Source organism: Grampus griseus (genome assembly GCF_964374135.1).
Source record: "Grampus griseus genome assembly, chromosome: 15".
NCBI lineage: Eukaryota > Metazoa > Chordata > Mammalia > Artiodactyla > Delphinidae > Grampus > Grampus griseus.
The window spans coordinates 63252452-63395312 of record NC_139009.1 but is presented as its reverse complement, the minus strand read 5'-3'; the positions used below and the strand labels follow the sequence as shown (position 1 = coordinate 63395312).

The window sequence follows — 142861 nt, the reverse complement described above, 5'->3', positions numbered from 1 at the left end:
AGTTTTGAATAATTAAACAAATTCTATGATGAGAAAATGTTCAGTATACAATAAGTGAAACATGCATGACAATTCCAATTTATTATAAATACGCACACATGCGCGCGCGCGCACACACACACACACACACACACACACAGTATGAGAAAATACTCCGAAATAATAATAGTGGTTACCTGATGATGACTGAATTACAATAAACTTTTCACTTTCTTCTTTATACATTTCTATATTTTCTCAATTTTCCACAATGCACATTGCAATTTTTATAATTTAAAATAAGAAATACTCCTGCCATTATATTCTAATATTTTCATTACTAAAAGTTCTTTTCTTTCAAAATATGTCTATTATCCTTAAGGACATTTGTATAGCTCCTAACTGGGAATTTTGGTTCTAATTCTTAAATAACATTGCCACTATCTTCTATACTGCTATTTTCAAAACAAGGGCCAGTAGGACACAATGGATCAACATTAAAAGTTCCAACTAGGGCGTCCCTGGTGGCGCAGTGGTTGAGAGTCCGCCTGCCAATGCAGGCGACACGGGTTCGTGCCCCGGTCCGGGAAGATCCCACATGCCGCGGAGCAGCTAGGCCCGTGAGCCATGGCCGCTGAACCTGCGCATCCGGAGCCTGTGCTCCACAACGGGAGAGGCCACAACAGTGAAAGGCCCGCGTACCGCAAAAAAAAAAAAATTCCAACTAAATATTGGCATTATGTCAGACCAAGAAAAAATTTAAATTATAGCCCTATAAAGAACTTCAGAGGAAAACTTATAATATTGATATTGACTATGACTTGGATCTGAGACAGAAAAGGCCATGGGGGTTCTATGTCTTGAGCTAGCCATTCTAAACTGTTAGAAAGTGATTTCTGACACCTCCATCAATTATCAGCTGAAAGGCAACACTAAATTTCATTACCTGGGGGAAAAAAAGACTTAACCTGTTCGAAAATGTTCTTTGTTATACAATTATCTTATCTATGAAATTTGTATTCTTAAACTACATGCTGTGTTCCACTTGCTGAGAGAACACAGAGAAATTACACACAGATGGTTAAATGTACTTAAAGATACTGCTTGAAACAAAGTATTTTAATTATTTCAGATTGTTGCAATTGAGAAGTCATTTTGTTGATAAACAATTATGTAGAATCAAGAGACATTCATAACTGCTAAACCTGTGAAATCTTTCTGAATGATCTTAATGACTGGTTCAGCGTTTTGCCAAAGATGCTTGATATAAAGCTAAGAAAAATAAACTATTGACTAAACTTTTATTCAAATATGTATGCGTATAAACAAGGTCTCACTGACTTCAACTGTAGATGAATGATAAAAATGACAACTCAAATATCGTATTTACTAGATATATACTTTATGTTCATTTTCAAAAACTTTTGTTATTTCATTACGTTTCAGAAAAGGTAAATCATTAACTGAATAAGAGTGACTTTTTAATATATAAATTTATTTATTTTATTTATATTTATTTTTGGCTGCATTGGGTCTTCGTTCCTGTGTGCGAGATTCCTCTAGTTGCGGCAAGCGAGGGCTACTCTTCGTTGTGGTGTGCGGGCTTCTCATTGTGGTGGCTTCTCTTGTTGAGGAGCACAGGCTCTAAGTGCACAGGCTTCAGCAGTTGTGGCTTGTGGGCTCTAGGGCTCAGTAGTTGTGGTGCACAGGCTTAGTTGCTCCGCAGCATCTGGGATCTTCCCGGACCAGGGCTCAAACCCACGTCCCCTGCATTGGCAGGCAGATTCTTGACCACTGTGCCACCAGGGAAGCCCAAGAGTGATTTAATTTGTGCAGCTTTTAAGACTTTTCCTACAAATAAAGTCATGCATAAGAAAAGAGTTTAGCGTCCAGTGGTTGAGGCTTTGTCTTCCAATGCAGGGGGTGCGGTTCGATCCCTGGTCGGGGAGCTAGGATCCCACATGCCTCGTGGCCAAAAGGCCAAAGCATAAAACTGAAATTAATACTGTAACAAATTCAATAAAGACTTTAAAAATGGTCCATAACAACAACAACAAAGTTTAAGTTTAGATCTTATATCCCAATTTTTGTTTTTCATAAAATATTGTGCAATATTTAAATTAAAATTTATATTGTCCAATATTTTATAATAAGGTTCGTAGCAACTTTAATGAAGGAAGAAAAAAACAGTGTGATAAATGATGCTAAGTCAACTGAATAGTTAGTTGGGAAAAATCAATTTTGATTCCCTTCTCATGCCGTTTCTCAAAATAAGTTTCAAATAAATGAGAGTTAAAATGTTTCGGAAAAAAAATTTTAAGAAGGAAAATTTTATCTGCTCTCTAACTGAAGAAGGATTTAGCTTTAAAAATATAATCACAAAGGAAAAGGTGTAGATTGGAATACTAATATCCTACCTGATAATTGGCCCAAGAACATAAGCAGAGGATTGACCAAAGCAGAAATAAAAATAAGTACTAAAACATGAAAAATGTTCAACTTCACTAATATTCAAAAAAATACAAATTAAAACAAGGTGCTGGGACTTCCCTGGTGATCCAGTGGTTAAGAATCTGCCTTCCAATGTAGGGGAAGCGGGTTCGATCCCTGGTCGGGGAACTAAGATCCCACATGCCACGGGGCAACTAAGCCCGCGCGCTGCAACTACTGAGTCCATGCACTCTAGAGCCTGTGCCTCACAAGTAGAGTGAAGCCTGCAGCCACAACGAAGAGCTTGCATGTCACAAGTAAGACCTGACACAGCCAAATAAATAAATATTTTTTAAAGGTGCTATTTTTAGCCTTGAATCAGCACACACACACACACACAAAAATGTTTAATGACAACAAAACAGTGTGGTGAAATTTATGTGAAAAAACACTCATCTACTGCTGATTTAGGGTGTAAATTGGTATACCCTTTCTAAAAACTCAATTAGCAACAGATAATGAGCTGTAAAATATTCACATCCTTTAATATAGTCATCCATTTCCAGGAGTCTAAGAAGACAACCTAAAATGAGGATAAAAATTTATGTGCAAAAATGTTCATTACAGGGCTTCCCTGGTGGCGCAGTGGTTGAGAGTCCGCCTGCCGATGCAGGGGACACGGGTTCGTGCCCCAGTCCGGGAAGATCCCACATGCCGCGGAGCACCTGGGCCCATGAGCCATGGCCACTGGGCCTGCGCGTCTGGAGCCTGTGCTCCGCAATGGGAGAGGCCACAGCAGTGAGAGGCCCGTGTACCACAAAAAAAAAAAAAAAAAAAAAAAAAATGTTCATTACAGTATTAGAGACCATAGTAAAAACTCTGAAGTGAACTAAATAAACCTGAAAATAAATTTACATAAATAATTTGGAATTCTTTAATTAAATTATGGTATGCTCACAGGTTGAGTAGCATAATGTCATTAAAATTTTTCTTCACAAAGAATTTTTTAATTATATAGAAATGCCTATGATATAAAGTCACATGACAAATATTCAAAATTATATCCCTGTAGCATGACATTTAGAAGTTTCATAAAACACACACTCATAAAATGTCTGTTCACCTGCTTGTTTTATACTCTCATGAGAAAAATCGTTGGGTTCTCACTGAATTTGGAGAGTGCATGTGGAGTAGTCTAACCTAAAATACAGGCTATGTGGCACACAAACAGTTCACTTTGTGGCTACCAAAGAATTAGTCAATCATTCTCCAGGAAAGATTTAGGCATAGTCTGTGATAGAACCATTGAACACTGGAGCAACTCTATATGTATATATAGTTTGTTTGAAGGAAGTAACAGAAGGAATTTCTTTAATAGTCATTACTGATTTTTCTGAGCAACAAAGGAGTGGCCAGCCAAATATATGTGCATGAGTATATATGCATGTGGACACACACATTAAAAAGGCTAAAAGGAAATATCCTAAAATACTAGCAGTGGTTTTCAGAGTAGGAATACTCTAAAACTGTGCTAATATGGTAGTCACTAGGTATGAATGGCTATTTATATTTAAATTAAAATTACATGAAATTTAATATTCTCCCCTTCAGTCACACCAGTCACATTTCAAGGGCTCAACAGCCACATGTAACCAGTGGCTACCATATTAGACATTGAAGATACAGAACAATTCCATCATCACACAAAGTTCTTTTGGACTATGCTGTTCTAAAAGATTTCTTATGTTCTTCTTTATACTTTTTTCAAATTTATTATAATATGCATTGTAGTAGATTCCTCTTAAAAACAGGAAAAAATGACTAACAGAGATGAGGTTAACAGAGGAAATGTTCACAGTCTACTGTGAACAGTGACATATTCTCTAGAGAAAAGCAAGAGAAATGATACTCTGTGGGTAAAAGCAGGAGAACACAAGCACTCTGGGAAGAATAGGAAAGGCCAGAAAGAGATGTGGGAATAATAGACATTCTGATGAAAGTAAAGAAAGGACACAGAAATTCCAACAGCAGGGCGGGGAAGGAGGCAATTACAGCAAGAAGTCACAGGTGCTCATCTCTCCCCACTCACCAGCCATTACAGCTGCTGACCGCTGAGCTGGCTCAAAAGGACATTTCCCCCGGCCACTCTCAGGTCTTTCAACCTGCTGGAAACTGGACACATCCTACAGACCAGAAGGGGGCAATTGGTTTAGAGGTCATGGGGAAGTCCATGGTGAGAATTACAAAGATGGTCAGATGAAGAAAAAACCCAATTCCCATTCATCTCCCATTCCCCCACTACCATCCCCATATTCCCAGTCTGCTATTCCTGATTCCACCACTCATTCCTGCATTTCCTACCTCTGCCATCCCTCTTTTCATCAGTTTATTCCTCTTCCCTCAATTCCCCTAGTTCCCAACACCCACATGCTCTGATGAAGGAACACCTAGGATGGCACTAGAAGACACCAAGAGGCTGAAAGGCAGACCTTTCCTCTGAAATGCTGCTGAACCGCCAGCTTTGCAACTGGTTGGAGAACGTGCTACAGGATAAGGAGGACCAGGGAAGAAAGCAGGCCTCCTGAGGGCTGGAGCACTTAGGAAGGGTAAAGAAAAGTACAGGCTGATATAGGACCATCCGAAGCCCAGGGGTCTAGAGAGAAGGGCCATCCCTCACCTAATCCCACTCCACGAATAAAAGACTGAACCAGAGTCAAGGATACACAGAAGGAGGGAAGGGAATCTACAAAGTCAGTGAAGAACTGAAGCTGAGGTCAGAATCTGAGAATTTGGTAAGTGTCTTCCTCATCCAGGGACTCCAGAGGGACTAACCTGGGGTGCGGGGGTGGGCAAGAGGTGTAAGAGTTCCACAAAGCCAGCCAGACATGACCTTAGCTGAGCATCCAGCACTAAGAGAGGCTTCAAGATAACATCTAAAAATGAAAATCACAGATGATTTCAACCTGGACTGACAGGGAAGTTAACTATGGCCAGTTAGGAATCAGTTATGACACGAAGTACCAGGCATGATATCTCTAGTTCACAAACTAGGATGGACATATGGTGTTGCTGGAGCCTTATTGCTGTGATGGTAATTGGAGAACCAACATAGATCTACGTCCCCTGAGCATAAGTGTACCACTGGCCCATTCTGACTGCTCACTTATTTCCTGTAGTTGGCAAACAGGGTTTCATTTTACTGAGAGAGCCTTGAAGAAGACCTGTTAAAATGAGATGTGATCTGATGTCCCCTCAAAGGGAATACTGGGTCAAGAATCTTCCAGAATGGAGGACCCCACAGAAACATAATCATCTGCCCTGTGTGGTGGTGGGCACATTGTAGCCAGAGGAGAAAGATGACAGTTCAGTGAGAGATTACCAAGATATTTGGGCACTCTGAACATGGGGTTATTACCTGCTGCTGTGGCCTGTCTTATCGCCTCCTTTTCTCCACACTGCTTCGCCTTGCCCCCAATTTACTCTCTATACCCACCCCAGATTAATATTCCTAGACTATTAGTCACTGACTTAATAAATGTTTGAGCCACAGGACAAAAATGGCTCACCATTGCCTCTTTATCCCAAACTACTACTTCTTCTAACCAAACATGGATCACCTGTTATTCCTAGAAAACAAATTATGCCTGAAACTATTCCATCACATTTCACCAAGGACTTATAAAGGATGAGCCTTTTCTCAGTTCTCATTCTCTTTGATCTTTTCGCACCATTGGATACTTTTGATTCACTCTCCTCCTTGAAATAATCTACTTCTTGACTCTTGAAATTCTACCCTCCTGGAGCCCCTCCTCCTATCTGTTGCTTCTCTATCTCCTTTGGTTGTTTCTCTTCTCCTTTCCAGCCTCTAACCATGTATCCTTAGTCTTTTTCACATATACTTTAAAGATCTCATTAATTTTCACATTTCTGCCCAGACTTTCTATGCAAATCATTCCCCAAACTCTCTAAAGCCTGATGTCTTCCAAACTCTAGTCCATGTTTGCACTTGACTGCTGGACTTCCTTTCCTCACAGAGATGATCTATTAAAACTGAACATGGGGCTTCCCTGGTGGCGCAGTGGTTGGGAGTCCGCCTGCCAATGCAGGGGACGCGGGTTCGTGCCCCGGTCCGGGAAGATCCCACATGCCGCGGAGCGGCTGAGCCCGTGAGCCATGGCTGCTGAGCCTGCGCATCCGGAGCCTGTACTCTGCAACAGGAGAGGCCACAAAAGTGAGATGCCCGCATACCGGTAAAAAAAAACTGAACATGTTGAAACTCGTCCTCTTCCAGTTTCCCCAAATGGCATCATCACGTTATCTAGGTTTATAGCCTCTGAGCAAGGGAGCCGATTAACTACATAGGTTATGATTACTGTACGGTCAAAGTGACATTTAATTAGGGTCTGAAAGGATACGACCACACCACCACATTATCTGAATGTTGAGATTCTTCATTATATCATTGTGTCAGCACAGTCCTATCAGCATGAGTTGTAGTGAAGGCAAGTCCCTCAAGTTGAAAGCCAGAGCTATGTAGGCAAGCTCTCACTGAGCTGTGGGGTTAGAACCCATCCTTTGACTTTGGCCAAGAAGAGTGCAAGGCATATAAAGGACCTTTCCTGAGAGATTGGGGGTGAGGGGTAGGGGGAGGTGATCCTTGTTAACATGAAACAAATCAAATGTCACAAGAAACTGGAGCCAGCTAAGGTCTTCTTCTAGGGTGCAGGCTGGACTAGAGGGACAAGGGAGCAGAGCACAGCCAGACGAACCTGGGTTTGAATCTTGGCTGTGCCTCGGCCAGCTATATATCTCAGACTTTTACCTAACTTTTCAGAACTTCTGTTTCATTCATGTAAATTGGAAATAAATACTCTCATGATGTGTCATCACTATCATAATAAATAAATATCATGATATGGTGATAAGAATTAAACTCCATTGTGAAAGTATCAAGCAACAAGCCTGCAACAGAGTAGACACTCAATTGAATGGGAAGTCTTCTCATTGTTGTTGTTGCTGTTGCTATAAGTCTAACATTTTTTCTGTTAACTGCCGGAGCTCCCTCAGAAAAACAAATTAAAATATTTTCCCCCAATGTCTGATGAGCTGTCACTGAAGGGCAACACTCCACATTGTTGGAACTGGTAGGTCCTATGCTTAAACTTCCTTTTGTGAGAACCTTCATTTCTCTGAGCAATCAACTCTGAGCAAGTTGTTATATCTGGATCAGCTAGTCCAAGTTCTCAGATTGTTACACACAGTCTCAAAGTCATCCATCTGGGACATGAGAAGTTCAGCACTAAGGATAAGGCAAGGACTTGCTCAAGCAGATGGGGATTGCCAGGTGGCAGGATAAGACAAAGGCAGAAAAGAACATTCAGGAAGTCTAGAGAGCAGTTTCAGGATGCTTAAAGAGTTAACACAGTTGTTAGCTGTACCTTATATTCTCCTACAAACAAGACTTGATCAAAGGATGGTCCTTCATTTCATGAGCCTGTGGGATAGAAGGGTTCAGAAAAAGAGCTAAAAGTCATAGGAGTGCAGTACACAGGCCCCTGGCTTCGTTCTTATTTGCTGATATTCCTCAAAAATGGATAGGGGTCCAAGTCACACCATTCCTGACAGGTATGTCCAGAACATTTTCTGTCTAGATACTTATCTAACAACCATTAGGGTCCCACCTCAGAGAGCCAAAGAAGAATAGAAGGCCCTGGGGAACTAACTTGGAGTAATCACATCGTCTGTAAACCATGGCTCTGGTATTCACACCCATGGGCTCCCTGATCCTATGTATACTAGGAAAGGACAAATATGTCAACGGCAGTTCCACTGCTACTTCTGTGAGCTTTGTGAGAACTGTAGGGAAACTAGGCCCTCAGCGTTACCTGAAGGAATATAGAGATTTTCAACACCACCCTGAACTGGGAAACCTCCCCAGGATGAGGGAGCTATTCACACCTCAAAAGGGAGTCCATCACCAGCATTATGAAAATAACTCAACATAAACGCAACTAACTCCAAGGAGAGCCCAGAGGGACGGACTAAGGCAATCAAGCATATACAATTATAGCATTCTTAAGTCAGAAATATAAGGATGATGTTTAACAAAGAGGTTTGGAGCTACACACTGACTAGATCCATGTGGCAAGGACTACTGCAGGCTGCAGAAGGATCAAGTCAAGATCTACCATTAAGGATCAGGGTCAGGAAAGGGAGTTGTTGCACTCCCTCCTACCCCTAGCAGAAAGGGATAAAAAGTGTCCAGTGATATGAAGGACATGGGACTCTTCCCAGGGCCTGGTCACAAATGTGTGCAGCGAGAGGAACAGTAATTGACTACTGGATAACTGATGAGAAAAGGAGAGGAGTCAAAACATTAACACGCTTCCTAAGATGTCACCAATCCCAGGGACTTTTGAGGTCATGACCAACCTAGATGTGATCAGGAGTATCCATGTCCCAAGCCTGCCTGGGTGTGAGGTTGGAGATGTCCAGGGCTTTAGCAGCAATGAACAGGACCAAGAAGAAAACATGGTTGACAGAGTGCCCACCTTGAAGGCAAGATCCAGAGTATGGGGCCAACAGGTACTACATTAATGCGCAGTGACCTCAGAAGCTGTGAGAGCAAAGGGTCACAGCCCACACAGAATGAGGTTGACAGCGGAAGTGGAGAAGGTGGTAAAAGACAATCACATGCCATGGGAGGAAGAAACAGGTATGGACAGTGCTGATTAAGAAATGGACCCAGGCTCCCTGGACAAAGCATACACAGGACAAGGAAAACATGAGCTACTGGCCTCTGAAGTTCCTCCCCACAGGCCAGCTGGCATCCTCACTTCCTTCACCATCCCACTACGTCCCTCTTTTCACTTTGTATTCCTTACCTTCTACCGACAACCTCCCTCCCCCTCCCTTTCATACCCTCCCTCAGTGGACAAAGCCTCTACCCTATGAGGACATCCCTCACCCCCAATGCTTATCATGCACAAGGGTTGCCTTAAGCATGACCCCTGTCACAGTCACTCACAGAAGACCCCTCCCATCCTTCCACCCCTGTCACTCACAATAACCCCGCACTTCGGATCAAAAGCGAAGGTGCCACAAATGAGGAGGTGAGAGGCATTGGCAATGGCGAGAATCTGGACAAAATTGTGACATTCTTCCTAAGGGTCAGAGATGGTTAGAGAATCAGAAGCAGCAGGTACAAGGAAAAGTAGTGTTAAGACAGTTATATGCAGGTCTGGGTATGTTGTTAGAGTCCCTGCCTGGGCCCATTGGGATGGGAGCATTGCAGGGGACTGACACAGAGTCAGGGCTGGGCCAAGGCCTCAACTGACATTCAGGCCAGGGCCTGGATTTATACCTACCTCCTTCTTGCCTTTCTTCCTACAGTTCTGTCTGTGGGCCTCAGGCACCATCCAGTCAATCTAAGAAAGGAAGAGTGACCATTTCTCTCAGATTCTCACCCAAATTCCTCCCAAGTCAGGCTAGGTGACACAGTTCTACAACCTCCATCAATTTGGAAACTTCAGAGACAACCCCCCGACCACAGAGCACTGTTTTTCATACTGGAGGTCGCTACCCATTAATGAGTAATGAAATCAATTGTGAAATCTCAACCAACATTATTTTTAATGAAATAGAATATATCAGAATGTATCACATATAGGAGAGTAGATATTGTTTCAAGAAAGTTTTCTTTCAGTACATAGTTGGTGTACTATGTCAAAATGTACCATATATTTCTTACTAAGGGGTGGTCAAAAAAGTCTGAAAGTTATTGCCCTAGAGTAATGTGATTTTAATGATTCCACTGCCACCTGAACCCTGGTCACTGTGGCCTCCTCCCCATAATCATGACCCTCCCTCATAGCCTCCCCAGTCACCATGACCCACCCCCATCACCCTCAGCTGAGACAATAAGGTTGACGACCTACCCTTATTCCTTTTCACCAACATTCCCCGTCCTACCACAACACCCCCCTTCATATGCCATAAAACGAAGGATCTAATCACATGCTCTAGAATCTGAGGTCCTCCCCACTCTCATCTCTCACCCTGCGAGGTCTCTCCCCTGAAAAGGGCAGGGATAAAGCGAAGATGGTGTCCCGGGCGCCGACATAAAGCATATGGGAAGCAGGATCCACAAGGAGAACGGAGTAATTGTATGTCTGAGGGATGGTGAACCGGGTGAGATAGGAGTCAGCCTCTGGCAGGAAGAGAGGGTGAAAGTGAAGAGTGATATCAGCCATCATTTCATAAGGGTTGGGTCCACAAGGGCAAAGCCAAAGGGGCCAATTTTTGTTTTCTTCCAAGTACCATTTATTTAGCAGCCTTAAGGGCAAAAACAAAGCCTGGACAGGCCATCCATTTAATTTCCCCAGGGAAAGATAACTGATGAGGCCAGAGTATTTAGCACACAATAAAGTATGCTTTTTCTATAAAAATAGAACACTTCATTAAAATAGCATAAATATTAAGTCTATTTAATATTTATTTCTATTCATAGCAACATGATACATAATTTGAAAATACCTGTAAAAGGTACAAGTACTTTTCTCTGTAAATTTCCTTTTTTCTTAAATCACTACTTAATAGTAACTCCTTTTTACTTAGAAGGGAAATGTCTCACTCTTTTCACCATCACATTAGGAGATCATCTCCTCTCTCTCCCACCACCCTTGATCTCACCCTAATTCTACCCAAAGAGGTAAGAGAGTAGAGGGGGCAAGAAGAGTATGTGCTTTGGAAATGGATCAGCCCAAGTTTAAATGTGGTTCTTTCACTTACCTGATGTATGATCTTGAATTAGTTACTTGCCCTCTCTGAGCATCATTTTCCTCATCTGTAAACACCACCATCCAGGGTTGTTGAAAATTAAATGAGATAACATATGTGGAAGCATCTGACACATACAGCTCTGCTCTACCTGCTTCATCTGCTCAGCTACCTTCAAGACTAGTAGAATGGCCATGCATTCTTAGATGTGCTGATGTATGGACCCCACTCACCCAATCCTCCCACACCCATACTCATGTTTGTGCTGTATCCTGACTACTATCCCATGCTTAGTATAAGCCCCGGATCACCCAACCACCCTTCATATCCCCGCCTCTGCCTCGCCTTGTCATATAGACCTCTCTGGATTCCTGGATATGAACCCAGACTGGCGACCTCAACTCCATGTTGTGGCTATTGCTCCAACACAAATTGAAACCCAGGCTCTGACCACAACTTTGTCTTCTGGATTCACAGCATCCCTATATGTCACTGGTCTGAAATGACAGAAGTAATGTAGAAAACTCGAAATTACTATTACCCAGTTGTGAGTTTTTCCCAACAGGATGTACTCTTGGCTTCACTGGTTCTGTCTGCCCAAGGTGCTAACACTCACTGCCCACTGAGAAAAACACAAGTTTCATAGCTACACTCATGCCCGCCTCAACAAAGAGCCGTTAAAGTGTGAATCACTCCAATGACCACTTTTAACCTTGTGGCATCCCCTGGCTTCTTTCACATCTTTTGAAAGGACATCTCCCTCCTCCTTTTTTCCTTCTGAAGACTTTGAAAATCATTTTAAAAGAATTTTAAATCAACTCATTGAATCGTTTCCCAGCTACTCAATATAGGGAATGGGTAGAGGGAGTAGGGAACGTTGAGGAAGTTAGGAGGGTTATGGTGGATCGGAAAATGGGAGTTGGTGTCAAAGATGAGAGGACTGGTAAGTGAGTTAGGGAAATTAGGGTTGTGAACGGGGCAAAAGGCTCGGAGGAGGTTAGAACTGATGATAATCAAATGAATTTGAGAAGTGGGCAGATGGAAATGCTGAGCTGGTAATCAGAAGGATGGGTGTTTGGAGTAGTATGAAAGACCGATGGGTTTGAGGGCACGATGGGCGTCACGCTGGCGTGACGGACACAGGTGCATGTGAGGGAAGAGCGGAATAAGGGAGAGGAAACTTCGAAATAGAGGGTTTCCGGCAACCCCCATTCCCCTCCCTGGGCCTCAGGGTCTGCGTCTGCACGGTGAGGGGCGGTTGCCTTAATAAGGGGCCGCGGGAGCCTCCCGGGCTGGTCGTAGTAGCCGAGTCGCCCGGCTCGCTGGAGCAGCACCAAGTGGGGGTCCCGCCCGCAACCCGGCGGGGCTTGGGCGTCGCGGGACGCAGTGGGCTGAGCTGTGGGGGCCCGGGTGCGGCTTCCCGGGTGGGAAGGGCAAGTGGGTCCGGGTACCTGCAAGCGGGGTCTGGGCGCGGCGCGAAGGAATAAGGGCGAGGGCGCACGCGCCTTACCGGAGATGGGAAGCGAGATCCTGGGCACCGAAGGGAGGACGCGGCCACACACCGGGCCGCTTAGCACCTCCAGCAGCAGCAGCAGCAGCAGCAGGGGTAAGGGCGAGGCCGGGGACGGCCCCGGGCGCGGGCGGGGCCGCGCAACAGAGGCCGGCATTTTTGCCACCGCCTGGCCGCCAGGGTGTGGCGCGCCCCGCAGCCTCCTCGGAGCCTCGGCGCCACCAGCTTCGGTCCCACTCTGCTCTCCTCGGTGCGGCTGGGCCTGCGGCGGCGGGTTAGAGCACAACCTGGCTCCACCCCTTCAAGAAGGGACCAATGATGGGGCTGATTTTCTCCTCAGCCGTAGGGGTTGCGTGGAGGTCGGACTAAGGAGAGAAAAAGCCCAGGCCAGAGAGAGAGGGAGCTAGACCCAGGGGTAGGTGGGGCGTTCTACCTCGAAAATGGGCTGGACGTGTCACTCCAGGACCCTGAGTGACAGGTTTGCAAAGGTCGCTCCAAAAACTCCAATTTGCATGTCTTGGCTATTGTAAACAGTGCTATGAACATTGGGGTGCATTATCTTTTCAAATTAGAGGGTTTTTCTGCATATATACCCAAGAGTGTGATTGCAGGATCATATGGCAGGTGTATTTTTAGTTTTTTAAGGAACCTCCATACTATTCTCTATAGTGGCTGCACCAACTTACATTCTAACCAACAGTGCAAGAGGGTTCCCTTTTCTCCAAACTCTCTCCAGCATTTATTGTTTGTAGATTTTTTGATGATGGCCATTCTGACTGGTGTGAGGTGATACCTCATTGTAGTTATTTGCATTTCTCTAATAATTAGTGGTGTTGAGCATCTTGTCACGTGCCTGTTGGCCATCTGTATGTCTTCTTTGGAGAAATGTCTGTTTAGGTCTTCTGCCCATTTTTTATTGGGTGTTTGTTTTCTTGATATTGAACTGTTTGTATATTTGGGAAATTAAGCCCTTGTTGCTTGCATTGTTAGCAAACATTTTCTCCCATTCCGTAGGTTGTCTCTTCATTTTGTTTATGGTTTCCTTCACTGTGCAAAAGTTTATAAGTATGATTAGACTTTAGTGGGGTCTTCAAGGAATCAAGTCATACTCCCCCATGTATGGAACAGTCCTTGGCACATTTTCCAATGAATGCTACTTCAGATGGATAAAACAACTTATAGAGAGACATAGAGAAATTTATTGTAGCTAGGAGCAATGGATGGTGCGGAGTTAGTAAGCATATTGTTGGAGGTGGTGTCAGTTATAATAGACCTTGTAACCAAAAGGAAACACAGTTTTTAAGTCAAGGGATGGCATGACCAAATATATTTTTTAAAGATATTTCCAACATAAGTGTCTAATCTGGAGATTAGAGACAAGAATATAAATTTGGACTATGTATGAAAGAAGACCTGTTGAGAAGCTATCCTTTATATTGAAACATAGGAAGTCTGTTGGACATTAGATTACAATACCTGGGACACCTGGGTTAAATATTTCTAGTTTTACAATGAGGAGCAGTTGAGGGGAGAAAAGTGGTTATGAGACTAGAACATAAGCAAGTAACTCTTTTCCTATTGGTTCTAACCTATCCTGAACCACTCATTGGTAAGCTGACCTTCTCTTCCCCAACCTGCACCTCAAACAAATAACTTGAGAGGAGTAAAAAAACAATAATCAAGACGGAAACAGGAGAAAGTGTTTGCCCATTTCTGGTTTGGTACTAGCATTATCTTTTCCTCTCCTGTGGGCTAATTCAGAGAAGAATTCTCATTCAACCAGATAGAGTTGAAGACCCAGACCAGATAACTGATGAGGACCATGAGGCTCCTATCCCTACTGGATTTTGTCAGAGGTACTATAGGAATCAACAGCAAGTAAATGAAAATGAGTATGAGTAGAGAAGGGGCAGATCCTCTTGGAATGTAGAAGTTTGAAAAAAGACTTAAAAGAGCTTTCTGAGGGCAGACTCTAACTTCCATGAAGGCAAGGACCATTGTTTGTGTGTCCACTATATCCCAGTCCTAGCACAGTGCCTGACACATAGTTTGCCCTCAACAGATATTTATTGAATAAAAGAGTGACTGACTTATACTAGGGGAGTGGCAAAGATGGTAGAGTAGGAAGACTCTGAGCTCACCTTCTCCCCTGGGCACATCAAGATTACAACTATTTACAGAGCAACTATTGATGAGAAAAACCAGAAGACTAGTGGAAAAGATCTTCTACAACTAAAGATATAAAGAAGGAACCACAACAAGACATGTAGAAGGGGCGGAGATGCAGTATAGTCAAGACCCATATTCCTGAGTGGGTGACCCACAAACAGGAGGATAATTACAATAGCAAAGGTTCTCAGATCCTGCCCAAGTAGCAAGTGGTCCAAGCCCCGCATCAGGCTCACCAGCCAGGGGTCCTGCGCTGGGAAGATGAGCCCCCAAAACATTTGGCCTTGAAGGCTAGCAGGGCTTACTTTCAGGAGAACCAGAGGGCTGTGGGAAATAGAGACTCTATTCTTAAATGATGCACACAAAATCTCACGTGCTCTGGGACCCAGGGCAGAAGCAGTAATTTGAAAGTATGTTGGGACTTTCCTGGTGGCACAGGGGTTAAGAATCCGCCTACCAATGCAGGGGACACAGGTTCGAGCCCTGGTCTAGGAAGATCCCACGTGCCATGGAACAGCTAAGCCCATGTACTGCAACTACTGGGCCTGCGCTCTAGAGCCTGCGTGCCACAACTACTGAAGTGCGCAGGCCTAGAACCCGTGCTCTGCAACAAAGAGTAGCCCCTGCTCGCTACAACTAAAGAAAGCCCACGCACAGCAATGAAGACCCAATGCAGCCAAATATTAATTAATTATTTTAAAAAAGAAAGTATCCTGAGTCAGACCCACCTGCTGATCTTGGAGAGCCTCCCTGAGATGCTGGAGGCAACTGGAGACATAGACACTGGCAGCAGCCATTTTGAGGAGCTCATTCTACCATGTGGACACTGGTGCTACCAAGTGCCATTTTGGAATCTGCCCTCCAATTTATTAGCACCAAGATCCTGCCCCAGCCACCAGCCTTTTTGCACCAGTACTAGGATGTGTCAGGCCAAGCAATTAGCCAGGTGGAGACACAGCCCCACCCACCAGCCTGCCTGCTGCCTTAAGACCCTTTGAGCCTGCAGCCACCCCTGGACACAGTTCTGTCCACTAGAGGGCCCAGGACCAGGCCCTGAACACGAGTGTGCCGGCACTAGCCCCAGAACCCCCCAAGGCCCTGCAGCCAGAGACCCTGAGACATGGCTCTGTCTGTCAGTAGGCTGGCACTAGCCCGGTGGCCAGCCTCACCCACCAGTGGGTAGGCACCAACCCCAGGACCCCTTGGCCTTGGCCCTGCCCACCAGTGGGCTGATACCAATTCCAGGACCCAAAGCCCTGAACCCAGAGACCCCAGGACCTGGCTCCACCCACCACAGTGCAGGAACTCAGCCTCTCAGCCTGCCATATCAGGACCCAGCCCATGCACCAGTAGGCAGGCACCAGCCCCAGGACTCTGGACTCGAGCCCTGCCCATCAGCAGGCCAACACAAGCACTGGGACATCATGGGCTCTTTTGTCAGCCACTCCAGGATCCAGCCCTGCCCATGAGCAGCCCAACACCAGCTCTGGGACCCCCCCACCAACAGGGCCCTGCAATCAGAGACCCAGGAACCTGGTTCCACCAACCAGTGACCCAGCACTAGACCTGGGACCCCCTGAGGCCCAGCCCCACCCACCAGCAGGCTGACACTAGATCCAGGAACCCCCCCTTCCAGCCCTGCAACCACCCACTCCAGAACCTGGCCTCACCCACCAGTGGCCACCTATGCACAATTCAAGCCTGGCAACCAACTAGAGTGGGGGCCAGCCACAACTATCAGGATGCCCACAATAGTCTGCCCAACAGAAGGACCCATGCAGCACAAATAGGGGGCACACCAGAGCATAACTCTGGTGACCAGAGGGCAGTTGCTGCTGGGATGCATAGGAGGTCTCTACAAAAAGCCACTTCTCCAACGTTGGGAAATATAACCAACCTACCACATACAAAGAAATAAAAACAGCAAACTAGGCAAAATGAGGTGACACAGGAATATGTTCCAAACAAAGGAACAAGATAAAACCCCAGAAGAAGAACTAAGTGAAGTGAAGACAGACAATCTACCCAATAAATAGTTCAAGGTAATGATCATAAAGATGTTCAAAGAACCCAGGAAAGGATTGGATGAACAGAATGAGAAGTTAAAAGTTTTAAACAAAGAGTTAGCAAATATGAAGAACAACCAAATATACATGAAGAATACAATAACTGAAATGAAAAATACACTAGAAGTAATCAACAGTAAATTCAGTGATACAGAAGAATGGATCAGTGAGCTGGAAGACAGAGTAGAAGAAATCACTGAGGCTGAACAGAAAAAAAGAATAAAAATAAGTCAGGACAGTTTAAGAGACCTCTAAGACAACATCAAGGATAGTAACATTCACATTATAGGAGTCCCAGAAGGAGAAGAGAGAGGGAAAAGGGCAGATAACATATCCGAAGACCTAATAGTTGAATATTTCCCTTCCTGGGAAAGGAAACAGACATCTAGGTCCAGGAAGCACAAAGACTCCCAAACAGGATCAGCTCAAAGAGGATCACACCAAGAAGCATTGTAATTAAAATGGCAAAAATTAAAGATAAACAGAGAATATTAAAAGCAGCAAGGGAGGGACTTACCTTGTGGTCCAGTCATTAAGACTTTGTCTTCCAATGCAGGGGATGTGGGTTCAATCCCTGGTTGGGGAGCTAGATCCCAAGTGCCTTGGGGCCAAAAAACCAGAACATAGAAGCAATGTTGAGACAAATTCAATACAGACTTTTAAAATGGTCCATATCAAAAAAAATCTTAAAAAAAAAAAGCAGCAAGGGAAAAGCACCAAGTTACATATGAGGGAACTCCCATAAGGGTATCAGCTGATGACACTGTTTGCAGATGACATGATAATATGCATAGAGAATCCTAAAGATACTACCAGAAAACTACTAGAGCTAATCAATGAATTTGGTAATAGCAGGGTACAAAATTAATGCACAGAAATCTCTTGCATTCCTATACACTAATGATGAAAAATCTGAAAGAGAAATTCAGGAAACACGCCCATTTACCACTGCAACAAAAAGAATAAAATACCTAGGAATAAACCTACCTAAGGAGACAAAAGACCTGTATGCAGAAAACGATAAGACACTGATGAAAGAAATTAAAGATGGTACAAACAGATGGAGAGATATACCATGTTCTTGGATTGGAAGAATCAACATTGTGAAAATGACTATACTAGCCAAAGAATCTACAGACTCAATGCAATCCCTATCAAACTACCAAGGGCATTTTTCACAGAACTAGAACAAAAAATTTCACAATTTGTATGGAAACACAAAACACCCCGAATAGCCAAAGCAATCTTGAGAAAGAAAAACAGCTGGAGGAATCAGGCTCCCAGACTTCAGACTATACTACAAAGTTACAGTAATCAAGACAGTATGGTACTGGCACAAAAACAGAAATACAGATCAATGGTACAGGATAGAAAACCTGGAGATAAACCCACACACATATGGTCGCCTTATTTTTTTTTGTTTTGTTTTTCTGTTTTTTGTGTTTTTTTGCGGTACGCAGGTCTCTCACTGTTGTGGCCTCTCCCACTGCAGAGCACAGGCTCCAGACACACAGGCTCAGTGGCCATAGCTCACGGGCCCAGTCGCTACATGGCATGTGGGATCTTCCCAGACCGGGGCACGAACCTGTGTCCCCTGCATTGGCAGACGGACTCTCAACCACTGCACCACTAGGGAAGCCCTGGTAACCTTATTTTTGATAAAAGAGGCAAGAATATACAATGGAGAAAAGACAGCCTCTTCAATAAATGGTGCTGGGAAAACTGGACAGCTACATATAAAAGAATGAAATTAGAACAGTCCGTAACACCATACACAAAAATAAACTCAAAATGGATTAAAGACTTAAATGTAAGGCCAGACACTATAAAACTCTTAGAGGAAAATATAGGCAGAACACTCTATGACATAAATCACAGCAAGATCCTTTTTGACCCACCTCCTAGAGAAATGGAAATAAAAATAAACAAATGAGACCTAATGAAACTTCAAAGCTTTTGCACAGCAAAGGAAACGATAAACAAGACGAAAAGACAACCCTCAGAATGGGAGAACATATTTGCAAACGAAGCGACTGACAGAGGATTAATCTCCAAAATTTACAAGTAGCTTATGCAGCTCAATATCAAAAAACAAACAACCCAATCCAAAAATGGACAGAAGACTTAAATAGACATTTCTCCAAAGAAGATATACAGATTGCCAACAAACACATGAAAGGATGCGCAACATCGCTAATCATTAGAGAAATGCAAATCAAAACTACAATGAGGTATCCCCTCACACCAGTCAGAATGGCCATCATCAAAAAAACCTACAACAATAAATGCTGGAGAGGGTGTGGAGAAAAGGGAAACCTCTTGCACTGTTGGTGGGAATGTAAATTGATACAGCCACTCTGGAGAACAGTATGGAGGTTCCTTAAAAAACTAAAACTAGCACTACCATACAACCCAGCAATCCCACTACTGGGCATATACCCTGAGAAAACCATAATTCAAAAAGTGTAATGTACCACAATGTTCATTGCAAGTCTATTTAATATAGCCAGGACATGGAAGCAACCTAAGTGTCCATTGACAGATGAATGGATAGAGAAGATGTGCCACATATATACAATGGAACGTTACTCAGCCATATAAAGAAACGAAATTGAGTTATTTGTAGTGAGGTGGATGCACCTAGAGTCTGTCATACAGAGTGAAGTCAGAAATAGAAAAACAAATACCATGTGCTAACACATATATATGGAATCTAAAAGGAAAAAAAATGGTTCTGAAGAACCTAGGGGCAGGACAGGAATAAAGACACAGACACAGAGAATGGACTTGAGGACATGGGGAGGGGGAAGGGTAAGCTGGGACAAAGTGAGAGAGTGGCATGGACATATATACACTACCAAATGTAAAATATATAGCTAGTGGGAAGCAGCCACATAGCACAGGGAGATCAGCTCGGTGCTTTGTGACCACCTAGAGGGGAGGGATAAGGAGGCTGGGAGGGAAATGCGAGAGGGAGGAGATATGGGGATATATGTATACGTATTGTTGATTCACTTTGTTATACAGCAGAAACTAACACACCATTGTAAAGCAATTATACTCCAATAAAGATGTTACAAAAAAAACTAAAAATGTGTTAGGCAATTTATATACATCTTTAATAGTAAAACATTTGGAAAAATATTTTAAATGAGTTTGTATTATATGAAGAGGGGAAATGGCAATTTTCAAATGCCTTTTCCATTTGAAAGTACTATTTCTTCATTTTCTTCTTTTTGGCCTATTGTTTAAAAATAATTTTCATATACAGAATTCTTAAATTTTGGTCTCCTAAGTGAAAATTTTCAAAGAAGCAAGTTGTTTGGCCTCTACCTTAATAAAATTCTTTACTGGTCAAAAAAAAGGGTGGGAGGGTATCAGCTGATTTTTCAACAGAAACTCTGCAGGCCAAAAGGTAGTGGCATGATATATTTAAAGTGATGAAAGGGGGAAACCTACAACCAAGAATACTCTACCCAAAAAGGCTTTCATTTAGATTCAATGGAGAGATCAAATGTTTTACAGGCAAGCAAAAGCTAAACAGTTCAGCACCACAAAACCAGCTTTATAAGAAATGTTAAAGGGACTTCTCTAAGAGAAAAAGAAAAGGCCACAAATAGAAACTTGAAAGTTATGAAAGGAAAAATCTCATTGATAAAGGCATATATACAGTAAAGGTAGTAAATCAATCACATATAAAGCTAGTAGGAAGGTTAAATGACAAAAATAGTAAAGTCATCTATATGCACAATAAGTAGTTAAGGGATACATGAAACAAAAAGATGTAAAATATGATATCAAAAACTGTAAAACATGGAGGGGGAAGTAAAAATGCAGGGTTGTTAAAATGTGTTTGATCTTAAGAGATCAGCAACTTACAATGAATATATATATATGTGTGTGTGTGTGTGTGTGTGTACACACACACACAGTAACCACAAACCAAAACCCTATAATAGATGCACACCTGGAAAGAAGAAAGAAATCCAAACACAACACTAAAGATAGTTATCAAATCACAAGAGAACAAAAGAAGAAGAAAGGAACAAATAAGAACTACAAAAACAATGAACAAAATGGCAATAAATACATACTCATCAATAATTACCTTAAATGTAAATGGACTAAATGCTCCAATCAACAAACACAGTGCCTGAATGGATACAAAAACAAGACCAATATATATGCTGCCTACAGAACACTCACTTTAGATCTAAAGACACACAGAGACTGAAAGTAAGGGGATGGGAAAATGTATTCCATGAAAATGGAAATTAAAGGAAAGCCAGGGTAGTGCTCACTTCAGCAGCACATATACTAAAATTAGAACAATACAGAGAAGATTAGCATGGCCCCTGTGCAAGGATGACACACAAATTCATGAAGCGTTCCATATCTTTCTGGGAATTGGGGGTTGGTAGATGCAAACTGTTACATTTAGAATGGATAAACAACAAGGTTCTACTGTATAGCACAGGGAACTATATCCAATCTCCTGGGTAAACCATAATGGAAAAGAATATTTTAAAAAGAATGTATATATGTCTATAACTGCGTCACTTTGCTGTACAGCAGAGATTGGCATAACATTGTAAATCAAATATACTTAAATAAAAAAAAAGAGAAAGAAAGCCAGGGTAGCAATACTTATTTCAGACAAAACCGACTTTAAAACAGATTGTAACAAGAGACAAGAAAGACATTACATAATGATCAAGGGATCAATCCAAGAAGATATAAAAATTGTAAATATATATCCATCTAACATAGGATCACCTAAATCCATAAAGCAAACATTAACAGACATAAAAGGAGAAATTGACAGTAACACAATAATAGTAGGGGACTTTAACACCTCAGTTACATCAATGGACAGATCATCCAGACCCTCCAAAAAAAATCAATAAGGAAACACTAGCCTTAAGTGACACATTATATCAGATGCACTTAATTGATATATAGAGAGCATTGCATCCAAAAACAGCAAAATACACATTCTTTTCAAGTGCACAAGGAATATTCTCCAGGGTATATCACATGCTAGGACACAAAACAAGCCTCAGTAAATTTAAGAAAATTGAAATCATATCAAGCATCTTTTCTGACCACAATGCTATGAGACAAGAAAAAAAATGCAAACACATGGAAGCTAAACAATATGCTACAAAACAACCAATGGATCACTGAAGAAATTTTTTAAAAACTTGGAGACAAATGTAAATAAAAGCACAACAACACAAAATCTATGAGATGCAGCAAAAGCAGTTCCAAGAGGGAAGTTTACAGTGATACAAACCTACCTCAGGAAACAAAAAAAGCTCAAATAAACAACCTAACCTAACACCCAAAGGAGCTAGAAAAAGAAGTATAAACAAAGACCAAAGTTAATATAAGGAAATCATAAAGATAGGGCAGAAATAAATGCAATAGAAACTAAAAAGAAAAAAATTAGTGAAACTAAGATCTGGTTCTTTGAAAAGATAAACAAAATTGGTAAACATTTAGCCAGACTTGTCAAGAAAAAAAGAGAGAAGGCCCAAATCAATAAAATCTGAAATGAAAAAGGAGAAGATACAACTGACACCACATAAACACAAAGAATCATAAGCAATTACAATGAACAATTATACACCAATAAAATGGACAACCTAGAAGAAATGGACAAATTCCTAGAAATGTACAATCTCCCAAGAGTAAACCAGGAAGAAATAGAAAATATGAACAGGCTAATTACCAGTAATGAAATTGAATCAGTAACAAAACAACTCCCCCCTAAAATAAGTCCAGGACCAAATGGCTTCACAGGAGAATTCTACCAAACATTTAGAGAAGAGTTAACAACTATCCTTCTCAAACTAGTCGAAAAAATTGCAGAGGAAGAAATGCTTCCAAACTCACTCTACAAATCAGGCATCACCCTGATACCAAAACTAGACAAAGATACCACCAAAAAAAGAGAAAATTACAGGCCAATATCACTGATGAACATAGATGCAAAAATCCTCAATGAAATAATAGGAAATTGAATTCAGCAATACAATAAAAGGATCATACACCATGATCAAGTGGGATTTTTTCCAGGGATGCAAGGATAACTCAATACTCACAACTTAATCAATGTGATACACCAAATTCATAAATTGAAGAATAAAAATCATATGATCACCTCAATAGATGCAGAAAAAGTTTGACAAAAGTAAACATCTATTCATGATTTAAAAAACTCTCATTGAAAAATAATAAATTAATTGATTAAGAAAATAAATAAAATAAACTGAAAAAAGAAATTATAAAAAAACTCTCATCAAAGTGCATATAAAGGGAACATATCTCAACATAATAAAGGCCATACATGATAAGCCCACAACTAACATCATTCTCAATGGTGGAAAGATGGAAGCATTTCCTCTAAGATCAGGAACAAGACAAGGATGTCTGCTTTTGCCACTTTTATTCAACATAGTATTGGAAACCCTAGCAATAGCAATCAGGCAAGAAAATGAAATTAAAGTAATCCAAATTGGAAAGGAAGAAGTAAAACTGTCACTGTTTGCAGATAACATGCTGCTATATATAGAACATCCTCAAGATGCCAACAAAAAACTACTAGAGCTCATCACTGTTGCAGTAAAGTTTCAGGATACAAGGTTAATATACAGAAATCAGTTGCATGTCCATACACTAAGAACAAACTACTGTATCAGAAAGATTAAGAAAAAAATCCCATTTACCACTACATCAAAAAGAATAAAATACCTAGGAATAAATCTAACTAAGGAAGTAAAAGACCTGTACATGGAAAACTATTAGACAGTGATGAAAGAAATTGAAGACTACACAAACAGATGGAAAGATATACCATGTTAATGGATTGGAAGAATTAATATTGTTAAAATGACCACACTACCCAAGGCAAGCTACAGATTCAATGCAATCCCTACCAATATAATTCTAAAATTTGTCTGGAATCACAAAAGACCCTGAAGAGCCAAAACAATCTTGAGAAAAAAGAGCAAAGCTGGAGATATCATGATCCCTGATTTCAAACTATACTACAAAGCTACAGTCATCAAAACAGTATTGTACTGGCAGAAAAACAATCTCATAGGTCAATGGAACAGAATAGAGAGCCCAGAAATGAAGTCACACTTATATGGGCAATTAATCTATGACAAAAAAAGCAAGACTATACGATGGGGAAAAGACAGTCTCTTCAACAAATGGTGCTGGGAAAACTGGATAGCTACATACAAAAGAATCAAACTGGATTACTCTCTCACACCATGCACAAAAGTAATTTCAAAATAGATTAAAGACTTAAATATAAGATATGAAACCATAAAACTTCTAGAAGAAAACACAGGCAGTATGCTCTTTGACATCAATCTCAGCAATTTTTTTGTATACGTCTCCTCAGACAAGGGAAACAAAAGCAAAATTAAACAAATGGGACTACAGCAAACTGAAAAGCTTTTACAGTAAACTGACAAGCTTTTGCAGAGCAAAGAAAAGTGTTAACAAAACAGAAAGGGCACCTACTAAATGGGAGACATTTGGAAATAATATATCTGATAAGAGAATAATATTCAAAATATACAAATCAATATCAAAAAAACAGTCCAGCTAAAAAATGGGCAGAGAAAAAAAAATAGCAGAGGACCTAAATAGACATTCTTCCAAAGAAGACATACAGATGGGCAACAGGCACATGAAAAGATGCTCAAGATTATTAATATTGGGCTTCCCTAGTGGTGCAGTGGTTAAGAATCCGCCTGCCAATGCAAGAGACATGGGTTTGAGCCCTGGTCCAGGAAGATTCCACACGCCGCAGAGCAACTAAGTCCGTGCACCACAACTATTGAGCCTGTGCTTTAGAGCCTTCGAGCCACAGCTACAGAAGCATGCACCTAGAGCCCATGTTCCACAAATAGAGAAGCCACCACAATGAGAAGCCCACGCACCACAACAAAGAGTAGGCCCCACTCACCACAACTAGAGAAAGCCCGTGCACAGCAACGAAGACCCAATGCAGCCAAAAATAAATAAATAAATAAATTTATTTTTTAAAAAAGATTATTAATATCAGGGATATGCAAATCGAAATCACAACGAGATGTCACCTGACACCTATCAATATGGCTATTATCGAAAAGACAACAAATAACAAGTGTTGGCAAGGATGTGGACAAAAGAGAACCTTTATACACTGTTGGTAGGAATGTAAATTGGTGCAGGCACTATGGAAAACAGTATGGAGATTCCTCAACAAAGAAAAAATAGAACTACCATACAATCCAGCAATTCCACTCCTGAGTATTTGTCTGAAGAAAATGAAAACACTAAGTAGAAAAGATATATGCATCTCTATGTTCATTGTAGCATTATTTACGATAGCCGAGATATGGCAGCAACCTAAGAGCCCATCAACAGATGAATGGGTAAAGAAGATGCCATATATAGATATCTATCTATCTAGATAGATAGATATACACACACATATATATACAATGGAATATTATTCAGCCATAAAAAGGAATGAAATCTTGCCACCTGCAACAACATGGATGCACCTAGAGGGTATTAGGCTAAGTGAAATATTGTCAGACAGAGAATTACAAACATTTTATGATTTCACTTATATGTGGAACCTAAAAAAAAAACAAATGAACAACCAACCATAACACAACAGAAACAGAGTTATAGATACAGAGAATACACAGGTGGTTGCCAGAGGTGAGGGGGGTGGGGGGCATGGAAAGAAATTGGTGAGGGAGAGTAACAGGTAGAAACTTCCAGTTGCAAAATAAATGAGTTACAAGTATGAAATGCACAGTGTGGGGAATACTCAATAACTATGTAATATCTTTCTACAGTGAGAGATGGTAACTAGATGTATTGTGGTGTTCAGTTTGAAATGTATAGAAATACCAAATCACTATGTTGTGTAACAGGAACTAACATAGTGTTGAAGGTCAATTATACTTCCAAAACACAGAAACACACGCATAGAGAAGAGCTCAGATTAGTGGTTACCAGAGCTGGAGGCGGGTGGGGGTGGGAGGTGGTGGATAAAGGCAGTCAAAAGGTACAAACTTCCAGTTATAAGATAAATAAGTGCTAGGGATGTAATGTACAATATAAATAACACTGCTGTATGTTATATATGAAAGTTGTTAAGAGAGTAAATCCTAAGAGCTCTCATCACAAGAAAAAAATGTTGTTTATTTCTTTAATTTCACATCTATGTGAGATGATGGATGTTCAGTAAACTTATTGTGGTAAAACTTTCACGATGTATATAAGTCAAAGCATTATGCTGTACACCTTAAACGTATACAGTACTGTATGTCAATTATATTTCAATAAAGTTGGAAGAAAAAAACAGTGACTGACTGAATGAGTGAATGAATGACGTGGAAGAGAAAGGTTAAGCCCAGGAACATGATGGGGGTACCACTGGAATGCTTCATGGGGCAGGGGTAGCTTGACGAAATGTCAGGTTTAGCATAATATTCTCAACAGAAATCCAAAACTCTACCTTAGCACCAAGGAAGGGTTGTTCCCCTGGCACCCAGGCCTTGAAGAAGGCGGGCCTGAGGTGCAGCCTGAGGTGGACCCTGAGGCGGCGCCCGCAATGAGCCGCCCGGCCTGAGGGCGGCGCCCTCGCAGTGCAGGCGGACGTGGAGAGCCGGAAGGGCCAGGTAGCCGCGCCATTGCCTTCGCGAAGAAAAGGGTAGGAGCAGGGCTGAGGGCCGCAGGCGGGGAGGACGGCCACGGGCAGCGCCTCGCAGGAAGGACTTGGGGCGATCTCGGGCCGGCCCTCAAGCGGGTGTTGGCGGGGAGGGTGTTGGCGAGCAGACACGGGCAGCTGCCGGGGAGGCCTGACGCCCGGGCGCCCAGGTCCGCCGCGTCCGAGCCCGCCTTCCGCAAGCGGTTCTGAGGATGGAGCGGCAGAGCCGAGTCTCCTACGCCGACTCTCCCGGGCCTGGGGGCTGGGTGGCCAATCCGTCAGGCAGCGTAGGCGTCGTGCTGAGGGCCCAAGACACTTTGGGGGGGTGGGGGGAGCGTGAAATATATTAACTTGTGAAGACGAAAGAAAACAGTGAAACCTTAGGGCCGAAGAAAAGGGGTTTTGTTTTATGTTTTTCCTTACGTGAGGGGGGCGGAAATGAAATTGAAGGGCCCACGAAAATCTTTTTTGCTCTTCCACAGCAAGAGGCCAGCTGCCTTTATGGAGCTGAAGGGCGCGCCAGGGGCTAGGAGGGTGGAGGATGGGAGGGGGGGTTGGCCAGGTAGGGCATGGCAGGAGGATGGAGAGTTGGGTAGGAGACACATGCAGAATTTCGGAGCCAGGGTAGGGATTTCAGATTTTGTTCCAAGTGTAATTGGAAGCCATTGAAGGGTTTTTGGTAAGGGGGTAACTTGATGGCCTTTGGTGGTTCAAGGCCGAGATTTAACCGGTTTGCAGGGGGACACCAATAAGTGGGCATTCTTGTCAAAAGTGGGGAGCATAGGATCACAAATAGGTGCTGCTTAGGACTATGCCCAGACACATCAGGTGCCTTAATTGGTCATGTTTGACAATATAAGGGAGAGAGCTGCCTTTTACCCCATGTAAAGAACAATGTTGGGGCTTCCCTGGTGGCGCAGTGGTTGAGAGTCCGCCTGCCGATGCAGGGGACACGGGTTCGTGCTCCGGTCGGGGAAGATCCCACATGCCGCGGAGCGGCTGGGCCCGTGAGCCATGGCCGCTGAGCCTGCGCGTCCGGAACCTGTGCTCTGCAATGGGAGAGGCCACGACAGTGAGAGGCCCGCGTACAGGAAAAAAAAAAAGAAAAAAATAAACAGAGTCATGAGGGCAGATAGCTTACTTTGAGACCGAAGTTTGACTTTTTGATTAGTTCCACTCAACATCTCTAAGCATTCTCAGCCTTACATTATAGGCAAACATCTAGATCCCTTGGCAGCTGTTAAGATGGGATAGCGTAGAGAAGCTTGAGTTAGTACCTAGTTTGACTCTTGTCTGGACTTAGTCCCCTAGACCTGTGTTCATTGTTTCAACTTTCAGTTTTATGAAAGCCAATGATTTCTCTTTTCTTCCCTATAGGTGTAGAGAATATCTAAGTGGTGGCTACAGTTCCACCCCTGGTCTGGCTGCCATGTATCATGGGCAAACTACTAGTAAAAGGCCATCTAATTCCACACAGATTTACCAGCAACCTCCAAGGCTCCTCATTGTGCATATCGCTCTACCATCCTGGGCTGACCTCTGCTCCAACCTCTGTGAGGCTCTGCAGAATTTTTTCTCTCTAGCCTGCAGCTTGATGGGCCCCAGCCGCATGTCCCTCTTCAGCTTATACATTGTACAAAATCAGCACGAGTGCATCCTCCCCTTTGTGGTGAGTATATCTACTTGTTCATTTTATCCTGAAAGCAGATATGAGGTTTCTGGAGCAGAGATCACAGTTTTTATTCTTACAGTAATAACTGTGCCCATTCCCCATACCCAATACCCCACAGGCAACAGAAAGAGCCCAATGTCATCCTACACATGGGGGATTTGTACTGCAGAAGAGGAAACCCAAAATTATTAATATGGGAGTATATATAGGCCACATCTTACCCCCCACCTCCACTCCTGAGAGAGAGAGAGAAAATTTGGCATTTACAGTCCTTTGGAATATAAGGAACTGACCTCTTTCATCCCTCTTTGAAATGTAAACACGGGGAAGTAAATCTCTAAATTTCTTTGGAGGTCTCTGGCTGCTCTATCTCCCTTTAAGTTTCTAAGACTTTTCCTTTAACCCAGGTTCCAGGTTTTTTTGCTCAGAAAGCCCCAACTGTGCAGAAATATGGAAATATTTTTTCTCTATACTTCCATATAGGACTCAGGTGAAACTCCCCCTAGGGTTTCAGAAGGCAAAGGCTGGGCTAAGGGCAATGCTTTTACAAAGCTCTCTCACACATAGACAGCTATCTCTTTTCCTCCTCAAACAAATTCAGATCTTCACTTTCTCCCCTTTACAAAGTTCAGAATCTCAGGGCTGGGAAAGACTTCAGAGGTTCTAGTAAATCCTCTTCCTGAGGCAGCCATGCTGTTGGGATAGTCAGAAAAGACCTCATGGAGAGCCAGGACTTTAATTCCTACCTGGTGTGAATAAGACCTCCTCCCACATAGTGTCCATGGAAGCCATGTGGGAGCCTAGACGCCCTCCAACCCATCCAACATTAACAAGGTTTCTATCTCTCCGCCTCCCTATTGAGGTGGTGTCAGAGGAGGCCATGTGGGAAGTGGCAGTGAGGCATCTTTTTATCTCCAAGGCAGGATGGTGTCAGTGAAGACCTAGTGGGAAACAAGGACTTTTAGGACATTTTTCCTAGTGGAAAGCTTAATGGTAGTGAAGCTTACCTACCCCCAGGGTGTCAGTGGGGGGGCATATGAGGCACCTGAACATCCACCCCCACCCAGAGATAACAAGGCACCCTCCCTTCTGGGATGTAATTAGAGGCCAAATAGAGTCACACCCCAACCTGACAGTAATTATGTGGAAACTTCACTTCCCCCATTGGTGCAGTGTCAAAATAGGCCTACTAAAGCAGAAGATTTAAACAAGATCCAGAGTCTTACAGCATAATACCCAAAATGTCCAGAATACAAAAAAAAAATCACTCATGATTATCAAGAACCAGGAAAATCCCAACTTGAATCAGAAGACAACAGACACCAACACTGAGATGACACAGGTGTTAGAATTATCTGAAAACGCTTTTGAAGCAGCCATCATAAAAATATTCCAACAAGCAGTTATGAACATGCTTGCACAAATGGAAAAATATAAAGTCTCACCAAAGAAATAGAAGCATAAAGAAAAACCAAATAGAAATTTTAGGCTGAAAAATGCAATACCCATAATTTTAGAAACAAAAATCTACTATGGATGGGAAAAATGGAGAGGACAGAGGAACTTGAAAACAGAATAAAAATTACCCAATCTCAGCAACAGAGAGAAAAGAGACTTGAAAAAAAAAATTAGCAAAGCCACAGGGATCTGTGAGACTATAACAAAGAGCTAACATTTATGTCATCACGGTCCAAGAGGAAAGGGACAGGAGGGTGGAGCTGGACAAATATTTAAAGAAATAATCACTGAAAGTTTCCCAAATTTGGCAAAAGTTACAAACCTAAAGATTCAAGAGGCTGGTGGAGCCCCAAACAGAATAAACGCCAAGAAATCCATTCTAAGACACATCATAATCAAAATTCTAAAAACTAAAGACAAAGAAAGACTCTTGAGAGCGGGACACTGACACCTTACCTATAAGGGAGAAACAATCAAGTAATGATAGATTCTTTTCATTAGAGACCATGAAGGCCAGAGGAAGTATCACATTTTTCAAATGCTGAAAGAAAAGAACTGTTAACCTAGAACTCTGTATCCAGTGAAAATATCCTTAAGGAATGAATCAGAAATCAAGATTCTCAGATGAAGGAAAACTAAGAGAATTTGTCACCATCAGACCTACCTTAACAGAATGGCTAAAGGAAGTTCTTGAATCAGAAAGGAAATTATAAAAGAAAGACTCTTGGAATATCCAGAAGGAAGAAAGAAGAGTGGAAAGAATAAAATATGAATAAAGATAATAGACTTTCTATAGAGTCTTCTAAATTATATTTGACAGTTGAAGCAAAAATTATAACATTGTCTGATATGGTTGTTAATGCTAGTGTATTTAGAGGAACTATTTAGGATAATTACATTATAAACGGGAGGATAAAAGGACTTAAAGGAAATTAAGGTTTTTACACTTCATTCAAAATGGTAAAATATTGACACCAGTATACTGTGATAGGAATGTATTTGTATAATGCAATACTTAAAACAACCACTTAAAAAATCTATATAAAGAGATACACTCAGAAACACTATAGATAAATCAAAATGAAATTCTAAGAAAGTATTCAATTAACCCACAGGAAGATAGGTAAATGAAAACACAGAAATGAAAAACTGAGGGAACAAACAGAAAGCAACAAATAAATCAACAGGCTGACATACCAATAATTACATTAAATGTAAATGGTTTTATGGGCTTCCCTGGTGGCACCTATCCCTGGTCCGGGAAGATCCCACATGCCGTGGAGCAACTAAACCCATGCACCACAATACTGAGCCTGAGTTCTAGAGCCCATGAGCCACAACTACTGAGCCTGCATGCTGCAACTACTGAAGCCCATGCACCTGGAGCCCATGCTCCACAACAAGAGAAGCCACCACAGTAAGAAGCCCATGCAATGCAACGAAGAGTAGCCCCCGCTTGCTGCAACTAGAGAAAGCCCACATGCAGCAACAAAGACCCAAAGCAGCCAAAAATAAATAAATAAAATAAATAAATTTATTTTTAAAAATGTAAATGGTTTTAATACACCAATTAAAAGAAAGAGAGAATTCCCTGGTGGTCCAATGGTTAGGACTCTGTGTTTCCACTGACAGGGGCCCAGGTTCGATCCCTGGTTGGGGAAATAAGATCCCACAAGCTGCACGGTGTGGAAATAAATAAATAAATAAAAGAGATTGGCGGAGGTGGGGGCATGACCCAACTATAGCCTATCTACAGGAAACTAACTTCAAATACAATAAAAGTACATTGAAAGTGAAAGGATGGAAAAAGATATACCATGATAACAATCAAAACGTTATTAATGTATCAAATTAAGTAGACATAATGATAAAAAGAGTCACAGAACAAGAACAAATAGTCCTAAAATTTATATGGAACCCCAAAGACCTAGAATTGCCGAAGCAATCCTGAAGAAAAAGAACAAAGCTGGAGGCATAACCACCCCACCGACTCCCGCCAGACTTCAGACAATACTACAAAGCTATAGTAATCAAAACAGCCTGGGAACTTCCCTGGCAGTCCAGTGGTTAAGACTCCACACTCCCACTGTAGGGAGCACGGGTTCAATCCCTGGTCAGGGAACTAAGATCCTGCATGCCATGTGGTGCAGCCACAAAAAACAAATTAAAAAAAAAAAAAACCGTGATATTGGCACAAAAATAGACATACAGCTCAATGGAACAGAATAGAGAGCCGAGGAATAAGCCCACACACCTACAGTCAATTAATCTTCAACAAAGGAAGCAAGAATATACAATGGAGAAGACAGTCTCTTCAGCAAGTGGTATTGGAAAAGCTGGACAGCAACATGTAAATCAGTGAAGTTAGAGCACTCCCTTATGCCATACATAAAAATAAACTCAAAATGGCTTAAAGACTTAAATATAAAGCATGACACCATAAAACTTCTAGAAAAGAACATAGGCAAAATATTCTCTGACCTAAATTGTAGCCATGTTTTCTTAGGTCAGTCTCCCAAGGCAAAAGAAATAAAAGCAAAAATAAACAAATGGGACCTAATCAAACTAAGAAACCATAAACAAAATGAAAAGACAATCTACAGAATGGGAGAAACTATTTGCAAATGATGCAACCAACAAGGGCTTAATTTCCAAAACATACAAACAGCTCATACAGTTCAATATTGAAAATAAATAAATAAATTTTTTAAATGGGCAGAAGACCTAAATAGACATTTCTCCAAAGAAGGCATGCAGATGGCCAACAGGCACATGAAAAGATGCTCAACACTGCTAATTATTAGAGAAATGCAAATAACTGCAATGAGGTATCACCTCACACCAGTCAGAATGGCCATCAAAAAAAGTCTACAAATAATAAATGCTGGAGAGGCTGTGGAGAAAAGGGAACCTCCTGCACTGCTGGTGGGAATGTAAATTGGTGCAGCCACTATAGAGAATAGTATGGGGGTTCCTTAAAAAACTAAAAATAGAGTTACCATTTGATCCAGCTATCCCATTCCTGGGCATATATATCTGGGGGAAACCCTAATTTGAAAAGATACATGCACCCCAGTGTTCATAGCAGCACTGTTTACAATAGCCAAGACATGGAAGCAACCTAAGTGTCCATCGACAGATGAATGGATAAAGAAGATGTGGTATATATATACAATTTTACTCAGCCATAAAAAAGAATGAAATAGTGCCATTTGCAGCAACATGGATGGACCTAGAGATTATCATTCTATGTGAAGTAAGTCAGACAAAGACAAATACCATATAATATCACTTACGTGTGGAATCTAAAAAAAATGATACAAAATGAATTTGCAAAACAGAAACAGACCCACAGACAGAGAACACAAACTTATGGTTACCAAAGGGGGAAAGGGAGGAGGGATAAATTAGGAGTTTGGGATTAACAGATACACACTACTATATATACAATAGATAAACAACAAGGGCATACTGTATAGCACAGGGAACTATATTCAATATCTTGTAATAACCTATAATGGAAAAGAATCTGAAAAAGAATATATATATGTGTGTGTGTATACATATATATGTATCTGAATCACTTTGCTGTACACCTGAAACTAACACAACTGTATCTGAATCACTTTGCTGTACACCTGAAACTAACACAACTGTATCTGAATCACTTTGCTGTACACCTGAAACTAACACAACGTTGTATATCAAATATAATTTTTAAAAAAAATTCCAAAAGAAAAAAAAAGTCAATCCAACAAAAGACAGCAATCTTAAATGTGTCCCCACTAAACAACAGAACTGCAAATGTCTGTTAACTGGTCAATGGATAAACAAAATGTATAACTCTCACTCCATAAAACTGGAGTTTCCTACAAGTACACTGAGGACAGAGTGAAAGTGATAGTGATGTTTACAGCCATACAGCAAGTATGTTCCTCTACTGTGCCATTTTCCTTGTGCATGTCTGTCCCATGACCACATTTGGCTGTGATATCTATCTTCTGTCAGGCAATAGGGGTAAAGAAAAGTTGAGAGTGATCTGGAAAGGCAAATGAAGATATTCAGCATAGGAGGCTTTTGGGGAGATGAGCTCATGTCCCAAACAAAAGTAAAAGGATTTCATTTCCTTCTTCAATTGACTATGTTCTGTGCCTCTGGTACTCCTCAGTACATCTGGCCTTAGATGAACCCCTGATCCCTTATTCACTCCATTAGGAAAGACAGACAGTTCTAGACTAAAAACAACCTCTGGTAACTCAGGAAAAATTGCAAGCCAAAATTTCCATCCAAACGAACAGTAAGTTCAGCCATGGTCAAAAGCTCAAGAAAATCACTGAAACAATGCCATTACCTTATGTATAGAACAGTCCAATCTTTGTTTAAAGAAATAAAATATTACCTTAAATCCATTTTCTCTGACCTATATAAGTATCTGACGTTTTCTATCTGCAGAGTTAGCTCAAAATGTAAGTGGAGGAAGACAGCAGGTAGGAAATCTTGCCTAAGTTGAACACCTCAATTTATCTCCTCATATTTAATTTATGAGTATAATAAAATAATTCTGAACTTTTTATGAGAAATCTTGACAAAGGAATTATAATTAAAATATTAGAATTCCTTTCATATCTTTTGTGCCCTTAATATAAATAAATTTGACCAAAATGATTAATCTCTCAAAGCAGTTTCAGAAAAATTCCATTACTGTGAGGATTTTACCAATTCTTTTACCTTTTCATGAGAACAAAGAAGTTATTTAAATCATATGTGATCTACAATGGTATTTGAGGACCAGTAGTGGTCTAATTTGCCTATTACATTTATTTTCTTATCCTTACTAGCAGACCTTCAATAGAATCATTTAAAAGTGGCAAATAATAAGAATATATTGGGCTTCCCTGCTGACGCAGTGGTTGAGAGTCCGCCTGCTGATGCAGGGGACACGGTTCGTGCCCCGGTCCAGGAAGATCCCACATGCCGCTGAGCGGCTGGGCCCGTGAGCCATGGCCGCTGAGCCTGCGCGTCCGGAGCCTGTGCTCCGCAACGGGAGAGGCCACAGCAGTGAGAGGCCCGCGTACCGCAAAAAAAAAAAAAAAAAAAAAAAAGATAATAAACTGTAATTGAGTGCTGCAGGAGGGTGGGGAGAGTAAGAAAAGGAAATATACAAATTTTATTATTGTATAGTGGAGATTTTCATCTCTCATTAATGGATATTAAAGAAATAACTTAGGGGAATTATATAAACATGGAATTATAAAGATAACCCCTAAAACAAATACAAACCTTTCTAATTATGACAAGGAAAACATATATAGAGCAAACAAATTTACACAGTGTAGTGATTTTTCAAAAGCTATGAAAACAGTGTATACCTTAAAATAATATAACTAAAAATAACTAAACTTACCTATTAAAGTACTTTAAAACAGATTTGATTGCAGAACAAAATTCTGCTGTATTCAGCAGAAGAGACTACAACAAAGTGATTCAGAAAGGTTGAAAATAAAAGGAAGGGCAAAGGTATACTAGGCAAGTGCACCCCCATAATAAAAAAACAAAAAGCATGATTTTAATATCAAACATCATTGAATTTAGAGCAAAAATCACTAAACACGACTAAGAATGGCACTTTAATGCTAGGACACAAAGCAGAGAAGAGCAGAGAATTATCAAGAGGAGCACAAGAAATATATTCAGTAAGAGAGCTTGTTGAAGGGACAGTCTATTGAAAATATATCAGTTTTGAATACCAGTGTACCAAATAACATAGTATCAACATTTTTTAAAGAAATATAATTATATGTATGAAAGAAATCTGCACCTTCCTGAAGTGCTCATGGAATAGTCACAAAAGTTGACCATATGTTAAGCCACAAATAAACCTCAAAAGTTTGATGAATTACAAAAAGTACAAGTAGATCAGTCAACATTCTCTGAATACAATGCAATAAAACTAGGAATAAATAGCAAATACAGAACAAAAAGTCACTACCACCTGGAAATTTTTAAGCTGTTTAATAGCTTTTGAATCAAAGAGGAAATTAGGCAAAAATTGCAGTATATCTAGAAAATAATAATAATGAAACACTACATATTAGAACCTATGTGATATAAAAAAGTTAATGCTGAGAAAAATTCATATCTTTAAACTATACAAATTTCATTATTTTAAATTAGTAAACCAGGAAAACTGAAAATAAATGAAGCAAGCAACTCAAGAAGAAAAGAAAAAACAAGCTTAAGGAAAGCTAAAGGAAGGAAATAATAAAGATAAAAACAAACAGTAGTGAATATGAAAATAGAAAATGGTAGAACAAATGAATAAATCCAAATTTGTTCTTTGGGGAAAAAATAGGAAATAGATCAGCCATTAGTTAACTTAGTTTTTGGAAAAGGGCAGGAGGAAAAGGCACATATACCCAAAATAAGATAAGGAGAAAGTAACCACACTTGTGTGAAATGCATAATTCTCCATGAAAATATAATTACCGAAAGTGAATTCAGAAGAGAGAGAAACCTGCCATTTCCCATAAAAGGAATAGGGAAAGTTATGAAAGAACTACCCTCCCCCAAAATAAAGTACTGGAACCAAATGGTTTTGCAGGGGAATAATACCAAACTTTTAAAGAACAGATTGTTAAAGTTTTTTAACCATTTTATACCACAGAAAGAAAAAAAAATCCTTCCAAATTATTTTTGTGAAGATAATGTAATATTGATCCTAAAATCCAGCAAACATTACACAGAAAGAAAAACTACAGACCAGTCTCACTTATGACTATCTATTAAACATCCCAAATAAAGTATTAGGATCCCAAATAAAGTAATAGGATCCAGCTCATATTTTAAAAATCATCTACAGGAATGCAGAAATGGTGCAGTATTGAAATCTATTAATATAGTTTACTATGTTAATATATCTAAGAAAAATATTATCATGTTTATTTCCATACATACTTAAAAAATGGTGTTTAATAAAGTGCAACATCCAATCTTCTTTTTTTTTTTTTTTTTTTTTTTTTTGCGGTACGCGGGCCTCTCACTGTTGTGGCCTCTCCCATTGCGGAGCACAGGCTCTGGACGCGCAGGCTCAGCAGCCAGGGCTCACGGGCTCAGCCGCTCCGCGGCATGCGGGATCTTCCCGGACCGGGGCAAGAACCCGCGCCCCCCGCATTGGCAGGCGGACTCTCAACCACTGCGCCACCAGGGAAGCCCTCCAATCTTCTTTTAAAAAAACTTTAAAAATTACGAACAGGTGGCTATTCCCATAGTGTATGTCTATGACAAGTCAAAAACCAGATCTTACTTAATGAAAAGACACTGAATATATTCCTGTGTAAGACAAGTAAGTTTACTATCATCACTGTTATCTAACAGTATTTTAGAGATTTTCACTGATATAATTGCACACATAAAAAAGAAGTTAGAATATAGGAACAAGGAAAGGAGGGACTTCCCTGGTGGTCCAGTAGTTAAAAAACACTCTGCGCTTCTGCTGCAGGGGGGCGCGGTTTTGATCCGGGGAGCTAAGATCCCACATGCCCCACGGCATGGCCAAAAAAAAAAAGAAATAAGGAAGAAAAAGATAAAATGATCGTTATTTGCAGATTAATGGTAATATATCTAGAAAACCCAAAAGAATCGACTAGAAAATTACTTAAAACAACAAAAGAATTCATGACAATGGTCAGGTACAAATATTAATACAGATATAAGTACCCTTTAGGGCTTCCCTGGTGGCACAGTGGTTAAGAATCCGCCTGCCAATATAGGGGACAAGAGTTCGAGCCCTGGTCCAGGAAGATCCCACATGCCGCGGAGCAACAAGCCCGTGTGCCACAACTACTGAGCCTGTGCTCTGGAGCCCGTGAGCCACAACTACTGAGCCCACGTGCCACAACTACTGAAGCTCGTGTGCCTAGAGCACATGCTCTGCAACAAGAGAAGCCACTGCAATAAGAAGACCATGCACCACAACGAAGAGTAGCCCCCACATGCCGCAACTAGAGAAAGACCGCGCAGCTACAAAGACCAGGCACAGCCAAAAATAAATAAATAAAATAAATAAATTTATTTTTAAAAAAATAATAATAAGTACCCTTTATATTATTCCAGAACAACAAACCAGAAGTTAAAATGGCAGAAAAGTTCTCATCACAATAACCAAAATGATCAAATAAATGCTTATGAATGAAAATAATAATAAATTTGCAAGATTTATATGAATTAAAATGCTATTGAGAAACACAAAAGAAGACTTGAACAAATGAAACATCATTAGTTCTTGAGAGGACTCAGACCTGAAAGATGTCAGTTATCTCTAAATTAATCTATAAATGTAATGCAATTCCCTGTAAAATTTCTAACAGAAGAACTAGATATCTTGATAATAAAGTTAAAATTAGAAACAAAAAACAAACAAGAATAGCTAGAGACTCTTCCTCTCAAATATTAAACAGATATTCACAGTGTGATACTGGAAATTGAAAAAACAGAGCAATATAATACAATTTAAAGTCCAGAAATAGACCCAAATACATGGGGGGATTTAGTGTATAATAATGATGCTATTTAACATTAGTTGGAAAAATTATTCAACAAACTAGATAGCCATGTGGGAAGAAATTAAGTTAGAGTCATACACACAGCTTACACCAGTATAAATTCCAAAAAAAAAATTTTTTTAATAAATTTATTTATTTTTGGCTGCGTTGGGTCTTCGTTGCTGCGCGCCGGCTTTCTGTAGTTGCAGAGAGTGGGGGCTACTCTTTGTTGCGGTGCACGGTCTTCTCATTGTGGTGGCTTCTCTCGTCGCGGAGCATGGGCTCTAGGCGTGCAGGCTTCAGTAGTTGTGGCTTGCAGGCCCTAGAGCACAGGCTCAGTAGTTGCAGATGGATCAAAGATTTAAATGTAAAAATTGAAAATATCTAAGTACTAGAACAGACTATCAGTCTGGGTCCGATCAGGATATGGAAACCACATAGTGATTTAAACAAGGAAAAAGTATATAGAGTATTTTAACATAGTTTAACATATTAAGCTATGGTAATATAGCAATTATAAGATATAAGAGAGCTTTTTGTGGTACGCTAGGGCTGAGGGAGAGATCTCAAAGAATGACAAACTTGGAAAGGGGACCCCTTTCCCAAGGCTGGGGTTTAGACCCAGTTGGAGAATATATGGTTGCAGCTCACTGGATGCAAAGAAGTTCACTGGTTCGCTCAAGCCAGAGCTGATCCATGGCTACTGGGAAAGCAGGAAGCAACCCTCCAGGTGTAGGCACAGTGGCTGATGCGTAGGCATGCAGAGAGTGGAGAAGCCAATGTGGGCAGGAGGCCTGGAGTAAGCAGTGTCTGTATTGGAAGAACAGCAGCATTCGGAGGACTACAGGAGACAAAACTGAGGGGAGGGACAGGTGAGCAAAGGGAATCAGGCATCAGTGCAGGCAGGAGGCCTGAAGCATGCAGTGTCCATGCTGAGTGGACAGCTGACAGGTGATCAGGTTAGGGCTGAGAAGTTCCCAGTGTCTTAGTCAGCTCGGGCTATGACTGGCTGGTTTAAACAGTAGACATTTATTTTCTCAAGGTTTAGAAGGCTGAAAGTCCAAGATCAGGGTGCCAGCCTGGTCAGGCTCTGGTAAGAGTCCTCTTCCATCTTGCAGACAGCGGCTTTCTTGCTATGTGCTCACATGGCCTTTCCTCAGTGCATGTACATGAAGAGAGAGCTCTGGTGTCTATTCCTCTTCTAAGAGCATCAGTCCCATCATGGAGGCCCCACTCTCATGACCTCATCTAAACTTAATTACGTCCCAGAAGCCTTGCCTCTAAGTACCATCACATTGGGAGTTAGGGCTTCAACTTATGAATTTTAAGGGGACACAAACATTCAGTCCATAACACCAAGGGCCAGCAAGTTCTGGGCATGTGGGTGGAGCACTACCAGGTAACTTCATACCCCACTGGTTTCAGCAGGAGTGCACCTTCCTCCTGCAATGTCCCTCCAGTACACTCTACTCAGAAAACTTAACATCATGATTACTGTAAAGGAGAAAGGCTTAAAGTAGAATTCTGTCCATTATTGCAGAGATATACTGAAGGGTGAATTTTGAGCTGAGAGGCAATAAATCAACAATTAACATACAGACCATGGGGGAAAATGTAACAGTAAGAAAGGCCTTTCTAATCATAACACAAAACCCAAAATTCCAAAAATAAAAGATTAATAAATTCAGCTGAATAAATATAGAAAATAGAAAATATACACTTGGCCAAAAAAAAAAAAATACTGTGTGTAAAATCTAAAGACAACTGACAGGGCTTCCCTGGTGGCGCAGTGGTTGAGAGTCCACCTGCCGATGCAGGGGACACGGGTTCGTGCCCCGGTCCGGGAAGATCCCACATGCCGCGGAGCGGCTAGGCCCGTGAGCCATGGCCGCTGAGCCTGCGCGTCCGGAGCCTGTGCTCCACAACGGGAGGGGCCACAACAGTGAGAGGCCCGGGTACCACAAAAATAAAATAAAATAAAATAAAGACAACTGACAATATGAGGAAAAATATTTGCTTCTATATCACATAGGGTTAATTTCCCTAACCGCATAAAGATTTCCTTGAAATCAATAATGATAATGACCAACAATCAATAGTGAGAAATTATGTACACAGTTTTCATTAAAGGAAATACACATGATGCTGAAACATTGAATATGTTCAGTCTCACTTATAAAAGAAATGCAAGTTAAAACTACATTGAGATGCTATTATTTTTCACTTATTTGGCTGGCAAAGATTTTTTTTTTTAAGTTTAATGACATACTGTTTATGAGGATATAAAGAAGCAGACACCCTTATATGCCATTTATGGGCATATATTTTAACACAATTTCTATAGTGGGCAATTTGGTATCACAATTTACATACCCTTTAACCTAGCAAGTCTGTTTTTAATAGGTTTGGTTTTGTTTTGGCTGCACTGGATCTTCATTGCTGCACTTGGGCTTCTCGAGTTGTGGCGCATGGGCGCTAGAGTGCATGGGCTTAGTTGCAGTATGTGGGATCTTAGTTCCCCAACCAGGGATCGAACCCGGGCCCCCTGCATTGGGAGCACAGAGTCTTAACTACTGGACCACCAGGGAAGTCTCACAAGTCTGTTTTTAGAAACTTATTCTACAGATATGTTTTCATATGTGCAAAAATGATTTGAGTATAAGATTATTCATTTCAGCATTGTTTGAAGTAGCAAAAGATTGGAAACAACCTAATGTTAATTAATAGGGAATTGGTTAAATAAAGTTATGGTCCATCCATTAATGGAATACTATGTAGCCATAAAAATTAAGACACTTTTTATATATTGAATGTAACGATTACCCAGATTTACTCTGCAACAAAATCAAGATACGAAAGAGTATCATAATCTGGTCTATTTTGGTAAGAAGAAAGATCAAGTTTATCATTTATATTTTCTTCCATGTAAAGAAATATCTCTGGAAAGATACCCAATAAGCTAGTAATATTGATTGCCTCCAGTAAAGTACTGGTTAGCTAAAGAACAAGAGTAGGAAGGTGACTTTTTCTACATATTTTTTTGTAACCTTTGAATCTTGAATGCTTGTTGAATGTGAGAAGAGAAATCTCAACAAAATTTTGGAAACGATAATACAGGTGAAAAGTGACAATTGACTTAGCAGTCCCAAGAGAGCTAAATCTTAAGCCAGTAGTGGGAAACCCAAGGAAGAAAGCATTTTAAACCACCAAGTTCTCAAAAGCCTTGGGAATTGGTAAAATCAAGTACTTCTGGAGGTAAGAATGAAGGTAGAGCTAAAAGTAGAAAGATGTTGAACATCTGTATAAAAAGCAGTTTGACCTTTAGATGCTCTCTTCTACTCCAAAAGCAACAAACTTATTCATCACCTTAGATGGGGCATCACAACATGCCCCATACCAATGGACCCCTAGGAATTTCACTGAGGTAGAAGGCCCCTGAATTTTAGTCAAATTTATTTCCTACCCTCTGGCATACAAATGTCTTACCAATAAGTTACTTCTTGCTCACTAGGTCCACTCAGCATAATGTCATTAATGTAATGGGCCAGTGTGATAGCTTGTGGAAGGGAATGGCAGTCAAAAATCTCTGTGAGCTAAATTATGACATAGGGCTGGAGAATTGATATACCCCTGAGGTAGGACAGTGAAGGTGTATTGCTGGCCTTGTCAGCTGAAAGCAAACTGCTTCTGTGGGACCTTATAGACAGGCGTGGAGAAAAGGCATTTGCCAGATCAATAGCTGCATACCAGGTACCAGGAGATGTGTTAATTTGCTCGAGCAATGAAACCATATCTAGCACAGCAGCTGCTGTTGGAGTCACCACCTGGTTAAGTTTATGATAATGCACTATCATTCTCCAAGACCCGTCTGTCTTCCGTACAGGCCAGATGGGCAAGTTGAATGGGGATGTGGTAGAAATCACCACCCCGGCATCTTTCAAGTCCTTGATGGTGGCACTAATTTCTGCAATTCCTCCAGAAATTCAGTATTACTTTTATTATTTTCGTAAGTAGAGGCAGTTCTAGAGGCTCCCACTTGGCCTTTCCCACCATAATTGCCCTCACTCCACAAGTCAGGGAACTAATGTGGGGATTCTGCCAGATGTTAGGTATGTCTATTCCAATTATGCTTTCTAAAACTGAGGAAATAGCCACAGGCTGCATTTGGGGACCCACTGGACCTGATATAAAATTTCGTTGATCACCTGACCTCCACAAGCCCCTACTCTGACTAGTGGGCAACAATGATGTTTGGGATCTCCTAGAATTAGTGTCAGTTCATAGCCAGTGTCCAGTAGACCCTGAAATGTCTGATTATCCCCTTTACTTCAGTGTACAGTTACCCTGGTAATGTTCAAATCTTTCTGGTCCTTTTTTCATAGTTTTTTAATTCTTTGTTCATAGTGTTGAATCTCTCTTTTATTTCATTAAACATCTTAAAGGTACTTAAATATATTTGATAATTCTAATATCTGAAATTGTTGGTATTCTAATTCTCCTGTTTGTTGTTTCTGCAGACTCTCTCATAATGTTTGGTTTCCTCACTGATTTTGTAATTTTGGATTATGAGCTTACCTTAAGCTGATCTTAATGTGTGAGAATTCTGTGGGGCCTGAGTTTAGGGTGTATACCTCTAGAAAGGATTTATGTTTGCTTGAGTCAGGTGCCCTGAGGTGCTATCAACCCAGGACCACTTTAAGTTATGTTTTAAAATTAGGGTTTCCTGGACGCTGCAGATAAAGACAAATCCCAAACCCACATGAGGGGAGATATATGGTTTCTAGGTCCCAGCAGTGATTTCTTTCTCATTTCTACTCAGAGTTCACATAACTTAAGTTTCATTGTCGCCTCCCTTGACCAGTGAGTAGATTCTTTCTAGCCCACCTTTTCACTGAGAAAATAACCTTTTGAATGGTCTTAACTTTGAGCCAGGATGGCAGTTCCAATTCTACTCCTTATGAGGGCCTAAGGCCTTGTCTCCTTCTCCTTTACAACACAAAGCCCTAGGTTCCCAAGATCAACAAGTAAAGCCAAGGCTTTTATACCTATCTCACACTGTAGTTTCCTGTTGTCCCCACTTTGGTTCCTGGGGATTTCCCTTAATTTCTTATGAATTCAACTATGCATATAAAAGATATTTGTGTTTTATCTAGTATGTATACTGTTAGGTGGTAGAAGAGTGTGTTTCAGATATCTAGTTTATTTGTAGGTGCTTTTTACATATTAAGAATATTAATGTCATGCTAATCTTATACATTGCAAATATTTACCCAGTTTGTTTTTTGTCTTTAACTTTATTCATATTCTCCTTTACTTAACAGAAAATTTTAATGTGGTCAGATCTCTTCATTTTTCCCTTTATGGTTTCCTACCTTTGTTGTCATGTTTCCAAAGGCCTTCCCTACCAGAAGATAGTATCCTTTTTTTCCTACTATTTTCCTAGTTTATTTTTTCAATAAATTTATCATTATTGAATAATTTTAGATTCATCAAAAAGTTGCAAAGGCAGTACAGAGAATGCCTATATTTTCTAACTTATATTTTTCTTCCCCCTAAAACTTATTATATGTGCATCCATTTACCATTTATTCAAAACTAATTTGTTTAATAAAACTGTGTTCCAGGTACTGTCCTAGGCCCTGCAGACCTGGCAATGAAGAGATAGATCAGATTCCTCCTTTAGTATATTATTATATTGAGCTTATATTCTAGTGAGATAGACAGACAATAACTTGTCAACATACTTTGGAAAATGTCATTCTAGTGTGACTCTTATCCCTTTCTATTCTGAGGCTATTTATCTCACTTGTTTGTAAGTTAGTAGAAAGTGGGAATTATGTCTTTTTTTAGGTACCTAGTACATCATAAGCACATAATAATAAATGTTTTTTAAAATGGATGACTGAATGGACCTATGTCATTTACATAGATACTATTTTTTTTCCACTTATTTTTGTCAGTTGTAGAATAGGGCCATTAAGTCAATACAAACCCCTTCTGTTTAATCAGCAATGATTTAAGTGCTTTTAGGGTTTGATAGTGATAAAAAATAATAACCACAGCTAACACTGAGTACATACTGTGTGACATGAACTAAGTCATTTAATAGTTAGTCTGTAAGATAAGTATTTCCATTGTCCCCAGTTTCTAATTGAAGACATTTTAGCTTAAGGACTCATAGTCAGTAAGAGGAAGAGATAGGTTTGGAACTCAAGTCTATTTGGATCTAAAACCTTAACCAAGACTAGTACTTCTTTAACTAAAATGCCCACTACTCTTCAACAAGCATCCTCTACTCTTGTCAGGCACATTTCCTCTTCCTCTCTGACACATTATATTCACTTTCAACCTCCATAGATGCTTGTATTGAACTTTCAGCCTCTCTACCAATCCCCCAACACACACACATAAACACATAAAATATTGTATTCTTTTTACAAATCTTACCCTTTCAATTCTCAGCCCCATCTCACCCCCTTTCCACCAACACTTACCTTTCTTTTTCTAAATCTCTAAAGTATCAATAGTCTGTAACAGTCTCTTTCAACCGGGATACACATACCACTAGGGCTATAAGACTTCCCAGAGTACACAGGAATATATAATTTTAAAGAATTGATATATAGATCCTCAATTTCCACTAGTATTCTTTTCTAAAATTTCTCTGACTAATTATGCCTATGATGAGAGTGTCAGACTACTTCATCATTCCCACCATCCCTTTCACAATTACCCTTCTTCCACTTCACAAAGAAAATCCAAAATAAAAAGGAAGAGGTGAGAGGTACAAATCTTTCACCCACTATGAATTTTACTGTGATGAATTGCCATGTGGTTTTAAAACTTGCAGGGGCACCAAACAAGGAATAATTCAAAATATTGGCATCAATGTAAAAAAGTAAAGGACTTATGATTGGGTTACAAATCTTTTGCAGGGCTTCCCTGGTGGCACAGTGGTTGAGAGTCCCCCTGCCGATGCAGGGGACACGGGTTCGTGCCTTGGTCCGGGAAGATCCCACATGCCGCGGAGCGGCTGGGCCCGTGAGCCATGGCCACTGAGCCTGCGCGTCCGGAGCCTGTGCTCCGCAATGGGAGAGGCCACAACAGTGAGAGGCACGTGTACAGTAAAAAAAAAAAAAAAAAAATCTTTTGCAACCAGGTGATGTCCAATTTTAACAAAATTGAAGGAAGACTAAATTGAGGGACTTCCCTGGTGGTCCAGTGGTTAAGACTTCGCCTTCCAGTGCAGGGGGTGCAGGTTTGATCCCTGGTCGGGGAGCTAAGATCCCACATGCCTCGTGGCCAAAAAACAACAACAAAAAAAAACAGAACCAATATTGTAACAAATTCAATAAAGACTTTAAAAAATGATCCATATCAAAAAAAATCTTGAAAAACAAACAACTGAGTAGCAGCTGATCATTAAAGTAATTTTTATTAGTATTTATATCCCTATATAATTTTTGGCATATAGCTCAGAATGAGTTTGACAATTTGATTGACTTCTATATTTATCAGGACAATGGTTCTCAGCACTAGAAACCTCCTAGAAAATAGGAATAGGATTAATACGGAATGTTGGTGCCATTCAATCAGTAATTTATTCACACATACCTTAACTAATTGAAAAAAGAACGCAACATGCTCATGCCATTGAGATGCATTTTTAATTAAAGTTTATGCTTAATGCCAATAATTATCAAAATAGGTAATATATATGTTGTTTTGATCAATTGTATATGAGCAATAATTTTAATAGCTCAATCTAGATTATTAATTAGAGCCTATAGTCATAGGAAATTTTAAAATCTTACAACATGTAAATATTTTTGACACAGAGAAGTATGATAAGATGATCAATAAAAAACTGCCAGCCGGGGCTTCCCTGGTGGCACAGTGGTTGAGAGTCCGCCTGCCGATGCAGGGGACTCGGGTTCGTGCCCCGGTCCGGGAAGATCCCACGTGCCGCGGAGCGGCGGGGCCCGTGAGCCATGGCCGCTGGGCCTGCGCATCCGGAGCCTGTGCTCCGCAACGGGAGAAGCCACAACAGTGAGAGGCCTGCGTACCGAAAAAAAAAACAAACTGCCAACCAAAAAATTCTATTACATTATGATAAAACTCTATGAGAAAAGTGAAAGGGAAATATGAATTCAAGGAGAAAAATGAATAATATTCATTTCCATCTGTTAAAAAGAAAAAAGAGCTTGCTCATGTACTTTTTTAATTGAATAATGCAAGTATCAAATCCCTATGATATTTAGATTCTATTGGATTATGTTTTAAAGAGTAGTGGTATAGTTTTATTTTGAAATATTGATATTTAAATATGCTGGAAGTTATATCCTTAACAACTACGTACTTACTTAAAATCTAGATGTCAACTTAAAAACGTATAAAGGAGTATATCATTTTTCATATTCTTTTAGGGAGTACATGAAAAGAAATGCTCAAAGGCTACTAGTCTGTACTTGAGTAGGTTTCTTATCTTCCTATCTAGATTACAAGTTTTCTTTGTGTAAGAATTATATACTATTTCTTGTGTTTTTCCCAGAGATTCATGGAGAGGAGCATGTAAGCAAAGTAACATGCTCATGAATTTTATGTGCATTTTGCAAATATTGCTCAATTCTGCTCTTTGATCAGCAAAGTTTCCTTATCCCAAATATAATTCCTCCCCACTCCACCCCCACCTGCTATTGATGCTTGGAATTCCTTCAAATAGTGTCACAAATTTTAATTCCACATTTATTCAAAATGCATATATTCTTAGAAGACGTAACATCGATCTAGAGTCAGATTAGATTAGATTACTTCCTGAGAACAAGTTTTTGTGAAGGAAAGTGAGGAGAGCCAGGAGATTTACGTGTTGGCTCCTTGACCTGACTGCAGACTAAGCCAAGCATCTCTGCTCAAAGTGATCCTGAGGGGAAGATTAGGTAGGACCTTATCATTTCTAAAATGATCAAAATCCTCATTTCTGATAAAACATCACTCTTGAATAGAGAAGCTCACTGTGCCTAGACTGACTGAGAAATGAAGATAATGTCTAAGAGTGACGCTGCTAGGCCTCCAATTTGCAGACCACCCCAAAGTAAAACTAAGCAGTCACAACTGAACCTTCCTTTGGGTGAGTGAATGAGTTAAAACACATTCTTTCCTGTTTCTAGTAATTCCACATAATCAAAGTCCTTTGGCTAAAAATTTTCCTTCCTCTGGTCTAGGGAATATTTTAGTGCAGTGCCTAGAACATAATAGGCATTCCATAGATCTTGGTCAAATAAACAGATTTTCAGGAAGTACTCTTGAGGAGTAATTGATAATGAAATTAGACTGCCAGTTAATCTGAAACGTGAGTCACTAAAGATTTGCATCTTTGATTCATTTTTCTCTGCAGCAAGTGAAAGGGAACTTTGCTAGGCTGCAGGCCTGCATCTCAGAACTCCGCATATTGCAAAGAGAAGGTTGTTTCAGACCACAAGCCACTTCTCTGCAGCTGGCAATAAAGGATGGGCTCCAGCAGTTCAAACAGTACAGCGGACACATGACCACAAGTGCAGCTCTGACCTACACTTCCCTGGAGGTAAAAGATGGCTTAGGACACTAACTCATCTTCCCATTTCAGTCCATCTGGATCCTTCATTGTTTGTCATCCTTCTGTTGTTCTCTGTTTCATTCACATTGAAAGTCATGACTAGATACTCCATTGGGTACATGAGTGACTGTGAGTTAAAACACATTCAGTCTCTAGTAACATCAGGCATCAGACAAATGAGTTTAAAAATAATTATGCTTTCATCTGCATGCTTATTCATCAATTAAAAATGTCTAAGTACAAAAGAGAATTGCATGTATTTAATACTTGCCTTCCAGAGTTTCAAGTTCAACCCAGATTCAGATTGAGCAAGGAGAGAAATCTACATGGAAGTACCACTGTGAGAAAAGAGCATATAAGCTCTCTGATCTTTAGTACACGTTTAATGAGTGGAATTTAAGGATTCTATTTCCTTTGTATCCTCAAGAAATCAAAGCACTTTGAGCAAGAGGGGTACTGTCAATGATTCAAGCAGTCTTAAAAACTGAAACACAGTGGGCGACTTCCCTGGCAGTCCAGTGGTTGAGACTCCACGCTCCCAATACAGGGTGTGCGGGTTCAATCCCTAATCGGGGAACCCTAGTTGGGGAACTAAGATCCCACATGCTGCATGCGGTACGACCAAAAGAAAAACTAAAACTAAAACACAGGGATGGCTTCTCATTGGTCACTTTCTGGGGTAGGTTCAGCCTGTTTGGCAGGGTCTTGTGATGATCTGTCCCACCAGACCTCTCGCACCAGAATATGTCAAATGAAATTTGATTTGCAAATTACATATAAATCTTTTTCTTTGCCCTAAAGACAATAGCCACTACCACAGATTTCTGGGGTGTTTAATCCTCCAGATCTAACCTGTTACATTCTAACCTCTGTACATCAGGGAAAGTAGACACGTTGATTCTTCTATTTATTTCCAGATTACTGTTCTGACTTCACAGCCTGGAAAAGAGGTGGTCAAACAATTGGAGGAAGGATTGAAAGATACAGACATAGTCAGGGTCAGGAGACTTCAGGTGGTTGAGATCACAAAGGGAGTCCTAGAATGTATGGACTCAGCATCCCCTGTTGAAGAGGCCAGCAACGACGGTAAGAATTAAAAGAAAAGGTAAAAAGAATGGTAAGATTTTAATGAGTAGTCTTTTACAGATCAGGAAGATTATTTTCCATGGACTTTTTTTTTTAAAAAAGATTTTTTGATGTGGACCATTTTTAAAGTCTTTATTGAATTTGTTACAATATTGCTTCTGTTTTATGTTTCGGTTTTTTGGCCGCAAGGCATGTGGAATCTTAGCTCCCCTACCAGGGATCGAACCACCTGCTTTGCAAAGGGAACTCTTAACCACTGGACCACCAGGGAAATCTCTTCCATGGTCTTTTATGTTCTTAAATGAAATGAAGCCAACAGATTTCACTGTGATTCAGACAGGTGTTTCTACATGTTAGAGTTTAATTTTTTAATCATATTTTTAATTTAGAAACAATATATGTTAATGTAAAACCTGAAATATAGGTATAAAAAGTAAAAATTCCTTCCTCCTCAAGAGATTGGGGTATCACTCTTAATGCTCCATTAGATAGATAGATAGATAGATAATAGGAAGAAATATTTTATATTGTAATGGGATCATGACATACATAATATTCTGTAATCCTCTTCGCATGTTGTACAGCTATCTATGTTAGTATCTATAGACATTCCTCGTTTTTTACTGGATACATGATTTTTTTTACTTTGTGGTTGGACCATAGTTTGTTTAATCGCTTATTAATGAATAATTTGGTTTATTACATTTTGCTATCATAACCAATGCTGTATGAAGAGACTTATATGTACAGCTGGCTTCATTGGCCTATGACCAGTGCGGTCACACAAGGCCCTGCATTCAGAAAGCCCCTATGCTTAGGATTTAATGCTTTTGGGTTGCAGTCTTGAAATTCTTAATCAGTGTTTTGTAAGTGAAGTTTGATGGAACAATGGAACATGTGCCAGGGGATTATAGTCTCGGTTCATATGTGCCCTGCCTACCTCCTACCTCCCCAGAATGGGTTTTGAGTCACTGGATTCCCAGCCCTGATGTCCCCAGCCCGCCTACCCCAACCCAGTAACTACTGGCACTCAGATCTCTGCTAATAAATCCCCCATAAATCACCAGTAATCATACACTTCCTAGAAGAGAAAATATTCAAACTGAGTCTTAAAGGACAAATAGGAATTAACCAAGCAGAGGAAGAGGAAAGGGGGACTCAAAAAGGAGACCCAGGGACATGAGAAATCAAGATAAATCAACTTTCAGAGATGAGCCCATGGTTCCTTATGTCAGGAGCCTATCAGGCAGAGGCAGGAGTAAGGCTCTAAAGGTAGGCAAGGGTTAGATCAAGAAAGTCCATATATGCCCTAAACCATTCTAAGACATTTAGATTTCATGCTAAAGCAATGGAAATTTATGAGAAGATTTTTGTCAGGAGATCAAGTAGAGATTCTCAAATTACAGCATTTAAAAGGTTTTTGACTGGTTTTAATTTATCCAACAGTCAAGTTACAGTTCACCCTCTGTCAGTTCTTTCTGGTTATATTGGTCTTCTCCAAGGTTATACACACCTGGAGGTGTCCACTGTTCTGATACCATTGATCTCTTCCTGGTTCCATATAAATAACCTCACTCTTCCCTTCATGCCCTAATTAGGTTAGGGGGTTGGTAACTAAGGATGTGTTTCCCATCAAATTCTGACACATGTGGATCCTTCCAGCATCATGGACCACTGACATTGTTCTGGTTGGGGCGGGAGGGTAACTAGCCTTGCTGTGTGGTATATGAGCTCTCAGCTACTACACACCCTCTGCTTTTCTCAAGGCAGTCTCCTCACTGACTGTGCTTCTATTTCCATCCCTCCACTTGTAGTAATCTTTTCCTCTGAATTCCCCCTTCTTTCCTCTGAATTCCTCCCCTTATCCTCTTCCAACCAAATCCTCCCCATCCTTTAAGGCCTAATTGAGGTTCATGACTACTGAATTGATTTTCCTCTCCTTAGAACAACCACGTAGCCTGTGGTCTACACAACACAATTTAGCATTTAATTATATACCACATAGAATTGTTTACCATTGCTTTATTTGTTTTTAACGTCTTTTTATTGGAGTATAATTGCTTTACAATGGTGTGTTAGTTTCTGCTGTATAACAAAGTATATCAGCTATACGTATACATATATCCCCATATCCCCTCTCTCTTGCGGCTCCCTCCCACCCTCCCTATCCCACCCCTCTAGGTGGTCACACAGCACCAAGCTGATCTCTCCATGCAATGCAGCTGCTTCCCACTATCTATTTTACATTTGGTGATGTATATATGTCAGTGCTACTCTCTCACTTCATCCCAGCTTACCCTTCCCCCCCCCCGATGTCCTCAAGTCCATTCTCTACGTCTGCATCTTTATTCCTGTCCTGCCCCTAAGTTCATCAGAACCATTTTTTTTTTAGATTTCACATATATGTGTTAGCATACAGTATTTGTTTTTCTCTTTCTGACTTACTTCACTCTGTATGACAGTCTCTAGGTTCATCCACCTCACTACAAGTAATTCAATTTCGTTTCTTTTTATGGCTGAGCAATATTCCATTGTATATATGTGTCACATCTTCTTTATCCATTCACCTGTCAATGGACATTTAGGTTGCTTCCACTTCCTGGCTATTGTAAATAGTGCTGCAGTGAACATGGTGGTACATGACTCTTTTTGAATTATGGTTTTCTCAGGGTATATGCCCAGTAGTGGGATTGCTGGGTCATATGGTAATTCTATTTTTAGTTTTTTAAGGAACCTCCATACTGTTCTCCATAGTGGCTGCATCAATTTACGTTCCCGCCAACAGTGTAAGAAGGTTCCCTTTTCTCCACACCCTCTCCAGCGTTTATTGTTTGTAGATTTTTTGATGATACCATTGCTTTATTGTGTGATAATTTTGTCTTCTCACCTAAACTGTAAACTACTTGATATCTTTTCTATCTGTATTAACTCTTAAGCATTAAGCCTTGGCATTACAAATTTGTCTTACTCATTTCTGCGCCCCACTCTGTAGTATATCCTAGATTATCAGTATATATTTGTTGAATGAATTGATGACAGTGATACCTGTGGAGTCTGTTCTTGGTCTGCCCAGCATCCCCTGCATCCCCCTTCTTTGGTAACACCTCTACTTTCATGGTCACAGGGTGGGCTATGACCCAGAGGAGGCAATCATAGCTCTCCAGGCTACTAATCAGAGTCTTTCCCAGTGGGTTCTCAAACTGAATCTGTGAGAGAGAAGCTCTTTTTATTTCTCTTTGATCATGGACAGATCAGGCATGGACTATGTCCTTTTCTCCCTTCAGTGACTGTACCCAGAAAGTACTGAATCTCTAATGGCACAAAACTCAGAGTACTCTGAGGGTACCTGATGGCTTTATTTAAAATGGTTAGAGGCTAGCACTGTACAGAAGAGCTTTTAAATGCAGGAAGGCAGCTTTCTACCTTGTGTCACTGCTAACGATTCTTCCAGTAACTTCCTATTTGCTTATAAATAATACATTATCCCATAAATTGCTTGTAATTCCTCTTTGTGAGTTAAGTGTACATATGGTTCATGGCTTGAAATCTTCCCAGTTTGCCTGTACTTTCCTCAAAGTTAATTCCTTTATTCCATTAATGTTTTGCTATATCTGATGTTCTTGTCAAGAGATTAACAACAGCAACTAGTCTTATTCTCAGAAGGATGAGTGCTCTAGAATTAGGATGCCTGAGTCTAAATCCCAGTTCTATTACTTACTAGCTGTGTGGCTTTGGAGAAGGTACTTAGCCTGTGTAAGCCTTTAATTCCTGCCCCATCCAGTAGTTATGGGAGTTAAATGAGATCATACATGTTAATTACTTAGTATACAGTAAATGCTAAATGAAAGTTAGCTACTCTTAGTATTTTTGAAAATTTTTGTATATGGATGGTTTAATATTTCTGAGATTTGTTTTTGTTTTTTATTTATTTATTTTTGGCTGTGTTGGGTCTTCGCTGCTGCACGCAGGCTTTCTCTAGTTGTGGTGAACAGGGGCTGCTCTTCATTGCGGCGTGCAGGCTTCTCATTGCGGTGGCTTCTCTTGTTGCGGAACATGGGCTCAGTAGTTGTGGCAGCGCAGGCTTCAGTAGTTGTGGCTCACGGGCTTAGTTGCTCCGCAGCATGTGGGATCTTCCTGGACCAGGGTTCGAACCTGTGTCCCCTGCATTGGCAGGCGGATTCGTAACCACTGCGCCACCATGGAAGTCCTGAGATTTGTTTTTAATGGCCAGGCCTCAAGTGGACTGTGAGTTACCTGAGGATAAGACTGTGTCTTATACATCTTTGTATCACCAGCATATATCATTCTGCCTGGCACATAGTAGATTCTCAATAAATGTTTCTTGAATAAATAAATAATGATTGGGAAAAAACAAATAATTTGTGAGAGGTGGTGGTCACACTCTCTGACATCAACTCAAATATTTAGGGACATATGCCAAACACCTGTAGCTTCCCTTCGTAGCCCATGAATATCATGAATTGATTCAAACCCTTTTTGAATCTATTTATAATTTTTTAACTGTGGTAACCATGATCATCAATTAAATAAAAATTGTCTACACGCTACCTTTTGAAGAAAGAAACAGGTTACCATACAAGGAAATGATATTACAGATCAGTTTTAAAAGGAGCTATGAGACTATGTCCTTCGATTGGTCTAATTTCTGCCTTCTTTAGTGCAGCCCTGCATAGTGAGATCTAATTATTACAAAGATGACTTGGAGACTGCAAGATCCAGAATTGTTGAAGAAAAAGCGAACTTTGAAATTAAGAAGGTAGACTCACCTTTTAGAGAGTTCTTTAGCAAGATAATTTCATTTTAATGAAAAGGTTAACTTTAAATCACATTCATATCAGTTAAGGTTTTCTATAAATTTTCAGGCTTATGGCTTATTATATGTTTTCTTTCAAGTGTATAAATGACACTTTCTTCCATCTGTTCTTGATTAGCCTAACTTGTTCATTTTTTCTTTATTTAAAATTTAGCTGATATTAAGAACATCAGAAGTTCACCAGATGTATTTGACAGAGATATGTTTACAAAGTTTTATGGAGCTGAAAATGAATTTGACTGATCTTAAAATTTTTTAGGTGGTCATCCAACAGGAAATACAATAATTAAATTAAATTAAATCCACCCCTATTCTTTTTTTTTTTTCCTTTTTTTTTTTTTTTTTTGCGGTACGGGGGCCTCTCACTGTTGTGGCCTCTCCCGCTGCGGAGCACAGGCTGCGGACGCGCAGGCTCAGCGGCCATGGCTCACGGGCCTAGCCGCTCCGCGGCATGTGGGATCTTCCCAGACCGGGGCATGAACCCGTGTTCCCTGAATCGGCAGGCGGACTCTCAACCACTGCGCCACCAGGGAAGCCCCCCCCCCCATTCTTAGCTGAATGCAAAGACAGTATAAAATCTATGAAGTTATCATCAGTGTTATTATTACTATATGTGTGGTCACTATAATAAAAGCCTCAAATAAATCCCCAGTTTAAATACACATTCTTTACACACATTCAATAAACTCGGAGTTGTAAGCAATGTTGAATCTTTAATAAAATGTTTTTCTTTAATTTAGAAAAGCTTATTTAGTTATGTTAAGGCTTGTAAGAATGGTCTTAGATTGTATTCTCCATCCTGTAACCCCATAGGAATTGTTTTAAAATTTGCTCAAGTAAATGCTTGCTTTAAAGAACCATTTCTTACCCTTGCAAGTGTGGAAATAAGTCATTTGTATAAACTTGAAAAAAAATTTAGCTGAAATATCCTGCCTAGCTGTCTCTGTGGTAGCTTTTGTCCAGTTATTCTTTAATTTTTTATTACAAGTAAACACTCCCTATACAGAAGTATAATATAAAGAGTTCAAAATGACCCAAAATTCTACCCTCCAGAGATAATTGCTATCAGCAGTGTAGGACACATTCTACTGGATTGCTTTCCTTACACATATATTGGACATGAACATACATGTAATGTTATTAGGGTTTTTGACACCATCCACTTTTACAAAAATGGAACTATATAATACCCACTGATCTGCATTTTTTTATTTAGCTATTTATCCAATAATTCTTTTCATATTGGAATATAGAGCTCTAACCCATTCCTTTTAGTAGCTGTGAGGTATTCTATTGTATAAATTCATCACCATTTATTTAACCATCCAGCTGAATTTTTATTTGAACTCTGTGCCCTTGAACAAGTTACTTAAACGCTTCATCCCACAATTTTCTCATTTATAAAATAAGGCTAATAATAGTAGCTATTCTATAGGGTTTTTACAAGGATTAAATATAACTTGCATGTAAAGTACTTAAAACAGTACCTGGCACATGTGAGCAATGCATAAATGTTTTCTGTTGATATTAATAGTAATAGTAAGAGTTTGTGAGAGATGGTGTCCTCGCACAAACTTTTTACTGAGAAAATTTATACATACCTTTTTACTGAGAAAATTTCAGGCTCTAATAATTTTTTATTGAAAAGAAAATGTGACTATAAAATAATTTTTAATTCAAAATCATTCACAATTCCACTACTCCATTACACTGATTTTGTTTTTGCACATTACCTCTCAGTTGTCCACAATCATTTTTAGGTTTCAGAGTTATAATTTATGTATGTAATTTTTTTGTTTTCATGTAACATAATATTATAAAACTTTTTCCATAGTTTTTTAGCCTTCTTTTCTGTTATTTATCCATTTTGTTCCTGTTTTGCTCTTAAAAGAGGACTAGAAATGTTGGTCTGTGTAATAGAGATGTGAAGAGATATACTTCTCACAGGGGAAGATGGAATACTTTATCTTTATATGACCTCTTTATATGTAAGCCAACCTGACACCTTTAGAGCAGATCTCTAATACTGGATTTTGATCATAAATTTAAGATCTGGGAGAGCCTTCCAATTCCAGCAGCCAAAATTAAGCACATAGGAGAGCCATCAATGGAGAGAATAATGCTGCTAGTTGGTTTTATTTTTAAGTAAGTTCTGAGCCTCAAGGAAAAGATATGTGAACTAAAAGCCATAGTCTCTTAAATACTCTAACAGTTGTCTATAGATTATAATAACAGCAACATTTTATTGAACACCTTCTGTCCAAATACTTTCTGTTTTAAATAGTTTCCACTATTATTTAATCTCATATATCTAGATGAAGAAATTAAGGCATAGTTTCTTGTCCAAATTAGCTTTCGCAAAGTTTCTTAGTTAAGATACAGAACAGGGATTATAAGCAGTCTGACTCTAAAGCTCACATACTTAACCATTCTCTATACTTCCTCAGTTGAAAAGAGCAATAAAGATAATCAAAAATTCAAAAGTTGGTTCTTTGAAAAAAACTGATAAAATAGAGAATTTTTTGGTGAAATCAATGAAGAAAAGACAAAGAAAGAGGACACAATAAACTATGTTAGGGTTGTGAAAAAGGAGCATAACTGCAGAATCAAAACATTGGAATCAAACATTTAGACAAAAACCAATATATTACTTAAAAGATACAAATTTTGACTCAGAAATAAAAACCTAAATGGTTCCCCTAACCAATTATCAATCCTAGATGGTTTTATAGTCAAATTCCATCAAACTTTCAAGGGACAGATCACTCCAATCTTATACAAACTCTTCTAGAAATTAAAAAAGAAAGAAAGAAAAAGAAAATACCCCCCCACCGCCAAGTCATGATAGAAAACCAGACAAGAACAATGTGAGAAAAGAAAATTGCAGGCCAGTCTGCTCATGAAAATAGATAAAACCATCTTAAATTATCTTATCATGTATAAAAAGAGACTATATAACTGATCAAGTTGGATTTATCCCTGTAATACAAGGTGATTTTGCATTAGAAATATATAAATATAAATTTAACCAAGGAGGAAAAGACCTATACTCTGAAAACTATAAGACATCGATGAAGGAGATTAAAGATTGTACAAATAAATGGAAAGATATCCTGTGTTCATGGATTGCAAGAATTAATATTGTTAAAATGTCCATATTACCCAAAGCAATCTACAGATTTAATACAATCTGTATAAAATACCCATGACATTTGTCACAGAACTAGAACAAATAATCCTAAAATTTGCATAGGACCACAAAAGACACTAAAGAGCCAAAGCAATCTTGAGAAAAAAGAAAAAATTTGGGGGTATCATGCTCCCTTACTTCAGACTATGCTACCAAGCTACAGTAATCAAAAAAGTATGGTACCACCACAAAAACAGACACATAGATCAGTGGAACAGAATAGAGATACCAGAAATAAACCCACATACTTATGGCCAATTAATCTACGACAAAGGAGGCAAAAATACACAATGGAGAAAAGACAGTCTCTTCAATAAAGTGGTGTTGGGAAAACAGCACAGCTATGTATAAAATAATTAAATTAGAATATTATCTCACACCATATACAAAAATAAACTCAAAATGGATTAAAGACCTAACTGTAAGACTAGAAACCATAAAACTCCTAGAAGAAAATATAGGCAAAACACTCTTTGACATAAATCATAGCAATATTTTTTTAGCTCTGTCTCTTAAGTCAATGGAAACAAAAGCAAAAATAAATAAATGGGGCCTAATTAAACTTAAAAGCTTTTGCACAGTGAAAGAAATCACTGACAATATGAAAAGACAACCTAGTTAATGGGAGAAGATATTTGCAAGTGATATCATTTGATAAGGGATTAATATCCAAAATATATAAAGAGATCATACAACTGAATATCAGAAAATCAAACAACCCAATTAAAATGGGCAGAAGACCTGAATAGACATTTTTTCCAAAGAAGACATATATATGACCAACAGGTACATGAAAGGATGCTCAACATCACTAATCGTCAGAAATGCAAATCAAAACCACGATGAGCTATCACCTCACACCTGTCAGAATAGCTATCATCAAAAAGACAACAAATAATAAATGTTGGCAAGGATGTGGAGAAAAGGGAACCCTAGTACACTGTTAGTAGGAATGTAAATTGGTGTAGCCACTATGGAAAACAGTATAGAGGTTCCTCAAAAAATTAAGAATAGAATTACCATATGATCCAGCAATTCCACTCCTGTGTGTATATCTGAAGAAAACAAAAATGGGGGCTTCCCTGGTGGCGCAGTGGTTGAGAGTCCGCCTGCTGATGCAGGGGACACAGGTTTGTGCCCCAGTCCAGGAAGATCCCACATGCCGCAGAGCGGCTGGGCCCGTGAGCCATGGCCGCTGGGCCTGCGTGTCTGGAGCCTGTGCTCCGCAACGGGAGAGGCCACAACAGTGAGAGGCCCATGTACTGCAAAAAAAAAAAAAGAAAACAAAAACACTAATTTGAAAAGACATATGCACCCCAATGTTCATAGCAGCATTATTTACAAAACCACGATATGGAAGCAACTTATGTCCATCACCAGATGCGTGGATAAAGGAGATGTGGTATATATATATACAATGGAATATTACTCAGCCATAAAAAGGATTGAAATTTTGCCATTTGCACAACATGGATGGATCCAGAAGGTATTATACTTAGTGAAGTAAGTCAGACAGAGAAAGATAAATACTGTACATTATCATTATATGTGGAATCTAAAAAATAAATGAATGAATATAATAAAACAGAAACAGACTTATAGATACAGAGAACAAATTAGTGGTTACCAGTGGGGAGAGGGCTTAGAGGGAGGGGCAAGATAGGGGAAAGCAATTAAGAGGTACAAACTACTATGTATAAAGGTACAAGGATGTAATGTAGAGCACAGGGAAATAGCCAATATTTTATAATAACTTTAAATGGAGTATAATCTGTAAAAAGATTGAATTACTATGTTGTACACCTGAAACTAATATAACATTGTAAATCAACGATACTTCAATAAAAAAGAAATGTATAAATATAATTTACATCAACAGATAAAGGTAAAAATTATGTTATCTTAATAGATACAGAAAAACATATGATAAAATTAACATCCATTCATTATTTAAGAAAAAAATCTTGGTAAACTAGGGATAGAAAATAACTTCTGTAACTTGGCAAAATGTTTCTATCAAAAATCTACAATACGGTTCTTTACTGGTGAAAGATTACCTTCAGGCCTTTACATGCAGCACCATATGAGCAAGTGAAACTAGACTAAGCACAAAGGAGAAAAAAAAAGGAGAGTGGCCAAGATGGCAGAGTAGAAAGACCCTGAGCTCACCTCCTCTTGCGAGCACACCAGAATCACAACTATCTGTAGAATAGCCATCAATGAAAAAGACCAGAACCTACCAGAAAAGATCTTCTATGACTAAAGACATAAAGAAGGGACCACAACAAGATTGGTAGGAGGGGCAGACTCACAATATAATCAAGTCCCATACGCCCTGGGTGGGCAACCCTCAAAACAGAGAATAATTATATTGTAGAGGTTCTCCCACTGTAGTGAGAGTTCTGAGTCCCATATTGGGCTCCCCAGCCCAGGGTCCTGCACCAGAAAGATGAGCCCCAGAGCATTTGGCTTTGCAGGCTTAATTTCAGGAATCCCAAAGGTCTGGGGGAAATAGAGACTTCATTCTTAAAGGACACACACAAAATCTCACACACACTGGGACCCAGGGCAAAAGCAGTAATTTGATAGGAGCCTGGGCCAGACCTAGCTGCTTGTCTTGGAGAGTCTCCCAGAGAGATGGGGGGCAGCTGCAGCTCACCCTGGGGACATAGGCACTGGCAGCAGCCATATTTGGGAGCTTTCTATCATATGGACACTGGTGCAGGCAGGCACCATCATGGGATCTTCCCTCTGGCTCATTAGCACCAAGACTTGGCCCCACCCAACAACCTGTAGGCACCAATGCTGGGACACCTCAGACCAAACAACTAACTAAGCAGAGACATAGCCCCACCCATCAGCAGTCAGGCTGCCTAAAGACTACCTGAGCTCACAGCCACCTCCAGATATGCCTTTAGACACAACCCTGCTCACCAGAGGACCAAAACCCAGCTCCCGCCCTGCCCTCTGGGAAGCTTGCAGTAACCTCTAGACCAGCCTCACCCACCAGGGGGCAGACACTAAACGCAAGAAAACCACAATCCTGTAGCCTGCAGACCCAGCCCACTGACAACAGGCCAGACCCTACCCTAGGATCAGCTGGGCCCCAGCCCTGCCTACTAGCAGGCCAACACAAGCTTTGTGACACCCCAGACCCCATACCCAACTGTGACAGGAATCACCCTCCCCACCCACTCCCCAACAATATGATACCAGCTCTGGGATCCCTGGGCCCTGCAGCTAGACTCCAGGACCTGGATCTGCTTGCCAATAGATTTGCACTAACCCCAGGACCTGGCTTCACCCACCAGTGGGCAGGCAACAGACCTAGGGTCTTCTGGACCCTGACTCTGTCCACCAGTGAGCCAGCACTAGCCCCGGGGCCACCTGAGGTTCTATAATTAGCCACCTTGTGACCAGAACCCACTAACCAGCAGCTAGTAGCATCCACACAAGGCAGGGCCTGGCAACCAACCTGGCTAGGGACCAACAAAGCCTACCAGACTGCCCACATAGCCCACCACAACAGAAGCACCCACACAGCCCTCGTGGGGGGAACCCGTAGAGCATATAACATGGGTGACAAGAGGAATGTATGCTGAGGGGATGCATAGGACATCTCCTACAGAAGGCCACTTCTCCAAGGTCAAGAAAAGTAACCTAACACATACATAAAAATACAAATAGCAACTTAGACAAAATGAGGCAACAGGGGAACATGTTCCAGACAAAGTGACAAGATAAAACCCCAGAAGAACTAAGCGAAGTGAAGATAGGCAATCTACCCAAGAGAGTTCAGAGTAATGATTGTAAAGATGATCAGAGAACTTGGGAGAAGAATGGATGTACAAGTGAGAAGTTAGAAGTTTTTAACAAAGAGTTAGAAAATATAAAGAACAACCAAACAGAGATGAAGAATACAATAACTGAAATGAAAAATACACTAGAAGGAATCAACAGTAAACTAAATGCTACAGAAGAATGAACCAGTGATCTGGAAGACAGGGTAGTGGAAATCACTGCCGCTGAATAGAAAAAAGAAAAAGAATGAAAAGAAATGAGGACAGTTTGAGAGACCTCTGGGACAACATCAAGTGCACTAATATTCGCATTATAGGGGTCCCAGAAGGAGAAGAGAGGGAAAGGGGCGGAGAACATATTTGAAAACATAATAGCTGAAAAGTTCCCTAACCTGGGAAAGGAACAGTCACCCAAGTCCAGGAAGTGCAGAGAGTCCCATACAGGATTAACCCAAAGAGGAACACACCAAGACACATTGTAATTAAAATGAAAAAAATTAAAGATAAAGAGAGAATATTAAAAAGCAGCAAGGGAAAGGCAACAAATACCATACAAGGAAACTCCCATAAGGCTATCAGCTGATTTTTCAGCAGAAACTCTTCAGGCCAGAAGGGAGTGGCACAATATATTTAAAGTGGTGAAAGGGAATAACCTATAACCAAGAATACCCAGAAGGATTGCCTTCAAAAATCAGGAATAATACATGGATGCCCCATCACCACTTTGATTCAGCATAGTTGTCCTAGCCTAGTAAGATAAGAAAAATACTAAAGGGTGTGAAGATTGAATAGAAAGAAACAAAACTGTTTTTATTTGAAACATATTTAATTGACTACATTAATAACCAAATTAGTAAGAGTTTAAAAAGTTGGCTGGATATAAGATAAACATACAAAAGTCAATAGCATTTCCTGGAAATTGAGTTATTTGTAGTGAGGTAGATGGACCTAGAGTCTGTCATACAGAGTGAAGTAAGTCAGAAAGAGAAAAACAAATACTGTATGCTAACACATATATATGGAATCTAAAAAGCAAACAAAAAAATGGTTCTGAAGAACCTAAGGGCAGGACAGGAATAAAGACACAGATGTAGATAATGGACTTGAGGATGTGGGAGGGGGAAGGGTAAGCTGGGACGAAGAGAGAGAGTGGCATGGACACATACACTACCAAATGTAAAATAGATAACTAGTGGGAAGCAGCCACACAGCACAGGGAGATCAGCTCCGTGCTTTGTGACCACCTTGAGGGATGGGATAGGGAGTGTGGGAGGGAGACACAAGAGGGAGGGGATATATGTATATGTATAGCTGATTCACTTTGTTACACAGCAGAAACTAACACAACATTGTAAAGCAGTTATACTCCAATAAAAATGTTTTTAAAAAAAGTCAATAGCATTTCTATAATTAGAAACAAACTCTTAGAAACTTCAATTTTTAAAGAAATACCTTTTACAGTAATAAAAAAGTAAAGTATTTAGAAATGAATTTTAACAAAAGATGCATAGAATAGTTATTGGGAATAGTTTAAAGCTTTACTGATGCACCTTAAAGAAGATATAATTAAGTGGAGCATGTTAATGGATAGAAACATTCAATATCATAAGGATTCAGTTCTCCCCAAATTGATCTATCAATGCAATTCCAATCAAAATGCTATCAGTTTTTTAATGAACCTGACAAGCTGATCCTAATATATATATTAGATGCGAAGATATATATTAAGGCTAAAGGTTTACCTTGCCTGATATTAAGATGATTAAAAGGCTGTTCTAATTAAGACAGTGTTATATTGACACAGGGAAAGGCAAATTGTCCAGTCTAGAACAGATGAGAGAGCCCAGAAACAGACAGCCATATTATATGAAAACTTGATATGTGGCTGAGTTGACATGGCAAAGCATGGAAAGGATGGATCTAGTCATTAAATCATACTGGAACTATCAGTATTCCGTATGGGAAAAATGAAATTTGATCCCTCTGCATGCCATTTACAATACTATATTTTAAATATATTAAAGATTTAAATATGAAAGTTAAAACTTTTGCAGGAAAATATAGGAGAAAATTTTATCACCAAAGGTAGGAAAGAAGAGGAATAAAGTTTGCTAACCATAAAGTAAAAGATTGGTAAGTATGGTTACTTCAAAATTAAGAATGTCTGTCCATCAGAGACACCATGAAGAAAGTGATGACAAGTCATAACTATATTTACAACTCATATGACCAATAATGAGTTGGTATCCAGAATAAGGAATGCCTGAAACCCAATTTTTTTTAAAAAGACAATCTAATTTTTAAATAAACAAAAAATCTGAACAGGTATTTCACAGAAGAGGAAATCTCAAAATAAACATAAGAAAAATTCTCACCCTCATTAGTAATCAGGGAAACACAAAACAATGATATCCCATTTTATGCCCACTAGTTTGCAAAAAATTAAAAAGTCTCACTATAGTGTTGGCAATAGCAGAGCATGGAAACTCTTATAGACTGACAGAAAGAATGTAATTGGTTCACAACTTGTCATTTTATTGTAAAGTAACAGTCACAATACCCTAGAAGAATTCCTAGAAGAATATCTCTAGAAAAACTTTTACAAATGTGCACTTGGAGACATGTACAAGAATGTGAATAGTGACATTATTTAAAAGGCCAGAAATTAGACTACTCAAATGTCCATTGAATGAGGCATGAAGTATTACAAGGTTTATTACAAGGTTTATTCACAAAGTGGAAATGAGTGAACCACAGCTACCTACAACAATGTAGATAAATCTTTTCAATATTGAGGAAAAAAAGCAGATAACCAAGGATATAGACAATAAGATATCTCTTTATAAAGCTCAAGCAAAACAAAATACTAACGTGTTTGTTTAAAATAAAAAAACTAGTTTTAAAAGGAAAAGAATGATTTTTAAAAATTCAGTGTAACAAGGTTTCCCTTAGAGAAGATCAGGGCAAAGCATATAGATATCTTAGTAGCGTCAATGATCTACATCTTAAGTTGAATAAAGGCTTCATGAGTGTTCATTTTGCTGTTATGCTTCATAGCTTAAATATATGTTGCATGTATTCATTTTCATATAAAAAATTTTATAATGGCTTTCCAAAGAATGACTAAGTAATACATATGACAAAACTAAAACGGCCACTGTGATCAATGCATTTTGGCATCCAGAGGGCATCTGTCCAGGTTGAGAGCAGTCTGCACTCATTGGGTATGTAAGTCTTTCAACCATTTACAAATCATCTTACTGATGCTGTCAACCAGCCTCCATTTCTCAGCCTTGGTACACAAGGATATCAGGTTCCCTTTCTAAGTGCTCACAAACCATCTGTTTAATATTTCCTCCCAGTCTTTACTAGGGATTGATGTCAAGCTCTTTTGGAAAGGTATTTTATCCATATGTGTTCTCAGGAAACACCAAATGTTAACACCCCAAACATAGAAGATAAAGATTCATTGCTTCCTAAAGTGTTCCAGAAAAAAAAAAAAACTTTTTCTATGATTCATGCTTCAGTACAGTTGTCAGACTCCACTTATTGATTTTTTCTCCTTTCATTGTCTTCAAAAATAGACCAGAAAATGCAGCTGTTTATTGAGCTTGTCTTTGAAAACTACATTAAAGTCATGTCCCTATGGCTTTAAGACTAAATTAGAACCACTGTTTTATTTAATACCTAAAGATTTTTAACACAGAGAGACGTTTATTAACAGAAACCATGGTCTCAGAAAAATGGCAAAAATTGAATTGAAGAATTTTTTTTAGAGTTCCATAGAAAATCTAAAGTTATTTGAAAATTAGGTCTTTTAAATTTTTTCCTCACCTCTTTTGAGGAATAATTTGCATACTGTAAGTTGCATCCACAGTGTACAATTCAATGAGTTTTGACAGTTGTATATGTCCATCACCACAATCAAGATACAGAACACTTCCATCAATCCCAAAAGATTCCTCTTGCCCCTTTACACTCAATCCCTCTCTCCATCCTTGGCATACACCACTGATCTGTTTTTTGTCTGTAAATTAGTTTGTATTTTATATAAATGGGATCATATAAATGGTATATACTTCTTCTGTGTCTGGCTTTTTTCATTTAGATTTTGAGATTCATCCATGTTGTTTATATCAACAAGTAGTTGTTAGCTTTTTTTTTATTTCTGAGTAGTAGTATATTGTATGACTATGCCACGTATTGTTTACCCATTCTGCTGTTAATGGATGTTTCAGTTGTTTCTAGTTTTTGACTGTAGTGTCTAAAGTTCCTACAAATGTCTGTACACAAATCTCTGTATGGACATACGTTTTTGCTTTTTTTTTTTTTTTTTTTTTTTTTTTTTGCGGTACGCGGGCCTCTCACTGCTGTGGCCTCTCCCGTTGTGGAGCACAGGCTCCGGACGCGCAGGCTCAGCGGCCATGGCTCACAGGCCCAGCCGCTGCGCGGCATGTGGGATCTTCCCGGACCGGGGCACAAACCTGTGTCCCCTGCATCGGCAGGCGGACTCTCAACCACTGTGCCACCAGGGAAGCCCTGGACATACGTTTTTATTTTTCATGGGTCTTACTGTGTTTATGGTTAATCTTCTTCCATCCACTTACTTTCAACGCATTTGTGTCTTTATACTTAAAGTGTATCTCTTATAGACAGCATAAAATTGGGTCTTGCTTTTTATCCATTATGCTCTTCTCTGCTTTTTTTTGGAGTGTATACTCCATTAACATTTACCATAAGTATTGATATGGTTGGATTTAGGTCAGTCATTTTATTTTGTTTTTTTGTCCTCTCTGATTTTTCTTCGTCTTTTCCCTGCTTTCTTTGGATTATTAAACATTTTCAGAATTCTATTTTATCTATTGTCATTAGCTAATTTTCTTGCATTATTTTTAGTGGTTTCTATAGGGATTACATTATACAATCTTAACTTTTCAAAGTCTACTTAGAGTCAATATAGTAAACTTCACATAAAATGTAGAAACCTCAAGATTACAGTACTTCACATAAAATATAGAAACCCTGTAGGGATTAAAATATATTTTTAAACTTGTTTATAGCCTACTTAGACTTAACATAGTACCATGTCATGGAAAATATACAAACTTTGCAACTATGTAGGTCCATTTATCCCCTACACACACACACACACACACACACATTGTCTTTTTGTTGTATTTGTTGTGTGTATTACATACACATTATAAACTTCACAAGGCAATATTATAAATTTTTGCTTTAAACAATCATGTGTATTTTAAAGAAACTAAGAGAAAAATAGTTTTTATATTTACTGTTTCCAGTGTTCTTCATTCATTCCTAAAGATCCAGCTTTCCCTTCAGTATCATTTCCTTCAGCTCAAAGAACTTTAGTATTTCTTGTAGTTTGGTTCTGGTAACGACAAATTTCTTAGCTGTTATTTTCTGAAAATGTATATTTCACTTTCATTCTTGAAGGAGGTTTTTCTTATATATAGACTTATGGGTTGACAGGATTCTCTTTTCTTTCAGCACATTAAAGATGTTGCTCCACTGTCTTCTGGCCTTCCATGGTTGCTCAATAAAAGTCATAGTCCTTAAATCACTTTCCCCTTTGTGTAAAGGATCGGTTTTCTGGCTGCTTTCAAGAATTTTCTCTTTATGTTTGTTTTTAAGCAGGTTTACAATGCTGTGACTAGGCACAGATTTCTTGTTTGGGTTCCCTGAGCTTTTTTAGTCTGTAAATTTATATTCTCAACCCAATTTGGGAAATTTGCTGCCATTATTTAGTCAAATTTTTTTCTGTCTCATTCCCTCTCTTCACTCCTTTGGGACTCCAATTACCACATGTTAAACCTTTTTAAATTTTTCCACAGTTCCCCAAGGCTCTGTGGTATTCTGCTTGTTTGTTTTGTCCAAACTTTTTTCTCTCTCTTCTTCAGATCAGATGATCTCTATTGATCTACCTTTAAATTCACTGACTCTCATCTCTCATCTCCAGTCTGCTGTTAAGCTCATGTGGTGAATTTTTTGTTCAGATATTGTACTTTTCAGTTCTAAAATTTCCATTTGGTACTTTTTTATATTTTCTATTTCTCTGTTGATATTTCCTATCTTTTCATTCATTATGAACATATTTTCCATTCCTTATGACCATAATTTTAATTACGCTGCTTTAAAGTTCTTGTCTGTTAACTCTAACATCTTTGTCATCTTGGGGTTTGCATCTGTGGACTGTATTTTTCCTCTGAAATTGGGCCATATTTTCTGACTCTGTATGCCAAAAACATTTGGATTGTATTTTCTGAATATTATATTGTATAGACTCTGGAATCTATTGTATTACTCTGAAAATTATTTGTTTTAGCAGACAATTAACTTTGTTAGACTCAAACTGCAACATTTCATGGCCTGTAGTAGGCCCCTCACTCAAATCTCAGTTCCATTCTTTAAGCCTAAACTATGAACTGCTTTCAGTTTGTCCCACCTAGGTTCAGCTAGGTGCCTGGACTGAGTTTAAATACATAATTTCAGGCTCTCTGGCTCTGGCTTTCTCCTTCCTTGGATTTATTCCTCGCTCTCCAGGGGCTCTGGTTGCCCCAGGCTGCTTCCCCTGGTAATGCCAGTGAAAGACAGAGGGGTTTCTGTTGAAGCTTTTGTTGCCCCTGCACAGCTGTGATCGAGGCTACCCTCAGGGCAAAGGTGCAAAAAATGGGGAACTCATTCCTTGCTGGTCACTTACTCCAAGTTTCAGCTCCCCTCACAAACCTATCTTTGTTCAGTCTCAAGAGCCCTCGGGTAATTATTTTGTTTTGTTTTGTTTTTTAATACTATCCAGAGTTTGTCTGTTATTTACAGGAAGATCAGTTTGTTAGGTACTGGAACCTAACCAGATTGGAAGGCCCTTATTCACTCTTGATCAGTTTGGTTCTTTCTTTTTACCTCTTCTTCCATCTTCTGTTCAGGTTAATAAGGTCAAGTTTTTCATCATTTCTCTCTGTGTCTTTAGGAGATTATGACTTAAAAGAAGTTCTTCTAATTAAATCCCAACTCTTCATTCCTCCTCTTCTTTCCCCCTCATCCCCTGACACTCAGAAACAAACACACCCCTGCTTTACTAGGCAGATGACTTATATTGCTCCCCACCCAACCTTAGGACAATCTGGCTGCTTCTCTATCTGAAATCATGCCTATCATATACCTAGCACTAGAGCACTAGTTAGCACAGTACAAATATTGATTGTAGCCAAAAATAGACATAAGTACATATATAAATTTAGTGTAGAATGAAGGTGACAAATCACTAGAGCAAAGATGGTTCACAAATTGTCTGGGTCAAGTGGTTAGCCATCTAGAAAATATTCTAAATGGATCAGGGACATAAATGTAAAGAATGACATTTTTAAAGTAGTTAAAGAAAACCTTGGTGAAGTTTTTTATAATCTCAGCATAGGGAAAGGTTTTCTACCTATGACTCAAAATCCAGGTGCAATAATTTATTTAACTACAAAAAATTCATTATGTAAAAGTAAAAATCTTAGGCATGGCAAAGATCACCATAAACAAAGTCAAAAGACAACTGCAAAACTAGGAGAAAGTGTTTGCAATTTATATCTCAGGGGGAAAAAAGACAAATATATATATAGAAAATCCTAAAGATGCCACCAGAAAACTACTAGAGCTGATCAATGAATTTGGTAAAGTTGCAGGATACAAAATTAATGCACAGAAATCTCTTGCATTCCTATACACTAACAATGAAAAATCAGAAAGAGAAATTAAGGAAACAATCCCATTTACCATTGCAACTAAAAGAATAAAATACCTAGGAATAAACCTGCCTAAAGAGGTAAAAGACTCAGAAAACTATAAAACACTGATGAAAGAAATCAAAGATGACATAAACAGATGGAGAAATATACCATGTTCTTGGATTGGAAGAATAAATATTGTGAAAAAGACTGTACTACCCAAAGCAATCTACAGATTCAATGCAATCCCTATCAAACTACCAATGGCATTCTTCACAGAATTAGAACAAAAAATTTTACAATTCATATGGAAACACAAAAGACCCCGAGTAGCCAAACAATCTTGAGAAAGAAAAACAGAGCTGGAGGAATCAGACTCCTGACTTCAAACTATACCACAAAGCTACAGTAATCAAGACAGTATGGTACTGGCACAAAAACAGAAATACAGATCAATGGTAGAGGATAGAATGCCCAGACATAAACCCACGCACATATCACCTAATTTATAACAAAGGAGGCAAGAACATACAATGGAGAAAAGACAGCCTCTTCAATAAGTGGTGCTGGGAAAGCTGGACAGCTACATGTAAATGAATGAAATTAGAACACTACCTAACACCATACACAAAAATAAACTCCAAATGGATTAAAGTCCTAAATATAAGACCAGACACTATAAAACTCTTAGAGGAAAACATAGGAAAAGCACACTTTGACATAAACCGCAGCAAGATCTTTTTTCACCCACCTCCTAGAGTAATGGAAATTAAAAGAAAAATAATCAAAATGGGACTTAATTAAACTTAAAAGCTTTTGCACAGCAAGGGAAACAATAAACAAGACAAAAAGAGAACCCTCAGAATGGGAGAAAATATTTGCAAATGAAACAATGAACAAAGGATTTATCTCCAAAATATACAAACATCACATGGAGCTCAATATCAAAAAAACAAACAATCCAATTAAAAATTGGGTGGAAGACCTAAATAGATATTTCACCAAGGAAGACATACAGGTGGCCAATAGGCACATGAAAATATGCTCAACATTACTAATTATTAGAGAAATGCAAATCAAAACTACGATGAGGTATCACCTCACACTGGTCAGAATGGCCATTATCAAAAAAATCTAGAAACAGTAAATGCTGGAAAGGGTGTGGTGAAAAGGGAACCCTCCTGCTAACGCATATATATGGAATCTAAAAGAAAAAAAAATGGTACTGATGAACCTAGTTCCAGGGCAGGAATAAAGACATAGGCATAGAGAATGGACTTGAGGACACGGGGTGGGAGGGGGAAGCTGGGGCGAAATGAGAGTAGCATCGACATATATACACTACCGAATGTAAAATAGTTAACTAGTGGGAAGCAGCAGCATAGCACAGGGAGATCAGTTCCATGCTTTGCAATGACCTAGAGGGGTGGGATAGGGAGGATGGGAGGGAGGCTCAAGAGGGAGGGGATATTGGGACATATGTATGCATATGGCTGATTCACTTTGGTGTACAACAGAAACTAACACAGTATTGTGAAGCAGTTATACTCCAGTAAAGATCTATTTTTTAAAAAATTCAAGGGGAAAAAAAAGACCAAAAACCCTATAGAAAAATGGACAAAAGACATAAACAGATAATTCAAAACATATTTTAAATGGTCCTTAAACATATAAAAATATGCTCAACTTCACTCATAATTAGAAAAATGAAAACTAAGACTACACCAACATCTCCCACCTTTAGATCAACAAAAGTTAAAAAGTATGACAACACATTCTGTTGGTGAGGCTACATTTCCATTTATTGCCGGTAGAAGGCACAGTGGTACAACACATTTGGAGGTGAATTTGGCAGTATCTAACAAAGCTACTTAGGCATTTACTTTTGACTCACCATTCCCACTTCTAAAACTCCAATACCCTGAAGATGTACCTCTAACAATATAAAAATGCATACATATATACAGGATTACAAAGCTGTTATACAGTCTTTCTAGATTTTTATTTTTGTTGTTTAGGATATGTTTTAGGACTTTCTTCAGTTTCTGTGCCTTTTTTTTTTTTTTTAACATTTCCTTACTCTACCTAACTCCCCAGTAAGTGTTATATTCTTTCTTGGTTCCTCCTACTTTTGTTTTCATCTCAGAGTAGATCTCTCAGCTCATTTGGGCATTAAAGAGGCAAAATTCCTTGGTCTAGTTCTCAGGCCCTCACCAACAGATTTAATGCCTTCCTAGCCCCACTTCCTCCTTTTCCTAAATAACCATTTCCCTACTCTCCTTCCCCACCTCAGTGCCTATCAAAACACTTCTTCCCAGTCCACTTTTCTAATTTGCATTGCAATTTACATTAAATGCTTTTTGTTTATAGAATATGTAAATTAGTTTGTGCAGGAAAAGGCTTTTAAAATACCTTCTATGTATAGTGTTTCCCAGGTCAAACTATGCTTTAGATTTTGGTAAATCTCAATCAGTAGTGATCAACCCCTTTCGCAGGTGGGTTGCATTTTTTCCTCAGTAAAATGAAAATAGAGCTAATTGAGACCCATAAATAAAATATTTTTTCTTACACCTTGAATCATATACTTTTTTTTTTTTTTTTTTTTTGCGGTATGCGGGCCTCTCACTGTTGTGGCCTCTCCCGTTGCGGAGCACAGGCTCCGGGCGCGCAGGCTCAGTGGCCATGGCTCACGGGCCCAGCCGCTCCGCGGCATGTGGGATCTTCCCCGACCGGGGCACGAACCCGTATCCCCTGCATCGGCAGGCGGACTCTCAACCACTGCGCCACCAGGGAAGCCCCATATACGTTATTTAAGAGAAAAATGTCACCAAAAAAAGAAGAAAGAAAGAAATGGCACTGGCATTTAGTAACTAAAATGTTCATGTGTAGACAGCTGGGAGGCAGCTTTCTAATCTTTCATCCATTATAGTTGCATGATGCTTTAAAGTCTACAAAGTGCTTTCAGGTGCCATCATTTCCTACTCAAATGAACACTAAGCCTAGGTATTATTATCATTCCCACTTCACAGATGAAGAAATTGAGCTTAGAGAGATGAAATGACTGGTCTAAGGTCACAGAGCAAGTTAGGAGCAGAATGGCTAAGATTAGTTCATTCTGTGCAGTGCAGCATTTACTGAGCTCCTGTTGTATTCCAGACACTGTGCTAGTGCTGAGGGTGCAGAGGTGGATAAGGTGCTACATCTGGTATCCACAGGCATAGAGACACCCTTCCATAACCAAGACCCTCTTTACTGCACCTGCAGGATCTCCTTTCTATTTGGGCTAGCCAGGGCAGGGCAAGTCAGGCACCTCAAAGCAGGATTGGATGGGAATTCCCTGGTGGTCCAGTGGTTAGGACTCTGCACTTCCACTGCAGGGGGCCCGGGTTGAATCACTGGTCAGGAACTGAGAAGCCATGCAGCTCGGCCAAAAAAAAAAAAGCAAGATTGGATGGCAGGGAATATTGTCAACTCCTTGTCACAGGATGTTGCTCCCACAGCTCCAGATGTGTGGGGATGCAGTGCAGCTTCTCCCTTAGAGAAGTCCCTACCACCAATCACAGGCTTCTTCACCCTTAGAAACACACAGGCCTGAGAAAAAGCAATTCTGAGAAGATTACTTTCCCAGCCAAAGTAATTGCTCTGGAAACATTTTCTTTCCTAATTCATCTTCTTACTAAGGGCCGAAATATTTGGAATTAGGTTAGGACATGTCTCAGAGCTAGAGGTGCCCACAGGTCCCTATATTGTCTCCAATAATGTAAATCATCCATCGTGAATCATTAGTATTTCATTCTTTAGTTAACAGTCAAGCCTTTTTTTTTTTTAGCCCACCTTAGCCTGCACCGCCTTGACCCTCCATCATAAAACTCTCTGGGTAGCTGACTAGGGCTGGAAAAGAGGCATGTCCACTACAAGCTGAGGGATCTCTGCTTGTGTTCTGCTCATGGGACTCCCAGATTCCTCTCCCGTCTTTCCACCACTGCCCACTACCACCACAGAACAGGAAAGCATGTGTGGGAGGCCTGGGCTGAGACGTGGGCATCCCACACAAGCTAATAGTTCGGCACACCTTCAAACAAATATTTTTAAAATACTAATTCAACAATTGTTTAGGAGCCAAAGGCTACAAAGAGGAAGAGAAAGGAAAGGAGTACTGGCTCTGTTCTGCCCAGTCTTGCACACTTCCCTAAGCAGAGCCAAAGCCCACCCTTCTTAGAAATAGGTGTAGTGACTACCTGTTGTTACATGAGAGTGTTCCTTTGTGGGGGTCTCATCCTTCACCCCAGCAGTTTGTGTCAGTCCTCACTTCCTCCCTTCTGCGTTAGCCTTCTTGCTATTCCTCCAGTATACCAACCTCATTCTCACTTCAAGACCTTTGACCTTGCTGATTCCTTTATAAGGAACAGTCTTCCCACAGATGTTTTCATGATTCAGTCGTTCACTTGGTTCAAGTCTCTGCTCAACTATTACCTTCTTAGAGCATACTTCTTCCCTGGCCAGCCAAGGTAAAGGTTCACACACACACACACACACACACACACACACACACACACACACACTTATCCTGATTTATTTTTCTTCATTATTATTATCTGTAATTTTTTTCTGTTTTGTTTATTTTCTGTTCTCCCACTAGAATGGTAAACCATGAAAGCAGAGAATTTGTCTTTTTCTTTGTTGACACCAAGCAGTGCCTAGCTCATAGAAGGCACTAAATAAATAATTATTTGAATGACAAATTAAATGAATGAATAAGTGAATGAATGAATGAATGGCAGCAGTAGTCTCCCTGGGAGGGTATAGTTCTGGGAAATAAATTTTCTCTATCTCATTACACTTCTACTTATAGACTCGGGCCCTAGGAAGATGATCACCACTTGGTCAGTCCTGTGCTCACTTCTCTGCAGAGGACACGCTGCCTTAACCCCCACTACCCCTGCCACCTCCTTTCAAGGGGCTTCTCCTTTTTCCCAGGGTCCAATCATTACCACCACAAATGAGGCAAATGAGCTCAGAAAGACAAGCTAGACTGCCCCTAACATTTTGAGCTGTCAGAGACTATCCCCTTGCAGTTATTGATTTTAAGACAGTGGTTGAATGCCTCTACACAGTTGTTCCTGAGCCAACTTTGTCTGCTCTGATTACTTATCCTAGTTGTTAACATCCTGAAGCCACTCCTGTATTCACAGGGTACATAGCACTGATTGTAAACTGACCCAGGAAGGCTAAGGTACCATGATTATACAGTTTCTGTAGTGGTTCTTGACATTTTTGGGGTCACAGAGCTCTTCTGAGAATCTGATAAAAGCTAAGGTCCTATCCCCCTCCTCCACCCCTCCAAAATACACCTATACACATATAGACAAAATTGTATACAATTTCAGGGGTTCCCAGAACCCCTGAAGCCCATCCATAACACCCAAGGACGGGTGACATGATGGTCATTTAGAAAGAAATAGGGGGCTTCCCTGGTGGCGCAGTGGTTGAGAGTCTGCCTGCCGATGCAGGGGATACGGGTTCGTGCCCCGGTCCGTGAAGATCCCACATGCCGCGGAGCGGCTGGGCCTGTGAGCCATGGCCGCTGAGCCTGCGCGTCCAGAGCCTGTGCTCTGCAACGGGAGAGGCCACAACAGCGAGAGGCCCGCGTACCGCAAAAAAAATAAAAAATAGAAAGAAATAGGTTTGGCCTATAGGTCAAGACCTTTGTGGGACTGGGGAGGATGTGCAGGAGCATCATTTTCCTGGGCTTCTACTTTAGACATTCTATGTCAAGAGAGAAATATAGCCATTATATATGTAAGTATGTGTTAAAGTGTTAAATTCTCCCATTTTAAACACATTTCAATTTTGTAACACTATTTTAGGGTAGACTTCTGAAAAGGATTGCTTTAGGCATTACCTTACTACCTTTAGGCTCTCTTAGTCTTTCCCATTATTGTGCCTCTTCCAGAAAAGTTTAGCCCAGTGAAGGATGTCACTGCTTATGGCCACAGGGAGGCAGGGTAGGTCCAAAAACTGAATGTGAATGCCAGCTGCAGCTAGACTGCAACAGACTAGGCCTTCTTTTGTCAGGAACACCCAGACACTCAGAGCCGCCACCTTCACTCCAGTAACCTTTCTAGTTCATAACAGTGTGACCAGTCCCTGCTAGACAGTCAATATGGAAGCTGTTCTTCAACGTCTGAGAAGTCTCCTTCCCATTCCCCAGGTTTAGTACATTTAGTTATATTTGTGAAGAACACAGGACCAGGTGTTGATGTTCTTACGTATGTTGGTGGCAGGGAGAAAGTCACCGAGATAAGTGATTGGAAAAAAAGAATTTTAAAAAAGGAAAGCACATTCTTTTCCTATAAGAGCAAATCATTTTGTTGATGAGAGAAAAGGAAGAAAATGCCATTTGTTAGACCTACTGCATGCCATTCATGCAGGTAATCATCTCACTTCTTATGCCTCCTATAACTATGAAATATGTTGTGCTATCCCCACTTTGCCCAACGTCACATAGCTAACAACTTTCAAGCCACAATTCAAACCCTGGTCTTTCCACTACATTCCACCACCTTTCATAAACTCAAAAAAAATTAAGAAAACCCTTCAGGAGAAACAAAGTAACAAGTATAATTAGTATTGCCTGTATGGAGTCCACAGATACCCAGGAGGTACTGATTAAAACCAATAGGGAGGATATAATTAAGCATAACTTCTTGGACAAAGTCAGTTCTGAGTTGGAACCTGGAGGAGCTGCAGGCCATGGATTGACAAGAGTAATAAAAGCACTAAGGAAGGAAGTCACGTGGCAGGGAGACTAGCTCAGTTGAAGCCCAAGAGTTACAGGAAAAAGTAATGAGAGCTGAGGAGGAGGGAGCAATTGTTTAACTCAACAGGCACTTGCTAATCTTCGGCTCTCTGCAAGCTGCTGAGCTGAGGGATGGAGGGGTGGGGGTGTTGATAGGTTCTCAACAGGCAGAGAAGAGGAGGAATGTATTGATATGAGCCATACAGAGTAAGGGAAGAATGGGGGTATTTGAGGAATAATGAGTAGCAGCAAGTGGTACAAAATGAGTGAAGGGAATAAAGATGACAGCAGGAAGGCAGTATGTGCTCTTTAGGAAAGGAAGGATCTGATGAAACTATGTTTTAGAAAAATTAACTGGTAGTAAGAAGTACCAGAGGGGAAAGAATGGAGTTTGATGGGACAGCTAAGAGGCTACTGCCATAATCCAGGCACAAGCAAATGGCTGCCTGGACCAGTGGCAGAGAATACGGAAAAGAAGTTCTCTCTCTAAAGTGTTCTGGTTTACACATTAGTCTTTAGCTTGGATGATGTGAGAAGGTCCCCTCAAATCTGAAGCAAAGCGCCTCTATGGCGATTACCTGAGAACTTTTTCAAAGGAAGAAGCTCCGCTCTGTGGCTCTTCCAAGAACCTGTAGGTTAAGAAGTTGGAAAGAACTCTCATACCATATACAAAAATAAACTCAAAATGGATTAAAGGCTTAAATGTAAGACCTGAGACCACAAAACTTCCAGAAGAAAATACAGGCAGTAAGCTCTTTGGCATCAATCTTAGCAATATTTTTTTGAACATGTCTCCTAAGGCAAGGGAAACAAAGCAAAAATAAACAAACGGGACTACGACAAACTGAAAAGCTTTTGCACAGTGAAGGGAACTATCGACAAAATGGAAAGCCAGCCCACTGAATGGGAGAAGATATTTGCAAACGATGTATCTGAAAAAGGGTTAATATCCAAAATATACAATGAACCTATACAACTCAACATCAAAAAACGAACAACCCGGGGCTTCCCTGGTGGCGCAGTGGTTAAGAATCCGTCTGCCAATGCAGGGCACATGGGCTCGAACCCTCGTCCGGGAAGATCCCACATGCCATAGAGCAACTAACCACGTGCACCAAAACTGAGCCTCCACTCTAGAGCCCACGAGCCACAACTACTGAAGCCCGTGTGCCTAGAGCCCATGCTCCACAACAAGAGAAGCCACCTAGATGAGAAGCCCGTGCACCGCAACAAAGAGTAGCCCCCACTCGCCACAACTAGAGAAAGCCCGCGCACAGCAATGAAGACCCAACACAGCCAAAAATAAATAAATAAAATAAATAATTTTTTTTAAATGAACAACCCAATTTAAAAATGGGTAAGGGACCTAGATAGACATTTTTCCAAAGAAGACATACAGAAGGTCAACAGGCACATGAAAAGATGCTCAGCATCACTAATCATCAGGGAAATGCGAATCAACATCACAATCACTTCACACCTGTCAGAATGGCTATTATCAAAAAGACAGCAAATAATAAATGTTGACAAGGATGTGGCGAAAAGGGAACCCTCATGCACTGTTAGTGGGGATGTAAATTTGTGTAGCTACTATGAAAAACAGTATGGAGTTTCCTCAAAAAATTAAAAATAGAGCTACCATATGATCCATCAGTTCCACTCCTGAGTGCTTATTCAAAGAAAAAACACTAATTTGAAAAGATATATGCACCCCTATGTTCATTGTAGCACTATTTACAGTAGCCTAGATACGGAAGAAACCTAAGTGCCCATCAATAGATGAATGGATAAAGAAGATGTGGTATATATACACAATGGAATATTACTCAGCCATAGAAAAAAAAAGAATGATATCTTGCCATTTGCAACAGCATGGATGGACCCAGAGGGTATTATTCTAAGTGAAATAAGTCAGACAGAGAAAGACAAATACTGTCAGATTTCACGTATATGTGAAATCTAAAAAACAAAACAAATGAACAAACCTAACTAAACAGAAACAAAGTCATAGATATAGAGAACAAACAGGTGGTTGCTAGAGGGGAGGGGAGTAGGGAGAGCAGAGAAATAGCTGAGGGAGGGTAAGAGGTACAAACTTTCAATTACAAAATAAATGAGTCACAGGTATCAAATGTACAGTATGGGGAATATAGTCAATAATTATGTAGTATCTTTGTATGATGACAGATGGTAACTAGACTTACCATGATGTTCATTTGGGGATGTATAGAAATATCAAATCACTATGTTGTGTACCAGGAACTAACATAGTGTTGTAAGTCAATTTCACTTCAAAAACCAACAAACTCATAGAAAAAGAGATCAGATTTGTGGTTACCAGAGGCAGGGGGTGGGGGAGGGTGAATTGAATTAAGGTGGTCAAAAGGTACAAAATTCCAATTATAAGATAAATAAGTACTAGGGATGTAAGGTACAACATAATAAATATAATTAACACTGCTGTACATTATATATGGAAGTTGTTATAGAGTAAATCCTGAGTTCTCATTACAAGAAAAATTTTTTTTGTATTTCTTTAATTTTATATCTATGAGATGATAGATGTTCACTAAACTTATTGTGGTAATCATCTCATGATGTGCCTAAGCCAAGTCATTATACTGCACACTTTAAACTTACACAGTGCTCTATGCCGATTATATCCCAGTAAAACTGGAAGAGAAAAAAGAAGTTGGAACGAACTTTAGCAACATTGATGGAGTGTCTGCAGGGGAGATTGGCATTTTCCTTCACAGAGGCAACATGTTTCAGGCCTGGTTCTTCAGCTTTACAGAATCAGAAAGTTGATTTTATCAACATCCTCTCGGAGATAGAGTCACCTTATCAAGCTCAAGACTAAAGTATTAGCCAGAATATTTTAGAGGAAGAACCATAACCACTATAATCATCAAGAAGAACAGAAACTTGACAAACACATCCTGCCATCAGGATGCCTCACTGAGCCAGCACTCCCTCTCCTCTGAGCCACACTTGGATGATGGCTGCCAGCATCTGCCACTGTTGCTCCCTTCCTCTGTGCTCCATTTCTGGCCAACCCCTTCTAATGGACACATTCATTCTTTAGATAAGCCAGTACCATCCATAGGCTCTAGTCAAATCTTGCTCTGGTCTGTAAGCTATTCTCCTTTTCTTTAAATTTATTTAATCTTTATATGTTTCTTTTTATTTAATTAATTTATTTTTGGCTGCGTTGGATCTTCGTTGCTGTGCTCAGGCTTTCTCTCCAGTTGTGGCGAGCGGGGACTACTCCTCCTTGCAGTACGTGAGCTTTAGGCACGTGGGCTTCAGTAGTTGTGCCGCACGGGCTTAGCTGCTCCACAGCATGTGGGATCTTCCCAGACCAGGGCTCGAACACGTGTCCCCAGCATTGGCAGCCGGATTCTTAACCACTGTGCCACCAGGGAAATCCCCATTCTCCTTTTTTAAGGTGACTGTTTTTCATAGACCTCATCACTCTGTATTGATTTTATTGTTTAATTATTTGAGGAAACACCTATTGTTCTTATTTCCAGATTCTCAACTTTGCTATTGTCCCCATGTACTGCCCATGGTAGGAATTTCTAATCTTCAACCCTTTCCCTGGGGAGAAAAAAACACTTATTTGTCTTATCCAAAATTCTGTTGTTTGAACTTGGGACAATATTATCCTCTCTACTTTTTGAGATCCTTTGTTCAATTTCATTTATTTAGTTCTTTATCTGCCTCCTTATGCTTTAATAACCATTTTGCCTCTTTGAAGAGAAGCTGTTCAGTCATTTCCATACTTCTTACTCAAGTTGAAGTCCAGGCTCAGAAAAATTACTTCTTGTTTTTCCTATGACACAATAAGTTTCACATTATTAAAAAGAACATTTCTCTTCACTCATGAGGAACGTTTCTTTGACAATGACTTCACATTTATCACTGTAGTACCTGAAAACATAGTAGAGCAGATGAGATTTTAAGGAGAAATGGTCAAGAATAATGTTGCTTTATAAACTCCTTAAGGCAAAGAATACCATATACCTTTGTATATTATTTCATCTTCCATGTAGTACATAATTAATATTATTGCTTGATGCAATGAATGAAATAGCTAGTAAGCTAATGAACCCTCATAACTATCCACAGAAGATGGTAGAGTTTTTTTTTTTTTAAGTGAAAGCGAGTTTATTTAGAGAGATACACATTCCATAGGCAGAATGTGGTCCGTCACAGAGGGCGAGAGCAGCTGATGGTACAGTTTTAATTATACTGGTCGAAGAGAAATGCATTTGGTGCCCCTTTTCAGCCACAGAATAAGTCGATAAATATAATATGAAGTCACTTAAGTCTCACCACACTTTCCCTGCTTGGGTGCCAATACGTTGGACTGAAGCCCTTTGTTTCCTGTGGAGAGTCTGCCACCTCTGCAGACTTGTCCTCAGGAATGTTGTTCTAGAAATAAACCAGCTTTCTCCTTGGGGTCCATGAGTCATACATAGAAGTTAATTCATTGGAGCAACTGGCTTTTCTTAGGCCCTTTGTAAAAGTATTTCAGAGAGTCCCTCATGGTGAGGCAAAAAAAGTCATGCTCCTCTTCAGTTTCTTTCCAGCTCTTGTCTCATTTCCTCTCTCAGTGCTTCCTCCATCACCTTATACTTGGCTTTTACTGACAAACTTTACCTCCAGACCTAGATCCCAATTCCTGAGCTAGTGTTGCCTAAAGAAGGAAGTAGACCATCAAAGCCTCATTACCCCACCTACCTACTCTCATTTGGAGATTCAGATTTGGAGTCAAACCACACTCCACCAGACCATCCCTGTCTTCTTGGCTGCTAATCACACTTGTGAGATATAGTATGTCAATAGCAAACTTGTATAATCTGTGTCAGAAGGTGGAGGTCAGGAATTCATCTTTTTTTCTTTTAGTCTTTTTTAAATTTATTTTTTTTATAACAGAGATAATAACTGAATACATTTTCACTGTGAAACAACAACATAAAACTGAAGTCCCCCTTGTTAACTAAGTATTTAACTTGCATTGCTATATTATTTTTGGCTGTTCTTGTATTCTAGAGTTTTTAAAAATATTCAATACAAGAAATACATGAATACAATAAAATACAAACACTATAGAAGTATGAATAATAAAAAGTGAATGTATCTCAGAACTCTGCCCTATTTCCTGTCCACTATTAAGAGTTTGATAATAGCCTTCCAGAGCTTTGTAAGAGGCATTTCCATACATATGTATGCACTTAGGCTAACAGTTTTATTTTTATATAAATGGGTCCATACCATACATCTGTTCTAGAACTTTCTTTATTCACTTACTATCTCCTAGCTTTCCATGTCAGTACATTTAGCTTTACTTTGTTAACAGCTGTATAATACTCCACAGTCTGTGCCATAATTTATTTAAACATTCCCCTATTGATGGGCATTTGAATTGCTTCCTGTTTGGGGTTTTGATTATTTGTTATCACAACAGTGCTGTACTGAACATCTTTGCATATGTTTCTTTGTGTACTGTCCAAGAACATCTCTAGGCTAGATATCTAGAGGTGGAATTGATGGATCCAAAAATGGGTGCATTTAATATTTTATATTTTTCAAAATTTGTAATTAAAGAATTAAACACTTTAACCACTGTTTCCCTTTCTTCTGCAGAGAGTTCTATCCTGGGAACTGATATTGACCTTCAAACTATAGACAATGATATTGTCAGCATGGAGATTTTCTTCAAAGCCTGGCTGCATAACAATGGAACAGACCAAGAACAAGTCCACCTTCTTCTTCCTTCACGGAGTTTCAGCGACATTTCCAGAGCCAGAGATAATCCAAGTACACACCCCCCAAAAGACATATTATATAGATAATAATTATCCTAGTCTAGGATTAGGACTCTAGATTGGAAACTCATCAGAATACAGAGTAGCTGAGGTTTAGGGATTGGAGGAGGATTGGATGAGGCTCTCCATGTAAGCATGAGGAGTAAGAAAAGAATTTCTAAAAAGTAACCACCACAGTTAGAAAATTGAGCCTGATTAAGCCCAGACAGCAAGGGCCAGTTAGTTTCAGTGTAAAGACTTAAACACCTCAATAATAGGGCATCAGCTACACTACATAAGAGCACAGTGAATCATATGTTTTCTCAAGTTTTCATTTTTGATGCAGCAGATATCATTGACATTATAATTTCAGGTAAGCTGGTACCTTGACAATATCAATAGGGCCTGTGAGGAGAGGAAAAGAACCAAAATTAAATGATTAAATAGAGGTCTTCTCAATAGGGAGACACCAAACTGAGGGGAACTAAAGCAACTACAGAGGCAAGCCCCAGGGAGTACAACTAGTGGCCCTATACCATGTTCACAAAGTATGTTCTGGCAATTGTAGAAACCAAGAGGTCAAACCAGTGTTCCAGGCATGTCAGCAAGGTCCTGGATATTGTTATGGCTGACAGTGTTACTTAATTCAGGTCCCACTAGATTGTAGGGATAAAGCCATTTCTAGTCTCCATCCCCTTTGAAACTTGGCCTAGGACCTGGGTGGCAGGGCCCGCAAATGGACCCATCAGTATAGTCAGCCACAGCTCCAAAGGGAACAGACTAAATTTTGTCTTCCCCTTTAGGGGTGGGAACTCAATGAGAAAAATGGGTACAGACTTCCTTCCATCCCCAAAGGGGAGGACACACATTGGTCCTTTCTTTCTGGGGATAGCCACTGGGTACTTAATCTCCCTCCCCCTCCCCCACATTTCAATCTAAGGCCTGGGATGCCTTTAACAACTTAACTTGATTTTACTGTCTTTCTTTTGTGTGTAAAATTTTCTTCCCAGGACCTCCATTCCACGCACTTTGTCCGAGACTAACAGTACCAATTACTCACTTCTTATCTATTTTCCCCAAGCACTATGTTAACTCCTTTCATTGCATCATCCCCTTTCACCTTCATAACAACAACATGGTGCAGGTACTATTATCATATGTCATTGAATCTAAGATGCTGTCCATTATAAGATACACCATTATTTTATATACCACTGAGAAAGAAAAACAATGCCAATTAAATGTGACACATTGCTTTTTTATCACTTAGAAATATTATTTTATTCTTACTGAGAGAGTTCTTTTAGATTAGAGTACTAAGTAAGGGTTAAGAGTACCTGTCTGGTCGATGGTGATTGCAAGACATATATAGAGCTGTTAGTAAGTGAAAAAAAATGTGTCTTAAAATGAATAAATATAATATTATCCCTGTTTTACAGATGAGAAAACTGAGAGAAATTAAACATTTCTGCACAGAAAATTAATATTCAAGCCAGAATTTGAAGCCAGGCAACTCCATATCCCATTCTTAACCCTTAGGATTAGAAATCTATATTTTATACATTTGACTACTCTCAGCCTAGAGGACATTCATCAAACTCAAGTCTATCACTTCCAGAGCCTGGGCCCTTACCTACTGTGCAACCTGCCTCATGTTGGGCAATTTTGAGCAAAGGGGCTGCCTCATGCTGGACACATCTCTCATTAGGAGGGCTGGGGCCATCCAAAGCCAGGAGCTCCTACAGCCAGCCTTTCTTCTACTGTTGCATGGCATTTGCCCATGGTAGTGTTGAGAATTTCTCTGCTTTGCCCTCCCTTGTTCCATGGCTTTCAGCACCAGGGTCAGAGCCAGAATGTTTATCTCCATCTGCAATTATTTTTTGGAAACCACAGGTCTTAAGGATGGGTGGTAGAACTTAGATCCAGACTCTTGTGCTGAAGAGGTCTTCACTGGAATCCAGATGCTCAGGCATAAGTTGGAATGAGGTCCAGAGAAAGTAGGCCTCCTCTGGGGTGGGTGTGACCCACATGAGAGTTTAAACAAGCACAATAAAGACCATATCATAGTTATCCATTATTTACAAAACTGATGCATTGCCCCATATGTAGATTTCTGGAAATGTGGTTCCCCACAAAAAAATAAAACAAAACAAGAACACTGAGCTCTCCTACTATAGAATCTTTTGAGGACTGCTCCTCAGATATCCACTTTGACTGCTCCTTACAAGGTTCTCCACCCAACACCACCTGCTTCTGTAGCTGCCTCGGGCCCTTCACCCACTCTCTAGGTGCTTCCCTCAGAGGCATCTTTCTCACAGTGCATAGTCTACCTCAGCTGAGTGTCTTTTCCCATATCTTGGGTTTGGGGGTCTGCCACCTCTGCACCTGAGTCTGAGTGGTGAGAAGCATACCTGGTTCTAGACTCTAGCCCTGGTAAAACGTTTTTCCCAGCTTTGGAACATTGCTGAGACTACAACTCCAGTAGTTCTCATCCCTGGCTACAGTAAGAATCACATGAGGGGCATGTGGGATCTTCCTGGACTGGAGCACGAACCCGCGTCCCCTCCATCGGCAGGCGGACTCTCAACCACTGCGCCACCAGGGAAGCCTGAGGAACTTTTTAAAATACCAATATCAGCTCCATCCCCAGAGATCCCAATTTCATTGGTGTGAGGTAGGGGCCAGACATCAGTACCATTTGCGAGTTCACTAGGTGATTCTTACTACAACCAGAGTTGAGAACCTAAGCCAGATGAGCACAGCCATCTAGTCCTAAAGCCCAGGGACCCAATAATGGAGCAGTCAGGCACAGAGGAAACGAGGGGAAGCTGAAGTCCTAGGCAAAGTCCCTCCTGCACTTCCTGGGCTCTAGGACACACCTGGCCAAGAGCTGTCTCACCCAGAACTGATGTCTAGGTCTGATTGCTAGGCCCAGGAGGGCCAGCTAGATCTGACATCTATTCTGGCATCCTATTTTTTCTACATTATTTCTACTTTCATTTTTACCTCATGTTGCAGTTACTACAGTCATTTCATAAATCACTGACATCAACTACTAGCCTTCTCACAAGTATGCAGCACTCATACATTCATAGTTTGTTAACAGTATTTAAACCCAATATACATTTTATTTAAAACCTTCATAATATCAAGGATTCAAATCTAGTGCAACAGAACATTGTACACTGTGACATGTGAATGTACCTGCTGGAGCAAAAGCTTAATACAGAAGCAGATGAATAACCCATACACAGTTAGTTGAAGCCCCCTCAGAACTGTTGTCTGGCGCTGCAATCATGTTCCAAGGCCCAGAAGATTCTATTCACTTGGGGAATTAAAAAATAAACTATTTCAGGAAGTTATTCCTCTCCCTCCCTCGAATGTCCCTAGAAGAGCTCACAGAGAAGCAGTAGCTGTCAGCTGACTGCCTGACTTCTGCTTTCCTGTTCTTCCTTCATCTGACCTGCAGTCTTGCCAAAGCTTAGCCACAGGGAAGCAGGAGGGGCAAAATTTCCTTCTGTGATTGCCAAAAGGCCCTGCATATTTCAGTGTTAGCCGCCTCCTCCGCAGAGGACACACGTTCCTCTCAGACTCGATCACAAGCCAGATCTCTCACTATGAGACAACTGCTCAGCCAGCCCAGAAGTAAAATAAGAAAAAGATCATGCCACAACCAGAAAATAAGTTACCTGTTGTGTAGAGCAATACTGTTCCAGACTTGCTCTCCCTTCCCAAACCAACTGTACTTTCCTCTGTCACTCCCTGGCCTCCTCTCAGCCCTACTTGCTGGGTGGAGGTGGAATTGGGTGGCAGATGTTCTCTCTTAACTGTATAACCTGAAGTAACCTGTGAAAAACAATCCCTCCCCCAATGCCGTTTTTATCGTAGTGTGCCTGAAATGTGATCTCCAAGAGCGACTTCTCAGCCCATCCCTGCTCCCTGGAACAGCTGATGGCTCCTTGAGAATGGATGACCCCAAAGGAGACTTCAGCACCCTCTACCAGATGGTTTCCCAGTCATCAGCCTCTCGTTACAAGCTCCGGGTGATCAAGTATGGCCCAAGAGAACCTCTCCCATCCATGCAAATATTTATTCTTATTGGTTCCACAGCTAGGAAGAACAGAGGTAAAGGGCATCCCCAAGTGTCAGGCAGCAGGGAGTCAGTTCCAAAGCAGCAACTACAAGTATGAGCATAAAAGAGTAAGGTCAGGCTACTCAGTATGTGGAGATGAATGAGGAGATTGTGGAAGATGTGCCTCAGTAGGGTATTCTGAAGTCTGGATGAGGACTGGATATCCATATAGTCTCTGAGAATGCAGAGGAGAAAAAAAAAAGATCAGCAGAATGATGTTTATCCATTCAGTAAATGTTTATTGAATACCATCGTGACAGAGATCTGACCTTCAAGGAGCAAGTGACACAGAGGATCTACCCCACCTTCCCATTTCTTTAAGTACTAGAATTCCTGTTTCCAGAAGAATCAGTTCCAGGGTGGAATTAGCAATGATGGCAAAGACCATTTTTACTGCTTCCTAGTTCCTATCACAGTAGCCATGTACAGTTATCTGAGTAAGCTTGTCCATGGATTTGTGACCATGGATACTGCTGGGGAACCTTCTTAAACGTACCCTCTTCTTCAATGTGTCTTCTGTCAGCACCTTGCCACAGAAGAACTAGGCCTGGGATGCAGATTTTTAGCGTACTCTTGTGTAATGTGGTCGCTGCAGCAGGAATGAATGGGACAGAATGAGCTCAGGAGAGGAAATATCCATCAGTCTTGAGGCCTCATGATGGCTGCTCCATTCATTGATTAACAGGCTTTGAGACTCTGCTGTGTGCGACATACCCTGATAGGTGCTAGCCATACTAAGGTGAATAATTCACAGGCCCTAACCTAAAGGATTTCACAATAGGGTCTTATACTTAAGCTAAATTTAAGTGGATCTGCGTCAAGGCTCTGGATATCTCTGAGGGGATTTTCACTGCCATTGTCTCTTCCCAGGGCTCTAAAATCCAGTGGGGTCTGTGAATCATTGACATATGGACTCCCCTTCATCCTCAGACCCACAAGCTGTTGGCAGCTGGAATGGGATGAGCTGGAAACAAATCAGCAGCATTTCCATGCTTTGTGTCACAGCCTACTGGTGAGTACCCATGTCACCCAGTGAAGAAGAGGAAGAGTGTTAAAGTACCCAACACAGAGAAGCAGCTAATTAATCCTACCCTGATCCCAAACCTGTCCCCGTCTTCCAGAGCACAGGGGAAAACTGGACATACTCTGAAATGTGGATTAAATATGACTTGCCTTTGTTGGTTTCACACTATAGAGAATAATTCCTGAACTCAGTTATATGACACTAAACCTGAAAATCCCTGATTTTGTACATTTAAATGGCAACAGGGAATTTTCCTTAAGTAACTATATTTTAAACGCTATTTTCTTCCTGTCACTGTGCTGGACATTATGGTTTATTTCAATGAAGAGCACTTAGTCTGTGCCAGACATTGTGCTAAACCCTAGATATTCAGTCTATTATGATAGACATTATCTATGGTCTCAAGAAACTTTCTAATGAAAGAGACAGAATTAAATATGTATATTCTTAATTGTGAGAATTTTATGAGGGAAAATAAGAGGTTGCTGTAAGAGAGCCTCTCTGTGAAAGCGACAATTAAACTGAGATCTGCCACGTGAATGGGAATTAGCTAGGTGAAGGGTGGCAGGAAGAGCATTCCAGGTGCAGGGAAAGGCATGTGCAAAGACCCAAAGGCCGGAAAGAGCTGATCCTCAAATCAAGAGTGGAATGACCATTGTGACTGAAACAAAAAGAGCAAGGACCAAGAGAGCCAAAAGGTGAGGAGCCAAACGTGAGCAGGGGTCAAATCATACAAAGATTTGTAGTCCAAAAATGACGTGGGACTTTACATACAAAAAGAAATCATTAGAAATGACATCATCTATTTAAGTTTTTAAACAATTAATTGTGCCAAAATTTGGAAATGAACTTTCAGAAGAAAAATGAAAACAAGAAAATGAGGTAGGAGGGCACTGCAGTAGTCTAGGCAAGAGATGATTGTGGCTTGGACTTGGATGTTGGAAGTCAAGATGAGAAAAGTAAACCAATTAAAGAAGTATTTTAGAGAAAGAGAGCATGTGAAGGATTGGATGTAGGGAGTGAGGAATAGCGAAGTATCAAATAACTGCCTGGTTTCTGATTTACCATTTCCTGAAATGAAAAAACTAAAAGAGCATATACATGAAACAGTAATACAACACCTAGAAAGCAAAATAAAACAATTGCAAATACAATTCAAGGATGTGTATAACTGCTAAGTGGATATAGAATAGCAGTTTGACCCAGTAGGATATGAGAGATCAAGACAGCACAATAATGTGTCCCTTTCACTATCAGAAGCAGACTTCTTTCTTCCTGTTTCAAAGCCCACACTCCCCTTTAGGTCCACCCACTGAGTTCCTGTTTTCTATCTGAAGAACACCCATCTCCTGTCTTTGCAGAGCAGAGACAACAGATACCTCCTAACTGTTAAAGCCCAAGAGCTCCATTTACTATACTCTACCCAATTCCTCAGGATCTTGGAGACCTACTCGGGAGAAATTGCTCTCATGGGGCTTCAGTACATTCTTTTTTTTTTTTTTTTTTTTTGCGGTACACGGGCCTCTCATCCCATTGCGGAGCACAGGCTCCGGACGCGCAGGCTCAGCGGCCATGGCCCACGGGCCCAGCTGCTCCGTGGCATGCGGGATCCTCCCGGACTGAGGCACGAACCCGCGTCCCCTGCATCGGCAGGCAGACTCTCAACCACTGCGCCACCAGGGAAGCCCAGTGCATTCTTATAGTACATGATATTTTAAACAGACAGTTGCATTTTAATACACTGCTAGAGGGAGTATAAGTTTTCTGGAAAGTGGTACCCTTCAACACTTCAATTCCACTACTGGGAATATAGCCCAAGAAAACAATGAGAAAAGGGAGCAAAGATATAGGCACCAGCATGTTTATCTCAGTGTTATTTACAATGGTAAGAAACTGGAAACAATTTAAATGTCCTAAATAGAGGAATGGTTAAATTGAAATAGGGGGAAAGTTAGAGGAACAATAATTCAGTCAAACAATGAACCATAATAGTTTACAGTATGTACTATAAACTATTATGGCTATATATTATGTAGCCATAATAGTTTATAGTAAGGATGGGAAAGAGTATTCTCTTCCATCCTGGCTTGTATTATATGAGATCAGAGTCTCTCTGTCTCTGAACTTGGGGTTTGAGAATCTGTATTTATTTATTTATTCAACAAAAATTTATTGAGCACTACAGGCCAGGTACAGCTGTAGGGGCCAAAGAGACCTCTTCTTTACCACTCCTCTCTCATGGAAACTCACGAGTATGTGGTTGACCCATGTCTAATAAGATACCCATTTTCAGTAGCACTTACTAAGAGCTGGTCACTTAACCAAGTGCTTTGCATACTTTACCTCATTTAATTCTCACAATAATTCTGTGAGATAGATTGTTGTCCCCATTTTTACAGATGGAGAAGACTGAAGTCTAAAGAGATCAAGTGACTTACCAGTGGTCACACAGCCACTGAAGTGGCCAAGTCAGAATGTAGTTGAATGTAGTTCTGTTGACTGTATATCTCATACTTTTAACTCCTTGGCTAAATTCCTACTCCAGGTGTAGCCAGATAAACACAGATCACAGCACTGAGGCTAATTCTTCTCCCTTAGCACCCCAAGCTTCTGTACACCACTGGACTTGAATTCACTTAAACTAGTACTAGGTACTTGTAGTAGCTCCTTACCCATCTTGTGCTTCTTGTGTTTCACCTCAACCAGATCAAAGACCACTCTCCTTTCCTAGAAAAGGAAGAAGCAAAATCGTGTTTGAATGGCTCTTCCTTCTTGCTTCCCACTTGACATCTCCAAGCAGCAAAAAGCCTGAAAGGTGGTGTCTTATGGAGGGAAGAATTCTTCACAAGCTTCAGTTCATTCATTCAACAACAAATATTTTTGGAGTCCCTACTATGTGACAAGACTTATTTAGTGTTTTAACCTTCCAGATCCTATTTTTACAAGTTTTCAGCACTTCTTTAAGTCCATCCTTGGTTTTATATTCTTTCTTACACCTCTTTCACATGTTCTGTGAAAATCTGATGTAATCAGTTGACTCTTGACTTCTGTTTCTCATTGTCCTGTTTCCCCTCCAGCTAACTTCTCATTCTAACTTCTGTCTTTCTGTTAATAGCAGCACCACCATTGTCTACTCACCCAGGCTTGTAACCTCAGTCACTTTCAGCCTTCTCTCCTTTTACACCCACTTCGTTACTAAGTCATATCAAATTTTTTCTCATAAGTTGTAACTGTCCTTTCCTTCCCATTCCTGCTGCTTGCTCTCACCAAGACTTCTTCAGAAACTCCTAATTAGCTTCCCTACCTCCAATCTCTCCCTCTTCTAATTTGCCCTGTTCATTAGACCAGATTAATCTTCTTGAAGCATTACCCTATCACATGTTGTTCACCCAGTGACTTAAGTCTTGCCCGCTCTAACCCCATAGCATCTACTGTATGTATTTTTTCCGCTCTTTCCTTTAATTTATATTTCCCTCATTTTCCCTCTTTCCTTTAATATTGCAATAATCTCTTAACTTGTCTCAATGCTTTTAGTGTTTCCCCTTCCCAATCCATTTTCCAATCTGCAACCAGATTAATATTCTTGAAACACAGCACTCTTCAGCTTAAAGCTATTTTGTGGCTTACTATTAATCATACTTAAAGTGGATATTCCTTAGGCAGGTATTCAAACTCCATCCTTGTCTCCCATTATTCCCCTTCCTGTATCATACAGTGCAACCAAATTAATACACAAACTTTAAATTGCCCTACCTTTGAACTTTTTTTCATGTTGTCCCTTCTCCTATCTCCATCTGTTCAAATCCTACCTCATTCTGAAGGACCCAGCTCACATGGTGCTTCTGCAATGAGGCCTTTCTGGATGCCTATATTTATCACTAGAGCTTTGTGTGTTCTGTTTCTTTTTGGAGACAAGCATATTTCAATTAGTTTTTAAATATATGATCCTATGATTTTGGTTAAAGTCTATGATATAAATTTGCCTACACAGAATCCAGGAAAACGTGGTTGCCTTTTCCTGAAATTTCTACCACTTCCCCATTTTACCAACTAATTCCTCAGGCTTAGTCAAATTTAGGTTTAGAGTAGAAACTGTCCCTTTGTTATCTCTCTTTGTTGGGAGTCAAGGCCAGGCAGTTTTCTAATCTGTTGTGGTAAAGTATAATTCGTATTGTCTGAGAAAAGCATGGGCTTTGGGCTCAGATGGTCCTAGGTTCCTGACAGCTTCATTATTTCCCAATTGTGTGAAGTTAGGCCATATACTTAACCTCTCTAAGCCTCAGTGTCTTTATCTATTTGTAACCCTAACAAATCTAGTGGTCCCATGTGGTTTTGTCTCTATATAAATGGCATGTAAAGAAGCACTGCCCAGAGGACAAAAAGCAATTTTAAAATTAACTTATGTGTGCTTTCCAAGAACGCCAAAGAGGAAATAGTTCATTACCCACAATGACATTTTTCAAATTTTCTTCCTCTACTCCTCGATCATATCTAACCTGGAGATGTTCCAAGAGCCTTTCACACACATGCACACCCAAAAACTAAAACTCTGTCTGTATCCCCAGTCCTTGTTCCTCTATCTTCTTCCTCTCTCAGCTATATATATATATATATACACACATATATATATATATATATATTCTATAGATTGACTTAGCCTCTCTGACATAATCCCCTCCCTCTTAGGTCCTGTCTCTCTCCACCTATTTAAAATATCCAGCAATAGAACCCACACAGCTTCTCCTTTCATGAGTAGAAGTGGAGTGGGAGAGAAGGAAAAAAAGGGAGAAGGTGCATGACAAACATATTAGTGACCCTTGTCCCTTTCACATATAAAACAGATATACCTCACGTAAAATATACCTCACGTTGTCTTTAAGATGATTAAGTAATATTACATGTGTAAAGCACGTAGCATACATCTGGCATATGATTTGTACATAACGGTTGGTTAGTAGTTCTACAAATTCCATTTGTTTATTTTTTATGGATTCTAATTCTCTGGAGAAATTCTCCGTATTTTCACCTATTTTCGTGAACAAACTAATCATAGTTATTTTAAGGTACTTTGCTAACCTCAGGACTTGGATCACCTGTGGCCTTGTTTCTATTGTCTCTGTCTTCATTTGCTTTTCAGACATGTGGTCCTGTCTTTTGATGAACCCAGTAATATTTTGGTGAAAGATACTCATTGTGTCTAAATAAATTGTAGAGGCTCCAGTTGGTGTTGGCCTCTTCTGAGAGGGTTCATCCTGCCCTGCACTAAGCAGATAGAGTGTTGGCAAATCATCCTTTTCCACTCAGGAGCTATGCTGAGTCGAGGTTGGACTGCAGTCCTGCTAAGGCTCAATCTACCCCTGGTTTGCTCTTTGCCCTCTAGGATTTTCCACTGAAAACCTGGTCTATAATGTGTATCCCCTCCCCTTGGACGATCCCAACTCTAATCACTCTTTCCCAAGTCTGCTAAAATGCTCTACTTCTAGAGGTTTTCTCCTTGGGTGTTTTTGTCCTCTGCTCCATGCAGCCCCAGTATTTGGCAAATGTGCTGAGTGAGAAGTTGGCTTGAGCACCTATCTTACCCCATCCAAGTCTCCACCAGAAAGTTCTGGTAGTTCTCTGTTCCCTTACAAGTGCCTCAGGAGGTACAAATCCTAGATTCTCAGCTCCCACCCCCACTCCCTCCAACTCAGAATAAACATATGCCCTCAGGATAAAAGCAATTGCAAGACCTCCCTCACCTCTCTGAATTCTTCCTTCTCCAGAGACGGAGCCATCTCTCAGTTTTATTGTTTCAGCACCTTCTCACTGCCTTCAGACAAATGGTTTCTGTATATTTTTCAGCTTTGCTAGTTATTCTAGGCAGGAAAACCAGTCTGCCTCTGGCCATTCCAACCCACTCAAATGTAGAGGTTGATGGTTATTAAATGTTCATTTATTCCCTTTTGCATCCTTTATCTGGCTAGACGGCCTATAATACATTTTTCTGGTTTACCCTCAGTTAGTTGGCTGGTTCCACCATGTTCTCATTTTCAGGTTCCTGGGTTTTCTTACAAGTATGTATAAGCATAGCTTCTGGCAAAAATGGGTGGTTTGCATTTTTATGATCTTATCTAATCTTGGCTCTATTATCACCCTACCCTTATTTTTCCTTTGCCTAATCCCCCTAATTGTTTATTTTATATTTTTTGTTGTTGCCTTTTTCTAAACTTGGATAACTACTTTGTGGAATGTGGTAGGGAATTATATATATAATTTTTCTAAGTATTTATTAGATGAATTTATTCATCACCAGGAAAACATCATTTCAATTACCAAATCCTACTACATAGTCCCAGTTATGTAGCTAGTGACTCACTTTTCACATCCTCATTTCTCTTACAAAGTCATGTCTGTCTGAACTAGGAAAAGAAATGAAAATACCACCTAGATCTTTCAGTTTCATACTTAAAATGTCAGAGTTTCTGGAGACACGTTCCAGAGTTTTACGGGCCATGTCTGCCCTAATTGGACACAGAAGTGACAGGATTCAAGCCAAGATATGCCCAGCAGGAGTCTAAGTACATAGGCAATGACCTGGTTGGGCTGTAAATGGGTGGGGAAATGGAAATTCCTTGGTTATATTAGGCGAAGAGTCAAGAGCAAGAATCCAAGCTGAGAGTGGGGTGATGGCAGGTCAGGAGCCATTTTTTTAAAATAAATTTATTTATTTATTTATTTATGGCTGCATTGGGTCTTAGTTGCATGCGGGCTTTCTCTAGTTGCGGTGAGTGGGGGCTACTCTTCGTTGTGGTGCGTAGGCTTCTCATTGCAGTTGCTTCTCTTTGCAGTTGCTTCTCTTGTTGCGGAGCACAGCCTCTAGGCATGTGGGCTTCAGTAGTTGCAGCATGCAGGCTCAGTAGTTGTGGCTCACAGGCTCTAGAGCACAGGCTCAGTAGTTGTGGAGCACAGGCTTAGTTGCTCTGCAGCATGTGATATCTTCCTAGACCAGGGGTTGAACCCGTGTCCCCTGCATTGGCAGGCGGATTCTTAACCACTGTGCCACCAGGGAAGTCCCAGGAGCTATTTTTTAAAAAGTGATCAGAATGAAGTTAGCATATACAGCCTCCAGGGGATACAGACAGGGGCTAGAATAGCAGGATAGCACGACGTCAGTGGGCTTCTTGTGACCCAGCCTTGTCTGTTTCTCTTGCTTCATCTTTCACCATGCCCCTTCTATGATTCACTCCAGCCACACTAATAAATTACTAAATGTTCCTCAAAGATGCTAAACTGCTTCACACAGCCACACCCTTTTTCATGCTGAGCCCTTCCCCTTGCCTCTATGAACCTGACAAATTTTTAATTTTTTTTCCAGATTCTGCTTAAATACTTTCACTCTGAAGCTTTTCCTGCCCCCCACCATAGCCTGCCCCCACTCATCCTTTTTGACCCTTCCCCACCCATGTACCTATTGCCACATCTATTTTGAACTTCACAGAACTGATAAATGGTAGGAATATGCACCTTGGCTCTCTGATGTGAGAAATGTCACATTACTATATTTTTCTAAATCAAATTTTAAAAATATTAGTCCCCAAGTGCTAGGATGCTGACACACTCAATATCTTTATGAGTGCCTCTCCCCTTCCCTACGGTCATCCTCATAATCCTAGGGGGGCTAACAGTCCAGAAAATGTGGAAAATGCCCCTTTGGTCTTCAATACACCTCCAGTATTGTTGAATAGAAGTGACAAGGGCAGACATCTTTGTCTTGCTCCTAATCTTAGGGACAAGGCACCCAGTCTTTCACCACTACTTATGATGTTAGCTGTAGGTTTTTTGTAGAGGCCTTTGTTAGGGTGAAGAAGTTCCATCCTGTTGAACGTTTTTATCATGAATTTTATCAAATGCTTTTTCTGCATCTATTGAGATGATTATGTAGTTTCGTCCATTAGTCTATTAACATGATATATTATTACATTGTTTGATTTTTGGATATGAAGCTAACCTTGTATTCCTAGAATAAATCCCTCTTGTTATGTATAATCCTTTTTATATATTACTGGATTTGGTTGGCTGGTATGTTGTTGAGGATTTTTGCATCTATATTCATAAGGGAGATTTGTCTGTAATTTTCTTGTGATGTCTTTTTCTAGTTTTAGTATCAGGGTAATACTAGCCTCATAGATGAGTTGCAAAGTGTTCCTTTATCTTCTGTTTTTTTGGAAGAATTTCTGAAGGATTAGTGTTATTTCTTTAAAGGTTTGGTACAATTCACCAGTGAAGCCATCTGGGCCTTGACATTTTTGTGGAAAATTTTCTGATTGCTAATTCTATGTCTTTACTTGTTATAGGTTGTACAAAAAAGTTAATATAGCAGACCTGAAATTCCTTTCCTTAGAAAGTCCTGCTTGCAAGATGGACCCTTGGCTGGCATCTGGGAACTTGGATTTAGGGAGTGTTTCCACCATCCCCTAAATAATAAGAGTGGCTTACTGTGCCTAAACTGTGCAAAAGTATATGCTGACATCTGCTTTCCTTCTAGGAGTCTAGAATTTTGGTATGTGCTAGGTACAGAGTGCCTATGTGACCAGCCTCCAAAAAAATGTTGGACACTGACTCTCTAATGACTTCTCCTGGTAGGCAACATTTTACACATGTTGTCACAATTCAACACTAGAGGAATTAAGTACATTCTGTGTGACTCCATAGGTAGAGGACTTTTAAAAGCTTGCACCTTGTTTCCTCTGGACTTCATACCATGAGATTTTCTCCATGCTGATTTTCCTTTGTATTCTCTGGATGTAATAAGTAATATTTATGAGTATGACTATATGCTAAGTCCTGTGAGTCTTCTTAATGAATCACTGAACCTGGAAGTGGTCTTGGGGACCCCTGACACAGATTTATTCAGATTTTCTATTTCCTTTTGAGTCAATCTCAGCAGTTTGTGTCTTTCTAGGAATCTGTCCTTTTCATCTAGGTTATCTAATTTGTTGTCATATAATTGTTTACAATATTGTCTTGTAATCCTTTTCATTTCTGTAAGGTGAGTAGTGATGCCACCTCTTTTTTTTATTTTAGTAACTAAGATATTTTCTCTTTTTTCCATTGATCAATCTAGCTAACAAATTTTGTTTGTTTGTTTTTGTTTTGTTTTGTTTTGATCTTTTCAAAGAATCAACTTTGGTTCCATGATTTTCTCTATTGTTTTTATATTCTCTATTTCATTTCTTTCTACTCCCGTATTTTTTAATTTCCTTCCTTCTACTTGCTTTAGGTTTGGTTTGGTCTTCTCTTTCTAGTTTCTTAAGGTGGAAGGTTAAGTTATTGATTTGAGATCTTTCTTCTTTTTATTTTAATAGAGGAGTTTTCAGCTATAAATGTCCCTCTAAGCACTGCTTTAGCTGTATTTCATAAGTTTTGGTATGTTGTGTTTTTACCTAAACTCATATCAAATTATTTTCTAATTTCCCCAGTGATTTCTTCTTTGATCCACTGATTACTTAGGAGTATGTTATTTAATTTTCACATACTTATGAATTCCCCAAATTTCTTTTTATTATTGATTTCTAATTGCATTCCACCGTGGTCAGAGAAGATACTTTGGATGATATGATTTTTTTTAAAGTTCTTCAGATACAATCCAGTATCTTTTTTTTAAAATTTTATTTAGTTAGTTAGTTTGGGCTGTGTTGGGTCTTCGTTGTGGTACTTGGGCTTCTCATTAAGGTGGCTTCTCTTGGTGCGGAGCTCGGGCTCTAGGTGCACGAGCTCAGTTAGTTGTGGCACGTGGGCTCAGTAGTTGTGGCTCAGGGGCTTAGTTTCTCCATGGCATGTGGGATCTTCCCAGACCAGGGCTCGAACCCATGTCCCCTGCATTGGCAGGTGGATTCCCAACCACTGCACCACCAGGGAAGCCCTGGATGATTTTAATCTTTTAAAATGTATTGTAGTTTGTTTTATGGCCTATCACATGGCCTATTCTGGAGAATGTTCCATGTTCACTTGAGAAGAATGTATAATCTGCTGTTTGGGGGTTTGAAATCTCTTTTACCATCTTCCCTTGGTCTCCTTTGTGGAAGCCAGTGTGAGAGTAGCGGAGTAGTGGATATTGTCGCTTCTTTTTCTTCCCCTCCTGGGTCCTGCCTTCTGGAGTGAGAGAATAAGCAAATAATGCCAAATTAACAACTTCTTCCTGATGTCCTTCCAGATCCCCAAAACCCCCAGGTATGCATGGCTTTTCTGTAACTAGCTGTGATTTCTCTTCCTAGATGCATTATGACAATGAAGTGTTTCTCTTCCCACAAGCAATGCAAAATGAGTGCTCTTGCCCTTCCCCACTCTCAGCGGCTGCCTCAGGAACACTCCCACTCAGGAGTTGGTCAACGCTTCTTTAATGGATGGATTTGGTCCCACATCATCATATTGATGGCAAACCAAGGGAGTGCTGGTTTGGTGAGATTAGAGCTTTTACCTGATATAATAAACTCCCATCTGCCCTTCTGACAGTGCCATTAAAATTGTCCCTTCTACTCCTGTTTCCCCATATACCCGGAAGTGAGTAACCACATCCTCTTCATTTTCTTTGAAATCTGTAAAGGATCCATTTGTCTGTAACTAACAGAAAACCAACCCAACTCTACTTTGAGTAATTAAGAGTTTATTTTTCTCATGTAACAAGAAGTGCAGGGACAGACAATTCTGGGGCTGACGCAGTTGATCAACACCATCAAGGACCCAGACTCTTTCCATTTTCCCACTGCAGCATCCACAGCAGGTGTACTTTTCATCCTTATGCCTGCTGCCTCATGGCCACAAGATGGCTGCTGCACCTTAAGACCAAGTCTTGTCCTAGGGAGAAAGAGGGGTAGGGTGCAGAGGCAAAAAGCCTGCCAGCGTATTACAAAGCTTTTCCAGAAGCCCCACCCAGCAACTTCTGATGATGTCTCATTATTTAAGTGTAGGTCACATATCACCCCACACCAATCACTGAAAGACTGAAAAATGGGTAAAGAGAAGGGAGAGGGCAAGGGAGAGAGGAGCAGTGGCCAGGAAACCAACAGTGGCTGCCACACCTTCCTTCACAGCTTTAGTAGTTAGAAGTGGGGGAGGATGACTTTAATCAGGCTGAGCTTGGAGTATGACATTGCATTCAATTCTGTCCCTGTCACACCTGTTCTAAAAAGAATCTATCCCCACTTCCTAAAATCTAAACTTCCTGGCACCTTCTGTAGAAAAGTCCCTAAGCACAACATAAATATAGACACATTTTCACCTGGCTTCCAGTAATTTCAGCATCCAACTCATGCTCCTTTTTTTAGAATTAGAAAAAACACATTCTAAAGTACTCAGCAGTCATCCACAGTCATTAAGCATTGTTCAATTTGAGGACCCCAGAGGTTAGTCTTCTGGGGCATCACCATGCCACTGCCTTTTCTCAGCCTCAGATACCTGGTTTGTCAGTTAACCATTTCCATCACAGGTACAATGCCTGTACAAACAAGTCAACCCATGACCTCGTTCAAGCTTGGGTCCTGGACTTCAAGTTATCACTGTCCAGGAAGAGGTTAGAAATCCAGAGTCAAAATAGAAGCCGTAAAGTTCAATTTCCCTATCTCTCACTGTCTCAGAATGCTCCGGGAAACTGCAGATAAATTAATATCTTTATCAAACTCTAATAAGTACATTTGCCTGTCTTCCTTCCAGAGCCTTCCGTCAACCTCTCTGTAAATTATCCCAGAAGTTTTAAAGCATTCTGTAAAATCCTTTCAAATCAGCCTCTTTCCAGTCCTCTGATAGTTCCCACATCAGGAGTTACTTTTGATAGACCTCACGTATTTCTGCATACCAGTTCTCTAACAGAATCTTAGCTATTGTCTCAAAGTCAATAGACTCAAATTCTAAAGATCATAATTTTTTTGTGTGCCACATTCAAAGTTTCTTAGTAATCCCAGGGTGTAGTGGTTTTGAATTTGTTTCATAACTCTGAGGTGCAAGAAATGTCATATTGCCATAGTTTTAGCCCCCAGGGACTTGCCACAGTGGCAAGATATTCTATTCTCCATGGAGTCTTGGAAAGGTAACCAACTGCCCCAGTTTGCCCAGGACTGAAGTGTTTTCTGGGACACAGGACTTTCAGTGCTAAAGATGGGCAAACTGAAACAGCTGGTCATCCTAAATCTTGGACAAACATTAATTTACAAACCTTCTGCTTACTGTATTACAAGCTCTAAGAGGGCAACGAACATGTCTAATGAATTTCTATATACCCATGCCTAGTGCTTGGGACATAATAGGCATTCAGTAAATTCTTAATAAATAAACAAACTAATCTACAAACAAATTCATGAAACAGCATGAAAAAAAGAAGATTAAAATAATGATAATAATTCAAAGCCTGAGCCACATTGGAAGTTACTTGAGCCAAATTAAATGGAGTGCCCTACAATTTCCTAATATCCCTTCCAGGGAACATCCCTTCCAGGCTTAAAAAGGCTATGTCCATATACCCTGAGAAAACCATAATTCAAAAAGAGTCATGTACCACAATGTTCATTGCAGCTCTATTGACAATAGCCAGGACATGGAAGCAACCTAAGTGTCCATCGACAGATGGATGGATAAAGAAGATGTGGCACATATATACAATGGAATGTTACTCAACCATAAAAAGAAATGAAATTGAGTTATTAGTAGTGAGGTGGATGGACTAGAGACTGTCATACAGAGTGAAGTAAGTCAGAAAGAGAAAAACAAATACAGTATGCTAACACATATATATGGAATCTAAAAAAAAAAAAAAATGGTTCTGAAGAACCTAAGGGCAGGATAGGAATAAAGACGCAGATGTAGAGAATGGACTTGAGGACACGGGGAGGGGGAAGGGTAAGCTGGGACAAAGTGAGAGAGTGGCATGGACATATATACACTACCAAATGTAAAATAGATAGCTAGTGGGAAGCAGCCGCATAGCACGGGGAGATCAGCTCGGTGCTTTGTGTCCACCTAGAGGGGTGAGATAGGGAGGGTGGCAGGGAGACGCAAGAGGGAGGGGATATGGGGATATATGTATATGTATAGCTGATTCACTTTGTTATACAGCAGAAACTAACACACCATTGTAAAGCAAGTATACTCCAATAAAGATGTTTAAAAAAAAAAGGCCATGTCCTCAGAGCAGGAGCAAATTCTCCCCATGCACACATACCATGATTTCTATATCATTTATTTCCAATCTGATGGACTTGGGAAGCATCAGGTAGACTTTCCATACATTTTGTATCTGTTCTTCAGGAAGACAGCGCATCTCCAGATATAAGCAAAATGTTAAGCATGAACTTCTGAAGGCACCTACCACCTGCCTGGCTTACCAGACCCCCTCAGAGTTCTGTGCTGTACAAAATGATGACACTGCTTTAAAGTGTCTAGAACTGGGTGAGAGGAGGGCGAGCAAGCAGGCCAGCGACCGACTGGCCGGCGGGGCAGGGTTGCGGAGAATAACGTGATGCAGCCTCGACCACCAGAAGGGGCCCAGGATTGATGTGCTGTTCTAGAGAAGGAACTGGAAGCAATCAAAGCTTGAGTCGGGAGATGGAAGAAGCTGAGAGGCTAAAGGGGCTGCAGAATGAAGTACAGAAGCAAATGAATATGAGTCCACCTCCAGCAATGCAGGCCCACTGATCATGTCCATTGAGGAGAAGATGGAGGCCGATGCCCACTCCACCTACGTTGGCAAAGTGGACTGTGGTGCAGCAGCGGAAGAGCTGGAAGCACACTTTCATGGCTGTGGTTCAGTCAACCACGTTACCATACTCTGTGACAAATTTAGTGGCCATCCCAAAGAGTTTGCTTATATAGAGTTCTCAGACAGTCAGTGAGGGCTTCCCTGGCCTTAGATGACTCCCTATTTAGAGGAAGACAAATCAAGGTGATCCCAAAGCGAACCAACAGACCAGGCATGAGCACAGCAGACCAGGGTTTCCCACAAGTCCGATTCCGAGCCCGGACCCCCGACTACAACAGTTCCCCCTCTCAATTCTACAGTGGTTTTAACAGCAGGCCCTGGGGTCACGTCTACAGGGGCTGGGCTAAAGAGACATCATGGTATTCCCCTTACTTAAAAAAAGTGTGTATTAGGAGTGGGGGTGGGGAAGAGGAAAGAAGGGGACAAAAGAATTTTAAAAAAAAAGAAAAACAGGAAAAAAGAAGTTTCTAGAATTCCAGCCCTACCCCCACCTCAGCACATTTGCTCTGGGGTATAATTCTAATGCCACAGCAGGTTTTTTTCTGCTTCACTGTGTCACTTTCCACTTGTCTTCCACAAGACACTGATAATTCCTCTATCCCCTTAAAATCTTTTTTCTCCTTTTTGCCTTTCCTCTTGTATTATTTCTTCCAACTTTTCATATATGTTAGAGTGGGTAGAACTAGTGTGCTTTCTTTCATCTTATGTAGCAAGCAGACTGTTATGTACCTGTTATGATGATCACCTCAAGGAAGAGAACACAATTTAAAGATTTAAAGATGATTGTAACAGTCCTGACTCCATGGTTCCGGGAGTTGTGGTTTTCCTTGAAAAACTACCACAGAAAATTGTCTCATTTCCATTCCTGGTTTAAAAGAGTACATGCAGAAAATCTGCTAATATGTCTGCTTGTCTCTTCTTCTTACCCATATGCTAACTTATTTAATCTCCATGGCAGACGACAAAGTGTCACCCCTCTGTTCTGCAGTACCCTTCACTCAAAGAGTTGCCACCCCCAGAATTTTGACCCTTCTTTTTGTCCTGTGATGGGCTGAGTTGATATCAAGGGCCCTGTCCCCACCCACCTCCTTGTACCAAAGCTTTCCTCTCCCTGATCTCTCCTCCTCCTCTCTCTTCCCAGGTGACTTTGACCACCTTCTTTTTAAGCCCTCTCTGGACTTTCCAGGGACATTCCCCAATCAGCCCACTCTAACCCCAGTTGTGCAACACAAGCAAAATTTATCACTCTCAAAATGAGACCTGAATTTTCACAGTGTCCCACAGAAGTCTCTGTTTTAAGGCTCTGTTTTTAAGGATTTCAGTTCTTGAAACTCCACATTTATCATTGAGTAATATATTAGCCCCCTCTAAGGTGAACACCTACTTCGTCTCTGAACTTGTCTCTGCATTGATAACCCTTTGTGTATGTCCCTAATCAGGGAAAAACAGTAGTACCTTGGGGCACTGGTGATTCAGGCAGAAAGTCCCTCTCTCCCCAGGGTCAGGGTGAAATGGCTCAGCCATCCCTGACATCCCCAGAGGAACTTGGGGAAGCCTCAATTGGGACTAATCCTCCAAACACGCCAAAGACTAAAGATAAACCAGCGTTTATGTATGTCTTTGTTTCAGAAAAGAGAATGGGTGCTATTGGCCAAAGGGGAGCCCCTGAGCCAAGGACACAGCCTGAGAGAGCCCGCCAGCACCTTCTACGTGATCCTGCCATCTCGCTCTCCCACTCTGCTGGTGAAGGCAGTGGCCACTCGGGAACTGATGCTGCCCAGCCCTTTCCCCCTGCTACCTGAGGACATGCCTGATGACAGCCGTAAGACTGTGGAGGCAAGTGAGCCCAGATCTCATGGAATAGATAGAGGGGAGAAAAGAGAAGAGAGTTGAAGAAAGGGATGAGGGAAAGGAGTGAGCCCCTGCAGGAAAGGACGGGAGCAGAGGCAGAAGTGGTTCCAAGGGTGTGGTAAGAGGAGCAGAGAAGAAAGCAAGGAACTGACGCCAGACAGAAGGAAGTAAGCAAGCATCTGTGTGACGGTGTATTCTCATGGGTCTTTCTCTGCAATATGTGTATACATGTGTGTGTACCTGTGTTTGTGTGCATCTATTTCTGAGAAAAAGAGGGAAAGGCAGCCAATGTAGGCACCGAGAATAGGAAGAGCTTTAAAATAAGACTCTGATGAGAAGGAGGGAACAGTTCTGAAGGCCATTTTCTCCTCCCCCTCCTCTCTTCTTGGATCTGGATTCTGGATTTCCTCTGTCAGCCTCCCCAGGCTGAGGCGGGGGAGGGGGTCCTCTGGGTACAGAGAACTGGAACCACATCGTTGCTGCTAGGTTGCTGACTTATGTGCAGAGAGGACAGAGCCTGGGATTGTACTCTTGGCTTGGCAGCCACGGGGATGCAGAGAGGTGGGCACAAGTGGCCATGGCTCACTCAGTGTCTCACTTCAGGGCCAGTGGTTCCTGGCACAGGATGTTGTGGCCGGAAAACCTGACTGCTCAGGAATGCTCTGCTGGCATGTCCTCTGGTTATACTCACCTCAGAGGCCTCCGAGAACTCAGTGTACTTGCTTTGCAGACTGTGAGCACCCCAGCCGGGACACACCCTCCCTCACAGCTTCGCACACTGGATCCCTTGTAACCTTCATAGCGCTCTGGCCCCTCTCAGAATCCTGTGACATTGTTCTCAGGGCCAGAGTGTTCAGTGTCCCTAACCACTCAGTTGCTGCTACTTCTTGTACCCTTGCCTGACACTTACCTCACAAGCACTCAGACCTGGGGCAGAACACCCAGCAGGACACGCATCTATTTCACATCCTTCAGTGAAGCCCTGGGTCATCATACCTCCTCCAGCTTCTCACACTCAGGTCTCTGCCTGACATCTTGGGTTCTGTGACCTCAAGACCCCCAGGTGAGGCTCCTCCTCTCTCTTCCTCAGAGCATGCTGGATGACCTGGAGCTAGAACCCACCTACAACCCCTTGCAGGTTTGGAGCCACCTGTACTCACACCTGAGCAGCACCTTTGCCAAGCCTCAGGGCCCGCTCCACCCAAGGTGGGAGAGCCGGGCTCTGAGAAAGGTACTTCCCTCCCTCCCCTTTATGCCCAGAATCCCAGAGAGTCCTCTTCCCCTGTGCCCAACTCCCCCCCATCCAAGGGAGTATCCTCCCTGGATCCCCTCTGGCAGAAAGAGGGCATACAGGGGAGGAAGAAAAAGAGCAGCCTTTTGCCCTAAACAAAGAAAATTGCAACCCCTACCCGGTAAGGGGGCTTTTTTTTTTTTTTTTTTTTTTTTGCTTGGGCATTTACATATGTTTAGGTATCTTAATTGCAGTGTTTGTGATAAATCATTAGTCATTTAACAGACCATTGTCCCACTAAGCAAACTGGCGGCACTGGAACTACAACCACAAGCCTCTGTTGAAAGAAAAGGCTTAAGGGAAGGTGGGAAAAGAAATGCCTAAGGGAAGGGGAATTAGCATTTACTGAGCAGCAGTCATTTGCCAGGTTCTGTGACATGTGTTCTCACATATATTTTTCTCATTTAATCCTCACAGCATCCCCGCAAGGTAAGTGTTATGCTTATTTTACAGATGAGTAAAGGGAGGCTGATCAAGGTTAGTAGCTTAGAGACAGGGCTCTAGTGACAGGGGTTGAGAGAGAAGAGTAATTGAAGGGGGGATTTATCTTTTTATTTTTTAAGATTTATCTTATTATTTATTTATTTTTGGCTGTGTTGGGTCTTAGTTGTGGCATGCGGGATCTTCACTGAGGCACGTGGGATCTTTCATTGTGGCGGACGGGCTTCTCTCTAGTTGTGGCATGTGGGTTTTCTCTCTCTAGTTGTGGCGCATGGGCTCCAGAGAACGTGGGCTCTGTAGTTTGCAGCACACAGGCTCTCTGGTTGAGGCGTGCGAGCTCAGTAATTGTGGCACGCGGGCTTAGTTGCCCTGCGGCATGTGGGATCTTAGTTCCCTGACCAGGGATCAAACCCATCCCCTGCATTGTAAGGCAGATTCTTTACCACTGGACCACCAGGGAAGTCCCAAGGGGTGTTTATTTTTATGAAATCCATGTTCTATAGTATTTGGGCTTCCTTTTGTGCCCTTATTAATCTTTTCCTTGTTTCTCAATAACAGAGCCTATAGGAAAACCCCCGCTTTGTCTTACCTGAAGTTACAAGAGAAAGATGTTTCCAAACTACAGTCAGTCTAGAGGTGGGAACAGAACCGACCATAAGTTAGCTGGTGGACAAGCAAACAGAGGAGGACACTTAGCCAGGAGACAGGCACTGTGGAGGCTGGAGCCTAGGGGACTCCACTGCCCTGGGCCTCGAGGCTGTCACTCACAGGACACATGAAGGAGTTAGGACAGAAGGCCCGGCAGGGAATTGGACAGATCGGGAACGGTCTGGTCTTCACAGGAAGCTCTTCTTGCTTTCTTTGCAGGCTGGGCCACTGCAAACAAATCGAGTTCGAGCCACAGTGGCCCCTTTGCCTATGACTCCAGCCCCTGGCAGAGCCCCCAAGATGCCAGCAGCCAGCAAAGCTTCCTCGGATGTCTTCTTCCAGCCTTCCATGGAGGAGGAGGAGGAGGAGGCAGACGAGGAGTATCCCTCAGGGCCCTAAGTCACCAGCACCACAGCCCAGCTGCCCTGTGCAAGCACATCCATGCCAAGGCTCACACAATGGCTTTCTGTGGACAGACTTGCCTCCTATCCACCTGAGCCTCTGTGAGCTCCGGGTGGCTGGGAAACACAGCCTTCCCCTCCGCAGTCCTCAGTGCTGCTACTGCCCTACTCTTCAGGCTGGGAAGAGACGCACCGACCCTTTTCCTTCGCCAAGCAGGGACTCATTTTTCTTTTGGATCATTTGATACTGTTAACACAAATGAAGATTAAATAACCAGTAAGTCTCCACCATTGTTAGGAGCATTCCCAGGCCTGATTTTCTCCTTGTAGCTGTGTAAGTAGGTGGGTGAAGTCAGGTCACCATCAGGAAACTGAACCTCAGGAGACAAGGATGAGGTTTTCAGAGCTCATGAAAAGCAAGTAGGATTGAAATTGAAATCGAAACCGCATTCCAAAGCCCATGCCCCTCCCACTACACCCACCACAGTGCAATTCCCTTCAGCCTCCAAACAGATAAGTGGTTGATGCTTGGTACCTACACGCAAAGTGTGCGCAGGCGCGAGTGTGCTTTTGTGTGTGTGTGTGTGTGTGTCGGTGTGTGAGACAAGGGGGAGGGAAGGCATCCTAGAGCTGAGAACAGGGGAGAGGGTGGTGTGAAAAAGACCTATTCCCTTCCTATTCCCCTCTCCTCATACCTGCCCATCAGCTTTCTCCATCCACAGGATAACTACCATTTATACAATGCTTACTCTGCACTTGAAATCGTATTAAGTACTTGAGAAATTTAACTCCTTTCATAAAAACCCTGTGAGGTTGTATGTGTAATTAAGCTTTCCCATTTTGCACAGGGGCAGTGGGGGAAACTGAGCGTTACAGATGTTACACACAGGGTCACAGAGATAAGGTCAGGCCCAGGTGGGCCTGACTGGACCACCCAGGCTCTGAACGACCACACTGCTTGACCCCCCTGCCCGAGGCCCTTTCCTCCTTCAGTGGCCCCCAACACCTTCCTGGTTCTCCTGATTCCCTCCACATCTACCCAGCACAGCCTGCCACTCTGTCCCCTCTGTGACTATTCACACACATAGACCTCTTAAACCCAAACTGACTTTAATGAGGATAAAACTTTAAAAAAATATCTCTCTCTGGCAAAGAACAATGCCGGGGTAAAGATCAAGACACAGCCCAGTGTCTCCCTATAGCCTCCATACAGGCCCCTCAAACTGTACCTACTCTGACCAAACACCCCTTTCTTTAGTACTGCTCCAGCAGCTATCCCTTCCTTTGGTGGGGATGACTTAGAGGTGCTGGCCTCCCCCAGATCCAGCCCCTGAGCCCCTGCCAACTGTCCCACTTCCATGACTTCTTGGGACACATCATCCTTCCCTTGACTCCCCTTGTACCCTGGTCTCTACACACAGACCCCTCTGGTTCCTGCTGGTTCTAACAGGTTTCTTTGATCCCCAGTGCCACCTCCCCATGGTCCTCCTATCAGCAACCCCAGCCTTGCCCTTCTTCTCATGTGGAGCCTTCTGACTTGGCCCCAGTCCTGTCAGTCCCTGCTCCAGAGAGCCCACAGTTCCAGCTACCTGAGGCCCCACTCTTCTGGACCTGGCTGTACAGGGCAGTGTCTGAGCTATGGCCTTTGCTGCCACTGCCAGCTGCAGCACCGGATTCAGAGAAGGCCAGGCCCTGGGGCTTGGGAGCTGGGAAGGGCTTTGTGCTCCGCGGGGGTGGCACGGCGTAGTCATCAGTAGCAGGGTTGTAGGGGAGCTCATAGCCCTCCTCCTTCACCCGAGCCTGGCACCACCAGGCATCCTTGGGCTCCTGAGGCAGATCATAAAGGCCCCGGAGAGCAGCTGGGGCCAGGCCCTCAGGTTCATCATAGATGGGGTCTTCTTTGGGGTCTGTCAACTTGGCCTTTATCAGCTGCTGCTGCAGATGCTCACACAAGTCCCAATAGAGAGGTTTCTTTAACTGCAACCCCTCCCCTGCCTGAGCAGGGGTGCTGTCCAGGGGGTCTGAGTATAGGGAATCTTGGGAAGGGCCTGGAAGAATGCGCAGGGAGTCTAAGGGTTCAGCATACAGGGCTGGAGGGCTGCCTGCGAGCTCCTGGGGGCCCCGTGGGGGAGCCAACTTCCCTTCTGCCACTTCTCCTTCATGGGAATCAGCTCTGAGAACATCCTGCCCCTGGCTGGCCTTTCCCTGGGTCTTCTGTCGGTGGATAGCAGTCTCAACTGCCTGAAAGATGTCATTTCCCTGCGCCGTCTGGAAGGTGAAGGTTCCAGGGCCAGAGGGGCAGCGGCGGCCAGCCTCAAAAGAGAACATGACCTGAAGAGGGTGTGGAGGGAAACACATAATCAGGAGCCATCAGAGGAGGTGAGTCACAGGGCTGGAACTAGTCAGGGGACCTACAAAGAAGAGACCACCTGGGAAGGGAGGTGGGGTCATGGGCTAGGCAAGAAAGCCCGGTCCTGCCCCACCCCTCCCACAGCTGCCCAACCCAGGGAGCCAGTCCTGCACCGCACCTTGTCTCGGCCATAGCGACGCAACAGAGTGTAAGGCCAGGAAAGGAGTGGCTCCTGTATCTGAGTCTGGGCCCCCACGCCCAGGAGAGTCAGCCTCTCAGCCTCCACTCTCAGCATATAGGAGCCATGCAGGCCACAACGCTCAGCGGCTTCAGTCCTTTGCACGGTTACCCAGAACTGGGATCCTGGAAGGAATACACAGTTAGACTGGCACCTGGCCAGGACTGGGGTGGGGGGAGGGGGCAGGTTGTCCAAGCATACACGTGAAAGCCAGCTCTCAGGAGCATTCTACTTCCCCTTGTAGGACACCCTTTCTTTCCATGCCATCCCTGCTGGGGCTTTTCAGGCATCTACCTTCCCAGGCGGGGCTATACAGTGAATTCTCCAGCATCTCCAGGGCAGAAAGCTTGGGTGGGTTCTCGGCAGGCGCCAGGGCCCAGCTGCCTTTCTGGGGTAAAGAGAAAGAGTATGAAGGAGACTGTGATTCCCTCACCGCGGTTCCCAGGGTCTGAGTCAGCCCAGTTCCTCTGCCGCTGTAACTGCTCCCACCCCGCATGGACTCTTGGGCCCAGTGCAGCTCGCCCCAGCCCCTCACCGGAAAGGCGTTTCGGCACAGCGTTTGCACCCAGGCGGCGCTGGACGGCGCGTCGGCCGCCAGCAGGTGGGAACGCTGTGCGGTGTCCAGGCGGAAAGCTGCGGCGCCAGGCTCAGGGGGGCTCTCCACGGCCACGGGGGCCACGCTCACACACTCAGCCAGACGGATCACCTTGCAGTCCAGGCGGCGCGTGCTCCCTCGGCCCCCTCCAGAGCTCGACCCCTTGTGGTCAAAGAACTCGAGCCGCGCGACACCGTGGGGGCTGGCCGGGTAAAGCACCGCCCAGGTCTTCCTCCACCTCTGGGGAAAGATCGGAGAGACACTGGGGAGGGAGAGCAGGCAAACACCGGCGGCCCGGGCCCCGACAGGGAGGGAGGGACCTGCGCGGGCCAATTTCAGGTCTGAGGCTTCCCGACGGCAGGCGAAGTTTTCCAAGGAGGATGCCGCTCCGCCTCCCCCAGGGCCAGAGAGGCGAAGCCGGAGGCAGGCAGACGCTTCTTCCGAATGTGTGCAAAGCAATTTAGCCGGAAATTCATAAGGCTCTCCGGCTCCGGGCGCCGCGCTCCAACCCGCTGCCGGTCCCCTCCCTCCATCTAGGCTCAGCTGCCCACCCCTAGCTCTGATGGGGTTCGGCAACCCCTACCCACACTACCTTGGTACCGAAACGCTGGCTCTGCAAAAACAGCGGCCCTTCCATCACGGCCCCGTCCATGGCCCCGTCCATGGCCCCTGGCGGTTCCTTCCGCCCTTCCTGGCCCTGTGGGCCGGAGGCGGGGCGAGGCGGGGAGGAGGGCGGGGCGGGGCTCGCGCAGGAGGCGTTCCCGCCCCCACAACCTCCACGGACCGCGAAAGGGGAGGAAGGAGACAAGCCAGAAGGAAGGGGAGGGGGTACCCAGATAAGCTGGCTGGTGCACCACGTCCGGCCCACCCCCCCCCCCCGAACCCTGGGTCGCGCACAAGTGGCTCCACCGAAGGAAACCTCGTGGTTTCGGTCAGAGGACTCCGGCGCCTAGGCTTGGGGGCTGCGTACTACATCAGATGCTCAACGTGACGTCAGAGTGAAGGCCGTGACATCATCTCGAAAATGCCGACGGGCACCCTGGGGCATTGGAGGGACCATACGTGCCCTCGCGGCTTCAATTCCCCAGACACGACCCGACCCCTGCTCGGCCGGAGTTGGGCTGTTTTAAGATCCGCGGAGCAGGGGACGTGGGGGAAGGGCTAGGGACTGAAGACTTTCCGGAACTCGGAGCCGAGTCGCTGCACGGGACGCAGGACGGTCTGCGGCCCCGTGGCCTCTTCTGTGTCCAGCTCTCTGGCCGCAGCTACCCTGCACCCAACCCGCGAGAAAAGAAAGTTTTATTAAGCAGGCTGGGAGGCGGGGAGGGGGGCGGGAGGGAGGTGGAGCGGCGACTGCGGCCTGCTCCAAAGAGGAGGGAGGAGAAGAGGAGGGAACTGGCCTGGGAGGGATCGTGGGAGAAGGCGGAATGTGGGAGGGCTCAAGGGGACGTGGGAGGAACGAAAGGGCTGGGGGAGAAAGGGGGGTAAGTCTCCCCTGGACAAGCACTTTTTTTGTAAGTCCTAGGACTGAACTCCAGGACCAGGACTCTTCTCCCAGCCGCTACGGCCCCCGCTCAGCCACAGGTAGGGGGAGTCACGCTGCCCGTGGGAGGAAGGAGAGTTGTGGATGGAGGATGGTGGAGGGACCTGGGAAAAGGGGTGATGTGGGATAAAGTCAAAGGGAAGTCAAGCTACTGAGGGTTTTATTATTGTCAAAGAAGAGTGAAACACAAGAAGAGTGGAGAAATGAAGCAGATATTGGGGGGCGGGGGCTGCAGGATGTTCCAAATAGGGCAGCCGGGAGGGCCCTAAGGCTGGGGGTTCCTCTGTGAGGCCCTCTCCCTGGGTCCCCAAGCCAAAATGTTCCCAAACAAAGCTGCCCTGTTGGGTTGTTTGAGTTGGGGGAAGCATGTGGGGGGGGAGGGGGGAGCTCGCTGTAGAGGGGCTGTTCTCCGCCCCAGACAGAGGGAAGGCCTTGGCAGAGAAGCCGATTGGTGCTCTCGCCTCCGCTTGCCCGTGACAGAGATGGCGGTGTTGGCAGGAGCCTTGGAAAACCCCACCCCATTCCCCCCCCACCTTGAGGCCTGGCCCTCCTGGACCCCTTGACCCTGCAGGGCTTGTAGGATGTGCAAGAGTTCTCCAGTGCATTCTGGTTCTCTGCCTTCTCTGCCTGGAATCTGGCCAGAGAGGACTCGGCTTGGCTCCCATTCAGGGGACCTGAGATCCGAGGGTCTCCTAAGCCCCTCCTTGCCTGCCTGTCTCCACAATCAGTAGCTATCTGTCCTCTGTCTGACTGGCTGAATAGGATCATCTGGGTCCCTTCTGCCTCTGCTCCTTGGCTCTTGTCAGTTCCCCTCCTCCTCACCTATTGCTTGCCTTTCTCAGTTGCCCCCCAATTCTGTGTGCCAGGCTCTCTCCTGATCCCTCTCTATCCATCTTCAACATTGTGTCTCTCTCTACTGTCTCTGTTTGGTCCCCTTTCATTCCCACAGTTTCCCTTCCTCTCACATTCTCTCTGTCTGGGTCTCCCTCTCCGTGTCTCTTGCTCAGTCTCTTCCTCTTTATCTGGACCATTCTCTGATCTTGGTCTCTAATCTCTGTCTTTTGATCACTGGGTCTCCTTGACCCACGAGTCGGGGTATGGAGGTGATGATAGCAGAACTAGGGAAAGGACATTGTGAGACATCACAACTAATAGTGAGAGTTTTATTCTTCACAAAAGGGAGGGAGAGCCTCTCTCTCTCCCTCCCCCGCCCCCCAATCTGGGTCTCTCAGTCTGTGTGCCTCTTTGACTCTGTGTTTCTGCTCTTGTTTAGTATGTGTTCCTTTCTCACTGTCTCTCTTAGTCCGTGGGTCCCTCTCTTTCTCTCGCACTGTCTGTCTGTCTCTGGTCTTAACCAGTGTCTCTTTTCCTCTCATGACCTCTCTCAGACCTGGGCCTGGCTCAATTTCAGCTTCTCTCACATATTCTCTCTCTGGGGCACCCAGGCCTTCCTTGCCATGCGACCTGTCAGTGTCTGGCAGTGGAGCCTCTGGGGGCTGCTGCTGTGCCTGCTGTGCAGCTCGTGCCTGGGATCTCCATCCCCATCCACGGCCCCTGAGAAGAGGGCTGGGAGCCAGGGGCTACGGTTCCGGCTGGCCGGCTTCCCCAGGAAGCCCTTCGAGGGCCGCGTGGAGATCCAGCGGGCTGGCGAATGGGGCACCATCTGCGATGACGACTTCACACTGCAGGCTGCCCATGTCCTATGCCGGGAGCTGGGCTTCACAGAGGCCACAGGCTGGACCCACAGTGCCAAATACGGCCCTGGAACAGGTGAGCAATGCTCCAGGCACAGCCTAGGTATTGCCAAAGTGCAACCTAAATGTAGGGAGAGGGAACACCAGGATGGCACAGCCATAGGGACACAGAACACCAAGAAAAGCCAGTGTCAAGTACAACCATGGGGGACAAACCAACCAGCAGTCACTTCTCAGAGCTGTGTGAAATTAGGCTGGTCAGTGCCTTCTCTGAGCCTCAGATGCCCCATGTGCAAAATGACTAGGTGAACTCTTAAGTTCCTTTCTGCTGCAAAAGTATGACTCTACAAAGCCACGTGCAAAGACAGCGCTGACACAGGTGAGCCCTGTATGATTAAAGTACAACTGGTTTCATGGGAAGCTGAAAGCAGGTAAATGATGTCTGGATGTCCCAAAGCCAGAAGGAATCACAGATACTGCAGCCAACAAAATCAGATTATAGACCAGAGCTGAAACCAACAAGCTGGAACTTACCAAAGACAAGTATAAACTCTAGGACAAGTATGAATGTGGGTAGTAGGGGATTAGGAACAATTCTGAGACCTGGGGGTGCTTACACTGTATGAGCTCACAGTGAGATTGATAGAAACTGGTGCAGTCTGAAGCTAATCCCCCAGTTTCCACTGGCTAGATCACTTCTGGAATGAAGTGTCACTTTAGATGCCACATTTCCAGAGAGACAGTAGAAAATGGAAGTACTGGGAATTCCCTGGTGATCCAGGATTAGGACTCCGCGCTTTCACTGCCAAGGGTGCAGGTTCAATCCCTGGTCAGGGAACTAAGATCCTAAAAATGGAAGTATATTCAGAGGAGAGCTGGCCAGATGTGAAAGATTGGAAGCCAATTTTCAAGGAATAGCTGAAGAAACCAGGGATATTTGGTATGAAAGGAAAAAGCTTTGGATAACAATTACATGATGGTTGTCTTCAAATGTGAGTACAGTCGTTTGGCTGAGGGATTTTTCTGGATGGCATCAAGGACTGAATCAGACCTGGAGTGGGGGAGTCATAAAAGAGTCTCAAGGACTTTGTGATGGTTCCAACAGCCTGCTGGGGCAGGAGGTAGGTATCCCAGCAGAAGCTGGGTAAGTCCTGTCAGGATATGCATGAGGGGTCCCTGCACATTAGCTGGGACCAACCTTTGAGGGGCCACCCAATTCTGAGAGAAAGTCGGTGATATTCATTTCAGTTCGGTCCAGGCAGAGAGAAGAACGCAGGGCAACGTGGCAATGCACATGGGGGGCACATGGGAGAATGTAAGGCTGAGGTGAAAGGATTTTACATTTCCAAATCTCACAAATGGCTCAAATCCCTAAGCCCCCATGTATTGGCTGTGGTCTTAGTCAAGTTACTTAACTCCTCAGAACTCCAATTTCTTTATACGAAATGGTGATAATACCTTCTGGCAGCTCTGTTCTAAGGATGCTCACATATGTACATACCTCGGCAGATTGCCTCACATACAGTAGGTACTTGATTAATTGTAGCTGTCATTGAATGGGTAAGGGCTGATCAGAACTTCAGTGTTGACTCTTGGTTTTTTTTATTCACCCTACCAAATTCTTGGGTATCCCCAGATCACTATCAACCCTCCATCAATCCTATGCTCCCTTTCGTATTCCTTTCCAGGGTCCCCTGTCCCTTCCCCACTCATTACCTTACCAGGTATGAGGCTTCCATGCTCATTCTCACCAACATCCCCATACTACCTCTCCAAGCCCCTCTGTCCCCTTATCTCCCGCCCCTCCACAGGCCGCATCTGGCTGGACAACCTGAGCTGCAGTGGGACTGAGCGGAGTGTGACTGAATGTGCCTCCCGGGGCTGGGGGAACAGTGACTGTACCCACGATGAGGATGCCGGGGTCATCTGCAAGGACGAGCGCCTCCCCGGCTTCTTGGATTCCAATGTCATTGAGGTCTGTAGTTCATAAACACACACACACACTCACACACACACACCACCCAGGGTGGCGAGACACGGGGCTGTGGAGTGGTTATATGCGCAGATACTAGAAGGTAGAGGATCCCATATGCCCAAGGGGATAATTTGGGTTGGTGGGGGACTTGGGGGGGCACAAAATGATAGGGCTCCGAGACACTGTATAGTCCAGGTTTTAGCATTAGCATTCAAGTTACTAAGCCTGGCATGAGCCTCTCCAACTTCATCCCTGGTCCTCAGGGCACTGTGCTCTCCTTCACCTCAGATGTTCCTCCTCTCCGGGGACATCTCCCTTCTTACTTTCTCCTCCTCCTTCAATACCACTTCCTCGGTGAAGTGCTCCCTCAGGCTCCAGGCAGAGTTAGATGCTCCTTCCCCAGCTTCTTCTGGACCCTTAGTCATTTCTCAGAGCATAGCATGTCCTTGCACACTCATGGCTGCAGGAGGGTCAACACACCCACACACCTCCTAGAGAGCAGGCCTGCCTCTCAGCCCCGTCTCGCCATTGGGTTTACAGCAAGCACACTCAATCAGGGTTCCTTGAGGGTGGCCGGACATACGAAAGGTGTCATTGGGATTCCTTCCTCTACTTGTGGTCCCATCCCCAGGTAGAGCATCACCTGCAAGTGGAGGAGGTACGAATTCGACCAGCCGTTGGGCGGGGCAGGCGGCCCCTGCCCGTGACTGAGGGACTGGTCGAAGTCAGGCTTCCGGACGGCTGGTCGCAAGTGTGTGATAAAGGATGGAGCGCCCATAACAGCCACGTGGTCTGCGGGATGCTGGGCTTCCCTAGCGAAAAGAGGGTCAACGTGGCCTTCTACAGGTGAAGGGACGAGGGAGCTTGTTAGGGAATGGTGTTGAGAGACCTCCGAGGGGGCTGCGGCACTGGGGGAACCTGGGCTCCGGAAGAGTGGGGAAATGTGGAGGCCTCTGCTAAACTGGAGAGTTGAGAAATATCGCGGGACCATGAAGCGGTTCCCGAGGCGAGTCTGCCACGGGCCCGGCGAGGCTCGAGCTCTCTAGCGGCCCAAGCCGGCGCGGGGTGAGCGGCGGCTATGGCGTCGGTGCCCGTGACTCCATCGGTCGCCAGGCGGCGTCTCCGCGACCCGGGGCGAGCGCCGGGTCTCGCGAGGCCATGCCCAGCGGCCCGCAGGCCCGCGGGCGGTCGCGGTTACGGTGCCGGCGCTGGCGCGGCCCAGGAGCCCGCGGGTCGAGTTAGGGGGGGTGGGGGCGCGGCCATGCCCTGCAGAGGCGGAACTGGGGCGGGGCCGGACGCCGGGAGTCTGAAGGTGACAGGCCCGGAGCATCCCCGGGGCGGTGGGTCCCCGCCAGAGCGCCAATCCCTGAAGGCCGGAGGGCGCCGGGAGGGGCCTGGCGCCTCCCTGGGTCCAGGCGGCCCACGAGGCGTCTGTGACCGCGCGAGCCCTCAGGACTCCTAGGCAAGTTTTCCAGAATATGCTTCGGCCCAGAAGCCGGCCCTCTTCACCTGCTCTGGAGCCCTGGTGTACGCGCCGGCCTCTAGGAAACGGATCACACTGGTGACCGGTTCTGTGCTTAACAGCGTCTCGCTTCCCTGGAGCATCTAATTTGGCATTTTGAGAAATTTAGAAATTTCTCTGTAATTTAAATGATTGTTTTCTTCATCTCTTCCTTAGATCAGTTTTGCAGGAAGACTTCTTAACATCTGGGTGACCTTCCACTGGGCACACTACTTCAGATGTGGTCTGATCAGGGCAGGGTACAGCAGAAATGCTCACTTTTAATTAAAGCATGTGTAGATTTTGCATTGCCTTTCTGTTGAGGCAGCATCCCACTGCTCATATTGACCCTGTAATCACCTAAATTGGGTCTTCTCTCATCCTTGATACTGATAGAGCAGCCTAAATCTGTTGAGTTTACCCTATTAGTTTATACATCATTTAAAAACCATTAAAAAGCCATGATGATCCCATGAGATTATCTTGAATCTTGACATTATTTTCCACTTGTCATCCCTCCCTGCCTCCTCTGTTCAATAGATATGATAGCTCTGCTTCCTGACTTCATCAAAGTGACTGTTAAAATTGTTGAAATCTTTAAAACCAAAGTCTAACTCTTCTTATGAATCCTCCAGATTTACATCAAACCTTTAATCATTAGTTGTAAAATGTTTTTTCAGCCAATTGGGAACAAACTGAACACTACAATGATGTAGCCAACATTATACCATCTTATCTGTAATGAAATCATGGGAGATGTTATTAGTCTTTGCTAAAATCCAGCTATATTATGTTCACAGCCATTCTGCAGCCTTCCAATTTAGTAATCTTACCAAGAAAGGAAATCTTGGTGGTTTGACTGGGCTAATTTTTACTGAAATCCTTTTAGATTTCTAAGGATCACCATATTTTTCCTCAATGCTCACAAACTTTCTATTTAATAACTTATTCTAGAATATTATCTGTAGATTGAAGAATCCTCTTCCTTCTCAAAAATCAGTACATTATCCAACCTCCAGTCTTTTCCATACTTGCTCAGATTTTCTTTGCCTTGGCTCTGAAACACATCTTTCAGCCCCAAGGAATATACTTTATCTGGCATAGGGACTCATATGGTTTAAAACATCTATGTGCTGTGCTCCTTTGTTATTATCTACCTTGGGGCTATATTTCTTTCCCTGTGCTTGTTCTTTACCTTTCCTAATCCAAACACCAGGTTCTGAAAGATTAGTACGATTTAAATAGCAGGCATTTCAGGTGAAGAGGGTAGCATGAACAAAAGTGTAGAGAGTCATTCATTCAACATTTATTTATTGAGTGCCTACTGTGTGCCAGGGACTGTTGTAGATACTAGGGATTCAATAATGAACAAAACAGACAAAAATCCCTGATCTCATGGACTAGGGAAATACCAGAAAACGAGTAACATTACAAAATGTAAGGATGGCAAAGGGCATAATAGATAAAAATAAAGCAGGGAAAGGGTTAGGAAGCGGGACTGGGATTGCAGTTTTAAATAGGTCAGAGGAGGCATCATTTGAGAAAATATTTAAAGGAGGCGAAGGCACAAGCTATGCAAAAATCTAGATGAGCATCTCCAGGAAGAGGCATCATAAATGAGAAGATCCTGGGGAGTGTGGTGGTGTGTATCACGATGTGGGGGATGGGGGATTCTTGTCATGCTCCAGGAGACCCCTGGGGCTGGACCTGAGTGAACAAGGGAGAAAATGATAGGACACGTGATGCAGGTGGAGATAGGGAAAGAATGGGGAGCCAGATCATGTAGGGCCATTTGAGAGTCTTTGGTTTTTACTCTGTGTGAGATAAGGTTTTGGGCAGAGGTGTGACATCTGACTTCCACTTTTTATGTATTATTTGGGCTGCTTTGTTAAGAATAGACTGTAAGGGATGTGGCAGAATCAAGCGTCAGGGAGATAAGGCAAAGATAAGGCAAAGTGCAAAGAGGGGACTACCCTGGCAGTCCAGTGGTTAAGACTCTGTGCTCCCAATGCAGGGGGTACGGGTTCGATCCCTGGTCAGGAAGCTAAGATCCCGCGTGCTGCATGGCGTGGTGCGGCGTAGCCAAACAAAAAACAACAACAACAATAAAATGCAGGGCTTCCCTAGTGGCGCAGTGGTTGAGAGTTGGCCTGCCGATGCAGGGGACGCGGGTTCGTGCCCCGGTCCGGGAAGATCCCACATGCCGCGGAGCGGCTGGGCCCGTGAGCCATGGCCGCTGAGCCTGCGCGTCCGGAGCCTGCGCTCCGCATCGGGAGAGGCCGCAACAGTGAGAGGCCCACGTACCGCAAAAAAAAAAAAAAAAAATGCAAACGGAGGTGAGGTAGAAAAAGAAGCAGGTGAGTGTGGAGGCCTAGAAGCCAAGTAAAGTGCTTCAAGGAAGAGTGATCAAGTGTGTCAGTGCCGCTGATGGGTCTAAAAACATGAGGACTGAGAAATGAATACTGGATTTAGCAACATGAAGTTATTGCTGACCCCAACAAAGATGAAAATGAATAGGATATTTTGAAAGACAGTTGACAAGAGTAGAAGATTTATACTGAGAAATAGTGGAAGAAAGATCCGAATGGATAGAGTAAGGCTAGAAAATGGAACACTTTTAATGCCAGATTGGAGAGTTTTACCTTTATCTTATGGAAAATTAAAAAATAAAAGTACTTGTATGGGACAGTGATAAAATAAGGCCAATGTTTTTAAAAGTTTGATAGTAGTGAACTGGAAGAGGAAGTTCTAGATGCAGTAAGATTAGTCAGGAGTTATAAACATGAAGCTGATGGGGAGGATGACAACGAGGAGAGAGGGGAATGAATAGATGTAGGATGACTGACAGAATATAGAAAATAAGAGAAGAAAGAACTAAAATGATACTGAAGCTGCTCAAGAGAAGGATGGTATCCATCAGGCATCTCTGGGCTTCAAGTTAATATGAACTAACTTTAGACATGGGCCGTCCCGGGGCATTTTGAGGCCCAGGAATTGTCCCCACGTATATACAGCCTCAAGTAAGTTTCGGAAATCAGGAATATTTGTGTACCTATTGGGATCTCTTACTGAGTCTGCGATATGAAGGCTGGAGAAGGAAATATACTTAGTACAGTGTTCATTCTTAGTGGGGAAAGAGATTACAGGGGTCCTGGGAGATTCTGTGATTTGGATATGGTATAGATACGCCGTCACAGGTCAAGTCGGACAGAGGGAGAATCCTCGTAGGTAATACAATTATAAAGCCTAGGCAAGATAGTTATAAACAACTCTACCTTCCTTAGAGAAAGAAGATGCATCTGCTAGCTTTTAGAGGAAGTCAGTAAGATTTAGAGAATAAGAAAATCAGAATGTGATATATTTATCATTTTTAAACTTGGTTTGTTAGTTCTACCCTAGAACATGTGAAAGTTGTAGAATCTTAGAAGAGGAAAATAATGTACAGATAATTGAACCATTTACTGCCCTTTTTCAGGCAAAGAAGTTGAAGTTCTAAGAGCTTAAGTGCTGTTTAAGAAGTCACTCTTCTAGTTCATTTCAGCTTGATAGATATTTATTGAACTCCTACTATTTGCCAAGCACTGTGCAAGGTGCTCAGAATACAGAGGTGACGAGAGAGCTAGTTAGGCACCAAATCATAGAAGACCTTATAGGCTATGTTAAGGATTTGGATCTTTATGATAAAAGTAATGGAAAATCATTGAAGTTTTTTAATGAGGAGGGCTGTGAGAGGACATGATCAGGTTTGTGGCTCTGAGAGATTACTTTGACTGCATTTCTGAGAATGGTTTAGAGAAGGGCAAGAGCAAATGGATTAGAGAGTTGTTTAGGACAGAACATTGACAGGACTTCGTTACGGATTGAAGAGAGAAGAGTCAAGGTTGACTCCTAGGTTTCCGGCGTAGATTTTGCTGTAAGAGTTATGTTTATTTTTTAGACCCACATTAAATTTTAGATAACTTTGAGATATCTAAGTAGGAACATCAAGAAGGCAATGGAATATACAAGGTTAGGTGTGAACGAGAACATATAAAGAGTGGATGTGGAGTGAGAAGAATGCCTTAGAGCTCTAAAAATTTAAATGACTATATAGAGGAGGAGCCTGATAAGAAGACCAAGAAAGAGCAACCAGAATTAGGACTGAAACAAGGCCAGTAGTGTTGTGACAGCCAAGGAGGGAAAGAGAGAACAGCAGTGCCAGATGCTACCAAGAGTCAATGGGATGAAGACTAAAAAAGAAGAAAAAAAATCTTCTGGATTTATTATCGCAGAGTGATGCCGGGGGGCGGAAACCAGAAAGGGGTGGGTTAAGGAGTGAGTGGCAGGAAAGATGATGAGTATCGACAACCACTGAAAAGTTTTTCTATGAAGAGGGAGAAAGATGTGGGGTGGAGGGTGTGTGTGTGTGTGTGTGTGTGTGTGTGTAAGAGACAGAGAGAGAGCTGAACATGTTTAAAAGGATTCGATTGAGAAGGAGAGGTTATGTGCAACTTCTCAATTGAGAAGGAGAGAAAGGAACATAGAGGAAGGAATTCAGAAACGTTTGGGGGCAGTGGCCTTAGAGAAGAAAGACAGTTGCAATGAGAAAAGGATGTGCAGATGCAGGTAGCTTTTTATGTTTGATGGTTGAAGGAACAAATGATAGGGAAAACAAGCACATTTGTGAATGAAGAAATATCAATGAAGACAAATATCAGTACTGGTCCTAAACAAGTACCAGGTCCTTAATGTAACCTGTATTTGCCTTATAACGTATATTATTATATATACCATATAATATATAATATAAAGACCTTATATAGTCCTTACATAACTTAGAGAAGAAGTACTTCTAAATTTCTAGGTAATACAACATTTTTCTGAATACAACGCTGGAGATCAGAATGATCTCTCTGGGTTACTGGTGAAAGAAAGTGCCAAGTATACTTCATTTCAGACATGTTTGAGAAAAACACATCTAGAGAAAAAGTTTCACACTATACATATATGATGAAACATTCTAAACTCTTAGTAGCGTCTCAGGAAAGTTTCTTAGTAGTCTTTCAGGAAAGGGACCCGAGAGTTATTGTAGACTCTTTGCTAGGAATGTTGGACATATTGAACGTTTTGGCAAAAAGACCAACTAAGTACATCCTCAGTAAGAAGCCAGGGCAGGAGGTACCAAGCAGATTCAGCCCTGTTAAAATCTATTTATTAAAATCCTAGCACATCTGCACATAGTATACCACATCCAAAGATGACTCCTCAAGAGAAACAGCAGAGCAGGAACATGTTCAAAGAGATGATAACTAAGAGGATGACAGGGAATTCCATAAATTTTGTAAGGACAGACAAGACCTGCATTCATTATACATAGTTGGGCAGGACAAAGGGGGCAAAGTGAAAGTCTTTGAAATCAAAGGGAGAATGAGTGGAGAAACAGACCTAGTTTCCATGCATTAGACTTAAGGCAACTTCTTGAAGAATAAAATAGGTCAAATATTTAGGCCAATTAAGAAGAAATAAGGTTTTAGAACTTAATCCCTGGAAGTAAGTTTGGGAAATGAGCTCAGTTTGTGAATGACTAAAGCAATGACTAAAGCATATGGGATTTAACTAAAGCAGGAAGGGTTCTGTCATCCTAAGCAGCCTGGCCTTATGCTCCGCAGTCAGACCAAGTTAATGTCCCTTACTATCCAGCCTTGGTCCGTGGTCCTGGTTCACTGGCCTCAGGCCTGGACATGCCAGAAGCCAGAGAGCATCCGAGAAAAGAATACATAGCCTCTCTAGGTGTGACCAAGCCAGTTCCCTCTCCTTGCCTAGTCAGTCTGGCAATCCTAACAATCCTAACACCCTTCTACTTACACCCGTTCCCCTAGCCCTCCCTCCAGGTTTAGATCAGCCCTAATATCAACCCAAGAGTCCTTATTCCCTGTCTGCCTTAACCTAATTTCTGTGGGTCCTGGTATAGGGTCTTTATCAGCCCCGAGTCCATGTCCTTCACTGCTGCTCACCTGTCTGGTTACGTGCTTATGAGGCCAAACAGCTGTGAAGGGTTGAACTTTGGAGGTATCTGATGTTATAAGATCCTGCCACCAGGAGCCCTCTAACTATTGGAAAAGAAATCTTGCCCCTGGTCCCAGTTGCACTAGCTTTTCCCACTTAGTTCTAGACTGATCCTGACTCTGCTGTTGTCTTATCCTCACAGAAAGTTGAGGAAGCGAGCGGCCAAAGCCTCGGCCCGACGCTCCAAGCCCCTTGGAAGGTAATGGGGCAAGAGCCCCGGGACCTCCTGCTCATCCCTGTGACCCCAGGAGGTGGATGGATGGAAGGCAGCCTATCCATGTCCATCCCAGAACCCAAGCTGATGAATCAGGGATATGACTGGAAAATGGCCATTCCAGGGGGGAGGGGAGGGGAGGCAGGCATGGGGATGGGTAAGCTTTGATCTTAGGAAGCCCAAGGAGGAAATAATGCAGGAATGGCTTAGGAAAATCCTCTGCATCTTTATACTTCCCCCAAATAGCTTGGACTCCAGCCTCAGCCACCTGCATGCTTCCTCCCCTGCCCCAACTCCTAACCTCCCTTAATTCATCTGCATTCCCATTCTCTCTTCTCCCTTTACCATTGCTCTTATCTCCTCTCCCCTCACCACCTGGATTGACATAACTAGTTTTCTCATAACTGTTGCTGAACCCAGAGAGCAGCATGTATTCCAAAAATAGTTAAGTGGTATGCAGCAGTATATGTGGAAAATCTGACTGCCTTGGCTTTGCCCCTCCCCATACTCTGCATGAAGGGTCCTTCCTAGAAACAGAAAATAATAATAATAATCCTTTACTTTTCCCTGGCAACATACCTGACCACTACCTCCAATAACTTCTTTCTCCTTTTTTCAGACCAATCATCAAGCTTAAAGCCAAACCCAAACCCCGAGTGGGCAGGGGGCCAATCAAGAGGTAAATAAAGTTCAGGCTAAGTGGAGAGGAGAGGGAGTGCCGAGTGACGAGTCAGGGGCATCGGGCTGTGGTCAGGAAGGGGTCCAAGAGAAGCCTCCACCAAGAGGTGGAAGAGCAGCAGCAACTGTTACAAGCCACCTTCCAGATGAGTCACCGAAATGTAAAGTAAGACTGGCCCTTATGTGGTTCTCTGAGGAATTATGCTTGTCACAGGATTTCTGAAAATCTCAGAAGTTCATCCACTGACTACCCTTGTTCCACATGCTTATTTATCTTCCCCCAGCAGATTTTAGTAGATACTCTGGCACTCTTGTCCTTCAGATGCCATGCTTGCCTCTCCCCCAAGAAGTTAAGTTTGCCTAAGGGATCAGTGTTCCCATCCTACCTTTATTTAATTGTTAAAAATAAGTGCTACCAGCTTGGAAGTGAGACTGAGGATCCCCTCTGGAAACTTTGTCAGGGATGGAGTCACATGGAAGTCCTGATCTCTGGCCCAGTTCACACAATTAGGCTCCCAGTCCCATCATTTTCCTCCTGGGTTCCTTCAGAAGCCCAGGGAATGGAAAGCTTCCAATCCCGATGATTGTGTCTCACTTGGTTTCAAAGGCAATTTGTCCATGAAAAGTCTCTCTGATAGCTTCTTCAGCAGTAGTTGAGGCATAGAGAAGTCATCCCTTTCTATTCTTTCCTCCTCTCTTCACAGCATTCCGAGATCACCCAGTGGCCCCTGGTACCCCTCATTCCCCAGCTCCTCCCTCTGGTGCCTTCAAAGGGGCTTGGAATTTGGGGGTGTTCTTGTAGTGCCCTTCCAGCTTAGGGTCATCTTGCCCAACATGGCCATACTCTGGCCTTCCCTGACCCCCCACATTAAAATGCACACTGGTGTTTTTATTTTGTCAGTTATGGGGAAAAAAGGAGGAGAGAGTTTAGAAGAGAGATGTCTTTTTCCTCTGATGGCATCTTTGACTTTTATTTTCAGCCAGACAGGACTTTGGGAGAATACCTGGTCTCTTTGAATCCACTTATCTTGAGCTCGCAAAGGTATTCTGTAAAGTCTCCAGGCTTCCTTGGTCTGATTTGTTTATAACTTGTCCATCTCTCTGTGTCTTCCCAGCCAATGGCTTCAAATCGTCATATTCCTTCCTTCCTCTGACATCAAGTAATGGAGCACATTACTGCAATAATTCACTGCCAAACCAGCCTCACAGACCCACTCCACCAACACCAGGCCTCATCTGGTTCCTTTCCTCTCTGGGTTCAAACCAGCTGTTCTGGGAAGAAAGTACTTCTCTCATCACATGGCTCACTGCAGTATCTCATTCCGTTGGTGTCAATAAGCAAGTCTCTTCATTCTCTCTAGCATCTCTCCGCTGTGTTTCCAAGTTTTAACATCTCTAATTTAGTCCCATTTTCCCACTTGAGGGGCTATGGAACATTCTTTCTGTTACATTTAAACTGCAGAAGCATGGACTACCTCATTAAAGACTCATACAGTTCAGCTCAGGTCTGGGGATATCTTCACCCTTCTGTTGTTCATATTCACTCTCCTTCTCTGGTCACGTGGCCCTTCTTTGTCTGTCTTGCATTTGTACATCTTCGTTCCTGTATATACCAGCTCCAGTCTTTCCTGTGTTCACCATCTGGTCTGTTCTTCCATAACTGCCCATCATCCTCTGGCCTGGAAACCCCTCTGGCCTCTAAGAAGCCATGTAGACGCAAGACTTACTCACTCCTTTGCATCCTGACTCATTTAGTTATTTCAGTCACAGCGTAATAGAAGGATCCGCTCACTCTGGCTATTCAGGCTTCCTGTTTGTGTCAGCTACTCCCTCCTACCCATCTCTGCCAGCTGGGCAGTCCTGGCTTCCTATTGTCTTTGCACAGTAGCGTCAGCCTCAGCCTCCATTAGGGCCAGCACCCTGAAACCGTACAGAACAAGGTTTCTGTCAGGCAAGTCAAGACGAGCCTTCCTTCCCATAGGGTTCTTCTGCTGCAGAAGGTCCCCAAGGACCAGCCCCCGTCCAGGTAATCTAGGCTCTTTCGGCCTAGAAACTCGCCATTACCTTTGTCTCTTTGTCTCTGTGTTTTTGCGGAGAAGAGGGGAAGAAGAAGGGCTAAAGTGGTCATGGGTGGAGGCACGGAGTGGGAGGAGGGATGTGGGCAAAGAGGCAGGAGCACTGCTTTACCCTACTGCTCCCACTCCTGTCCCCCCAGGCTGCTGGCCCAGCGGCAGCAACACTCCTTTGGTCTGCATGGGGTGGCGTGCGTGGGCACGGAGGCCCACCTCTCTCTCTGCTCCTTGGAGTTCTATCGTGCCAATGACACCACCAGGTGCCCTGGGGGGGGCCCTGCGGTGGTGAGCTGTGTGCCAAGCCCTCTCTACGCAGCGTCCAGTGGCCAGAAGAAGCAACAGTCGAAGCCTCAGGGGGAGGTGTGTGAGACAGTGACTATGACCTTCCCCACCCCAGGCGGAGAACCCCCTAGCCTGGCCAGCCCCTGATTAAGCACAGCCTTGACCTTTGAGGACAGAGAGGAACCTCCTACCTCCCATGCTCCCTCCCACCAGAATCTCATTCATCTCCCAGGTCTACTCAGCCCTGTCTGTGCTGATGTTTCCATTCACTGCTGGGCACCTCTCTCTCCTTTACAGGCCCGAGTGCGATTAAAGGGTGGAGCCCACCCAGGAGAGGGCCGGGTAGAAGTCCTGAAGGCTGGCACGTGGGGCACAGTCTGTGACCGCAAGTGGGACCTGCAGGCAGCCAGTGTGGTGTGTCGGGAGCTGGGCTTCGGGAGTGCTCGAGAGGCTCTGAGCGGTGCCCGCATGGGGCAGGGTGAGGGGGTGCAGGTGGGAGGGAGAGGGAAGGAGGAGGTACACACTCCTGGGGGAGGGTACATTCCTTAGGAAGGAGACCCCTGGACAGATAAGGAAGTTAGAACCTCCTGATCTTTGACCTCTGACCTTAGGCATGGGTGCCATCCATTTGAGTGAAGTTCGATGCTCTGGCCAGGAACCCTCCCTCTGGAAGTGCCCCCACAGGAACATCACAGCTGAGGACTGTTCCCATAGCCAAGATGCTGGAGTCCGATGCAACCTGCCCTACACTGGGGTAGAGACCAAGGTCAGTCATTCTTTCCACCTTGATTCAGGTGTCTCACATCCTATCCAGTTCTGGTCATGATCTGCAGTCTGATGCCCACTGCCCCATGCCCCTGCCATCCTGCAGCTCCCACCTGATGCCACCACTTGCTAGCCCTTTAAGTGCCTCTGAATCACCATTCAGCCATAGGCCTGCTACAGACTCCCACTACTCCACCCCCAAAAGCTTCCCCAGTACTTCCATTGTGTCACTACAGATCCGACTCAGCGGGGGCCGCAGCCGACATGAAGGGCGAGTCGAGGTGCAAACAGGAGGACCTGGGTCCCTTCGCTGGGGCCTCATCTGTGGGGATGACTGGGGGACACTGGAGGCCATGGTTGCCTGCAGGCAACTCGGACTGGGCTATGCCAACCATGGCCTGCAGGTGAGTGGGAAGGAGAGAGGAACCAAGGCTATTGCCTCCAAAGGCTGTGTTTGGGGCAGAGGACTGTCAAAATGAGTCCCTTGGCCTGGGAGGCTGGATGGTGGCCTCACAAAAACACCTCTGTATGTCCCCAGGAGACCTGGTACTGGGACTCAGGGAATATAACAGAGGTGGTGATGAGTGGAGTGCACTGCACAGGGACTGAGCTGTCCCTGGACCAATGTGCTCATCATGGCACCCACGTCGCCTGCAAGAGGACAGGAAGCCATTTCACTGCTGGAGTCATTTGTTCTGAGAGTGAGTGAAGGGTCGGGTGACTCAAGCCAGGGAAGGGAGGCTGTGGCCTACCCCTTTGCAGGGAGAGAGAGAGCTGCAATCCGGAGGGGTCCGCCTTCCCTGCAGAAAACCAGTCTCACCCAACTTTCTGGGGGTGGGGGGAAGGGGATGCGGGGCAGGGGGTGGGGGTGAGAATGGACGCACTCCCATCTGTCCCTGCCCCTCAGCAGTGAGTTCTAACCCTCTCCTTCCTTCCTTGGTGCAGCCGCGTCAGATCTGCTGCTGCACTCAGCACTGGTGCAGGAGACCGCGTACATCGAGGACAGGCCCCTGCACATGTTGTACTGTGCTGCTGAAGAGAACTGCCTGGCTAGCTCGGCCCGCTCAGCCAACTGGCCTTACGGCCACCGGCGTCTGCTCCGATTCTCCTCCCAGATCCACAACCTGGGACGCGCTGACTTCAGGCCCAAGGCTGGGCGCCACTCCTGGGTGTGGCATGAGTGTCATGGGTGAGAGGGTCAAGTAGAAGGGCAAGGCCACTGGGGACGGGGCAAGCCTGCTGTGGGCAGGGAAGGAAACAGGGGTTCCCTTGTCCCCACAGGCATTATCACAGTATGGACATCTTCACTCACTATGATATCCTGACCCCCAACGGCACCAAGGTGGCTGAGGGCCACAAAGCTAGTTTCTGTCTAGAAGACACCGAGTGTCAGGAGGGTGAGTTGGGGCCTAGAGTAGACTACAGTTTCCTCATCCCCACAGCCTTGCCTCACACTGACATATGCTTGTCTCTTCAGATGTCTCCAAGAGGTATGAGTGTGCCAACTTTGGAGAGCAGGGCATTACTGTGGGTTGCTGGGATCTCTACCGGCATGACATCGACTGTCAATGGATTGACATCACAGATGTGAAGCCAGGAAACTACATTCTGCAGGTGCCTGGGATCTAAGATTTCCAGCTATTGAGTGGGAGGAGTGTTTATTAAAGACACATTTGGATTTGAGGACTGCAGCTGGTTAAGCTGGCATTTTCCCACTCACAGGTGGTCATCAACCCCAATTTTGAAGTAGCAGAAAGTGACTTCACCAACAATGCAATGAAATGTAACTGCAAATATGATGGACATCGCATCTGGGTGCACAACTGCCACATTGGTATTTGGTGGGAAGAGAAGCCAGAAAGACTGGGGGATGGGAGGGAAAGGCCTTCATTCTCTTCTCCCTAGGTTGTTTCTATGTCTTCCCACACACTTCCGTATTTTTCAGTCTCCCCACTTCTACCCACCCTTCCCCACAACGGGTCAATCTTCCTGCCCAAACCACATGTTCACCTTGCAGGCGATGCCTTCAGTGAAGAGGCCAACAGGAGGTTTGAACGCTACCCTGGCCAGACCAGCAACCAGATCATCTAAGGTGCCACCACCCTCCTCTGCAGACCACAACTGGCCCCTAATGGCAGGGGTCTGAGGCTGCCATTACCTCAGGAGCTTACCAAGGAATCCTTGACGTCAGCAGGCCCACGGCACTCATCCATTGTGCACTGTGGGTGTAGAACTGTCAAGCAGAAGTTATTGCCCTCCTTTTACGCCGGCTGTCTGGATCTGTGGCCAGGCATGGGGAATTTTGCTCCCAGGCCCAGCACCAAACCAAGCACGCCACAAAGAGGCGCACCTGATTGATTGACTGCCCAGGAAAAGACAGCAGCAGCTCGTTTTCTTAAATAGGGAGGTCAGAATGGTCAACTCCAATATCTCCTCTCAGTTCAGGGAGATACGGCTTTACCTCTAGCCTTTTTGTGGGGGGAAAGAGCAGTGCGCCACCCTTCCCCTCATTTTTGAGTATAACATGTTGCTAGGTATAATTTTATTTTATATAAAAAGTGTTTTTGTGATTCCTCAGGGCCCAGGGATTGGTGCTGGTAGTTGGAGGGACCTGCCCCCAACTGGTTCATTTAATCCTCCATCCGGGTGCCATAAGAACCCAAGCCAGGAAAGCAAAGTAGAAATCAGAGCAGAAGCCTCCTACTCTTGCTGATCCATTCATTCTGTGACTTCAGGGGTCACATATAAGGTCAATGTTTCCGGTCCCCGCCGGATCCGCACTGCCAGCTGGGATTGGGTTCGAACGGCTTCATAAATATCTTCAGCATTTTGTACCAGCCGCTCCCCAATGGCCAAGATCACATCACCAGGCCGTAGACCAGCCCTATGGCAAAAAGTGGACAGAGAGATAAAGGAGGGAATAGATGGCCCAGTTCAAGGGCACATAAACACCTCACCCATCTCCACCTCCCAGTGCAATCTCTCCCTCACCGGTGTGCAGGGGAGTCCAGGATGACTTTATGGATGAGCACACCATGCTGAACATCAGGAAAGCTTGGTTCTCGAAGCTGTAGTTCAGCAAGGATGCTGAAAGGACACAGATCACTTTGTTAACCACACCACGGCACTCTCCCAATTCTGGGTTCGCCTCAAATCTCTCATCAACACACTGATAAGTTATGGATAGGGCATGCACTAGATCCTCTGGAGACAAAAACAATTCAATTTCTGCCTTCTAGCAGTTAGGAAGTGGGACATGTATATAAAAGGTAACTAATTCCAAATGACAGTATTAAATCAATAGCACTAATGTCATTCTAAAATCCTAAGAGAAGCTAGAAGGAGGTGGCATAACTTTAGCTAAACCTAGAAGGATTGGTCTTATATTTATATAAAATGAGAACAACATAAACAAAAACATGGGATTAGGAAATCAAGTTGGACGGAACAGAATATACTCATAGGGAAGCCATGTCCGGAAGGTTGAGTTGAAGACATGGAAAATGGCCCCTAAACACCAGGCTAATGGATTGGAGGTTGTAAATCAAAGCAATAACAGGATGAAATCAATCAGGTGGGAGGTATGCGAAGTGGAGTGGGGTGAGAAAATCAAGATGAGAGAGGACAGCTCTTCTGATAGTTCCAAGTATGAGGCAACTCATCTTAGATAAAGACAGAACTGAGAATGAAGCTCAACAGAAGTGCCAGGTGCCCACAACTGGTTACACTGATGGCCCTACCCCTATAGCTCATACCTGGGAGTCAGGGTTAGCATCATCACTCCAATGTAGCGGCGCTGGGACCCACTGCTTCCAAACCAGGAATCTGTGACAGAGGGACAAATAAGCCCCACCCAGCTACATCCTTCCTTCCCCCTCCTGCTCCTCCCAACAGACCCCTCTCCAACAAGCCCCCACCTCCACCCCCCACTACTTAAAGGAAACCGTTTACCCCCAAGCCAGGCTTACTCTTCTTTTCTCCACGATGTAGAAACTCTCGAAGGCGATCAGCAGGGATGGCAAAGGAGATTCCAGCTGTGACCTTCATGGTATTCACCCCAATCACCTCCCCATCCTGTTGGGACAGAGCCCACTATTCTCTAGCCCAAACAAATAGTAGGAGATGGGGGTACCTGAGCAAGAGTAGCAGGGAGTGTTGGGGAGTCGGGGAGACCTGGCTGGATTCCGGAGACAGCCAACAAGAAACTGCTCAGAAACTTGACCAAACATCATTGAATTAGGGAAAACCCACCCCTTCCCACACTGACCTGGGGCAGGGATTCTCGGAAAGGATGTCCCACTCACCAGGTTAACCAGGGGACCGCCAGAGTTTCCAAACTGCAGGACAAGGAGAAAATATGGAAGAGATCCAGGGACTCTATGCCTGGGGGCAAAACCAGGATGGAGGCACTTGCTCCAAATTCTCTCCTTTACCAGCCCATGAAGGGGTGGGCACGGTTTTTGCCACCCAACCTCTGTATACAGGCTAATCCACCATCTATCACACACCTCTACCCCCTCCCCCAACCTAGTCTGTCATTTCTCTCTTATCAGGACGCACATCAATAGCTGCATCAGTCTGGATGTATTCCACATTGGTTTGGGGAAGGCCCAGGTCTTTGGCTGGACGCTGAGCAGAGCTGACAATGCCGGATGTGATCGTGTTCTGCAGTGCAAAGGGACTTCCCATGGCAACGACAAACTCCCCTTGCCGGACATCGGCTGAACGTCCCAGGGGCAGCGTTGGGAGAGGCTCCTAAAGGAGAATGGGTACAAGAGACTTGTCATCTGGAGCTGTGAGCAAATTCAGAGCCCCAACCAGACATGGCCTGCCCAGACCCCCACCTTGGTCTGAATCCTCAGCGTGGCGATATCTGCCACGGGATCCACAGCTGTGACGACGGCCTCATACGTATCGCCGCTAGGCAGCCTGACACGGACTCGGCGCCGATCAGCCACCACATGAGCGTTGGTAACGATGAGCCCGTCGGCAGCCACCACGAATCCTGAGCCATTCGAGATAGGGACTTCGCGGCCCGAAAAAGGGTGCCTGGGATAGGGGGGCGGGGGTTGGGGAAGCACGGATGTGAGGAGGCTCGGACCCTCCTTCTCGCCCGCCCTCTACCCGCGGCTTCGGTTCCTCCGGGTCTACCCCACCGTTACCGGCCCAAGATCTCGATATAAACCACGGCAGGGGCCGTCTTCTCCACCACGTCCGCGATGAAGTTGTACTGGCTCCGGGGAGAGGGAGGCGGCGAGCCAAGGACCGAGGCGAGGACGGCCGGGGGACCCCGACCCCCGCCCCACAACAACAAGAGCACTGCCCCCCCAGCGCCCAGCGCCACCGCCAGCCACACGCGCGGACGGGTTCCAGGGGTCCCTGAGTCTTCCCGGATCCGGGGATCTGGGGTCCCCTGGATCAGCCGTGCTCGGGGATCCGAAGTCCCCGACGTCAGACATGTTCGTGGTTCAGGGGCTCCCACAGACAACCGGGCCCCGAAACTGGGGGTCCCATAAGTCACTCGGGCCCGAGGGTCAGGAGTTCCTAACGTCAGCAAGGCCCGGAGGTCAGGGGTCAACAGGGGTCCCTTTCCCCAGCGACCCCCTCCCAAAGCGCGCCATCCTCGGAGGCTCCAGACTGCACCCCGCCCCGCCCTCAGTGCAGCCATCAGCTCCGCCTCGGGAGCCTCGTCGCCCGCCCTGCACAGAGGAGGCGCCCTGGACGCTAGCGGGCGGACAGCGGGACGCGGAGCACGCCGGTACCTGAAGTCTCCAGAAGTGCACGCCGGAACCAAGGATTCCGGAAGGCCGACTCCGCCCCCGCCCCGCGAATGCCGGGAATTGTGGTCCCAGTGGGACGCGAGTTATGAGGTGGTCAAAGGGCCCGCGAGGCATGCTGGGACCGCTAGCCCTTCCGGGGCGCCTCAGGATTTCGGGTCCCGGCACCCTGGGCGGATGCCCGAAGACTCCGCCTTCCCAAGAGCCCCTGCGGCGGGGTGCGAAGATGGCGGCGGCGTTGGCCCGGCACCCCTAAAGCGGCGGCAATGGAGCCTCCCCCGTCGCCGGGGCCGGAGCGGCTCTTTGATTCGCACCGGTAAGATCCCCGGAGGGAAGAGACCGGCTCCCGCGTCCAGTTGGCCTTCGGCACCCGATCACCCCGCCTCTCGCCCCCCAGGCTCCCGGGTGACGGCTTCCTGCTTCTCGCGCTGCTGCTCTACGCTCCAGTCGGGTTCTGCCTTCTCGTCCTGCGCGTCTTTCTTGGGATCCACGTCTTCCTGGTCAGCTGCGCGCTACCAGACAGCGTCCTTCGCAGGTTCCGACCCGGGCGCTCGGGGAGGGTCGGGGTTGGGCCTGGCCGGAGGCCGCGCAGTCACCACTGCCGGCGTTCCCAGGTTCGTGGTGCGGACCATGTGTGCAGTGCTGGGGCTCGTGGCCCGGCAGGAGGACTCCGGACTCCGAGATCACCGCGTCAGGGTCCTCATTTCCAACCACGTGACACCTTTCGACCACAACATAGTCAACTTGCTCACCAGCTGTAGCACCGTGAGTTAGGGACGAAGCCGAGAGTGCCACGGGGCGGTTCCCTGGGGCCCAGCTCAAGGCTCCCCTCTCCGTGTCCGGGTTTCCTTTGGGGACCACAAGATACTGACCCTTACCTCTGACCCCCTTTTTCTACCCATTTGTCAGTTTTTCTCATTTCCCAACATTCTTTTTTCTTTCTTTCTCTCCTTCCCATTCCCAGCCTCTACTCAATAGTCCCCCCAGCTTTGTGTGCTGGTCTCGGGGCTTCATGGAGATGGATGGGCGGGGGGAGTTGGTGGAGTCACTCAAGAGATTCTGTGCTTCAACGAGGCTTCCCCCCACCCCTCTGCTGCTATTCCCCGAGGAAGAGGCCACCAATGGCCGGGAGGGGCTCCTGCGCTTCAGGTGGGTGAGCACAGGTATTTGTCTCCAACTGTGTAGGTGGTCAGGCCTGGGAGCTCTTGGGTTTTCACAGCCTTTTTCAGACCTACCCCCTCCCTTACTAGTTCATTTACTTTCTGTCCACTTTTACTTCTTTCCCCTGAATCCCTTTATTCTCCATATTTCTACTTGTACAGTTTGACAGTTACCCGTTTTTAAGTCGGGTATGAGCTGCTGACTGGGTTGGCTGGAATCCCATCCTACTATCTCTTCCCTCTTTTAGTTCCTGGCCATTTTCTATCCAGGATGTGGTACAGCCTCTTACCCTGCGAGTCCAGAGACCCCTAGTTTCTGTGGTGAGTGTGTTCAACAGGGAAGCTCTGGGTTTGGAGGGGAAGTTTCCCACTCCTGGCCCTGGCTTAGACCTCACTCATGCCCTCCCCTCAGACGGTGTCAGATGCCTCCTGGGTCTCAGAACTGCTGTGGTCACTTTTCGTCCCTTTCACGGTGTATCAAGTAAGGTATTAACTGTCCTCACTTTTTGGTGGCTGGGAGAAACTCGTCTCAAGGTCAAGGAAGTAGTTGCCTCTGTCCTGTCCATTTGCAGATCTTTTAATATCAAGGTCCTACCACAGAGGCAATATAAAGTATTTACTATCTTCCTTATCCTCACCACCACTGTTCCAAGAAAAGAGGTATCAGAGTGGAGAGTGGGTGCCCCCAACATGGTCCTGGGTTGTTTTTTTCAGGTGGCTTCGTCCTGTTCATCGACAGCTGGGGGAGGGGAGTGAGGAGTTCTCCCTCCGTGTACAACAGGTGGTAGGGGACACAGGCAGGGTGGAGGTGGGTTCTTTCCTTATGGGGAAGGAGAGGAAGGCTTAAGAAACTTCCAATCTTCCAATTCTCCCTAGCTGGTGGCCAAAGAGTTGGGCCAGACAGGGACACAACTCACTCCAGCAGACAAAGCAGAGCACATGAAGCGACAGAGACACCCCAGATTGCGTCCCCAGTCAGGTGTGTGGCCTCTGGACACAAACCTTTTTAGCTTTTTTTCAGTCTGTTGTGCTTTCTTCCTTATGCCTGTACTAGTCAGCCTCTCCGTCCTCCTAGTTCTCCACTCACCTTATTTCGTATTTCTTTTTTGCAGCCCAGTCTTTCCCTCCCTCCCCTGGACCTTCTCCTGATGTGCAGTTGGCAACTCTGGCTCAGAGAGTGAAGGAGGTTTTACCTCATGTGCCACTGGGTGTCATCCAGAGAGACCTGGGTATGAGAAAGGGTAGACTCACGTAAGGAGACAGGCATAGAGAGGGGAAGTGGGTGGTGAAGGGAGAAGGTGAACAGGGAAACAGACTGTCCTGTTCTCTCTTCCCTTCTGCCCAGCCAGGACTGGCTGTGTAGACTTGACTATCACTAATCTGCTTGAGGGAGCTGTAACTTTCATGCCTGAAGACATCACTGAGAGGACCCAGGCCCTTCCCACAGCCTCCACGCCCAAGGTGAGACCCAGAAAATGGGCAGGTCCAAGACTTGGGGTGAGATGGGACAGTCTGCATATCCCCTGTCCCTGACGTCTGTTTTTTTGATCCTGAGACCCTAGCACAGTGCCTCTCTTGCAAAGTAGGCATTCGATGCGTGTTTAATGATGATGACTTCGCAAGCCCTCTGACATTGTGATCACCTCAGTTCCCCAGCTCTGGCCCGGCGACCCCTCAGCCCACAGCCCTAACATTTGCCAAGTCCTCCTGGGCCCGGCAGGAGAATCTGCAGGAGCGCAAGCAGGCGCTGTATGAATACGCAAGAAGGTGAGGAGCTTAGAGAACAGCGGGTAGGAAGGGGCCGATTGTATACGACAAAACCCATACAGTGTCTTCTCCTTATGTCCCACAGGAGATTCACAGAGAGGCAGGCCCAGGAGGCTGACTGAGTACAGGATGGCACCCAGAGCCGCAGGACGGAGACTGGGGGCAGCCCTCACCCAACTCACAACAGGCCGGATGGGTGGGTGGTAAAAAGGGAGGGATGGGGCTCCCCCCAATATCACATTAAATTCAGGGTTTTCACTCACGGTCTCTGTTGCCTCTCTGGGTCTCAGAAGCCCCATAGCAAGTTCCTTTTCCCTTGGTTGTAGGGATCAGGGATGAGGGCTTCCTTGTGGGTTTGTGGGGGTGGTCAGAATGGAACTGTCTGCAATCACCTTCTCATGTCAAGAAATGCGTGATATTAAGGAAGTGTAACTGAGCTGAAGGCCCAGAAGCAACTGGACCCTAGCTTGGGTGTTCAGCCCAGGTATGTGAGGAAAAAGCTGTAAAACTGCAAGTCCCAGGATGCCTTTCACTAATGAGCACAGTACACAAAGTCTGCAGAGTTCACACATGCTCAGTGTGGTGGCTTGAGCCTATTTTCCATAGGCCGCTGACCAGATTAAATAAGGTGGAGCACATGGCCCCACCCCAAAACAGTCTTTAGGACTGTTGAGGCACACCCCAGGGTGTGGGTGGAGCCGGAATTTACCTTTGTACCTCACAGCAGGTCAGGGTTATTGGTGACTTGCTGTGTGGGTCTGGAACTGGCTGCCATCCTGACACGTCTCAGAGCTGCAAGCAGGTTTGAATCCAGGATCCTTGTGGCCCTGCTCCCTGATTCCTACCCCGCTCCTCTGATTCTTCATTCTGTTCCCTTGGGGACCTTCCCACAGATTACCACGTCTCATAGAATTCTTGCTGCCCCTGAGGACCCCTGTGTTAGTCAAAGGATTTTTACTATCTGACTACAGGGTAATAGTCCACTTTTGATAGTCCCTTACGTGGAGACTCAACTCTCCACTGTTTTCCTGGCAGGCGAGAAATACTGGGAAGGATGGACCCCGGGGCATTATCACTTGAGGGTACAGGTTAGGGATCAGGGCTGAGGTGGGCAGATGGTGTCAGTCACCAAATACGAGGCCTTGATGTCTGCCCTGCCTTCTGTAGGTCCTGCTAGACAGCCACCATGGCCTCTCAGGTTCTCGGGCTGGAAGAAGAGTCTGGCCCAAACCCTGGGGATTCTGAACTGGCTGTGAACCCCTTTGACGGGCTCCCCTTCTCTTCCCGCTACTACGAGCTGCTTGAGCAGCGCCGATCCTTGCCTATCTGGGCTGCTCGCTTTATCTTCTTGGAGCAGTTGGAGAGTAGCCCCAGTGGAGTGGTGCTGGTGTCTGGAGAGCCTGGCTCTGGCAAGAGCACCCAGGTTGGGGAAGATTCTGGGAGTGGACAAACGGAGGGGCTAGGGAACTGGCTCTTCCCGGGACAAGGGAGGCGGGGGAGGGGGGTGGGGGGCAGGGCGGAGCTGTGTGGAGTAATAAGGGAGGTGGGTAAAAGGAGGCAGGCTGGCCCCAGGGTAGCTGGTGAAGGACCAGGGGACTCCCCAAATAAGAGATTAAACTGGCCACAGCTCCCCCAGCACTTTTGACTGGAGTTCTATATCTTACTGACTGATTGTCCTTCCCTACCCTTACCCCAGATCCCACAGTGGTGTGCAGAGTTTGTGCTGGCCAGGGGTTTCCAGAAGGGCCGGGTAACTGTGACTCAGCCCTACCCTCTGGCAGCCCTGAGCTTGGCCCTGCAAGTTGCTGATGAAATGGACCTGACCCTGGGTCATGAGGTTGGATACAGCATCCCCCAAGAGGACTGCACTGGGCCTGACACCCTGCTCAGGTGTGGCCCCCTGCAGGCCTGACCCCAGATCTTCCCCTCATCCAGTAGAAACAAGCCCAGTCTTCTGATATCTCACCATTCCCTCTCTCAGCCTAGCTCACCCTTTAAATCATGCATGATGCAACTGCTGAATTCAGCCCTTTAACCCCAGCCAGGGACCTCAGACATTCAACCTCACCCTCATCATGAAAGTCTCACTTTCCTAACTGGAGTACAGCTTGTGAACAGTGTCACCAGTGGGGTTGTGGGTCACAGGTAATGGTCCATGGGCTCAGGAAGTCAGTCACAGGGTCTTTTTCTGATCTTTACTATCAGAATCTAGGCCCCCTGGGGAGAAGCTCCTCTGGACTTCTGGGGCTGGTCATTGTCTACACTGACTCCTCTGCCCACTGCCAATGTCAACAGGTTCTGCTGGGACAGGCTGCTTCTGCAGGAGGTGGCCTCGACCCGGGGCACTGGAGCGTGGGGTGTGCTGGTGCTGGATGAGGCTCAGGAGCGGTCAGTGGCCTCAGATTTGCTCCAGGGGCTCCTGCGAGATGCCAGGCTGGGAAACCTTCCAGGGGACCCCAGAGTGGTTGTAGTTACTGATCCAGCCCTCGAACCTAAGCTCCAGGCCTTCTGGGGCAATCCTCCTGTTGTACATGTACTTGGAGAGACTGGCAGGTGTTCCACTCCCGTCTACAGGGACACTGTCCCTACTGATAGAGTGGAAGCTGCCTGCCAAGCTGTGCTTGAATTGTGTCGGAAGGAGGCTCCAGGAGATGTGCTAGTGTACCTGCCCAGTGAGGAGGTAAAACATGGGATGCAAAAGGAGGTACTCATGTCTCATGTCTGTCCCTTCCTGTCCCGGGGGGGAATGTGAGCAATGCTTGTTAGGAACATTGGAGTTCTAGTACGTACTCTCCATTGGAGTCCTGAGGAAAAACTCTGGGGTTTCAGGGTAAAAAGGTCTACCACCCTCTTTTTGATTCCATACAATGCAGGGATTTGTGGTTCAGTGAGCTCCTGAAATTATAACACCCCAACTTTGTGAGTATGTGCATTTTTTCAGAGTGAAGGGCCATAGTGTTTCATCAGTTTTTCAAAGGGGTCTGTGACCCACAAAGGTGAGAACTACCCTAACACCCCACCCCTTTTCTCAGGAAATTTCCCTGTGCTGTGAGTCCTTGTCCAGGGATGGGGGGTCCTTGGAGAACCAAGGGCCTCCACCACGGGTGCTGCCCCTTCACCCAGGCTGCGGACAAGCTGTTCAGGCTGTGTATGAGGACATAGAATCGGGTGCCCGAAAGGTTGTGGTCACTCACTGGCTGGCCGACTTCTCCTTCTCCCTCCCTTCCATCCGACATGTCATTGACTCAGGACTGGAGCTTCGAAGTGTGAGTGAAAGAGAGGTGAGGGGACGTGGGGGCTAAAGATAGAAATAGCCCTCTCTCATCTGTCTTGGCCTTGGTTGGGGGGTGGTGACAGGTTTACAGTCCTCAGATCCGAGCAGAATCCCAAGTGTTGAGACCAATCAGCAAGTGTCAGGCAGAGGCAAGACGACTGCGGGCAACAGGGATCCTACCAGGTAAGAGCCTTTGCCCTCAATGAAATCAAACACGAAAAGAGTCCCCAACCCATGAGCCCTGAGAAATCTACAGTGGTCTTCTTTCCCAGGTCTTTCTCCCCTCAGGATCCTGCCTCTGCCTGTATCCTAAGTCCTTCCTAGAACTAGAGGCTCCCCCGCTGCCCCAACCCAGGGTGTGTGAGGAGAATCTGAGCCCCCTGATATTACTACTAAAGAGGAGACAAATTGCAGAGCCAGGGGAGTGTCACTTCCTGGACCGGCCTGGTGAGCACCCCTCCTGCCCAAGTCCTGCTGTCCAGGCTCTGAGACCCCCTGCCCTGTAAGCCTTGTTCCCTCTCCAGCTCCAGAAGCACTGATGCAGGCCCTGGAAGATTTAGACTATCTGGCAGCCCTGGATGATAATGGGGACCTATCAGACCTGGGAGTCATCCTATCAGAATTTCCCCTGGCCCCTGATCTGGCCAAAGCCCTGCTGGCCTCGTGCGAGTTTGACTGTGTGGATGAGATGCTCACCCTGGCCGCCATGCTCACTGGTATAAATCGCTTCTCTCTCTGGCTCTTATGGCCACTTCAGCCTTCCCTTTGGTGTTCTGGTGCTCCTAAAACCAGCCCATTCCACTTTGCTCTAGCTCCCAGCACTCACAGTGCCTAAGGAACTAGGCTTCACCACTTATCCCTCTCCGATCTCTCTGTTGGTTCTTGCCCCTCAATATGCTTAAATCTCTCCTACCTGTTATTACTAAAACTGCACCCCTCTTCCTCAACCCTACACTCCCCTTCGGCTATACAGAATAATCTCTATCCTGTTCAGTCTAGGGTATTCCTCGCCCGCTGCATTCCAGCTTCAGGCCCACCACAACACTGACACAGCCTTCAGCTCACCAGTGGCCTCCTAGAGACCTAACCCAATGAACACTTTTGAGCCCCTGTTCATGACTTTCTTTTGACACATAGAACACCAACCATTCCCACCTTAAAATTGCCCCTCCCTAAGCCTCTGTGACCCGCTCCTTGTGGTTTTCACCCTACCCCTCTGGCCACTCCCTAATCTCTTGAGCTCTTCCTCCTCTGCTTCATCCTCTGCTCCTTCACTGTTAAGTTGGACCTCAGGGTTCTGTCCTTGCCCCTCTTGTCTTCCCATTCCCTGAACTCTCTGAGCAAGTTCATTCACCCCCATCGTCTGAAATGCCACAATATCATTCTTCTGAATCTTGGATTTATATATCTAACTCCTGATGGATGTTTCTATCAGAATTGTCCATAATACTTCAACCCAGAACTGAACTCAAGCACTTTTGTTGTCGTTTTTGTTGAGCCTGAGCACTTTTTTAAAAATAAATTTATTTTACTTATTTATTTATTGGCTGTGTCAGGTCTTCGTTGCTGCGCACGGGCTTCGTCGCAGTGCGTGGGCTTCTCATTGCGGTGGCTTCTTTTCTTGAGGAGCACAGGCTCCGGACGCGCAGGCTTAGCAGCCATGGCTCACGGGTCCAGCCGCTCCGCGGCATGTGGGATCTTCCCAGACCAGGGCTTGAACCCATGTCCCCTGCATTGGCAGGCAGATTCTTAACCACTGTGCCACCAGGGAAGCCCAAGCCTGAGCACTTTTTTAAACTACCCCCTCACCACCACCACCACCACCACCACCACCACCATCACCACCACCACAAAATCATACAATCATCTCTGCAGCTCCACTATCATCATTCTAGACTAAACTTCCTGCAGGTTTTTTCATTATTATTTTTCACTTTTCCTAATTTTTAAAAAATTTACCTGTTCGTCTCCATACTCACAGTCAATGCCAGTGTTACCTCATCACTACTCAGCTGGATTCCTTTAGTAGCCTCCTAACTAATCATGTGAACTTCTTCCAAACACGTGGACTTTTAAAAACTCTTCATCAGCTATTCTCTACCTTCCAAACAGAATGTAAACTCATTTGCATAGCACATCCAGCCTCTCTTAACCTAGCCCATACCTACCACTCCGGCTTAATCTCCTGCCACCCTGCCACACATGCCATCCCCTCCACTCATATACTAGGTGCTTGCAGTTCTCCAAACATGCTATCCCCGTGGTCTAGAATACTCCCTCTGCCCTTTCTCCACTGAACTAATTCCTACTCAAACTTCAGATACTGGCCTGCACACCTATTGGGCTTATCAAGTTTGCTTACTTGTTGATCTCTCCCAAGCTTCTTGAGGGCAGAGACTTTTTCATTTATTTATCTTCAATGTCTAATAAACTGCATAGTCTCTAGAAGTCTTTTGAATAAAGTTCCCAAAGTGACACTTCTACCTCTTCGGTGCACTGCTGTCCTTTCTCATTCCCCAAAATGAACTTCCTCTCTTCTGCCTCCAGCTGCCCCTGGGTTTACTCGTCCTCCACTCTGTGCAGAAGAAGCTGCCCTGCGTCGGGCACTAGAACACGTGGATGGTGATCACAGCTCTCTGATCCAGGTGTATGAAGCCTTTATACAGAGTGAGTGGTCCAATCTGCATCCTCTTACAGAATCCAGATTTTCCAAAGAGAGGAAGTGGTGTGCAACCAGCTGACAGATCTCTATTCCCAGGAAAAGGAAGCCCTTTGGCCAAGGGTTGGGTTCTTTTGGGGGTCTCAAGGGCTTTAGCTATAGCTGGTCCCTTTCTATTCCTAGGTGGAGCAGACAAGGCTTGGTGCCAGGCTCGGGGTCTAAACTGGGCAGCATTGTGCCAAGCCCATAAACTTCGGGGAGAACTCCTAGAACTCATGCAACGGATTGAACTTCCCCTGTCTCAACCAGCCTTTGGCTCTGAGCAGAATCGCAGAGCCCTTCAGAAAGCACTGGTGTCAGGATACTTCCTTAAGGTTAGGGGAAAGAGTTGGGGTGAGGGTCATAAAAGGAGCAGAAAGTAGAGGAAGCAAAGATTGGTGTATGTCACCTCTGAAATTGGGGTCCAGGTGGCCATACAAAGGATTCTTTAGGACCAGGAGAAACTTTTCCTTTGAGGTTTTGGATACAAGGGGCTATGGAGATGCCATACAGTATCGTAGTATGGTAGGGCTATAACACCTAGAGGTATGCTTTACTTTTAATACTGTCACCACCCTTGCTAATAATTCTTTCTCAACTCCCTTTTCTTTCTTCTACTGACTGACACTTCACTCTCACTTATTCCTTCAATATCTTTGTCTTTCAATGAGGTGGCCCGAGACACAGATGGAACTGGAAATTACCTGCTCCTAACCCATAAGCATGTGGCCCAGCTCTCCCCATACTGCTGCTACAGAAGCCGCAGGGCTCCTGCCAGACCCCCGCCCTGGGTGCTTTACCACAATTTCTCCATTTCCAAAGACAACTGCCTTTCCATTGTTTCTGAGATTCAACCACAGATGTGAGTTCCCTGACAACCCTCTTATACTACCCATTCCTCTTCCTGGGGCCAAAATTAAAGCTAGGGATTTAGAGACCCTAAGAAGAGGAGGGGGTCTTAGTGGTTTGTAGTAATATATGATTTGAGGAGACAGGGTTTGTGGAAGGGGTAGTAAGAAGTTTAACAACATGCATTATAAAAGAGGATACAGAAATCATCTAATTATAACTGTCTCTGTCAGGCTGGTGGAATTGGCCCCTCCATACTTCCTGAGTAACTTGCCCCCTAGTGAGAGCAAAGACTTCCTGAACCAGCTGAGGGAAGAAATGGCAGATTCTTCAACAGGGAGTGAATCTTCCTCCACCCAAGAGCTTGGAGATGCCTGTGTCCTGCAGTGACCTGCCTGCGGAGTGAAGCTGAGCTCATCTCATTACATTAGATCTTCCTTCAGGCTAGCACCTAGGCAGCCAGCCAGATTTAGAAGCCCAAAGTTAAGGATCAAATACTGGAACCTGAGTTCCAAGAAATGGTGGGCTGGGAGTGGAGCGAATCAGTCTAAACAGAGTAGGACCCTTTCCTTAGCTTTCTTCTATTTATTGGAGAGGAACTAACATGCCTTTCATATACCCAACTTATGCCAAACCCATCCTTGTGTTCCCTTTTGGTCTATAAAAGTTCTTTTTATATGGTGTCAAATTTGAGTTTGGTTCTGCGGCATTTGCAATATCCATGAGTTAGAGATGAGTTAGTAGGAAAGAATAAGAGTCAACTCCAACAGTGACATCCTCTTGCCTGGTTCCCACCTCTAGTCAAGACTTGTACTATGACTAACCTAGCTGTCACTAACATGGAACATGAGTAGTTTGACTACAGTTGGCCTCTAACCCTGCCTAAAGCTTACCTCCCTCTATCACACTGCTCTTGCCTCCAGGGGAGAAAGAAAGGCTGTGCTATAAGAATCAGACAAAGTCTTCCCTTTTGTTCTCATACAACTTAAATCCTGCTCTTCTTAAACCTCAAGGCTACTGCAGCCATACCCAAACTCTTAACTTTCCGTCAACAAGCTTCCCAGCAGCCCCTGGCCCACTCACAAGTTTTTCTAACAACTTCAAGGACATCATGCTTTTCTCTTTTCAGCTGGGTACTACGTTCCCTTTTCTTCCTTTGGACTATTAATTTTGATATCCTCAATCATCTTGCACATTGTAAATGTATTTATAGAAATTGATGGAAAGGAACCTTTAATCCTTAGAACTTTGCTTTTTGCCTCAGTTTCCTCCCTTGGAGATTCTGTCTGTTCTCATCATTGCATCTATTTCCTACCTCTATGTGGATGTCTGCTGACCTCCCCCAAAAGGCATTTTTCCAGAATTTATTCTCTCTAGGTCTAGCATTTAGTTTTGCCTGCAGAGTTAATCTTGGTTCTATCTTCCCAATTTCCCTTTCATCATCCACAACACCATTGATTTCTTGATCCTTTACATTTCCAACCTGGGAATTATCTTTGATTATTTTTAGGCCTATCACTTCCTAATTATTTGCCAAATTCTGCTCACCCTAACTCCATTGGGCCCATTAACTTTGTCCATTGCTTCCTCCTCTTCCCTCTCTGTCCCCGAGAGACACCAGAGCCAGATTAGTGTTCCCAGATTTTCTTTTCCATTGAGTGTGTAAGTATCCGTCTCGCCTGCCACCCACTTGTAAGGCTCAAGTGAGAGGACGTAGTCAGCCGGTTAAACACACAGACAACATGGGGCTCAAAGTCCTTAGCGATTATTTTACAGTTGAAGGATGAGACGCCCAGCGTAGATAACCCTCTGGTTCCTGTCGCGGTCAGTCAGACTCGCTTTCCAGCACCTCCTCCATTACTCCTCTGTCGTTGACGTCTTCCTTCCTTCCTTCACACCTTTGCTACAGACCCGGCCTGTGCGGGCTGCAGCCTCCTGATTCCAGCCGGGCCTGTAAACCTACTCCAGCCACACAGAACCCCAGCTCCAACACACCCACGGAAGAATCCGGAGTCCCTCAAGAGAGCAGCCATTGGCCAGCCCGCCCCCCTCCCCGCATCTCATTGGCTATCATACTTCAGGTCCCGCCCCCTCAGCGCCTCGGGTTCCAGCCGCGGTGCAACAGTCAAGTGAAAAATGGCGGGAAAGGTCACGATTAAGCGCGCAGGGCAACAGCACAACGCTGGCCTGGGAGACGGCAGTGGCCGAGGAGCTCTTGACGATAGCCTCGAGGCCACCTCCTCCTCACACGCTCCACTGCTACGGAACCACGGGGTGGGCGGCCGTGCGCTCCAAGGCCCCGGGCCCGGGGTTCCACGCGGCGCCTCAGTCCGGAAAAGAGCGCTCGGCCAGTCGGGCAGGCGTCGCTCACACCACTGAGGCGAGCCCGGACACGGAAGCCACCTTGTTGTCCTCGGCCCAGGGCTGCAGGTTCTGCAGCGCGAAGAGCGACGAGTTGTGCAGGCAGAGCGGGTCCGGGGGCAGCGGCGGCCGTAGCGGCCGCGGTAGTGCGTCCTGCTGGAGGTGCAGAAGCAGTCGGCCCGCACGGTGCCGCTCTGCCTCGCGCTCCTCGGCCGTCTGGCGCCTGGGCGAGCGGAGACGCGGGGTCAGCGAGGCCGGCCCTCGCCCGCCCCACGCCTCACCGCCACTTGGCCCGGCCCGGTCCCTCGCCCGCCCCGCGCCTCACCGCCACTT

The 142861-nt window shown here is 43.6% G+C and overlaps 8 protein-coding genes and 1 pseudogene across 12 annotated transcripts in view; 5 read left to right on the top strand and 4 right to left on the bottom strand.

The window, feature by feature from the left end:
• SEMA4F (ssemaphorin 4F) overlaps window positions 1-12854 on the bottom strand; it is a gene marked incomplete at both ends in the record, with an annotated part of 22679 nt that extends 9825 nt beyond the window's left edge. Inside the window, 5 exons of one of the 3 annotated variants that reach the window (XM_082672457.1) lie at window positions 4499-4592; window positions 9474-9572; window positions 9777-9836; window positions 10467-10618; window positions 12698-12854. In XM_082672457.1, coding sequence (XP_082528583.1) covers window positions 4499-4592; window positions 9474-9572; window positions 9777-9836; window positions 10467-10618; window positions 12698-12854 — 562 coding nt within the window. The remainder of the gene's footprint in view (window positions 1-4498; window positions 4593-9473; window positions 9573-9776; window positions 9837-10466; window positions 10619-12697) is intronic. The other 2 variants (XM_082672458.1, XM_082672459.1) reach the window with 2 other exon arrangements.
• A 15237-nt stretch (window positions 12855-28091) lies between these two features.
• Window positions 28092-104688, top strand: M1AP (meiosis 1 associated protein; the record flags this gene model as incomplete). Its single annotated transcript, XM_082672757.1, has 10 exons — window positions 28092-28331; window positions 47727-47912; window positions 48842-49010; window positions 81016-81189; window positions 85065-85227; window positions 86179-86320; window positions 101688-101894; window positions 103000-103140; window positions 103618-103629; window positions 104509-104688. The coding sequence occupies 10 exons, from the start codon at window positions 28092-28094 to the stop codon at window positions 104686-104688; spliced, it is 1614 nt and encodes a 537-aa protein (XP_082528883.1).
• On the top strand, window positions 98378-101085 carry LOC309833708 (polyadenylate-binding protein 2-like; annotated as a pseudogene). The gene is made up of 3 exons: window positions 98378-98393; window positions 99868-100439; window positions 101047-101085. The product of its transcript is annotated as a polyadenylate-binding protein 2-like (transcript).
• Window positions 104689-105783: 1095 nt separating the features above from the next.
• DOK1 (docking protein 1) lies at window positions 105784-108573 on the bottom strand. Its single transcript, XM_082672178.1, has 5 exons — window positions 108466-108573; window positions 107814-108113; window positions 107573-107666; window positions 107219-107403; window positions 105784-107021 (listed from the first exon to the last, which is right to left on the bottom strand). Exons 1-5 carry the CDS (start codon window positions 108535-108537, stop codon window positions 106209-106211), a joined length of 1464 nt encoding a protein of 487 aa, XP_082528304.1. The 5' UTR covers window positions 108538-108573; the 3' UTR covers window positions 105784-106208.
• Window positions 108574-109260: 687 nt separating this feature from the next.
• Window positions 109261-126802, top strand: LOXL3 (lysyl oxidase like 3). 2 transcript variants are annotated; one of them, XM_082672407.1, is made up of 17 exons: window positions 109261-109457; window positions 110862-111186; window positions 112922-113085; window positions 113717-113931; window positions 120774-120830; window positions 121465-121524; window positions 123505-123549; window positions 123739-123955; window positions 124175-124355; window positions 124489-124643; window positions 124879-125046; window positions 125181-125343; window positions 125588-125831; window positions 125924-126039; window positions 126120-126256; window positions 126365-126476; window positions 126660-126802. In XM_082672407.1, exons 2-17 carry the CDS (start codon window positions 110874-110876, stop codon window positions 126731-126733), a joined length of 2421 nt encoding a protein of 806 aa, XP_082528533.1. In that variant the 5' UTR covers window positions 109261-109457; window positions 110862-110873; the 3' UTR covers window positions 126734-126802. The 2 variants fall into 2 exon arrangements, with proteins under 2 accessions (XP_082528533.1, XP_082528532.1); XM_082672406.1 differs by lacking the exons at window positions 120774-120830; window positions 121465-121524; window positions 123505-123549.
• A 558-nt stretch (window positions 126803-127360) lies between these two features.
• HTRA2 (HtrA serine peptidase 2) lies at window positions 127361-130414 on the bottom strand (the record flags this gene model as incomplete). The annotated part of the gene is made up of 8 exons (XM_082672408.1): window positions 129805-130414; window positions 129487-129691; window positions 129203-129397; window positions 128947-128979; window positions 128611-128716; window positions 128398-128467; window positions 127634-127729; window positions 127361-127526 (listed from the first exon to the last, which is right to left on the bottom strand). The coding sequence occupies exons 1-8, from the start codon at window positions 130308-130310 to the stop codon at window positions 127361-127363; spliced, it is 1377 nt and encodes a 458-aa protein (XP_082528534.1). The 5' UTR covers window positions 130311-130414.
• Window positions 130415-130565: 151 nt separating this feature from the next.
• AUP1 (AUP1 lipid droplet regulating VLDL assembly factor) lies at window positions 130566-133602 on the top strand. Its single transcript, XM_082672409.1, has 12 exons — window positions 130566-130735; window positions 130817-130954; window positions 131034-131184; window positions 131384-131568; window positions 131828-131900; window positions 131992-132065; window positions 132294-132360; window positions 132456-132558; window positions 132692-132808; window positions 132925-133040; window positions 133228-133346; window positions 133432-133602. Exons 1-12 carry the CDS (start codon window positions 130686-130688, stop codon window positions 133466-133468), a joined length of 1230 nt encoding a protein of 409 aa, XP_082528535.1. The 5' UTR covers window positions 130566-130685; the 3' UTR covers window positions 133469-133602.
• A 930-nt stretch (window positions 133603-134532) lies between these two features.
• Window positions 134533-140890, top strand: DQX1 (DEAQ-box RNA dependent ATPase 1; the record flags this gene model as incomplete). Its single annotated transcript, XM_082671815.1, has 11 exons — window positions 134533-134769; window positions 135043-135236; window positions 135642-136026; window positions 136379-136612; window positions 136704-136803; window positions 136909-137067; window positions 137145-137336; window positions 139168-139287; window positions 139463-139653; window positions 139990-140180; window positions 140401-140890. 11 exons carry the CDS (start codon window positions 134533-134535, stop codon window positions 140555-140557), a joined length of 2160 nt encoding a protein of 719 aa, XP_082527941.1. The 3' UTR covers window positions 140558-140890.
• A 1644-nt stretch (window positions 140891-142534) lies between these two features.
• TLX2 (T cell leukemia homeobox 2) overlaps window positions 142535-142861 on the bottom strand; it is a gene marked incomplete at its 3' end in the record, with an annotated part of 1658 nt that continues 1331 nt past the window's right edge. Inside the window, exons 2-3 of the mRNA XM_082672882.1 lie at window positions 142854-142861; window positions 142535-142751 (exon numbers count right to left, since the gene is read on the bottom strand). The exon at window positions 142854-142861 is cut by the window's right edge and continues 230 nt beyond it. Coding sequence (XP_082529008.1) covers window positions 142535-142751; window positions 142854-142861 — 225 coding nt within the window. The remainder of the gene's footprint in view (window positions 142752-142853) is intronic.

What these genes read in the sequence shown, in the direction of transcription:
- LOXL3 (XM_082672407.1), top strand. Translation starts at nt 110,874, where the DNA reads ATGCGACCTGTCAGTGTCTGGCAGTGGAGCCTCTGGGGGCTGCTGCTG. An exon ending in TGGATTCCAATGTCATTGAG is followed by an intron (nt 113,086 to 113,716) that starts GTCTGTAGTTCA and finishes TCCCATCCCCAG; the next exon opens with GTAGAGCATCACCTGCAAGT. An exon ending in CGGTGCCCGCATGGGGCAGG is followed by an intron (nt 124,356 to 124,488) that starts GTGAGGGGGTGC and finishes CTCTGACCTTAG; the next exon opens with GCATGGGTGCCATCCATTTG.
- DOK1 (XM_082672178.1), bottom strand. Translation starts at nt 108,537, where the DNA reads ATGGACGGGGCCATGGACGGGGCCGTGATGGAAGGGCCGCTGTTTTTG. An exon ending in GCCAGCGTTTCGGTACCAAG is followed by an intron (nt 108,114 to 108,465) that starts GTAGTGTGGGTA and finishes ATCTTTCCCCAG; the next exon opens with AGGTGGAGGAAGACCTGGGC. An exon ending in GTATAGCCCCGCCTGGGAAG is followed by an intron (nt 107,404 to 107,572) that starts GTAGATGCCTGA and finishes TATTCCTTCCAG; the next exon opens with GATCCCAGTTCTGGGTAACC.
- AUP1 (XM_082672409.1), top strand. Translation starts at nt 130,686, where the DNA reads ATGGAGCCTCCCCCGTCGCCGGGGCCGGAGCGGCTCTTTGATTCGCAC. An exon ending in CAGATTGCGTCCCCAGTCAG is followed by an intron (nt 132,559 to 132,691) that starts GTGTGTGGCCTC and finishes TCTTTTTTGCAG; the next exon opens with CCCAGTCTTTCCCTCCCTCC. An exon ending in CTGTATGAATACGCAAGAAG is followed by an intron (nt 133,347 to 133,431) that starts GTGAGGAGCTTA and finishes TATGTCCCACAG; the next exon opens with GAGATTCACAGAGAGGCAGG.